Source organism: Corvus cornix, chromosome 1 (assembly GCF_000738735.6).
Source record: "Corvus cornix cornix isolate S_Up_H32 chromosome 1, ASM73873v5, whole genome shotgun sequence".
Taxonomy (NCBI): Eukaryota; Metazoa; Chordata; class Aves; order Passeriformes; family Corvidae; genus Corvus; species Corvus cornix.
Window position 1 is genome coordinate 107,330,232 of NC_046332.1, and position 144,179 is coordinate 107,474,410.

General features: G+C 39.7%; 3 protein-coding genes across 6 annotated transcripts; 1 reads left to right on the forward strand and 2 right to left on the reverse strand.

Moving 5' to 3' along the window:
• Positions 1-16,394: 16,394 nt before the first annotated feature.
• On the forward strand, positions 16,395-51,421 carry GK (glycerol kinase). 3 transcript variants are annotated; one of them, XM_039551870.1, is made up of 22 exons: positions 16,395-16,546; positions 22,456-22,500; positions 24,116-24,189; positions 24,843-24,949; positions 25,504-25,581; positions 26,551-26,630; positions 27,624-27,761; positions 28,176-28,285; positions 28,995-29,061; positions 29,675-29,692; positions 31,561-31,596; positions 32,196-32,263; positions 33,610-33,652; positions 34,323-34,403; positions 36,300-36,378; positions 38,220-38,316; positions 39,812-39,896; positions 43,200-43,320; positions 43,512-43,655; positions 44,245-44,322; positions 45,808-45,894; positions 48,994-51,421. In XM_039551870.1, exons 4-22 carry the CDS (start codon positions 24,913-24,915, stop codon positions 48,999-49,001), a joined length of 1,455 nt encoding a protein of 484 aa, XP_039407804.1. In that variant the 5' UTR covers positions 16,395-16,546; positions 22,456-22,500; positions 24,116-24,189; positions 24,843-24,912; the 3' UTR covers positions 49,002-51,421. The 3 variants fall into 3 exon arrangements, with proteins under 3 accessions (XP_039407804.1, XP_039407812.1, XP_039407816.1); XM_039551878.1 differs by lacking the exons at positions 22,456-22,500; positions 29,675-29,692 and having other exon boundaries at positions 16,396-16,546; XM_039551882.1 differs by lacking the exons at positions 22,456-22,500; positions 45,808-45,894 and having other exon boundaries at positions 16,397-16,546.
• A 14,097-nt stretch (positions 51,422-65,518) lies between these two features.
• On the reverse strand, positions 65,519-66,403 carry LOC120410656 (pre-mRNA-splicing factor 38A-like). The gene is given in 2 exon segments (XM_039558910.1): positions 65,519-66,340; positions 66,342-66,403. Coding segments are annotated over 2 exon segments (879 nt in total). The 3' UTR covers positions 65,519-65,523.
• Positions 66,404-81,517: 15,114 nt separating this feature from the next.
• TAB3 (TGF-beta activated kinase 1 (MAP3K7) binding protein 3) lies at positions 81,518-126,121 on the reverse strand. Of its 2 annotated transcripts, none has more exons than XM_039551888.1 (7): positions 125,884-126,121; positions 99,999-100,187; positions 95,524-96,976; positions 92,310-92,470; positions 89,919-90,012; positions 88,257-88,340; positions 81,518-86,087 (listed from the first exon to the last, which is right to left on the reverse strand). In XM_039551888.1, exons 2-7 carry the CDS (start codon positions 100,098-100,100, stop codon positions 85,939-85,941), a joined length of 2,043 nt encoding a protein of 680 aa, XP_039407822.1. In that variant the 5' UTR covers positions 100,101-100,187; positions 125,884-126,121; the 3' UTR covers positions 81,518-85,938. The 2 variants fall into 2 exon arrangements, 1 of the variants encoding a protein (XP_039407822.1); XR_005601906.1 differs by having other exon boundaries at positions 85,814-86,087; positions 92,299-92,470.
• Positions 126,122-144,179: the final 18,058 nt, after the last annotated feature.

Genomic DNA, 144,179 nt, shown 5'->3' on the forward strand with positions numbered 1-144,179 from the left:
AATCATGAATGATTTATATTCCTTACAGCTGCAAAATCAGATCTATTTCAAGCTTCCTGGTATATGTGGAAGTTTAACTTCATTTGACCTGAAAGCCCAGTTTTCAATGCATTAATTGCACCAGCATAATCAATTATTTGAGTAAACCAGCAGTCTTTAAACAGGGAAGAACCTCCATCACACAGAGTTTTCTTTCCTCCTCCTTCATTGTTGGTAGTAGAAAATAGATCAGTAGAATTTTCTAGGTAAAATGTGAGGATTCCCATCTTCCAAATGAGTGCCAGGAAAGTCTAGTTTTGAGATATCTCAGGCCAAAGGGAGTCTCCTGGATTAATTACTCCAGCCCTTTACCTGTTGTGTGGAAAAAAGGTGGTTGTGAAATCATTCTCTTGGCCATGCACTTCCAAGGAGGAAAAAAAGACCATGGATGCACAGAGAGCCCTGACATTCTAGAAGAGATGAAGGAGTTTTGTTGCCCAAACATATTTGCTGTTTCCAGCTGCCCATGGCCAGTGATTGCCCACACAGTAGTGAGAAGTCTGGCTGTCCTTGGGGCCCAGAGCCTTAACTCCAGGAAATCAGGGAGCACAGCACCTTCCATGTAGTTATGTCCATCAAGTTCTGCACCCAGAGTATGATACTTCAAAATGAAGCAATCATTTCATCACACAAAATCTTTTCGTTAACTAGAGAGGCATTTGTACTTCAAGTACAAATAGGGTAATAATAGGGAACATTTGCTGCTTTTCATGCTCCTTCTAGTCCATTAAATATACAATTTATTCCTATGTTAAATTTCTTTTCTCCTTTGTGGATCACATAAATATTTAGTTATATGCAGACATCTCTACAGGTTCAATCTATGTGCAAATCAAGGAAACAAAAGCAAGGCCTTTGATATGAGAAAATTATAAACAAGACCATTGCACCCTCTGATAAAATCTCCAAGGTCAAGGGGAGTTTTCTTTGGGAAGAGATGACAGTATTGGATATAGCATATTGAAGCTGTTCTACATTACGTTCCCAGCATTAGTCTTTTGTAGTAACAAGTAGCCAATTAATGAAGTCTTTTCAGTTCATGTCTTTTTTCTTCTCTCACTAATTTACATGAAATAGGAGATTGATCTTGTCACAGTTCAAAAATCTTTCCCTTCAGTCTCAACCTCTCTTCATTCATAACCCCTTATCTACCTTTAGTGATCAAACTGTTCTGCCCATATCCTTTTTTTCTAATGGTCATAAATAATGCACTGATGTATCCTGAACAAAGTACCTTATTGTACAAGTGATCCCACTGATGGCAGAGACTATCCTGAGGTTTCCATGCATAACCACACATGGGCATATAAGCCTTTAAGCACTGCAGAGCATGAATCATGAGTGGCCTGTAAAGCATCAGAAGGCAGCAGGCTGGGCGAGCTGCCCTCTTTCCACTGTCAGTGTCTGGCCAGAAGCCAAAAAACTTCTCTTTTTTTTATTCTTTTATCTTTTTTTTTTTTTTTTGTCTTCTAACTAGTACCCTGATAACTTAGAAATGGATGGTTTTAAACTAACATCCAAGAATATCTAAATGCCACCTACTTTCTGGCGCCCTCAAATAACAATGTGCATTAGAGGTGGTCTACAATGTGCAGATACATAGAAATATATTTCCTGAAATCCTGATACATACCACAGATACTGTGCATGGCTTGCTCTGTGCTGCTGACTGAAATACCCCAGGGAATGATGCCTTTCAGTCAGCAGCAGAGAGAAGCCTGACTCTCAGCACACTGGGGAGCATGCAAACCACAACCACTCCTCAAGCAATGAAGCATATTCTTCCCCAGCTCACCACTCAGCTCTGCAAAAGGCTTTATCAGCACCTTTAACTCCCATGTTTGTACCTTCCAGTACTTGTTAGACAGTCTTCTGGGGTCATTTTTTAAGTTTCCTGGGATGCAGACATTGGTTCTGATCCTTTCACAGAATTTGTGTTCTGGTAGGCCCCATCATTCCTTTAAAAGTTGATTTTCAGAGAGGAAGTGTAGCTGTAGCAATTACTTTTTTTTTTTTTTTGAAGGAGGGGTGATTTTTGCTTAAGATGTATCATTCCTCTGTAAGTATTTAAATTTTCAAAATATGTACATATACACTGAAGGTTTGGTGGTTTATCTCAGTTTTAGATTTAATGGTTTTCATACATTGAAAACTTCTTTAAATGCTTGAAATTCACATAAATCATTTCAACAATGTAAAAAATACCAAATTTTTTATAAACCTGAGTGTGCATAGCAAATAGGAGTGATCAAAAATAGTATTTCAGGTAGAAAACAAATAAAACAGATACCCCAGATCCCTGAATCCAAAGCATCTCCTGCAGAATAAAAAGGGCTTGAGTTCCTAACTATGGCAGATCACTTCCTACCATAAAAAACCCCCAGGGATGTTACACTGCACTCCTGGCTTCACAAGTCTGAAATGATAACTCACACATGCTCACTTAATTAAGTAGAAGCTAATTGCATCCTACCTCTTAGATAGAAAGGTGTACCACTGGATTACCGATAAGACTAACTAGTAGGTTGGGAAGGAAATATTTTTGCTGCTTCCACCTTCTATTGAAGGAGTCTTTTTACAGATGCAGTGTCTAAAGCAGAGATTCCAGCAGCCCACACCATCCTAGGCAGCAGAGCTGAAGTGTTTTACCAATTTTGACAGAGCTTGACTTTCTTTTCACAGGAATCTTTTTCTGCTTTTTTGCCTCTGGGTGAGCTCATGATACCCTTCTCAGCAGGTCTCCACATCTAATAAAATCTAAGCCTCAGCAAAACCCAGCTGATAAGAGGAGGAGCTTGTTCTTTCACCTGGCTGCACCTCGAGGACAAGGAAGACTATTCATCTCTGCAGGATGAGTGCAGTACAGTGTTCGCAGTTTTCTTCCTGGCTTTCTGCTAGATTCCCACTGTGGCTACAGACACCCTGTGGGATAAAACAGGATAATCCGAAGGAAGAACTGGTTAATTATATTATAAAAGTTTCAAATGTCATTTCCAAGAACAATAAACATTGTCTGAAAGTCTGCCTACCTGTATAAAATCCTGTAATATGATACATACTCTAATTCCAATGCTTGCAATAGGTCTCTGTTAAAAATAAATCATGCATCTGGCTGCTAATGTACTTCTTGGTTCAGTGACAACTACTCACTGGTGGTGAGGCTTTACGATCAGGCAAAGAGCTTTTATCTGTAAAACAGGACTGAGCAATAGATGAGGGCTTTCTTTTTTATATTTTTACTACATCTCTGTGTAACAGTAAAATTGGAGGCAGTCAGGGACTACTAAGAAGGGACTTTTTTTTTTTTAGTGTATCAAAATACCACAAAAAAATTGAAGAAATCCAAGAGGTATTACAGAGGTCTGGTTACTTTAGGCGTCTTGGCACATGTCAGTAGTTTCTCGGTAGAGCCATCCTGTGATAATTGGGTGAATTTCATGTATTTTTTTTCTCAAGTACTGGCTCTTAATTTGACACTGATTTCTACATCCCTCCCTTTCTTACTCTTTCATCTTTTCAGCAGTCAACTTTTACAGTTATTCCAAATTCTATGTCAGTAACATTCATTTGAAAATTGTGTCTGAAAGCAGCAACAGAAAAAGCAGTTGATCTGCTGAGTACTTTTAACAAACTAATAATAGAAAACCCTCCTCCACTTTGGTCCATGCAAACCAGAAGCCATCACTGTCCAAGGGGGTTTTTTTTGAGTTAGGTAATCCTGGGCAACCATGCCATGAGTAAAGAAAAACAGGAAAAGCAGAAAATGTGAGGGTCTGGAACAAGTGTGGACAAATCACTGGTTCCATCTGCTAAGAAATGATGCTCAGCACAGTTTGCTGCTGCTGAGCATTATCCAGGGGCAAGAGACCTGGCAAATGGAGTGAGAGGGAGGAATGTTATCATGGAAAACTTTCTGAAAAGCAGATTGAAAGCAAAGGGTCACTGAGTTGATTTTTTTTGAAAGAGGTGGTAGCTGGAAAGGGGCAGAAAAACACGAAATTGAGCAATTGCCCAGGCATGGAGAACCAGGGAAGCTTTTTCAGATGGAGGCTGCAACCAGAATTTTGCAAGGAAGACTGGTAGGAAAATGTTATTTAGTTACATAAACAAGAGGAAAACAATTTCAGAAAAATGGATCCCGTGTGGTTTCTGAAGAAAACAAATACATTTACTCTAAGGTGGAACTCAGTGATGAAAGTGTTCATGATGAAAAGTGTATGTTTGATGTGGTACTTAGGGAATTTACTGAAGATGCATAAACATATTCAGGAGGACTGGCACAGAAACAATACAAAGATTTTGAAATAAGATAGAGCATTTTAAATTTAAAAATTTAAATTATGAGCCAGCAATATGTCATTGTAGAAAGAAGGCCAATATTATCTTGTGCTGCATTAGATAGAGCATTGTCTACAGTTTGAGAGAGCTGATCCTTCCACTCTGCTCCAGCCTTGAAGATACTCAAAACCAAATGGACACCGTCCTGAGCAAACTGCACACATATTTGGACCAGAGGATCTTCACAGCTGCCTTCCTGCCTCAGCTGGTCTGTGATCCCAAATAGGAAGGATGTAGAAAATACAGCATTTGATACAACAGTCAACAAATATTTCTCTGCAAAGTTTTGTTGCTACTACAGCATAAAAGAGCATTGATGTGTGAATACAGTACAACGAAATATACAAATACGTGTGACTGTAAGCACAATGACACAATAGACAAAAGCTGGATATAAAACTAGACAAAGTGGTAGCAGAATAACCACAAAGGAGGAAAATGGAAACTAAAGGTGAAGAAATATTTTTATTCTCAAAGCAGCATTTGATATTTGATAACTGGGGCTATATTGGCAACACTGCCAAAATCCTCTGTTTCCAAATGAGATCTGTAAATATCACATGACTAATTTTCTCAACTGATAAAATCACTTAATAGCAAGCATGAGTTTACATAATACTTTCAGAGAAACAAGACTATCTCTTGGGTGTGATTACAAAAAACGGAAACAAATTCAAGTGATTTCAGTAACCACTAAGCAAAACACCAAAGGTGGTGGGCACAGGCCAAATAATTACATTTTCATAGTAAAAGGTATGAATGCTGGCATCAAGAATCCCAAAAGAGTGGAGAAATTTCTGAAAACCAGTAAGAGGCAGGAAACTTAAAGATCAGGACAATGTGGATGACTCCTAAGTCAGTATTAACGAATGTTTGTACCTTTCTGGGCATTAAAGAAATGTTGAAAAAACGTAAGGCTGTGATGTCAAGTAAAATTGGCTATTTCCTTCATTTTTTTTAATTAAATTGTTAATCTTTTATTTCATGTTAGGTAGTTGGCATCTTTAACGACTTGGTAAAGCTATTTATTAGGGAAGAACTAGATAAATCATCAGAAATTAGAGATGTTTAGTATTAGCTTTTTTTTTTTAATCTCCCATAACATCAAGCTGCACAAACATCATTATTTACAACACAGATATTGTAGCCTAAAAATTATAGTGAACTATCAGACATCTGTATCCTCATCAAACTCAAGAGCCATTTGTGTTAAGTCACAGGGTAAAATAAAATAATAGAAGAGGTCTGTAAAATAATTATACATACCAGATACCATGATAAGGAGCACTTAGAGAGCATAATTCACATTCTGCTATGGATTTACTATTACCAGTAACTGGAAAATATTTCACAACATCCCTGACTCACCCATGTGTGATACATGATGCAATCAATTTTCATGGACATTTGTATCTTTTACTAGAACAGTACTTTGAACTCCATATTATTATGCCTCAGCAAAATTCAGGATTAAGGCTGCTTGCTGTCAAAGCAGGTTGTTTAGCACCCAGAGACTGCAGAGAAAAGTGGGCATATTATTGATAATGCTCTCTGGTAGCCCTAAGGAGCTCTAAAGTAAGACTGCTGAGGTCAACAGTCCTGATCTCTGATGACTGCCCTGAAGGGTTGGACATTTTTTTTTTACTGAAGTGTTTGAATCACCTAAGTCACTCTAAAGAGAAGACTGGGAAGGGACCATATCTCCATATCTCCCCAGTTACATGCCACAGTTTCTCTGCAGACCCAGCTGTATCTTCAGTGTGAAGCACGAGCTATCCTTAAGAGCAGAGGCTGCTTGGTCACTGCCATGCTGCCTTCCAGTTGTGGTTAAGGAGAGGACAGAAAGGAGACAACTTTAGCCATTATGTTTCTGGCTTTGCTGCCAAGCAATTGGGACCTCTGGGATGAACTGAGCAGGTCTGACCAGCTCTGCACAGCAATGGATGGGCACTTCCCATTAACTCTGTGGGTTCTTAGAGCAGCCCAGGAAAAAGGACAACCTACCAGAACTACCAGGCACTCACAACCCTGGCAGCTCTGGAGGGCAGGGAAGGGGAGGAGAAGCCAAGTTACCACTTTTGCTGTTTTAAGTGTTAAATTGAATTATTTATGATTCAGACATACCTCTTACAGGGTGGAATGTTTCTTCATGCAATAAACATCAACCTGACATGAGGAACAGTGGGTATCTTTGTAGAGCAGGAGGGAAGGAGCTTTGTCCTGTCCTCTAAAAAATGTATTCTTATGAAACCACTTGAGAATTGAGAACTTGTTTTACCTGAAGACTGGAAAGAATCAACATTTGACTTTTTATTTTTCCTTAATTCTCCAGCCCTCAGGCCCACAGCCACAGAATATTATTGGACTGACCTGCTCCATGGTGCATGTCTAAAGGCTCAAAGATGAGAAGGAACATTTGGGCCTCTTAAGATTTGAATTAATGAGATAAGATAGAATTTATAGGATTTTTTAATAAATGGACACTCCACCTTTGAACTGCTTCTGTTGCAGAACACAGACCTGTTCCTCATTCTTTGCCTTCTGAGGTAAATGAACTGAGCATTGCTTGTGAAAGTGCAGAATGAACTTTTCACAACTGGTGAAATTGCCTATAATCAAGACAGCCCGTGAATTTGAACCAACAAATGAGAGGCAGAGCAACTGTGGAATAAGTTCAGTATCTACACACCAGCTGCTCTACCACGTCAAACCACGACAGTGCAGAAGGCCATACCACATTCAAGGAAAGTATCTTCTCACCTTTGTTCCACAACAACGTCTTCCTCAGTGAGTGATTACGTATCAGATTACTTTGGGAGGCTGGTTTTTTAAAGTCCACCTGATGAGGACTTTTTGCATAGCCAAAAGATAGTGTGCCATTCTTAAATCCTTCCTCTCCTGCCCACAAAGCTCTCAGGAGAAATATGTTTTGTTAGCTGGGACCACCTGTTTTACATACACTGTCTCAGTTGTCAAAATTATAAAAAAGTGAAACCTTCTGCTCATGTTCAGCCACAGAAGAGCTCTGTGTTTTGTATCAGGCTTCTAATTATTACAAAATTTTAAAGAGGAAGAGGCATAAAGAAAATAGGAATCAGTCTTTTTGGAGAAGATACGTAAGAAATTCTTTCATTTGGATTTTGTGTCCTTTGATAACTGAAGGCATAGCATAACTGAATCTCTAGGCAAAAAACAGATGGTGCTTTCAACCTTAGAAGAGGGTGATGGGGTGACTTTCTAAGTTCCCTCCCAACCTAAATTATTTTATTAAAATAATGGTATTTACTATTAGAAATCCACTTACTATTTATGCTGTGATGTTATTTTAATATAATACCTGGAAATATTATACAAAATTTTTTCCCTGTTTTTACTACATATATATAGAAGACATTTACTCAATTATGTGTTATGTATATGTGTATTAATTATAAATATTTAGTGTACATACCATTTATTTTCAAAGTTCATGCCTTTATTGTGAAGTAATAGAACTGTATTTCTCTACATTTCATATGCCTCCAAGATTTCTAATACCCTCAGTCCTCTTTTGTTTTAGCAGACTCACACACTCCACCACCGGAGAAGTCTGTACAAAATACACCATGTGCATAGGTCTTTTCTGTTCGCTCACTGTTTTCATGTTGTTTACAAAAGTACAGCAAACAAAACAGTAAGCAAAGACAACAGAAAGAAACTCATTTTTATGTTAACATTTTCATCTCGTTTCTCTCTTAAGTAAGCAGTGACGAAGCAAAGCAAACACACACATAGAGCCCATTTTCGGCCATCCACAGAAGAAAGGCTCATCTCCATGCCTTCTTAAATTCACTGCAAAAGCTTCCTTTGACTGCAGGGGGAGCAAGAATTTTCCTAAAGTATTTTTGAAGCTTTTAGCTGTAGTGCACTCACTGTGCAGTGTCTCACTCGTTAGCTACGTAATTATTTCTCCATAGAACAGAAAGAATAAACTACATACATAGCATATGAAACACTGAGCAGTGTGTTGCCTCAGGCTGACTCCCTGTAGAAACAAATGTATAAAAGAGGCTAAAGTTAGTAATTTAATTTCTTTGTATTATTATACCAAAATTAATTTCATACAGAATGAACAGCCAGATATAAATTTATCTTGGAATAACAGGAAACTTATGTCGTTAGAAAGATAATTTTTCTACTTCTGTAATAAATAGATGAATTTTACCATTGCTACACGGATGTTCATCACGTGAATTTATAGCCTTATGATTTTATCTATGCCCTTATTATCTTCTGTCCTAATATCCTCAATAAGGAGTATATATGGACAAATCATTCTTTCGTAACCATTAGAATCTTATTAAACTGCATAGAAGAATCAATGCAGTTAAAAAGAAGTTAATGTACTCACAGGCATGACTCAGAAATAAGGCAGCTGGGACAGTTTCCACCCCAGCTCTAACTCTGCCCCCAAGGAGCTTCTGCTCCTGCAGAAGAGCGCTGTAGTCTGGAAAGAACCAAATGCTATGAATAAGCTCTTCTGATAATGGACCAAGAGCATTACTGCAATTAGAGGTTGAAAACAAGGAGCTGCAATATGGATATAGACGTACATTCTGTTAACAAACCACTGATAGGTAGATTGAAATGTCAAAGGCCCTGGAATACGAGGGGATAACATGAATGCAGTGTGCCACAGTTATCAAGAACTCACCTCAGGAAACCTGAGCAGGAAACTGTGTTTTGGGGTATATTGAAGAAAAGCAGGAACCTGCTGGTGGGAAACCATTCAGCCAGTGTATAAACTTCACATAATTTGACCATGTATAAAACTCCACAACAACCTGTTGAAATAGCCATAAGTGATAGCAGAGGTGGAGCCATCTTCAAGTTGCATGTATAAGCCTGTAACAAATATCTCCTGCTGCACAAGTGTCTGTGCTTTAGAGTCCAGAATGCAAACCTGACCACTCTCCTTGCCTGCAATGCTCCCGCCTAAGTGTTACCTTACGGTCATCCCAGGGAGAGACACCCCTTATCTTTGCCTCTGCTCCAGCATCCTGCCCAGCAGGTTTGGCTGTAAACCAGCTGGCTCTGACAGAGCAAGTGGTAACCCCAGCATTGCCCTGGGTTTCCAGGACTGACACAGGCCTGGTGTCTGTGCTGGATCGGGACAGTATGGTTAGCAGTTCATCCTCACCTTCCAGAATTGTAGCAGCAAGAGCTGAACTGGTCACTGTTTCAGACAAGCAGTTTTCTTCTTTTTGTGTGTCATGCTCCTCCACCAGTGCACCGGGAAAGTGCATCCTTTAGATCAGCGTTCCTAAGTATTGCTTAAAATATGTGGTCTCAGCAGATGCTCAGAAAGCATACAATAAATCATCAAAAAGTCAAATTCAGTCTTTAAAGATCAGTCCGCACATCCATTTTCTCTTTGGGTAAGTGGGCATTTTGTCTTAATGGTATCTACTAGATATGTCATGGCTTTCTCATGCTTTCTTCAGGATATTTTAGAGTTTATCTCACAAACTCAGTTATCCTCCACTACAGAAAAGCCTCTATCTCTTGGGCAGTTTCATTGACAGCTTAGTTATCGTCCTCTGTGTTTTTCTTGGAGTTTACTTTAGTGGATTACATCTGAGTTTCTTCTCTTTCTAGAGCAGAGTTGTTACTTTCTTTCTCCGTGAGCACAGCTTTGAGGTTCGGTTTTGGCAACCACAGAAAGAAATACATGCTATGCAATATCTTCCATATTCATTTCAAATCCAATTCAATTCTCAATACAAACACAGCAAGGCATCTTTTATGAAGCTCAGCAAGACTGGTGTTCATTTCAGTGTCCCCAGTGAGGTATATTTTCCAGCTGTCATGGGTTAGGAATACTATTGCTCAATTTAGTATTCCCACTAAAAAGAAAACCACAAGACACCCCACTCCATCGAGAGAGACAAAGGCAGAGATTACAGGCTGAGATAAGAATGATTTACTGGAAACAGCAATGAGATAAGAAAATGAACAGTGACAACAACAGCATTAATAACAAAAGCATAGAAAAAGTGGGTGATTTACACGCAGAGAGGCTCACTGACATTCCAAGAGACAAGAGATGGGATCCATCTCCTCTATATTCTCCCAATAGGTAAAATTATAGGCAGCAGTGAGATGTCCCCTAGGCTGTCTCTTCCTAGGGCCACGTAAACACGTTTCTCTTAGCAGCTGTCTCTACGTTATCTACGAGTCCCCCAGAACTCCACCTGCAGGTAACTAACACCATTTTGCCTTATGGTATAAGCAGAGCATAAAGAATCTCCAAAAGACCTCAGTGTAGCTGAGCTCTTCCATCAGTTTTATGACAGATACACCTGTTTTGTGATGTAAAATTGGAAACATCAATGTATTAAAGTTGTTTTCAAAAGCAGACAGTAAAGTCTAGTCTTCATAATAAAGCAGCCATTAACATCTCCAGAGTTTCCTAATAGACAGCTAACATTTGATTTGATGATATGGAGGCTGAAGGTCTGTCAGCAGCTGAGGCAATCTGAGAGGTTGCAGCTGCTGAATATTTCATACTGTCTCCAGTCTCCTCCACATCATCTCCTACTTATTCTTAACCTTTCCCATGCTCCTTGCTGTGGTAAGCTCTGCTTTTCCACCAGCTCTGGCACTCATTACAGCAAGTGAGTCAATTCAGCTTCTTGGCAGAGAACAATCTGCTTTTATTTTGTCTGGGTATGTTTTCTGCCATATTAATGAGCTCAGAGGACTCAAGAAAGGATCCAGTAAAAACCAGTCCCCTTTCACAACAAGCGGAAACTGCATGGGCAGGATCAGGATGGCAGTGGTAAAAACATCATCCTTTAGTGAGGATGAGTCTATGTGAGTCTAGATCCACTTTGTGGAATCCTGCCTCTGCCACTTATTACAAGTTTATTCAGTCCTGTCCTCTCTAAGGGCAACAGGAATGCAGTTACTGATTCCTGAGAAAGGCAGTGGCCAAGGAAAGCAATGCCTTTGGACCTCAGAGAAAGCTGTGCTTTACCTCTGCTCTGCTAAGCACTTGCTATGTGACCATTGGCCTGTAATTTAGCTGCTCTGGGCCCATCTCCATATCTGTGAAAAAAATGCCAGAGGCATTATATTTTCACTAGAGGCTTCATAGAGATAGTACATAAAAACCCTTTGATGTTCATAGACAAATGTGCAGTTCCTGAGGGCATCTAATTACCTAGAGTAAATGACTGGATCACTGTATAATAATCAGTACTGAATTCTCAATGCCTATCTGAGGGTGTTGCACAGTTATTCAGCATACCATCTCCAAACTGAAATAGAGAACCAAAAACATGGGATATATTTTCTTTATTAAGTATGTATTTTCCTTAGTAGAATATATATTTGACAGTACGCTTTAATAAAAACTACCCTTCTGTACTCCCTATAGACATACAGCACCTCCCACTTGAAACTTTATATTCTCTTCCTTTGTTTTAGTTCTTCTACATGACATAAGAGCTCAGACTTGTGCAGGATTAACAAAATTTAAACCTGTTTTAGCAACAGTCTCAGGGTCTTCATGTAGTTCCACTGCTGCTTCGTGGTTTTAATATCTTCACCACCTATGAAAACCAGAGCCTGGAGTGTACATCACTAAATTTTCAACCTGCAACACGGATTTAGAAGCAAAACTGTCAAATATCAGTATTTAGAGCAATTCACCTGTTTTCTAATCCTATTATTGTACATAGCAATTTCACATAAGCTTATTTTTGGAGATATCCACTATTCGGTGCAAAATAATCTAAAAAGTGAAAAGATGCCCTTTATATCCAGCACTTGCCTTGCCTCTGCTAACTTAAGGCTAAAGTAAAGTACAGAATGAGCGTATGAAAATTGGCCCTATCGTCATCTTATGGAGCACTAATTAGATTAACTCATTTGATAAAAATAATAAAAAAAAAAAGCTAGCAAAATACAGTTGTTATGAAAACAGTAGAAAGCTAACACATTTTTAATATGTCCCTTCAGTGCAGTGTATAATTTCAGAAGTAAATTTTGCAGTAAGTTGCCATAATTTTTTATGGAAGCTAGAAGACCAAGTACATCAGTCAAGGATTTTGAGGCAATGAGTAACTACTATACCACAAATGAATATTTATATTTCTCTGAATTACTCATTTTAATTCCCAAGAACATTTACCTATACAAAATTATTGTGGGGTTTTTTTTCTGATTTCCCCATTTTGATTTGAATAATAGTGCTTTGAGCAACCTGGTCTAGGGAAAGGTGTCCCTGTTCACTGACAGGGAAATTATCAGTAGATGATCTTTGACATCCCTTCCAACCTAAGCCATTGTGTGATTCTATGACTCTTGTAAAGACTTATTGGCTTAATAATGGCTTTGCAAAGGACTTAGCATTAGCTGTCTTCAAAATGTGAATTTACTTTTATTATTTATTTATTTTATTATCCATGAGAAAGACAGAAGTTGCAACAATGATTACTCAGGGTTTGAACACTGTGAGAGTGATTCTAAATATAAAATGTCATTCAGGGAAAACTATTGTCTAATACCAGGTCAGAAGTAAAACATATCCTGCTATTCATTGCATCGCTACAGTCATGGCTTCATAATAAAACAGTTCTTGCCAAATGGTGACAGAGTACTGCATGTGGACACCTTCCAAAACAAACGTAGCAGACGGAACACAGAGTGGTTCGTTGCAATCGCCCTGCCCTCCTGGGGATCTACGGAAAGGTTCCCTGCACATGGGTGCTGCAGATGATCTACAGAAATGTGAAGGCACTGGCAGCCAAGGTCACGACCTGTTTGTGCTGGCTCCCTGCGCCAGAGAGACGGGTTTATCCACTTGTGCAGGCACAGGCACCCCCACACATACCACTCATCTTCCCAGCAGGCAAAAGGGTGCATGTGACAGCGTGACTCGTTGCCCTGGTGCACTGGACACTTTACAACTACACCTGTTCCAGCCTAGCTCCAAATATGTGCCTTCTGTCCCTCCTGAGGGAACCCAGGGATCCGATATCTGTAAGGAAGTGCAGGATTTGATGGCCAAGCCTTCTCTGTCACTAAGAGGCAGAAGGGAAAGACATGGACCTCTGGCATCCTCTCTTTAATTCACACTGTATCACATGCTTGGAGTAGCCTGACAGAGTCACATTTTGTCCTTAACTTGAGGTCAGTAAAGAAGAATCGGCCAGAAAGAGCAGAATGTAATTGACAACTTCCCTTCACTCTTCTGAGATAAAAGACAAAAATCAAACTGAAACTAAAAAACCCAAACCGAAGCAAACGACTGGGTTTATATGCTACTGAAACTAGTTCTTTAGGAACTAAATTGTTGGCTCTGAAAAATGCACTGCAAATATTTATGTGCTTAATGAATGTCTTCCAATGTGGCCACTACCTTAAAAAATACACATAAAAAAAAAAGCAGTGGGGCTCTACTCAGAGATGGAAAAACCTTCCACTTTAGTTCAGTATACAGAACAAGAGGTCAAAAAGCTGCATGTGGAAAAAGAGCATCATTTACAGGCATCTGCATTGTGTGGGCAGTTGAAAATAATCAGCAACTTTATAAATGTTACATTTTTAGGAACTGAATTCAACTTTCTTATAATTAAGTCCCCCAAAATCAATGGGAGCCTCCATTATTTTCTACCAGGCTGGAAATTCTTACAGCAAGTATATCTAAATTCCAAAATCTCTCCTTCTGTCATGAAAAAAATATATACAAGGCTCTCAACTAGCACTTGAGCCTTATTTTCTTTTTTTTTTTTTCAATTTTGCAAGTTCTTCATCAGGAAGACAGAACAGCTAACAACTTCAGCTGCATTGTGTGAACTTGCCTCAGTGAGATCTGAGCCAGAAGCAGAAGTCAGTCCACGTGGGTACCCACGTTCCTTCCTTTAAAGGAAGCTAATTCCTTTAAAAGTGTCTCACCCGAGCATGGCCTCACCCCATCTTACTGTAAAGGTACGGCCAGAGCTCCGTCCTTCCTTCCCCTGCAGGCTTCCCTGGGACAGTACCCTCTATCCCCACTCTGCAAAGAGTGTTGCACAATAAATACCACAGGAGAAAAATCTTCTGTTCAAACACTGAATAGGAACGTGAAGGAAGAGAGAACACACCGTTGAATGAGCTAGGAAGAATAAACTATTCTCCCTGACTCAGTATTTTCTAGTTTTGAACTAAAATATTTCCCCCTTCTGCCTGTCTTGCATGCCTGTTGAGGGTTAAGGAAATATCATAGGTTATTTACTGTCACCCCTCCTGTTCCTGGTCTATCAACATTCATAGGCGTTGCTAAACACATAAGGAAATGGCAGATCTGCACCTCCTAGAGAATTTCTGTAACTCAGTAATCCTTACCAATGCAGTAGTATTTCATGTCTTACATAAATGTGTGTCATGATATTGCTTTCTCCTTTCTTGGATCTAGAGAGATCTCAACCTTTGTTGAAAACAGCCACATCTTAGAATACACTCAGAACACAATACTGCAGCTTTTAAAAGAGACAAATGAAATAACACAAACCCCACACTTTTTCTAGGAATTATACTAATTAATTCAGATTTAACTAAAATCCCATGGGATTAATTCCTTGAATTACTAATCTACATGGAGATGCTGTAGCCTTGCATAAATTTTCCTAACAAACTGCAGTTGTTGTCCATGGCTTTAGAGTAGAAGCTCCCTGTGACAAGTGAGGGAAGTAGAGGGTGGATCTCTGGCAAAGCCAGAAAGGATATTATGACCTTCTAGTACAAACTCTGTGGAACCTTCTCTAAGGGTTGCAGCATGTTCCTGAGCAAGATAATCTCTTAGCTATAGTTAAGTTCCAAGCAAAAAAATACCAGTCTTGCTATAAAATTTGAGAAAAATAGAAAATCTTTGATAGTATTTGGCAAGTGGCCCAATTGTTTCCTTACTGTCAGTCTTGACAATGTGGATGTGGATCTTACCACAAGACTGTATTTGCCTCATTTCAGATGTTGCAGTTACAGGCTGCAATGAAATTCCTGCTATTACACATGAGCAGCAAGTGCTGTTCCCGCCCCATCCAAGGCTCCTCGATGCCAGCTGAAGCACTAACAAAGAAGGGAAACGTCGGGAGAGCTGGGTAAGGTATCTTGCAAAGCGTTCCCAAGTGGCAGCAATCAGACTTTGCTTATCACGGGGCAATTGCGGCAAAACACCCCGAGTTTGGGCAAGCACCAGTAATGTGGAGTAATGGCGAAGGCATATCTATTTTAATGTTGTCTGTGGGGTCTGATTTACTGGCACCGCGTGTCACTGGTAACTTTTCAGGCCGTTCAGTCAGCGTTGTCGGCTTTTGCAATTCCATCCCGGCTCTTACAACACCAGCGGTTTTTCTTGAACCACGAGTTACCAACACGCAGTAAGGAAGGAAGACCGAGATTCCATTTTTTTAAAGCCAATGAATATCTGCATGACGCAGGATAAAGCTTTAAAATATAGAAGAAGCCGCTTTGGGGCTGTATCATAAATATGTATATCTCGGTCATCCATGGTCGCTCAGCCTTGCACGGCTCCTCGGCAGTATTCGCTCTAGTAAGATTTCCAGCGGATACGCCGGCTTGGCACCTCCCCAGCGGGGTACCGCCTCCGTGGGGTTTCTTTCCACTCTCCCCGATAACGAGCGAGACACGTTTCGCTCCGTAGAACACCTCCTCAAGGCAGCACAAGCTACCCGAAAAGCATTCCCGGGACCTGGTCCCGCTGCTCTCCCGGGAGCGGCCGGAGCTGTCCTCAGGAGCCCCCTCAGTTTTCCCGCCTCCCCCTCCCTCCGCCGGGCCGCTGGGGCGGGGCGGGGCAGGGGGCCGTGCCGCGCGCCGCGCGTCACGTGACACACCCCCTGCGTCCCCTCCCGCGAGCCCGGCCCCGCCCCCGCTCCGCCCCCGCCGCGCCCCGGGCGCCGATTGGCCGCGGGCTGACAATGCGCGAGCCAGCGCCCCCGCCCCGCCCCCGCCGGCTTCACCCCGGCCGCCACGCGCCGCCGGCCGCGAGCTGCCCGCGCGGTGCCGGCGCGGCCGTTACGGGGAGCGGAGCGGGCGCTGAGGGGTCCCATGGCCCGCGTCCGAGCGCACGGCGCTGGGGCCGCTGGTGGGAGCCATCGATCAGGGCACCAGCTCCACCCGCTTCCTGGTGAGCACAGCGCGGCGATCGGGGCGGCACCGGGGGCAGGCGGCGCCCCCGCGGCCTGAGTGGAGCCGCGGCTTCCGCGCCTTTATTCCCCTACATCCCGGCGGGGGCCTCTGCCGTGCCCTTGGGGAAGGGCAGGGGAACGGGCCCGCAGGGCCGGGCCTGCGCGGTCCCGGCTGCTGCCTCCTGTCTCCCGGAGAAGCGGCGCTGCTCGGGCCGGGGGTGCCGGATCCGCCGCTGTCCCTCCGCCGCGTTCCCGCCGCGGCGCGGGGAGCAGCGCCCGTCCCGCAGGGAGCGGTCTGGGGCACCGGCGGCTCTTGCTGCTGCTCCAGGGGACTGCGAGGTCCCGCTGTTTCGAGCAGGCTGCGTTTGCCATCTGCCGGGTTTTCAATCTGTCGGGTGTCTCGCCCCGAGTGGAATCAAGTGGACAAGGTCCTCGGGCACTGGGGAAATAGATCCGTGCGAGTTCGGTGACTGCGATTAGCTGGTGTTCAAACAATGCGATGACTCCGCTGTGTTCCCCGCTAAAACCTACCCGGGGCCTGCTGGAGTGACTGCTGCGGTTCCAGCCCTAATGCCAGTGCATCCTGTGCACTGTCGGTGTTCAGGTGGCTGAACCTGCACACCTTGTGAAACACTGATTTGTTTAAACACTAGAGGAAGATATAAGGATGGGAGGATTAATATATTAATCATCTATATATGACCCTTTAGTTGAAGGATCTAGTTATTTCTATATTATGCAATAGACTGTAACTAATGTTGTTATGTATGAAAATTACTATAGATACTTTTGCTTGCAAATGTCTACAAATATACTGTCCCCTAGTCAGTTAGGTCATGGTAGATTGACTTAATTAAATCTCAGTGACAATTTCCTCCATGGAAGGAGAGATCTAGATAAAAATGTTGTCAAATGAGCAAAGTGTTAATTGGGAAGGTGAATGTTTTGGTTTGTCCTTGCTTTTTTTTTTAATGCTTCCCTCACATGGAACATTCCTTCATGAAGCAGGAGACTAGAATATCTTCTTGACCTATGTTACCATTATTACTCAATATCATGACCTTCATGCGATTGTCAAATGACAAAACACAGATCTGGGGGTGGAGAGAAACTCCAAACTGACAAATGACACCAGTGGGCTGTCTTGGATGCCAGTCAGGAGTCCTTTTTGGGAACAAACTTGAAGAAGATCCCTGTAACACCTGAAGATAAATTCTATCTGCTTTCACATATAAGCCAAGTTAACTTTTTTCTTATCCCAAAAGGATAACAGTAGTAGAAGTAAAACTTAAGCTCTTTATACAAATATTTTTACAAGTTCCTCTTAGAAGGAATTTCTTACACTAGACACATCCATCAATGGCATTTATGCAGTCAGGGAGATTTTGCCTGTCTACATGAGGATTCAGATGATTCCTAATTTTTCCAAGAAGTGTATTGGGTCTGTCACTCTTCAAGTCTCTTCTTGTATTCATCTCAGTTTCTCTCAATTCATGTCAAAATATGGCATTGTATTAAACTTGGCAGTGTGATCATGTCATTATGATAATACAGTTACACGGGTTTGAGGAAATAAGATACATGATCACTGAATTAAATCAGAACATGGGGGAGAGGGGAAGAAGAGGGTAAAATGTGCAGAGATCTGCTACAGCTCACATCAGTCATTCAGATAACAACACATGTATCTGGAGAATTCTGTGCTGGAAGGGGATCGCTGCAGTTAGAAGAGATTTTGCCTTGAAATATTTTAAGCCAGAATGTAATGTATTGTTGTTTGTGCCCAAATTGTTTCCTTGGCTTTCTTATTACCTCTTGGTCTTTTGCTTTTAGTTGTTTTGGTTACACTTCTCACTGATCTACTTTTTGTTAATTTAAATGTAATGTTTCCAAAAGTTTTTGTCTTCACCAAGTCACAAGTCAAAATCAACTTGCTGCTTACTTTGCACTTGTGTATTCAGTAGTTCAGTGCAACTGTTACCTAATTTTTTAAGCGGAAGACATATGATTTTTGACTGGGTTAAAGAGTTCTGGGTGAAAAACTGTCTGGTCCAATGGAGCCAAAGAGTAGTGTCAGCAGTTCAGAGTGTAAATTTACTATTACAGGTGGCAGATTTACCAATGGTGTTCCTTAGCAGTCAGTAGCAAGGGCTGATACCCCATAGTACTTTCATCTACAGCCATGGGGATGGGTTGGAATGTTCTCTCAGATGGGAGTGACCAGTTGACTGAAATTCCAGTTGGAGAAGGGGGCTTCCAGAATATTAATAAAGTTAAACAAAGTTTAGCACTTGGGACAGAATGCTGAGAAGATGCTTAGTGAAAAAAGACACGCTCCTGCTGGACAGCAAGTCAGATATATGTGAGCAAGACATCCTTGTGGTGGTGCACATAAGAAAAGTTCAAAAAGTAATTCTTACCATCTGTGTAGCACTTAGGAGGTGGCATCTGGAACACTGTGTCTGCTTTTGGACCCCGCAGAAGATGAGAGAGTTTGAAGAACTGGATTTCACCCAGGCAAGGGGTGCCTGAAAGATCCCTGCACTGCAGCACAAAGCTGTGGAAGGAGGGTTTAGGAGATCGGGGGTTCTTGCTTCCCAAGAAAGGCTAAGGGGTGTCCTCAGCTATCTAACCACAGTTTGTGGAGAACACAGAGCCTTTTCTCAGATGGGCACAGAAAAAGACAGTGGGCAGTGAACACAAGTTGCAGCAAGTGAAATTTCAAATAGATGTAACAAAACAATGTTTCACTATGAGGACATTGGATCAGGGGCCGAGAAAATGTGTGGAACTTCCGAACTTCCATCCTTGCAGATGCTTAGTTCCTGACTAGAAAAGACCCTGAACAGCTTGGTCTTAAATTTAGGCTTACCTGAGCAGCGATTTAGGCTAGGCGAACTCCTGAGATTCAGAGAAATTATCCTGTGCGCAGACACAAGTTTTGAGTCTCCTGCTTCCTCTCTATGAACACAGAGGCTAAAGAAGCACCAGAACTCAGGTGCATTTCTGTTACTGTCACTCCTTATTTAGCCTTGCCTCTCACACAGCACACATCCAGTGGTAGTTTATGCTGTAGCTTTACCCTCCACAAACCCTATTTTGGATCTTTACTTTTATTAGCTACTTTTGTAAAATAAGCTGTAATTATTTTTGAGATTGCAACTTTTCTGTTAAGTTGGGTTGAACCGGGAACCAGATTCAGAGTTACCAGGGAGAGCACAGTGCTTCGAGTACCAGTGCAATTGTTTAAGGCTCATTTTCTTATAGCAGGAAAATAAATTGGGTAGGCTAAACAAGTGTACCCAGATGACTGAATTCTGGCCAAGATGTTTCATTGAATATTTTCACCTAATACTTTCATCTCTCATGTTCCATTTCATATTATTCAAGAATCATAAAAAAATACCCTATAGCTTCTTTTGTGAAAAGTCTTAGGATCAGAAGCTAATGGCCAGCTGAACCATTGTTTGATTTCTTGAAAGATATTTTCTGGATAGTCTTTCTGTCATTTTATCCAGGAATAGCAAGAATTGAAATACACAGTGAAGTACCTATACAGTACTTCACGTTCTAGTTTTGTCAGTCAGCCACAGAACATTTTTTTCCACCTCTGTGAAATATTTCTTTCTTCGTTTACTTTTCTCTAGAAGAAACATTCAAATAAAGCTATATCACACTGCAAGCATTCTTTTCAATAAACAAAAACTGATTTTTAGGTAAGGAAGACATTCATACCCACTGAGCTTTCTCTTCAGAGGGGAAACCATTTTACCCCTCTACTGAAGTAACATGACCTTTTGGGAAAGAAAAAAACTTGATTGTATAACTAGCAAGAAGGGTTAAAAATATTGTAAATACAGTTTTTCCCCTCACTCTTATCACTTAAAATACAGTGTAGTTTTACTGTAAAGCCCATAATTGTAAGCACCTTCTAGATGATGGAGGGAGATCTGTTCATCATGAGCCTTCCAAGAAAGATAATTTCTAGGAGACTTGTTAAACTGTACTTATTCATAAATTCTGACTGCCTGCTACTCGTAGTTAAGTACTAAAGAGGGAATTATTGTTTTTCTTTTTTTTTGTTATCCTTTTTCCAGCTGGGTTGATTTCAATGAAATTTCAGAACTCCAGCTCTGAGCTTGTTTGGCTGCAGAGCCGTGGCTGTTCCAGCTTGACAGAAACTCATGAAGATACACCATAGAATAACAGAAATAGCTTTTCTGCAGAGTTACATGACAAACCTTGAGACATATGAAGAGTTACTTCTAAAATCTGTTTTCATTATTGTCTTTTCAGCTGTGCAGCTTCTTGCATCGCTTCCATGAACCTCATATTAATGGCCATTCCTTGAAAATTGCTACAACTGATTGATACGAATTCTTTTCCATTAAAATAACAAAACATGAATGTAATACACAATAATATGTAACAATATGTAACTACACCCCTTCATGTGGTGTGATGTATTCTATTAAAGACCCTATAAAAAGCTTGAATTAAGTGATCAGCCCTTGTGCCTCTCTGCTTGTTCACATGTAGCACACCTATGTAGGTCTTCCTTCTCTACAGTCCTGAGACTCAAGGCTCAAGCTCTAATTCTTTGTTGGGAGTAGAGGAAGGGTGTTATTTATTCCTTTTCTTTAATCTCTCACTAGAGAATTCAGTACGTATCTGGTGGCTTTCACTTTCATCTCTGTTCAAGACAACTGTACATGTCCAAATAGCCTAGACAATTCTTCATGACTACTGCTGATAAAATTAGGGCAAAACTGACTTTGGCTTTCCCCCTGCCACACACAACAACTGAGAGATCAGTAGCATAAACTGGAATCAGTTCTTAATGGAGGATTGAAAGCCTCTAATCGCAACAAATTACAAAAAATACACTTCAAACCTGTTTCAACAGGCATGTATTGACCTTATCTGAATTATTCAGACTTTCTCTCACTTATTTTTCTATCTCTCCACTGTCAAACAGGGACTGTATAGGGAATTTTTTTTTACAACAGTAGTGGTTTTTTGGAAGGAGTGGGAAAGGAAGGCTTTGAGGTCCCATTTGTTCTATTTATTCCCTACATTATTTATCATTTTGTAGGTTTAAATTTAGTGACTCTTTCATATTTGGCATCTTTTCACATATCAGAATTCTCTTTATGAGTGAGTGTAGAATCACAGTCATAGAATAATTTGGGTCAGAAGGGACCTTAAAGATTCCCTAGTTTCACCCCCCACCATGGGCAGGGACAGCTTCTACTAGACCAGGGTGCACAGGGCCCCATCCAACCTGGCCTCAAACAGGGATTGCTTCCAGTGATAGTTTTTAATCCCTTGCCCTGAATAACAGGGACTGTCTACTGCTTTTGTTGAGAATGTCAGAAGCTTGCAGGTTTGTTTGTGATGCATTAGCAAAGTGTGTTTGCCTAGTTCTACTCCATGGACATGAAAATATCTGTGCATTTATTGTGTTATTGCTTCTGTTTAAAATGTATTGCTGTCACAGTTTATTGCTGTGTCTGCAAGTCACACAATCCACCTTCACTTGATGACTTTGTCTAATTGAATCTGACTTCCTGCTTCCAGTAGGAATCCTTTGCATTGTCTTCTGTTTCAAGAAATACTGAATGATTAATGATGAATGATTACCACATGATAATTAACATTGTTAGTATGTCAGAAATATACATACATGTTAAATAAAAAATCTTCTGTCTTTCTGTCTTTATTCTAAAAACCTAGTAAATGTGAATATGCTTTTGGCAGAAAGGCAATTTCAGGTAAAAAAATCTTGCTGCATACATGCAAAACAGCCTCTCCTATTAACTGTGTTGTGTAGCATTTTAAGACCTATATCCCATTATGCAAGTTCCTTCCAAATGTGTAGTACTGACAGAGCTTTCTCTTTTATTAGGATAGATTCATGTCAAGCCTGAGCTGGTGGATGAAACACAGATAAGTAAATATAGTAAAAAGAATTCAGTGGTGCTCTTTCTATGCAACTTTTCCAACTGATAGCAGAAAAGAATGATCATGTACCTTTTTAAGGCTTCTTTTCTGGGCAGTGGAGCTTTCAGTGTTTTCCAGCGTTTGTGCTGTTTTCATCCTTGGAGGTTTTCAAGACCTGCCTAGAAAAGTTCTTGAGCAACATGATCTAATGTCATTGCTGGTCCTGCTTTGAGCAGGAGGTTGTACTAGAGATGTCTCAAGGTCCCTCTCAGCCTGAATTATTCTGCAATTCTAATATATAAGTAGAATGTTTCTAAACTTCAAAGTTTCACTCTAAAGATACACTTTAAGGTTCCAAAGAAACTGGAGAATCAGAACTTCATCTCCTTTTTGTCAGAATTGTTCTAATAGTTTCAGAGTAAAGTGTACTGTCTAAACGATACCAAGAGTTTGTGGATTAAAAGCTTTAAGAGAAATTCCTAAGAAGAGAGCATTAACAAGGAAGTATAGAAAACATTCAGTTGTATCCTGTAGGGTGGATGGCTATAACTGAATTTTGTTTCTTTAGCATGAGAGTGGTTTCTAAATCTGGCTTACCTCTGCTTGCCATAAAAAGGTAGGATGGTGTGCCACTGACATGTTCTGCAGTTCACCTGAACCTGCTGTTAGATTTTACTTTCTAGGTCCCAGAATGTTCTTCCCACAAAAGATTCTGCGTGGTCCTGGGGAGAAAGCCGTTCCCACAGGAATGCCACCACCCCAGCCAGGCACTCTGGCTTACTCAGTGTGCACTTCAGTTGAATGTTTCACTGGGTGTCCCTGAGCTTGGCCTCAGCAGAGCTTCCTTTTGGGAACAGGCTGCTGGTGCTTAATGAGGGTTGTTGTGCATTCTCGATGAGCTTCTACTGCAAGGCAGAACCTCTTAACTTGTGATTCCTTAAGAATACCCATTGATAGAGTCCTCGTGATTCTCTACTCTGCTAGGTTTTTATTGGAGTATATCCAAATTTAAGTTACTTTTCTACATGTTCTTCTCTTTTTAATGTGTTGTGTTGCTGCAGTGGCATTCTTTTCTTGTCAGATTGTTCATGAGCTCTGTACTTGTAGGTTTTTTTTAAACAAAATGGGTTTTGCCTAGGTACTTTCTTGTTCTTCAGTTTAGTCCCTTCTATAATTTGTCACAGATTTTCACTCTTCCTAAAAGTGAGCTAACCCAAGAAAACACACAGATAGCTCCAGCAAGAGAGTGGCACAACAGGAGCTAAAGAGGTGTTATTTTCAACAACAGTGGGTATTTTACTGAGAGCTATTCTAAAATGAATCAGGAATTTAACTTCTATAACCACCACAAGAAAAAAATTGGTTCTTTTCCAACCCACCAAGGAAAAAAAAAAAAAAGCAGTTTAAATTGACAGATTGACAGCAAAGTTTACCAAAATAATCTTTGCCTACCTTAGTTTTAAAAATGCATATATCTGAATCCTGGTTATATAGATATTGGTGTTGATGATAGAAAATTACTGTCCATTGTCACAGCACTGCATTTGTTCAAAAGAATAAATGTTAATTATTGTTGTTTAAACTTCTGTGTTCATACAAAATTCCATTATGTAATTTATTTGCAGGTTTTTAATGCAAAAACAGCAGAGCTCTTGAGTCACCATCAAGTTGAAATAAAGCAAGAATTCCCTAGAGAAGGGTATGATTTTTTTTTTTTCATTTGTGTACATTTTGGTCGAGCTTATATATTTTTATCTGAGTCATCAAAACTGAAGCTGCTTAATAATTTTTAGTAGCACAGTATCTGCTATAAAAGACTGGGCAGAAAAAATGTCATAAAATAGCTCCCACTTGGTGTCCAGAATGTGCCCTGAGTTACAGAAGCTAAAAGTACTTAGTGTTTTGCTCTGATCACTCATTTACATACATAACATCTAAACTTTGAAGTTTAAAACTAAAGTTTAAATAAGACTTAACGTCTCATTTGAGGTGATAAAGCTGGTAATTTCTACAGTTGAACCACAGTTTTCAGCTTGGTCCATAGAAATATCTTAGTTTGTTCTCTGAGGTTTTGTTTGTTTGTTCCTAACTGACCTACCATTTGCTGCCAATGCCCTCTGTATAGAATAAAACAAAACAAAATTCATTGTTTTCTGCAGATGGTTTTGGGGGTTTTTTTTGTGAAAATACAGCTTACAGTTTAAAAAGGGTTTGAAATTCTTTTTACTTTTTGTAGGTATGTAAAACATGTTTTGTAGCTATAATTGTGTTAAAATGCTCAGCTTGTTTTTCAGACTAGTATTCTTTTTTTAATGTTATTTTTTATTAACTGGTGTTTACTGTTTGTTAAAGATGGGTGGAACAAGATCCAAAGGAAATATTAAACTCTGTCTATGAATGTGTGGAAAAGACCTGTGAGAAAATGAAGCAACTGAACATAAACATCGGTAACATAAGAGGTACTTATGGGTAGAGGGCTTTAACATGCTCATGGTTGAGCAATTCAGATACCATAGTTTTTAAGTTAATAAATAGAAAGGTGGCAGCATGTGCCAGCCTCAAACAAAACGTTAAATTGTATTTGAAAGCATTTTTTGGGGGAGGAATAATAAGAAAATAAGTTCCTTGTGTATATTAGCAATGCAGAATCGACAAAGTAGACTTTGCCTAAGCTTGTAAAATCGCAGAGACAGGTGATGAAGAAATTCTGAAATTTAATTTAGGATTTTAATTCAGGAAAGCTGTTTTCCCTGTCAGTGTTGTTGTTGTCTCAGTTTGTGGCCGAAAAAGAGAGAGGTTTATAGCATATAGGTTAATCAGCAAAGATGAGTTCTTAGAAGTAATATTTCTAGATTATACCTTGAAAAAGTTGGAAGCTTTTTATTTCCCATTTACTTTCCTCTTCTCCTTACCTGTTCCTCCCTCCTCTCCACCTCTCCATTCCCTCCCTCACCCCCCCCCAAAAGGGGAAAACAAACCTTCTGAAAAGGATACTTTCTATTTTGTCCTGAAGCCATTGGAGTCACCAATCAGAGAGAAACAACAGTGGTTTGGGACAAGACAACTGGAGAACCTCTTTATAATGCTATTGGTAACTATGCTACTTTCTAAATATGTAATATCATAATATGAACATGTTGTGGAAAAAATGCTTTTGTATTTTCCTGTGCAGATCTGGTTGTGGCCTAGCCTAGTAATTTCTTGGATTTTTTGGTATCTGTAAGATGTGTGTTGGTATACACAGCAGTGCAGTTTAAAAATGCATATTCCATAAAAATTACTACTTAATGAATCACTTTATTGGTTTTCAAAAAAAAAAACCCCAATGTTCCTGAGGGGGTCCTGGCACAAAATGCTCTGACTTGCACCCAAAGACTTCCTTGGAAATTTTCAGTATGCTGTTGATTTAACTTTAAAGGAAAATCATGTGAAGTAGGCTTAATGAATACTTATTGATGACTTAATGAATACTTATTAATACTCAGTTTTATTTTTGACTTACCTTAGCTTTTCAGATCTTGTCAGCTGAAAAATGCTAATTGTCTAGAATTGGTTTTTTAGGTCATGTCAAGTGCCAGGTGTAGTTTGGCATAGTATGACTGTAAAACCAGGACTCTTCTGTAGTCAAATATATGTAGTTAACAGCTTTGTCTTAAAACCAGCTATGCCTTGATAACTCCAATGTAGTCTTTTAGCTGAGATTTTACATAGAAATAGTAAATAATCAACCTGCTATGTGCTTTAGTCACACTCATCTGCTGCAAAGTAGCATTAGTCACTTGCTTATATTCTGATAAAGTATATGTCCTGTTTGTGGTAAATCCTGTTTGTTTCTCAAATTGTTTGTTCTTCTAAATCAAATGAATTTATCTAACCATTTTTAATTTTTACAACAGTAACTTTAAAATACAATGGCAATACAATATTCTTTCAACTACGTGAAAAGATAAAAAGAGACAGGAATTTACTGGCAAGAGCTGTGGTTTCATAGAAGCAAGCTGAACATGTCATTTTTTTGTGTATTAAATCACTTGATCAGTTAATTTTATTCATGTTTTAGTGTGGCTTGACCTGAGAACCCAGTCAACAGTTGAACGTCTTCTTAAAAGAATTCCAGGAAAAAACAAAACTTTTTCTAAGGTAAGAGATATTCCAGAACATTTAAATGCTAGCTGCTGCAATTTGTATTTTTTTGGTTTTATGTGTTAAAAAACCCCCAAAACAAAGTCATCTGTAGTTTCTAGTCTCTTCTTAGCTTGTCAAATAATAAAAAATGGGCCTAAGACACCAATCTGAGACTAGAAAATTTTTTATTTCCTTAAAATAAATGGTTAACAGTCCTTTAATTTCTCACTAGAGAAGTTAAATCAGTAATAGTGAGACCTAATCCTGTGGTATCTAGCCAATATTAAGGAAACATTACACATAAAAATTGAGATCAAGTAGAAAAAAACTGGGAAATAACTTACTGGTATGAAATGTATTATGCATTCTCATGCCTTAATATTGAAATTATTGCATCCAATCTGAGAACTAGGAAGATCATTCATAAAGAGCAAATTCATTCTTTTTTTGTGAGCAAATATATAACAATTTGGAAACTAATTGCTTGCAAAAAGGTGTTGCAATTGTTTGATTAGTATTGTTCTTACTGATTGTGTAAGTATTATGTATTTTTTATACGTTTTCCTATAGGCAGGAAACAGATGTCAAAAAGTATATAAACTTACTTATATAAACTAGTATATAAACTAGATTTTCAGGTTCTAGTAGAATACAAATTTCATCTTTCCTGTGTTGTCCTGCTTATTTTTGTTGTTGTTACTTATTGTTTAATGATACAGAGATATCCTAGATAAGACAGGCCTTCTGCAAACAACTTTTTCCACATAAATGATCTTTGAACTGCATTTAGATCAGCTTTGATCTTTGTCCATTATTCCACTGGTCATTTGATTTTTTCAGACTTGTGTGTTGTGTGCTTAGTACTTATTTAAATAACAAGTTTGTGTAATTTCTCTGAGTTTTGTGTCTTTTTTTTTCCCCTTACTATCACCATTTTTATATATAACTACAGTATTTAGGGGAAAGATACTTGCATGGTGTTTAAATGATTTTTTTTTAATTTTACAGTTTAAGACTGGTCTTCCACTTAGCACTTATTTTAGTGCAGTGAAACTTCGGTGGCTTTTGGATAATGTGGAAGAGATTAGGAAAGCTGTTGAGGATCGAAGAGCTATGTTTGGGACTATTGATTCATGGCTTATATGGGTGTGTATTTTTGAGTTTATTATCACTCTTTTTACAATCAATTTCCATATCATGCAAGTCTCCGTGCATGTTGTACACGATGCCCACTGATGACACAATGATGCCAATACAAGCCACTAAAGAAATTCCATTAAAGTTCCTTGAAAGATGAACTTTTACTGTCTCTGTACCAGTATATTTTTGTCTAGATGCTTATGTGTAGTTTACCATTAAAGGTTGCTGTAAAATTTTGCTCACACTTTCAGAAAAACCTTGGACTTTAGAAAGGTGTATTCGGCCTGCCTCTTGGTTGTTGCAGAAATACCAGAGTTCCCAGTCCCAAGCTGAAAACTTTGTGATTTTGAAATTTTTTTTGTAGTTTGTTGAAGTAAACCTATATCTCTCCTTGACAAATGCCGTTATTTTTTTGTTCAGAGTTTGACAGGTGGAAAGAATGGAGGCATTCACTGTACAGATGTCACCAATGCCAGTAGAACGATGTTGTTCAACATTCATTCCTTGGAATGGGATCCTGAGCTCTGCAAGTAAGCTCAGTTTTTCAGTAATACTGTTATTTAAATAGTTTCTAACTCATTTAAAAGTAAGAATCGCTTATCTGAACTCGGATCAGCAGGTACTGTTCTATTTACTGTTGAAATTAATGACTAAGATTCATTGTTCTCCAGATGTCCAATTTACAAGGGTCTGGATTAACTAAAAGTAGCAGAATCTTTCTGTAGGTGGAGGCCTGGTTTATGGAAACAATTTAGCTCAGTTGGTTAGGGCATGATACTGATAATGCCCAGGTTGTGGGTTCAATCCATGTACAGGCCATTCACTTGAGAGTTTGACTCAGCGATCCTTGTGGGTCCCTTCCAACTCAGAATATTGTGATTTAATAGTTTCTTTATTACTTAATCAAATTTGTAAGGCAGCTAGAATGATAGTGTCTGTATTTTAAATTTGAATTTATTAACAAGTGTATTATTAAGATATTGTTCGAAGAAGAATGAAATTTCTGTGTAAAAGAGTTGGATATTCCTCAAAAATTGAAATATATGCTGTTTTACTCCAAAATTCAGTGTCCACTGTAACAAGTGGAAAAACACATAGCTATAGATTAAAACCTAGAAAAAAGTTCCTTTTATAGTTTTTTTTTTCTTTATAGCTTAAACTTATTTAAGGAAATAAATGCAAAATGCTTTCTGGTTTAGCACTGAACATATAATATGCATAATTTTTTGTTGTGCTCAGGTTCTTTGATATTCCTATGGAAATACTTCCAAACGTACGAAGCTCCTCTGAGGTTTATGGCCTGATGGTATGTTTTCCGGTATTTGTGTGAAATTAGTCTTGTAAAAATATAACTGTATCCATTTGGATTTGACAGATTCTATAGATTAGGACTAATGGCTTTTTCTAGACCAGTATTGTTTGATTTATGATTGATATGCTGTTACCTACTGTTATATAATATTATAGGAAGTTGAGTATTTGATTACTTTAATGCAGCACCAACTCTTCTGACACAGTTGCATCTAATTAATGATCTTCAAGATTGGATAAACTGGATGTTGTGATTTTTGCCTTCTTTTTCCTGGTAATTTGAGCTATTGTTAGATAAAAATACACACATTTTGTAATGAAGAAAAGTTACAAGACTTTTTTTTTTTTAAATAGAACTCTAAATTCCCTGAAATGTAAATATTTTTGCTAGTGTGTTAATGGAAATGCCACTAGAAGTCATCGCTGATGTTAATTTATGTGAAGGTCAGATAAGAGTGAATTGTATTAAGCTGAATGAGCAAGGTAAATGGAAAAAGATACTGCCTGACCACCAGAACAGAATTGCTCATCACTTTAAATGTGAACTTCTGTTTCTCTTCCCCTTTCTTTCCATTTTTTTTTCTTTTTCTTCCTTTTGCTGGCTGTAGAAAATCTGTCCTAGCCGGGTGAGTAGAGGCTTCCATTAGGCTGACCACGTATATCTTGCCCATTCTGCTCAGATGCTGTGCATTTTCATTGGTTTAAGGATTAGTAAAAGTGCACTTCCTAGACCAATAAATTTGCTGTGTGTTTCCAAATCTGAGATAATACAATTAGAGTTCATGCCAAATTATTTCTAAAATGTTATCTCAATGTATGTGTCTTAATTTCCACACTTGAATATTTCTTTTTATAGTGAGCTAAAAATACAGTTACTGGCTAATAAATGTTAGCTGTAACATCTTATAAATGAGAAAACCTGTCCATTCTGTTTAAAAATACTAATTCTGTGGTACCGAAACATGAAATTCATGTAGATTTTTTTAGTGCATTTATAAACACAGTTATCTTAAATCCAGTTAATTGAAATGAGCATTAAAGAAAAAGAAATTCAGATTGGAAATACACTTGCATGGCTTTACTGAAAATGCATTTTCACAATTGCACAAAGAAACAATTTAAAGAAACAAGTAGAAATTGTCAGGAAATAGTTAAATAATTAAATAAAATTTTCAGGATACCCTCACTAAGTTTGCACATGACACTGAGTTGGGCAGAAATGTTGATCTGCTGGAGGGCAGGAAGGCTCTGCAGACGGACAGGCTGGAGCAATGGGCTGAGACCAATTGTATGAGGTTCAACAAGGCCAAGTGCTGGGTTCTGCTGTTGGGTCACAACAACCCCAGGCAGAGCTGCAGGCTGGGGAAGAGTGGCTGGAAAGGTGCCTGGAGGAAAAGGGCCTGTGGGTGCTGGTCAACAGCAGCTGAACATGAGCCAGCTGTGCCCAGAGGGCCAGGAAGGCCAATGGCACCTGGCCTGGATCAGCAGTAGTGTGGCAGCAGGACCAGGGCAGTGATTGCCACCCTGTGCTCGGCACTGGTGAGGCCACACCTCAAATCCTGTGCTCAGGATTTGAACCTGAGTGTTGGGCCCCTCACTACAAAAAAAGCATTGAGAAGCTGGAGCAAGTCCAGAGAAGGGCAGCAGAGCTGGGGAAGGGTCTGGAACACAAGTTTGATGAGGAGCAGCTGAGGGAGATGGGGGTGTTCATCCTGGAGAAAAAGAGGCTCAGAGGGGACCTTACCACTCTCTACAACTCCCTGAAAGAAGGTTGTGGCCAGGTGGGGGTTGGTCTCTTCTCCCAGGTAACAAGTGATAAAAAAAGAGCCTTCACAGCTGGTCAAGAATTGAAACAGGCTGCCCAGAGAAGTGGTGGAGTCACCATCCCTGGAGGTGCTTAAAAGATGTATAGATGTGGCGCTTAGGGACATGGGTTAGCGGTGGACTTGGCAGTGCTGACTTAACAGTTGGACTTGATGATCTTAGAGGTCTTATCCAATTTAAATGATTTTATGATTCTGTAACAGTAATGTAACTGAGTAACTCTGGTAGTGTTTGGAAGAAACTATATGAGATTTAAAACACTGTATCTCAAAATCAGGCGTCTGTCTTTGCTTAGGATGTCACCACAGTCATGGTTTTTTTCTTAGTCACTTTGCCATTTTGCACTTCTGCATTTTACACTTGGCACTTAACTGCTCAGATTACACTGAACTGGATTTGCTGTATAGTAATATTTTAAGAAAATTTATGCTATGAACTTTTGAGGTCACATAAAGTATATTTGTTAAATTGCCTGCTCTCCATTCCTTAGTGGTTGAGACATGAGCTGCGTTAAGCTGAAACAAAGTGTACACCTGAATTGAACCATGTTGCTTACATGACCCTTCTTTGTTTTCCTTTGAGCATTAGAAGTTTAGCTTATTTTTCATTGCCTTCAATTCTAGTCATGGAAAGCTAACTCAGAGTTTTGCCTTCTGTTTTTGCAAAACAGAAATCTGGAGCTTTGACAGGTGTACCAATTTCTGGGGTAAGTCCTACTTCAACTTAGATTCTGGCATGACAACCTGGGACTGCATGAACATAGCTTCACAGGAAAAAGCTTTAAAAATGAGTGAATCCTCCTATGATTTAAGATTTTGGTTTTTTACTTCAGGTTAAACAGGAAGTAGACTCTTGAATTACTAATTGGCTTGATCCATTATTATTAAGGTCTGGCTCTGGAAATACAAATGAGAGCTTTAATGCATATGTGTAATGCTGCTGGAAACTTATATTACATCTCTAAGTAAATGAGTAACATTACAAAATGGAAGCAAGCTCTACTTCATATATATAAAAGAAGTATATACATAATCCAGAAATGGAGGGCAAATTCTCAGCTTTTTCCAATAACATGTATAAAGGTAGTAAATTTTAGTTTTTATTTCTTTAAATTGTTCACCGTAAGTATCAAAACACATTTCATTTGCAGTTGTTACAGAGGGAAGAGTAATAAAAAGCATAGCTTTTCTCTGTAGGTTTTTCCTCACTTTCAATTACCTGTGTGCTACTCATAGATTAGAGTTATAGTCAAATATGTAATTCATGTGAGGACATTTGCTAAATGAAAAAATCTTTCACTTTCAGTGCTTGGGTGACCAGTCTGCTGCTCTTGTTGGGCAAATGTGTTTTCGAGATGGACAAGCAAAAAACACGTAAGTTAGTAGGAAAGTTGTATGATAAACATACTGCTCTGTTTTGAATAAGTATTATGTTCTCTTTCAAGCAACTGCCAAATGCTTTCTTAGTTAACGTGTAATTGCAGATCTACCTTTTGACTGTGTTGACCCGCAAAGTAAACCATGTCTTGACTCTTATATAAAGTAATGAAGATATTAAGGTTACATGGCTTTTGAGGTATATTTAGTTACAGTCACTGTGAAGAAAATCTCTATGTGACAGGGGGCGTTTCATTTTAACATTCTTCAAAACACAGATTAAAACAGCTGCAGTGTCATTTAAATTGCGACCTAAGGTTAAACAAATACAGGCCTGTGAGTTAGATTGCATAGACTTGAATGACACAGATTTGCTAGATGGGAAAGGTCCATTTCAGTTGCAGTGCTTAGTTTTGCTTCTATGTCTAGCTCAGAGTGGAGAATTTTAAATTTGCTTTTTCCTGTTTCTCAGCCTCCTAGTGTCCCTTGTTTAAAATAGCTGATCAGTTAAATCAGGCAACTGGTATAATCAAACAATCATTGGAGGAAAAGCTCTCTGCTGAAATGACTTACTGCTCCATTTACAACCAGGTGCTTAACTAAGCATGTAGGGACATATACAGTATGGGAGTTTCACAGGTATGATTACATATTAGTCTATCTTTTTTTAATTTGTTTCTGTTATTTCTTTACTATTTCTTTTTCCAAATATAACTGAAGGCTATCTCAGTACTGGTTTAAGATACTAATTTTGAGGGTTTTAAAAAGGTAAGGAACATTTTTCTCTACAATAATTTCTTAGAGTAAGTTGGAGCGGTTTTGTACTCCTTATATTAAACTGTGTTCTTGTATGAGTGTCTATGCACACACATTTATGATTTGGTCTTCAAATGGGAAACATGGCATTTTTAGAAGTTTTTTAATGGAATATGTTTAAAGAAAACCCTCTTCTTTGTGACAGGAACAAAGTTTCTTAAAATTTCCCCTTTAATATTGTGAAATATTTATTTTATAAAGTCGCTCGCATAATCAGCTTAAATTGAAGTAGGTAAACACTGCCACCAAAGAGGCATTTACACTTAGTTTTCAGCCATATCTGCTCCTTGATCAAATGTTAGACAAAAAATAGCCAGAGAGAAAGAGAGAGACATGTGACTAGATTTTTCAGCTTCAGGCTGCATTAAAATCAACTTTTTGAGGATAGTTTTATCATTAGTTAATGGTAGCAAAACCTTCAAGGGTCAGGAAGTGGTGTGTTGATTCCTCACAGGGGACTCATGGATTGCAGTAACAGGTTATTCTTTAAACATCGTGGTTTTAACTTTGCTTTGCTTTCATGCTAGGTACGGAACAGGTTGTTTCTTGCTGTGCAATACAGGTCAGAAGGTCAGTTGCATTTTTGTTTGCTTTTTTGTTTTTCACAATCTCTATTTAAGTTCTGAAATACAACTGTATGTTAGCCATTCTTGGACTTATTAACAACAATTATATTGCCAGACATAGGGAAAAGCACATACTGAAAACTGAAAGAATAAAAGTAGTAATTTTTTCAAGGTATTTCTGTAAGACTCCATTTCCTACCTCCTTAAGGTTCCAAACAGAACTTTTCTTAACAAGTTTCTTGCTCTTCCCTTTTATATGTTTCTCGTCACCCAGACGGGATTAAGTGTTATGTTATTTAACCATGTGCTTTTTTCCTTGTCTTTGCTCTTTTATTTCTTCCCTTCATTTTCTCTCATTATTTCTTTGTAGTTGGAGTTGAATAAATAGCGCAAAACTGTGACTTCCTTTTCCTTTACATCTTCCCTTAAGGACCCTCAACTCTTTTCTATAAGGAGGATGGAAAGATCTGCATGCAGCAGCTTGTGGAAACAAGAATTAGCACCAGCAATCTGAGTGTTCTATCTTAGGTGTTTATTTAGAGTGACTGAAAATTACTTTGTTTAAATTTTGCTTGAAGGTTTGGTCCATTGTTTATTATAATTTGAGTGGTTTTATTTCAATATTTTCAGCCTCTGTTCATGCTTTACCTTTTCTTTCCCCTTTCCCCATTTAGTCTGTGTTTTCTGAGCATGGTCTTATAACCACAATAGCTTACAAAATGGGCAGAGACAAACCTGCTTTTTATGCACTAGAGGTAAGTTCAGTAGTTTCTTCCTTTTTGTAATGATACATCTAGTTTACTTCTGTTATCTGGTATTTTTATGGTATCTTCAGCTGTGTGGAAATGAAAATAGCTCTGTATTATGCTTGTGTACCTGAAGGCTTCTGTGTGGTTTTGGTTATCCCTGTCTCCAATCTATATCATGTAATCTAATAAAAACTATTTCTTCATTGCATCATTTATACTTTCAGAGCTAGATGGCTAAAACATTTTTTCTGCTACTCAGTCTCTCAAATCTTTAATAAATAATATTAATTAAAATACATGATTTTTTAAATACTAAATTGGGTTTAAAAAAGGGGGAGAAGTACTAGTGTTTCAGTTATTACCTCATTAAAAAAGTCATAGCTAAATGTTTTTTATTTTGTTCTAATGGATTTTACTTCTAACTTTCAAAAATCTTAATCAAATTTCTGGGAAAAAATCCTCTAACAGTTTGGCTTTTTTACCTCTCTGATTCAGGTGCCTACTTACAGAATTCAGTTTCTCAGTTCTCCAAACTGAGAAAGTCTGAGGGCATCCAAATTCTATAGAAAATTGTATTTATCTTTAAACTTCAGGGCTCATTGTTCTATAGCTCTGCTTCTGAAGCACAGATCAGCTGAGCACCTATTTGGCACCAAAGCTTTGATGGGAACAGCAAAATGATTATTCTTCCATCTGTGCTGCTTACTGTGCTAAGTATTGTAATATAATAATTATTCTCAAAACACATACGCTGAATGCTGATATTGAGCTTTTGTAGACAGACTGTGTTTTCCACGTGAAACAAAGACAACACAGGATTTTTTTCATTGTGAGAACAGTTTGTGGTTTATGGTACTTTATTAGGATGTGGGAGGCTGCATTCAGTTCCTTTTCCTTCCCTGAGGAAAGTGAATCCTGTATTTGACATGACCTAGCAAACTCTGGGATTTTTGTTGTGTGTGGGTGTGTGGGAGGTTTGTTTTATTTTTAACCCGTGTTCTTAAAACGAGAACTGAAACTGTCTTGAGAGTGATTTGTATTCCTGCATGCTGAAACACCTGCACTTTGCTGCTTCTTCACCTCCAAGTCTTTAATGATATTGTCTGAAAACATGGCTTCAACAGAAGCTGTTAAGTGTGCTTTGTTCTGTATCCATGCTAGAATCATGTACAATCTGCTGGTTGAGACACTTTGCAGAGAGGCAAAAAATGTGGATTCAGCCTTTTCCTTTAATCAAACTGGTATCTTGTAACTGTAATAGCCAGCTGCATAGAAAACACCCCTGCCCCTTCTAGCAGTGGCTTTGAATGAAAATATAATGCTGCTCCTGATTTACTTGAAGCTTAGTCTGCTGGACTTGGCTTTGGGGTTAGATGCCATTCATCTGTGATGTGATGAAGCCTTTCAGGGCCATTTGCTGAGGCAATAGAGAAATTTGCTGGCAAATGCATGAGCACCTAAATTTTCTGTCTTTCTGGATGTTTGTATTTAGATTAGACATAATTAGTCTTGTTTTTTAAATCAAAGCATAAAAATATTAATGTGTCAGGAAAGGAAGTCTGAGGCTACTGAACCTCATAACTGTATATTCAAAAGCCATAAATTAGAAAGACAAGAAGACTGCTTAGGAAATGTCATTGTAACTTTCCCCCATACAAAAAAAAGCATACAATATACACCTTCTCTACATGGAGTCTGTGTAACAGGCTGCCCTTTTTACATGGCAGTCTCCAGATGCCAAGAAACTTTGTGGTTTGGTTGTGAGCATTCCTGGGAGTGCTTCAAGTTGTGACTGTAAGCCTGCAGCTGGAGGCCACAGCGACCCCTCCTCCCCAGTCTTTTAAAAAGCAGCGCAAAGCTACCAGTTGTTGTCTCCTAATGGAGTGACTTTGTTTCTTTCAGGGATCTGTTGCAATAGCTGGTGCTGTTGTTCGTTGGCTGAGGGACAATCTGGGTATTGCTAAGACTTCACAGGAAGTTGGTGAGTATGGAGTTGTTCAGTTTTTTAAATTTTCCAGTGTTACAATGTCTCTATTGGTGAATGAAAACTCAAAATATTTAAGTAAAGAAAAGCTGGAAGGTGCATATATTTTGCTGTGTTTAAACACAACAAAAATTTACTTTGCATCCATGAGCTCACTGATTGATACATGTATTTCATAGAGCCTATCAACTCAGTCTTGGAAATGCTTTGTCAGCTTTGCTCTGTTGCAATCTGTACTTTTTAGTAGTTTCCTTGGTAAGCACATATTCAGGAGGATACTATACTTACTGAGTATCTCCTGGTTTTATACAGTGTTGAAGTTTACAGAGCCAAGAGTATTTAAGTCTGTATTACAGAAACCAGCCTATATTTGTTCCTAAACCTACATATTCTTGCCATAAACGTGAGAACCTGAGGCCCTGCATGTGCAAATATTTATGTAGAAGGCTTCATACCCATTGAAGTAGGGATCTCAGTTTGCAAAGTTGTCTCTTTAAGAAGATGTGGAGGAGGGTAATCTGTTTTGGCTAATAATGCAGTAATCCTTTAGCATATGTGTAGCTGATGTTTCCTGATTCAGATTAACTGAAACAAGCTGGTTTGTAACATAAAAACTAGGAACATACCAAAATTTGGAAAACAAAAAATGTCAGAAGCATGCAAGGGCAAAAGTTTGAAAGTGACTGATTTAATGAGATTTAGGATTAAAAAGACATTCATTACATATTTTTAATAAATTGATATCATATTCAAAGGTGGGAAAATTTAGAATTAAAATTTTATGTAAAACTTCAAAGATTTAGCAAAAACTTAGAGCATCAGGCTGTTTTTTTGAAAGAAAGCTTTGAAGATCATACAGAAGAATATAAACTGCTGTCACATAAATTAGCCAGTTGTTGAGACACTATAGTACCTCTTCACAAGTTTGACAAGACCTTTGAAAGGTCTAAGTTTCAAGACCTTTAACCTTGCCAGTGTTGTTAAAGTCATGTAGGGATTCATCATCTCTTTCTGTTTCACTGAACTTGTCCATCCTTCTGCCTCCACTCTTTTTTGAAGTGGAGTCTGTATGAAAGTATCCTTTTAGAAAGACTTTTTAAAGATGATCGATGATCAATTATCAATGCAAACAGAAGAAATCTGCAGAAGCAGAAAGAAAATGCTCTTCTTTCTTGCTTTAGGAAAGAGCTGTTCATTAGCATTATCTCTTCTGTAATTCTAAATGTCTTAATATAATTTTTAAAATTACAAATATTTCAGTATTGAGGAGTTCATACATCCAGTTACCATTCTCATATCAGGAAACTTCAGATTTCCTTGTAGCTGGCCTTGTGATTATATACTTAAGCTGACAATTTGGAGCTCTAAATCCATTTGAAATTGATGGGAATTTAGGTCCTAACTCCCTTTGGTCTTGATCCAGTTTCACTTGCTTGCCTTGACTTAAATGTAAGTAAAGTGTGACCTTTTGGACTGCTTTGAAGGTAGCATTCTTTACCCACAGGATAGATAACCTTTGAAAACCTCATAAAATCTAGGACAGAATATTGAGTACACAGTATTGGGTTTCAGTTTTCATTTTTCATTTTGCATTTTACATTTCCCACAACTCCCTATGCTCCATCTCTTCCTTTCATATTGTTGAAAAAGGAAAACTGGTTAACAAGGAACAGAGTGCCAGCATTGGTTGTATTTTCTAGTTGTATACATGTCTGGATTATATTTGTAGCTACCTAAGATATCCTGAATATTTTTCTTATTTAAATAATAATTAAGTGTTGTAATTAAGTGTTGGTACAGTTGTGAAAAGCTAAGTAAGTGCTTTGTGTGTGCATTAGAAAAACTGGCTGCAGATGTGGGAACTTCTTACGGCTGCTACTTTGTACCAGCGTTTTCAGGACTGTATGCACCATACTGGGAACCCAGTGCAAGGGGGTAAGGATCTGACTGAACGCTGCTTTTGCAGGGGCATTTAATCATTTTACAAATACCATTCCTTCCAGGTATGTGAAATGGTCCTTTGTAGTATCTTCATGGGCTACTGTTTCTGTTTTGAATTTAAACTGTTCAAAACGGCAACTGCTACTGGGAGGAAAGCTACCCCAGCTACTCATCCTCATCTCCCCTCCTTGTCCCACTCCTCAAAAAAAACCCCCAAAAAACAGTGTGGGGGATTAGGGCAGGGAAAACAATTTTTGGTTTTGAAAGGATTTTCATCTCACTCAAGTAAAAGAAGAGGTTTGTAGTCCTGTGAACTGTGTCAGGCAACAAAAGTACTAAAGGAAGAATTTAGTGCTGATTAGTGGTTTTGAGTTCGGTTTCAGTACTTAACTCCTTCCCACTTTGCCTCCTTCCCCTTATATACAGTTTTCTTTCCAGTCTATTGAAAATTCTTTTCTACTCCTTTTTTCCAGTCCCTTTTCTGGTAGTTCAGACTCAGCCACCTGGTAATACTTCAAACTATGTTTTCATTTGTCTTTTCTGCTCTTGTGAGCTTGCTACTGTTGTTGGAATCACAACATGCCAGTCATGGAAGCATAACAAATATAAACATAGAATAACTTTCCTAGAGTGGAAAAAGAAGTCTTAAAGGATATCTTGTTCCCAAAGTTTCAAGTAGTTGCATCTTTAGAATTCAGATGCTTCTTGTATGTAAGGAAAAAGAAAAATCTCAGAGTTTGATGCTTTTACAGCTTTTCGTATCACAGTGGTTAACTTTTTAATGGTTAAAAACTGATCTTTGGAGTGGTAACAATGAAAAATATCCTTTAATATCTTTGAACTTGCATGTATGCAGCAGTATTTCTGTGTAGTACCATGCTGCTCCTCAGATGTTGAAATAGAATAAAGGATGGTTATTTGCTCTGCACTTCAGAGTACATTGGCAGAATTCAGCTTACTCATGGTTAGATGTAGCATACTTCTCATATCCAAAAATCTCTTTGAAGGTTCAGAAGCAACTAATCATCAGACTAGATCTGAAAACAATTTCAAACATTTAGAGCACAGCACCAATGTATATGGGCTTTTCCTTAAGAACTGAAAGCATTAGAGAATTTATTAAGATTTTAGTGATAATGTATATTATTTTTTTAAAGATAAATCAACCTCAATCATATCTTTTTTTTCTTGAAGACAGACTAGAATTTATGGGGGTGTTTGTATGTGTGTATGGATGAATCTACATCCATCTGCACGCAGATTGGGAAAAAACATAATTTATGGTAACTGTATTGATTGGACCCTGAAAGCACCTTGTCAGGAAAATGAGACTGTTTAGATTAAAGAAAAACAAGCTTTTTAACATTAAAAAGTAATCTTCATACAATGGAATTGAATGAGATTTGAATTATAAGACCTAGGTGTGAAGTATAGGTTCATGTCTGATAAAGAAGAGTGTCCTAATTGGGTTTTTTTCTCTCTTCAACAGTATCATCTGTGGCCTTACTCAGTTTACAAATAAAAGCCATATCGCGTTCGCTGCACTAGAAGCAGTCTGCTTTCAAACACGAGAGGTAAAGGCAAATTGGGTCCTAAATTCATTGTAAATTAGTGTGATAACGGGAACTGCAGCTCTCCAGGAAAAGAGGAGATCTAAAAGATTTAATGAAGATTAATCATATGCTTTATATTGTACTTGGATGCTGTTCTTGTCTTTACTTGTTGCTAATGTTGAAAAATTGCTCCTGTGGACTTAGCTAAAATTGAGTGGTACATTTTTTTGGAGTGGTAATGCTGCTTTTTATCAGCACGTAAAATAAGGTGAACATATTTTGTGAATGTTTTGAGGGGCAGAACATAGAATCATTTAAATGACAGGGCAGTGACATAACTACAGAGTATCATTAGTGTAGGAGACTACACTTTATACTCTCTGCTGTGACAGAGATGACTTATGTTGCTTTTGGTACACAAGAACAAAAACTAGTTAAAGTAAGACAGCAGCAAACATACCAAGGGAAATCTGGATTCACTTCCTGCCTGTTCCATCCTTCACTGCCTCAGCTGGCATTCTGCAACAGCCAACTGAAATTCTCACAGAGGAAATGAATCCCCCAACCAAATCAAAGGGATTGATATCAGTATGAGCATTGAATCTTTATATCACCATCTACTCCTCCCTGTGTTTGCAGTCCATGGGTTCTGTGCAAATACAGGAGGAAATTAAATCCTTAGACCCTGCAGGATAACCATCAAACCTTAATTTGATTGCATGAATTAAACTGCTGTTATTTAAACATACTGATTTTTAAAATAACACCCAGCTCAAACCATGTAAGATGAGGAGACCAGTGTGCTGTTTCTTTAGTGACAGAGAATAAAGTACTCATGGAAAAAGACTGACAGAAATTTCACCCAGGCTTTTGCTTTTGAAGCTGTGCTGACAGCCTCTGAGTCCTCAGAAGGTTGTGAAGGAAATTGGAAGTAGCATTCTAATTCTCTAATTCTTGTACTAGAAGTAAGGGTAAAGTTACAGGCAAGTGAACTGATTTGTTGTCTACTCCTCTTTCCTTGTCCATCCTCCCATCCATTCCCTCTCATGTGACAGCTCAGTGAACTTTTCAGCAGAAAATTATCCCTTTTTTCTGGGCTATTTTTCTGCTGGATTAATGACCTCAGCTGCCTCACAGAGGCATGCAGCAAATGTCAGAATGCAAGGCTGGGCATGTGGCTGGGAGTAGGAGAGAGGGGAATAAAGCTGTCAGAGTGAGTGAGGGTGAAGTTCACTGTTTGAACACATCTAACACTTCCCCATACCTTACTCAGTGTGCTTTTACCACAATGACAGGAGTGCCTGATCAGGCACTGGACACTCTTAAATGAACAGATTAAGTCATAGCAACACAGGTAAAATATATGTATGCTTTCTAAAGATACGTCATTAGTTCTGCCTTGTCAAAAATAAAGTTCTTTTAATTCCAGTGAAAATGGAATTCTTCAGGAAAACCTGTCCATGTCACATTCATTGGAATTCTTGCCTGTTTTATCATGACATTCAGTGCTCCTGAGTACATTGTTATCCAAAAGCTTCTTCCTTATGCAGATGACACTTGTTACATTTTTTCTTCCAGAAGGCATTTTGGAAAAATAAGCAATTTTTCAGTTCTAAGAGCTGTACAATGCTGTCATTAGGCAAAATTTGCATACTTGGATCCTTGCTCTTCATCCAACCTCCGTACAATAGATAGCAGCAGCATGATCATGATTTGTTTTGTTCCTTCATCCCTTCCTGGCTTCTAGCATTCTTTTCATTTTTTTAATCTCTGCTGAGTGCGTGCTCTTACACAGTGCGTGCTCTTACACATGCCCTTACACAGTGTTAAACAAACCCAGAGCCTCCAATGGTGCTGAAGTTCTGAACGGTAAAAAAAGGCAGATAATATTGCCTTAGACAAATGGAAAATGGTATGTGTGAAGGAAATAAGTACTAGTATAGTATTGCCAGCAAACTTTGCTGCTGTGCTGTGAATCCTGTTTTCTAATTTATTTCTTGTGCATTGAACAGTGCAGGGCCATGGGCAGAAGCTGCCACCATGAAAACTGGCCTTACTCTCCTTACCTTGTGATTTTTAACCTTTATTTATCCTGGGCAGTTCCTTTCACCCCTTTAAAGATTTTTCTGGTTACGGACCTTGCTGGCTTAATTTGTGGAAATGGGGAGAAAATTTACTGGACAGTTCATCTCCATGTAGTTTTCACTGTCTTGCAAGCCTACAATTTTTTGTTCATTTTTAAATAGCATGTTGACTTTTCCTGGTAAGGATTGTATTACTGGGTACTTTGTAGCTACGGAACAGGGCAGAATGTGTTGTAGTTTTGGTCTTTTTTTGTGGTCTGTGTTGTTTTGTCATTTAAAGCTGAGAAAAGCACACCTCTTTTTTTATTTAAATACACTGAAAAATTACAGAGAGAAAATCATTCTGCACTTGTTAATGCCTAACTTGTCAACAAAAATTATGCACTAACCTTACAAAATGTAAATGAGATATTTAACTGATTGCTTTTACAAAACCCTACAAAAAACACTATTCTGTATTTAGTGGTGCTTGTAGGGTAATGCCATGGTGTTACCAGTAACTAAGGTTTGCGGCAGGTCTGATGTTTTTAGGAAATCCTCTAAAAAGCATATTGAGAGGTATCAGTGAATTAAATACTCCGTCTTAGTTAATTATCCCTTGCAAACACTTCAACACTTTTCAGCTACAGACTGTGCCCAAAAGGAAACGTAATTTTACAAAAAATTATACTAACAGCTTATTTTTGCTGTCTATATTGTTTGATATAAAATTCTCAGTTTTCAACAACTAACTGAAAATATTTGAAGAGGTCGCTCTTTCAAAACGTTTGAATATTCCTCAGTTCTTACTGAAGTGTCTTCCAGATTGCCAGTTCAAATGTTTTAATTCTTCAATTCTTTAATCCATCAAATTAGAGAAAGTATATAGACAAAGGGTGATCAGCTGAAGGACTCCATTTATTACTGCTGTTTCCCTTGTTAGCTCTGATAAATTTTCACATCAGCTTTTCTTAAAATTCTTCTTAGGCCACAAAAGCAGCACATAGGCTACATCTAGAGCACCTGAGGAGAAAGATCTCTACACTAGGATTTCTGTAATGAACAGAATGCATGTGCTGTATATTAAACAAAACTGTGTTGTCATTATTTCTGTTTTGCTTTTTATAGGGGAGAGGAATGATCTACTTAACCCTCTTCAGCAAATGGTGAACTGTCAGTGTTTTACACTCAGAGGGTATCATGGAGGGTATCAGAGCACTTCTGTGCAATTAAATTGTAACATCTGTTACTCATATTTTAGATTCTAGATGCCATGAACAAGGACTGTGGGATTCCACTAAGTCAGTTACAAGTAGATGGAGGAATGACCAATAACAAAATCCTCATGCAACTCCAATCAGACATCCTCTGTATTCCAGTAGGTAAGATGAATTTACAGCTCCTGTTTTCTTTTTAATGCTGAAAACAACATTGGTTTGTAATGGCTGTTGAGAGCAAATTGGATGGCTTGCTTTGTTGTTGTATCTTGATAGATACGTAAATCTTTAGTTCTGACGTCATCAAGGTGACTTCCATTAAAAATCATTATGGTCTTCTCTGTGGTTTGCTTCAGTAAAACCATCAATGCCTGAAACAACAGCTTTAGGAGCTGCTATGGCAGCAGGAGCTGCAGAAGGAGTTGGAGTTTGGAGTCTGAATCCTGGAGATTTGACAGCAGTGACATGTGAACGATTTGAACCACAGATCAACCCAGAGGGTAAAACCTTTTCATGTTTTCTGACTTGCAAACTTATTTTTTTCACAGATATTGAAAGGACTGGTTTTGGATACTCTTCTTTTGGCTTTAAAAAGCCTACATTAATTATTGCTTTTTAGCTAGCTATCTTTCTCATCAATTTTTAAGTGCTTGTAGAGATAGAAAGTATGTACTTGACATAATTAATCTCTGTGCAAGATAAATGCTTTTTTGTCTTTTCAGTTGTTTCTTAATTTTTGGTGCATAATTTTGTCTTACCATTTTGATTATAATTACGTCTAAAATCCCTACTTCAAGACAGAATTTGAAGGGTTTCTACATAAATATCAATTGCTTCATTTTGTTCTGCTTGTAAATCTTCTTATTGGTGAACATGAAGAAAATGTCTTTTATTTCTTGTTACTATGAATAACTGCCGGGTTTGGGGTGGAGTTTTTTTGTATTCAAGAAAGGATTTTATATTAATTTCTCTGTGCAAACAAATGATACTGTGCAAAAGAGTAAAAAACTCATATTGCCATGTCTGGTTCTTAAATACTTGTAGTTGTATTCCTATGCATTGAGATGTTTGCTGATTTCTTAATTTCAGAAAGTGAATATCGCTATGCCAGATGGAAGAAAGCTGTGATGAAATCTATGGGATGGGAGACATCTGACAGTCCAAATGGTAAACCAAAAATTAATGCAGGTCAAGTATTATTAATTAGCCAGTTAGCCTAGGTGGCTCATCTTGCTTTTGTTGACCTTTTCTGTTCATACCATCCCTGGACTATTATAGTGATTTAAAGATCATTACTTAAATCCACTGTGGAAACAGAGCAGGAAAATAGAAAGCTGGGTCTTCCTCCTGAAAGGAGGGCACAAGCAATATCTTACAGAACAGCTGCAGGTTTTGCAGAATGGTACTGGTTTACAAAAGAAAAATAATCTCACCTACAAGACTAGATACAGCACAATTCAAAGAGCACAGGGATTTTGTAAAATTTCTTATACCATAACCTCACACTACAAAGGGGAAAAGTTTCATCCTGTGATTTTTCTTGCTGTATCTTGCCTTCGTTATTTGCTATGTAGGAAGGAGGGATTGATATCCACATCAAAATCTATTTGACCCGTAGGGGGTAAGAGCAGGAAGTTATCAATGAAGTCAAGAGTTACACAGACCTATTGTTCACATAGAGAAAATATGAAAACACTTTTGAGGGACTGAACAAGATCTTTCCTCTGAAGTAGAGGGCTTTCTCATTTGCCATGTTTTAATTAAATTAAACCTGCAGTCTTCTGTGATCTATAATTTGAATTTTTATTTTAGTACTATTTTGGGATAAGTTTTCAGTCCTGAGCAATCCTGTAACACATCATTTATAGGCTTTATCTTCATTTAATTTCCCTTTTACTGGAAAAGCTATTAGAATGAAAAGTATTAAGTAAAGAATCCTCAAAATGTAAACTCCCCCCACAATCCAAAATCCACAGTTGGAGCCCTCAAGCTGCATGTGGTCACTTTGTTCTTGAAAGCTAAAATTTTCCTTTTGCCATCCTATATGTTGGTTTAAGTATTTTATTTAACACTGTGGTTTACAAACAATTCTGCCAAGGCTATTGGGAAGGGGAAGAGGTGACTTAACATGAGCAATATGATTCACTTCAGTATTGACCTTTATGATTTAGTACCCTTATATCTAACCTGATGCTTATCTTACTTAGATATCTTTATTTCCTTTTGAAGGAAAATCTGCCTTGCAGAAAATAAAACTAGGGGTTTTTTCTTCAATTAATGTGAAGACATATGTTTATCAAAACTTACTTCAGTGATTATCTGGACTAACACCTGGGGGGAAACCAGAAAACCTGGTTCAGAATAAAGAACACCTGTTCTTTTCCTTAGTTCTTTGATACTTTAGGGGTAGGATTGGAGAATACTAGAAATGGGCTTAACCTAGATAGTGCTGACAGGGGAATTTGGATTTGAACTCTTACAGGGAGAACCTGTTTTGAATTATTATGGGGTTCATGCATAATATTTTTTTAGTTCTTCTGCAAATGTCACTACATTTGTTACTTTTTGTGTATTTAACACCTATATTGCAATTTATATATATTTCTCTTTTGATTTGCTTGACTGGAAACACCGTCCCCTGGATGCCATCAGGTGACACTAGTATCTTCTCTAGTCTGCCTTTGGGTATTTTTATTATGAGTAGCATGGTAATGTTAATTGGAGCAAAGTACATCTCAGGTTAGTTATTATTTGAACTAGATCACTTTAAAAACTATCTGCACTATTTTAAGTTTTGGGGGGTTTTGTATTCTATCTGTTTGGAGCAAAAATGACTGATGCTTTTTGTTGTTCATGCACACAAACATTCAGGCATAATCTACCTAAGAGAACCAAGGGAATGTTGTCTCCATTCTCACGTGCCATTTAATTTGCAGTTGTTGGATGTACATGAAACCTTGGACTCTCCCCTCCCTTTGTCTCTCTGTGCAGACTGTACACAGTTTATAAAAGGGGTTTGGGTTGGAGCAGCCTAGCAGAGTTATGTGTTGCCTGCTTCACAGTGTGCATTGCAGTTAGAGTAAGGTTCCATTCTTTATCCTGTGTTTCTTCCTACACAGTTTTTAATTATTTTGAGGATCTCATTTAAATTAAGTGAAAACTTTTTCTTCTGTCCCTGAAAGGCTTCATGCACCTGTTTGATTTTTCTAGACCCCTTGAAACTATTGTATTGTTAGAAATCTTCATCTACTAAATCTATAAAACATTCTTCTTGTATTTTTCTCTTGATGGAGAAGTGAATTAAATTAGTCTAAAAAGAAGAGACCCTAAAAGGCTTAGCTGCAAAACTGGGAAGGGATTGTGTGCATATGCAATGAAGATGCATCTTCCACCTGTTAATATACAATTTATTTTAAAAGAAAATTCTTAATATAGAAGACAGTGTTAGTTACTTATGCCAGAAGTAAGACATTTCATTAAGATATTCTTACAGTAAGAAAAGGATGTTTATTTGATGGTGTCATTTATTCCTTTTTGTTGCAGAATTTCATTCCAAATGAAGTATTTTACAGTATAGGCATTGTTGCTGCTTAGTAAGCTGTTTGGGGGTTGTTTAGTTTTCTTTTTTTGTTTTGGTTTTGGAGGGATAGGCAGAGGGTGTTAATTAGACAGTTGAGGACTCTAGCATGCTCCTGTGATGATGTGTTTGTATTTTATTTCTACTCATTCAGCCTGAATTAACTATTCAATTGTAATTTTCCTTGCATGGAAGAGACGGTTACAGCTTGTAGGAGAACTAAAATCAAACTAAACAAGTGCTAGCCAAAATCAAACTGAACAAATGGATTGACAGTCATTTACTAACTCTGGAATGTATCTGTGAGTGAGAAAGATCTATGTTATGAAGAATAAAATAAAACCAGCTGTGAATAAGTGGGTAAATTTTTAACATGCTGAACAAAGTAACATGAATATAAATTCCAGGTCAGGTTCTTCACCACATAGAGGGTACCTAAAATAATATGGAAAATCAATGATAAATTAGCAGATAAGCAACTTTAATTCTGGGAATTCCTTTTTAAAAACAACTAATCAGTAACTTGCATATTAAACTTGCACTGCTGGAACTCATAAGAAAAGATTTCTTTTTCTCCCTACCTTAAGCTTGTCAGTGCCTTGCTGACTCACAAGTGGGAAACATATTCATCTCAACTCACTGTGGCCTTTAGACCCCATTTTTGACCTTGTTTTCAGATAACACTAGCTATCGATATACTATGTGTATATAGTTATACATACCAATATAATTACTTTATATGTGAATATATTGCATTATTATTTACATGGTAAGCTTGGGGACAGGAGAAGTTGTAAGAAATTTCCTGTTCTTTGTTTTAAAAATGATGAAGTCTCAAAAGGAACAGCAACAGTGATGGTACATACAGGCTGCAGTTTTGCCCAGCTGTGCATTAGTGTAGAACATGAAATACAGAATTTGCATTGTCAAGTGGAGCAGGGCTGCTTCCCCTGAAACACTTGCTCTGGGAAATATCCTTTTGCATTTAAAAGCCAGAACTTGCTGACCAGACTTTCCTTTTAATTCAGTACAGAAACTCCATTTAATTACTTTGTTACATTTTATCTTTTAGTGAAACACTGTAACTCCAATGCAGTCATCAGAGTAGTAGGTTGGAGGATTGAATTTAGGGAGGATTGAATTCATCCTTCACATGCTGAAACAGCAGTAAGTCTCGCATAGCAACAGTGCTGATGTTGAACACGTCTCTAGGGCAGGACCATGATTTTACAGCTACTGAAATGTGAAGGAAAAATCTGCTGTGCCCGAATAGAGAACACTAACGTAGCAAAACCCCATTTACAGAACTGCTAAGCTGCCTTTTCATGTGGCACCTGATGACTGAACAATACTCTATTTAATTATAGCATTTCATAATTTCATCAAAATCAGGTCAATTACTTGTACCTTATTTTATGGTCTTCATTCTTCTTTCCTGGAGAGAAATGAATGGTATTATTTCACTAATGAAGCAAGCTGTGTATAATAACTGCAGTCCTCATGCTGAGATTTTTTATGTTTTCCACACTCATTTTAGAAGTGGATATCTGAAAGATTTCAATATATTCCATAGCTGTACCTTTTTTTTTTTTTTCAGGGGGTGGTTAGGAGTTAACTGAAAATGATCATATATTTTATTAGACTCAAATTTAAATAAATTACTTTGTGGGCATAAATTGGCATCTTTCAAGGGAGGTATAGTGGGGATTGGCTATATATGGGGTCTGATGTGACATCTGGGATATAAAGTTCTTTGACTTGATTCCCACAGAAGGAGACATCAGTGCTGATAGCAAAACTATATTCTGTCTGCTTAAATACCCTGTGGGGGCTTTTTTAAGATTCTGTTTTTCCTTTTTAGTTTCTTGTGTTGTGATAGTTACTGCCAAATTGCATCCTAATTTATATATAGGGATCACTGTGCAGTTCTGCAAGATACTTGCAATAATATTTTCCAAAGTTCTGAAAGCTGAGCTCATATTTAGAAGAAAATAAGCTTAGATTATCTTCTTTCAATTCTTCTACTTGTTAAAAATTTACCCATCTTAATAGTGTCATCTCTGCTCTCCTACTGTGTGCACATCCCACGCACTTAAGAGCTGGCTTATCTGGTGTCATGACATACCAAATTTATAACTGCAGTAGTTAAAAACAAAAGTTGGTTTTACTGAATTCCTCTTATATCTCAGCTGTGTTATAGAGTGTTACTAATGTTTTAGAATAAGCTTTGTGTTCCTAATGCACACATTTTCTTCTTTAAGGTAAATGAGGCTACTTAGTGGACTCACTGGATGCAGCTGATTTTTTTGTTTCAGTTTGTTTTGTTGTCTGAAGAGATTCCACCACCAACGTGATTATGCTACTTTTGTGGTTCAATCTATTCATGAATCCATCTGTCACTACTCCCTGAGTAATTTCCGGGTGGTGCACTGAAAATTCAGTCTTCAGCCCTTCATTATGCTGTTCCCTTGCCCAAATCAACTCCAAATGCACTGGAAGCCTTTGTGTGAACTATCTCACATCATCCTCTAAAATTTCACAAGGCCCAGCTTTGTCTGAGAAAGTGGTATTAAAAAACCTGCAATCTCTGAGGTAATGATGGCAGATGTTTAGCTGTCCTTTTCAGGAGTTTGGTACTTCATGCAACACACTTCAGAAAGTTCATGATGCACTATGGAACTTTATAAACATCTTACGATTCTTCCAGCTGCTGTGAATTACTTTTCATATGTCAATGGTTGCCAAAGATGTTTTATTGTAGTTGCCACTGGTCTGTAACACCTTCCATGGTACAAACCTTTTAAACACTAGCCCAAGAGGGATTACCAGTCGCACACATTGCCACTGGTTTGGCAATGAGGAGTTTGCTGCTATTGTCCACAGAGTATTGCTGAAATGTTCAGTTGCAAGGTTAAAAAGTTGGGTTTGGCTCTGGCACATGTAGTCACTTGGCCCATCATAAGTATTTATGACACCAAGTCCTGTAGTTGTACCTTTAAAGAGATGAGAGAAGATAGAGTTTTGGTTAAGGCCATGTTTCATCTTGTGGTTTTGTGCTAGCTTGGAAAGACAAGTTTGACACAGCATGCTATTGACAGGACAGCTGCTTGGTCCTCAGTAACTGGTAACTCTTCAAACTACTCTGTACAGTGCACTTTTCTTGACCAATACTGCATATATTCTGTCATCTTGCTTAAGTGACTATTTGTTAAACTTTAGAAAGTTGAAGATAACTTAGTTTTCATTAAAAAGGGTCCACTCCATACTAAATATCAGTACTTTAGTCTTGGTTTCATTTAGTATATCTCAGGGACCAAAATCTCCCTTTCAGTTTCCATGTCCGTAGGTTTAACTGCAAGTTGTTGCAAAATATGCTGGGACAATCCAAAACCCTGGCTCAGTAGAGTAAGTACTTGGCACCTGAAATGGACCGCTGGAATTTACAGACAGTGGTGACAACTGAGTTACATCCACCTTGATTGAAACCTTTCGTTTTCTACGTGAAAGGAGTGAGATAATAATCTTAACTTCAGCTTTCCTGTTTGTACCAACAGCATCCGAAATGCCAGCCTTATTGGTTAGGTCAAGGAAAAGGTGTTCTTGTATAATGTCATTAGATCATTATGGAATGGCAGTGAGGTTAAATGTGGGAACAACATAGAGAATTTCAAAGATTTATTTAAATGCACTAGGAGTTAAAGGGAGCGGTTTTTTGTGTGTTTGTTCTTAAAGATTTTTGTCTTTAACAAAGATTTTCTTTGTTAAGCTATGATTAGAGGCTTAGTTTTTAAAAGGATGTTATATATGTCCAAAGCAATGAGTTGCACAGAAGTTCAGGTCTGTACAATATATTTAATATCAAATGCATATTAATTGCCTTTTTATTGTCAAGTGCAATGACTTTTGAAAATGTGACTTAGAGAAGGAACATTTTTTGTTCTGTGGTTGCATGTATAACCTCAGCAGAGAGAAGGGATTTTGTACACAGGTGAAAATATAACAGCATCATCCAAATCCTGTCTCTCCTGTAAATACTCACATGTGAAGTGTGACAGCCAAAATTTCTGGTGTTTCCAGTTTGTATTGGAGAGGTGAAGAGTGAAGAAAGAATATGATCCAATAGAAAAATTTTCATACTCCTTACCTTTACTCTGAGCTGTTTCTGATCCCACTGTACCCTGAGGAAGAGGAGTAGACCAGCCTGTGGAGCACAGGGAGCAGGGGCAGCACACACCTCAAACTCTGGACCTCTGAGTATGACTTTTGAGTCTTGCCAAAACCACTGAAGTGCTGAACCTGGGAACGAATAATGCTGAAGTGCTGCCTTTGCCTATGATAAATGTGGCGGGGTAAAGCTCGTACCTAACAAGTAAGAGAGGGATTTTTTGCTGCTTTTCTGACTTATCTTTTAGTGGGAAACACAATTCCTATTAATTTTTCACTGAGTAAAAATCATTATTTTATTTTCAATTGCTGTTGCAAATGTTTTTTAAGAGTTTCACATCACTGTTAACTTTCTACCAACATAGTTGAAATATATTGTAAACTGCTTGTTGGCGGGGAGGGGACAAACTGTTCAAGTTAGCTTTTTGTGAAGCTGTGATTTATTTTTTTTCTATGAATTACCAGTTTATAAATTCTAATTGAGAAATGCATTAACTTGGTATTAAAGTACCATAAATGAATTGATGTAAGTTGTCGGTTTATTCTTGCACATCATCTTTCAGACACATTGTCATTAATGTTTTTACCTGAGGCATGAGTATACACTGATGCAAATAAAGCATTAGAGCAGCCTCTCTGAGACATGTGCTTTAAGTTGCTCAGATGTACAGGTGAAATACATGCAGTACTGCATTCTGCTTCAGTGATACAAGGACTCAAGGACTGGATTAAAAATCACATTTCCTCAAGTCCCTCCATGTTCAGGAAAAAGCAGGAAAATACAAGTAAAATGACAGGAAGGAACACGGTCATAGTACAGGTTTGATGCAGAAGTGGGGTGGGGCCAATACACTGAACAGGTTTTGGTTTTATACCATAGTCTGGTGATTGCTACAGGTTCAAAAACCTTTGTGAGCTGGGGGGAGAAGTTCATGAAATAGCAAACATTGCTGGGGGTGGTAGCTGGGAGCAGAAGGTGTTTGTGTTACTTTAAGAAAGGAGCATGGGGTGTATCTGATGGGAACATTTAAGGAGTGTGCTTGCTGGATTCTGATTGTGTCTCCTTGTGGCTTCCAGCTGCCTTCTACACATCCAGTGCTCCATGATTATCGAAGGATATGGCCTTCATCCATAGTCTTTACAAATTGTTAGTCTCCTATATGGAAATCAGTTGTGAGAGTCAGAAACAAAACACACACAGACATGCACCCTGGAAACAAAAATACGTTTAAATTTCACATCAGCACACAAGCCTGAGGCAGCACTTTATAACTCAATATCAGGCTTCTCTCTCTGCTCATGAGACTCCAGTGTCTTCACACAGCAAAATTGCAACCTTGCCCTGAGCTGCCCTGCACAAGAGTGTACTCAAATTTCATGACTCATCAAGCTGGAATATTATTATTAGAATTTTATTAATTTAATTAGTTTCTAAAGTTTATAATTTTTTTCAGTGAAAGCTAATACAATGTTTGTTACTGGAACTCTATGCAGTATAAGCAAGCTTCTTAATATCTGTGTCAGCATCCAAGCTCTAATCTTTCCATCTAAAGAGCCCAAGATCTATATCAGCTATTGGAATGCTGTCCCATTATGAGCTGGAGCCTGGGCCCAGTATGATTGCTATATGTACATATATGTTTTTCTAATTACTATATATATTAAAAATTACTGGAATTTATGGAAGTAGTACTCATCAATTGTGGAGATAAGGATGGGCAAATGAGTTGCAGCCCTTTAAAGCTGGGAAGTGGCACAGGAGCATTGCTGGAATGGTCTGTCCAGAGGTCCCAGTGCTGTCCTGAGGGATCTCAACAGGCTGGAGAAATGGGCTGACAGGGACCTGACGGAGCTCTGCAAGGGGAAGTGCCAAGTCCCACCCCTGGGAGGGGCAAACCCCTGCACTGGGACAGGCCAGGGACCAACCTGCTGGGAAGCAGCTCTGCAGGACAGGTCCAGGGGGGTTCTGGTGGGCACCAAGTTGAACCCTTGTTTGCAGCAATTGCAACAAAGAAGGCAAACAGCATCTTGGGCTGGGTCATGCCGAGTGTCCACAGCAGGACAGGAGAGGTGATCCTTCACTCAGCCCTCCTCAGACACACCTGTTGCCCACAGAATCCGTGGATGCCCCACCCCTGCAAATGTTCAGTGTCAGGTTGGATGGGGCTTTGAGCAACCTGGTCTAGTGGAAGGTGTCCCCGCCCATGGCAGAGCGGTTAGAACTACATCATCATAAGGTCCCTTCCAGCCCAAAGCATTCCATGATTCTGTGATTCCTGGAGTGCTACATCCTGCTCTGGGATTGCCAGGATGAGAGAGACACAGACACACCAGACAGGCCACAAAGGTGGATGAAGTGTTGGAGCATTTGTCATGTGTCAGAAGTTGAGATACCTGGGCATATTCAACTTGGAGATAGCTCAGATATAAATTCCTTACACAGGGACTAAAGGCCAGACCCTTCTCAGTGGTGTCCAGTGACAGAACAAGAGACAAAGGGCACAAATGAGCACAAAAAATCTCAATTCAAACAAAAGAAAACAATCTTTTACTCTGAGGGTGGTCACACAAGGGAGCAGGTTGCTCAGAAAGATGGGATCTCCATCCTCCAAGATACTCAAAACCTGATGGGACACAGCCCTGATCTCACTGACCATGCTCTGAGCAGAGGGCTGGCCCAGACAGAGGTGCCCTTCTGCCTTGGTCCATCTGTGGGGCTGGTTAGATCAGTCACCGCTCATCCCCAGCTCAGGCTGAAGGCTTGAGCAAGCTCAGAACAAAGGCTGAGGGAAAGTCCATGCTGGTTTATTTGGACAAAACCAGTTCAGTTTTTATGAACCAGCTGTCACTCACTGTTGTATTTCAACATTCTTCAGCTGGCAGTATTACTGTGCTACCCTGTGTACGTATTTGCTTTGGAAGAGTCAGCCCAACTGTGTGGGCTGCTTATCTTGCTTGGTTTAATCCTGAGAGACATTCTCTTAAGCAGTTGCACTGGGAGTTTAAGTAAAATGACTCTTTTTCAGATTCATGATTACTTTAATCTAACACCCTATTTTTCATAGGGAATCACAGAACCAGGTGGTTCAAAGGAGCCTAAAAGGCAAGCATGGGATAACACATTTCCAAAGGCGTAACAGTTAAATTGCAGTTAGAAAAACCTGAAAGTATGGGTTCCTTAAAATTTTGAGGACATCAGTTTGGGAGTAATTAATTTTGTTTTTCTGTAGTGTTTTTTTCCTTCAGATCTATGGGCTGCTGGTCTGGGGGTTCCTTCTCTGACTTCAAAGTACATCCACTTGAGCTGGAAGGATCTCCTGGACTGTTCCTTTTCAGTTCTGCAGGGATGGGGCACTCGGATAGCCGAGGATACAGCAGCTCTGGCTTCCTGATCACCTGACACACGTCCTAGGTCTTGTGCAACTAGAAAACAGACAGGATGGCACTGGCCCTCAGCTGTCACTGTCTAGAACAAGCATATTCCCTCCCACCACTAAAGCCAGTTGCAGTTGTATTCTGTTTGTTTTGGCAACAGGATGAGTTAGTCAGCATGCTCAACAGCACCCACATTTCCTTTGCTACTTCATAAACAGCTTCAGGAATTTGGGATATATCACTTCAGCCACTTATTTTTTCTAAGCTTTCAGTCCTATCCCTCCTTCTTGCATAAGTTGTCTTGCAGGTGGACCCATTGCTAAAAAATTGCCACAGAGCTTATCGTTAGATACAGATTCATGAACTCTTTGCCTTTAGCTTTTATGAGCACAGAAATCCCTTCATTATTACTACTCCAACACCAGGAGTCAGTTGAGAGGATACATAACACAAATATTAATGCCCTTTCCTGCATGATGTTTCAGTATTAACATCACTTTCTTCCACAAATGCTGAAGCTGAGTGCTGCCCCAATAAGAAGGAAGGTTACTTGAAAAACTATGTAAACTGCTTCAATCTCTATCAGCTTATAACTAGAACCTAACTCCAAGTCATCTGTGGACAGCATTTTCAGGAAATGAATGTACCAGTGCAACTTGTCAACCTTGTTGCCCTCAAGGGCAATTGATTCTTCAGTTGTACAATTCTGAAGAACTGACTCTTCAGCAGAAGAAACTGCTTCAACAAAATAAAATGCTTTTAGAGATCTCACAGTACAAATACTAGAGGCATCAGATATTCTCCAAGTTTATGGGGTATTTTTTAAGGAAAAAGAGGAAAAGGGGGGAATCTGGAATGTGCAAGAATCATGTCACTGTGAAGCAAAATACAAGATGATAACTATAATATTGTTCTCAGCTAAAGTTCAAGACACATATTTTTAAGTCCCTCCACCCGGAAATAAGTTTGTATCCCCAACACAAGCTATTCTTATGTGGACTCTAGTCTTCTAAGAGGTGCAGACCACTTCAAGTGGAATCTGATGCCTCTACCCTGTGACTCTAACACATAAACCTTAAAGAAAACAAACAGCACCTTGTCTTGCTTTGGATTTCAGCTCACTGTTGAACTTCCAGCTCAAGTCAGGGGCTGCAACACCCAGCGACACATTTTGGACCATGCCATCATTACTTTGACTCTTACCAGGCTTTTCGTTTGACTGCAGATATCACACCAACAAACAAGTGCACACAAGGCAGGGTTTCTCAAACTTCAAAATGTTAAGTAATGTTAAGCAATGCTAAGCACAGTTCATATTAATATAATTAATGATTAAATTAAATGAAATGTAATTGTGCTGAAAGATTTTATTTGCTAATCTTGAAATAGGTTATTTGCTTATTCATGAGGATGTGAAATACTGAGTCACAATTGATGTGCAAATGAGCTACGCTGTATATTGGAATATGCAGACAGGGTTTTGTGCCAGTTTGGGCAAATTTGGAAATACATCCTCTGAGAGAAGGCAGGTTACAACCACCCCTCCCCCAACAGGTTCAGGAAAAAATTAATTTTCCTCGAAGGAAAGGGAAAGAGATAAAACTATTTATTTAACAAATACACAGGAAAAGGATACTAATGCTAAATAATGAAACCTCTCACTGTAGAGGGAAAACCTGGGAAAATTTCAGAGTCCTTCCGTAGATCTCTCTCTCCCCTCCTTGGACCTGGGATGGGGTGGTGAGCCCACCTCCAGGGCCAAGGCCTCGGTGGAAATTCCTCCCGATGTATTCTGATGTTGAAACCGTCCAGCAGAGGAAAAGAGAAAAAAACGAAGTCCCAGGAAAACAAAAGTTCAACTCTCCGTGTCTCTCCGGAGAAAAAAGGAGCTGAAAAACTGGCTGAAAGCAAGCAAGGTGCCTTCCCCACTCTCGCTCTGCTGCCGCAGCTGAACACAGAGAGCTGTCTCTATCTCTGTGTCCTTGAAAACATGAAAACAAACTGCAAACTGCTTAGAAAGTTCCCTCGGTTTTGTCTCTCTCTCCCCTCTCAGGCTCAGTTTAAAGGCATAGAAAGGCACAAGAATTAATTTCTGGGCATGGGGCAGCGATATGGGATACACATCATAAAGTCACCCCAAGACAGGTTTTATTATTTTGTGTGTGTGGTAAGCACTTAGAAAAGGTATAAAAACCATACCTGAACTGTAGCAGTTCAGAACACAGTGTAACGCAATAGTAGATCCATATAACAGGCAACAGGATCATTAAAGGGCATAACTGTAGGATGACACTGCTTTACAGAATATCCTTGATATATCCGAAATTGTTGGAAGAGTTCATTACAGCTTCATTAAAGAAAGCCAATCAGTTATTCCCACTTGCTTTTCAAAATCTGTTGAAACCGTCACAGCAGCATTTGGCACGGTATTGTCAAAATGAAAATGTTGAAATCATAATTTAAATATTTATGCAGAAACATGAGTCACAGCTGTACTACCTTACAATAGAAACAAAGATAACATCAGCATGCAGGCAGCTCACTTACACACTGTAGATCAGCACTGCCAAACTAGTTTGCACTAAATGTGTGGTACTAAACACTTATGAGGAAAGATGGTGAGGTCTTTCATAATAAAATTTTAAAAACTAAGTGGTGTGGTAATTCCTATTTACAGATATTCCCTTAAGATTGTTAATATTATGAATTTTCACCTAAAAGTCAGGAAGCACCAGTGCTAAGGTTACACACACACTTAATAGTCCATACCCATTAAAGTATAATTAATAATTTCTTTCTCTCAGTGGGTATTTCATTTTGGACACTGCCTAGACTTTGAAATGACTGATGTTCCATAGTGAAGAAAATGGGCGTATATAAGATCCGTGGATCTCTTGTTTCTCTTTTATTTTGAAGATAGAGGTTTTGTAGAGCATAAGACATGGGACTGAAATTACACTGAGCTACAACCTTTGCATACACACCTCCAAGGTACCTCTCTCTCGCTCTCTTCTGGCACTGTAAACAACACAGACATGTTCAGAAGGCTGCTAACAGTTGCTGGATTATTATTTTGGGTCTGCTTATCTACTCCATCACTCTGTCTGGACTTGGTGTCAGTAAAAGCATTCCTGTTTCAGAACAGGAACAAGGAGCTGGGGTTTCTCCATCTGTCCTCTCACCCTGTTACTGTAGCGAGATGATGTGTGGCAGTCTTAGGGCATATGGAATCACACACAGATGCCAGGCAACATCCTACTTTCAAAGCACGGTTTCAGACCATGTACTCCTTTATTCACCTATAAAGTGTGTCCCTTCTCTTGATGGTCAGATATGTAACTCCAGCCCAAAAGAAACACTATATGGAGGGATGAGCTAAACAAGAGTTCTGCCAAAGTCCACACATTGAGTGGTTGTTGGGTTTCAGGGTAGCATCTTGTAGGGGTTTTGACAGGTCTGGTTTACATCATGTCAAGAACAGAGTACTGCTTCTGGAAAACAGTATTTGGGAGAGAAAATATAAGTGTTTGATGCACTGCATTTATATGAATTCAAACACTTCTGCTCACTCCCAGGCTCAGTGCTGAAGCCAGGCCCACACTGCAGCCCCTGGCCAGCAGAGAGCTGTGCTGCCCATGGCCAGAAGGATGCTCTGGGCATGGTTGATGATGTGGTGCCTGCACACACTACACATAATGGCACCGCTCTGCTCTCACTGGCTTCATGGGCACTGGGGTGGGGACTGGTCTAAAACCTCTGTACTAGCACCACAAAACTGCTCTACTGTTACCTGTTTCTCTGCATTTAGAAAGGCTTTTGCAGAGCTCACCTTGGCATCTTGGGCCTGAACTAGACCAGGCTGTTATCAGAGCAATTTCAACAGCTCATTTTTCAGGGCAAGTCACATAATGCTTCTAATTTAAACAAATTAGAACAAATACAGTCTATTAAAACTAATCTTTCTTCTGTGAAGACAAACTTCCAAATAATGCAGGAAAAGAATTAATGGTGATAGTTTACAAAAGCCCCCAGTGGCAGAATCCCTTCATTTTGGGTCTATGCACAGGTAAGATTGATTGACTCCTCAGTCCCCCTTGTCCTTACACTGAGCTTGAGTAGCGTCCCACATCTTTGGAAATTTTCCAAAGAACAAAAAATAGATTTGTCACCACTGCCATTTTCTTACCAGAGCAGATGTTAAGGAAATGTGGTCCTGGTAAATATGAAAATACTGTTTGATCAGTCAAGTAACTACATCCCTGGCCCCATGTGTGGGGCTTGTCATTTAGCAATGCATATTTCATACACAGAAGTCATTAGCATAGATAGTTACTATGTTACTATGTTCATTTTCAACAAGCCTATATTTGTTTGGCTCCTTTGACATTTTCATCCTTTGCTAGTGCCACCTGGGTTAACATTAAGTTAATGCCACAAGTGACTTGAAATAGTAAATTATTGTGCAATTTATAAACAACCATAATATAAACAAAACAGAACAAAAAATATCCACATGGTAATGGTAAGTTCTGCTTTGAATCTGGAGCTTTTGACTGATTGAAAGTTTAAAGCACAAATTGCATTTTCTGAACAGAGGAGCTTTCTTAATCACATTTTGCCTTTGCTGAAAAGTACCATCTGTTTATAATTTAAGAAAATACACTTGTTGACTGTGTTAATTTATCAAGAAAGCTCAATTCATTTATAATTAAAGGCACTCTCTTGGCAGTTTGACAAACAGAAGCCCTTTGTTTATTCACAAAAGAAGCCATGTGCAGGCAGCACACTCAGTCTTGCTCTCTTACCCTCGTGCATCACATACCCAAGCAGATTCTTGCTGCCAATTAAATCTGGGCCATCTTTTTGGGCATGAGGATGTGGAGTGAGATTACACTTTGTCCCTGCGTACGTCCTTGTTGGATGGATACGGAGGAGTGTTTAACACCATCATCAGCAGGTGGGCAAACACCACTGGCTTTCTGTCAGCACCCTGTGGCTGGATCAGTCAGGCAACAACCTGGCATCATTCTGGATCCCATTCAGTCACCTTCCTCCATTCACTTCTCTTCATTCACTGACTGTTTTGATATGGGCACACCCTGTTTAAGTGACTCAAAATAAGACTAACAGCAGGGCAGCTGGCCCTAAACTTGTGCCCAGTGGGCAGCACAAGCTGGTACTTTGGGGGGCATTTCAGGGACTTTGAGGAATTATTTTGGACCTTCAAAGGCAGCAAAGCTCTGTGTTTGCAGTAGGACTGAATAATCCACCTGGGGTCACACTAGGATTCTTTTGTTCAGGGCTGTGACTCTCAAACAGCAGGACCTAAACAGATACGTATAGTCTGATCAAAGACCAAGTCCTTAACAAGGATGGCAGCCACAGGCAGCTCCCACTCAGCCACTCACACCATGTCAGCTTTGCCCAGGTGACATTTAGAGACCTGCCAGGATCTTCAACAAAAATAAAACTAATTTAAAAATCCAGAGTACTGCAATTTCTCAGGTTTATCAAATTTATCAAATAAATTGTGTAAAGGAAGTGGACTTAAAGCACTACAAAAGTTTTAATTAAAGTTTATTTCAGTATGTAAAAGGAAACCATGAACTTTTATAATTAAATCTTGGAAAAAGGAATTTAATGAAAATGCCAGTGCGTAAATTGCATTAATTGTGTAAAGCTACTCAACGTGGCTTTCTCTGCTGCTTTGCTGATAGAGTAGGAAGGAGAAGGATGAAAACACCATGCCAAAACCTCTCTGCACAAGAGTGGATATTAGTCAATTCAAATTCTTTCCTGTTTAATAGAATGCATTAGCTTAACTTTCAGAGGGAGGAAAGTAATATTCTCAGCGGTGAAAAACAGCTGGGTATCATTAATGGCTTCAAAGTGGAGGTGGTGCTTTCATCACTTCCATTTCACTTCCTCCTCCCTTCTGCCTCCCTTTTCAGAGCCATAGCTTTATTTTCCCTGTTCTCACTTAACTGACTCCCAATTACAGCTTTCTGGCAAAATGAAGCTGAATTTTTGGAGGTTTCCTTCTATATCTTGTCAAGCAATGCACTGATGCTTAATGTTCAACAGATTTTCTTTTCCTCTGGGTTACGTTTCTTTCTGTTGTCTGAACCACCTCACAAAAAATGTGAGAGGAGCTCTCCTACATCACGTGTGCTCAAATCCCCTCACGCCTAACTCCTCCACAAGTGGAGCTGTAACTTTGATATCAAAAGGACAGACAACATTTATTATGTTCCCTCTTTTTCCAAACACCACTCTTGTCTCCACAATGGTGGCTGCAGCATCCTGCTCTGGAGAGCCCTTGTTCTCCCCTTGCCCTGCCCCAAAGTCACAGCTGGAGCAGAAGGCAGGCTGTGTGCTGGCCTGGCTCTGACACATCCAAGCTGTCAAAGCTGCACAACTTGCAAAATAACTTGATTTTTGAGGTACCTACAAGAAGGTGGTGGCCACACACATTACAATTTCACTAAATACTTGTTTTTCTGCAGGTGCACTCTGGCCTTGACCTGGACTAAATACCAGTGGTCACTGTGCAGGTGTCACCCCTTGGCCTAAGGTGGCAGAAGTGGTCTGGCACTGCCCCAGGAAGCACAAAGGCTGCCACCTGAGCAAGGGTCTGACATACATATTTATTAGGCTTAAACACTCCTGGTGTGTGGTATGTCCCTGATGAGGCAGGCAGGAGCTGGGGATGGGGGGATAGTGGTGCCCTGGCTGTTTCCCTCTGATGCTCAGGGGGATAGCAGCTGGAGTGTTGCACTGGATTTATTTACAGACACTGCAGGGAAAGGGAAGAAGCAGCTCCACATTTAACACACTGAGTTTAACAATCCATCTTTAATACTTCCTATTTACTGCATACTTCCTACAAGACCTGCATCATTTATTTCTAGGCAAAGAGCCTGACTTAATGCAAGTAGCTCTGCGTTGAGGTAACCTCCCATCCGTCTCTCCCCTGGAGCTGTGGGAGGAGAGGGCAGCTGTGACAGGGTGGGTGGTCACCATATGCAGCTTCTGCAGGGACCAGGGCACTCTGAGAGCTGCCCTCCAGCCCAGAGCCCTTCTTCCTTGCAGGCAATCATGCAAACTAAAGAATCATCAGAAAAAAACCCCAGCAAATCCAAGGAGAAATTTTCCTCCTCTTACCCCAATTTCTTTTTCTTCCTTTCTGTGATCCACTGGCAGGAGGAAGGACAAATAGAAATGGTTTTTATGTGGCCTAGTCTTTCTCTCTACTGCTTTTTTGTGCTTGTCTTTGCAGATAGAGAAATTTTTATGGTTTCTGAGAAATAAGAAAGGGAAAGGCTCAGCCTTTTGCAGCAGCTGCTGCTTGTTGCTCTCCCCAGGAAGGAGCTGTTGCCAAGCAAAGAGGAATTTCTTTGAGGCGGTAGCTGAAGACCAGATTTTGCAGGATTAGCTCCAGTCAGACACAAAGTGCCATCATTGAGCATACATCTGGAAAAGGTCACAAAGCAGAGGAATTGCCAGCCTGTCTCTATTTGTTCCCTCTGATGGTCAGGATCCAGTGTTATCTGGGTATTACTGTACCCCACGTTATATTAAAGATGAACTTCCCTGTTCTTCCATATTCCTTCACCTGATACATGCTTTTCTCCTGATTACTGCTCATTCCTCTGGCAACAGGAGACCCTGCTGCTCTTTGTTTTATGCATTAGGAAAAGCCCTGGTGGCACTCCTGGATGATCAATAAATGAGTCACAGCCTGTGGCATTTAATTATTTACAGCTGTGCCCCAAACAGGTTTCAGTGATACAGTTGTAGTTCTGTGGTGGAAGGTAAAGCTCTTAATTAATATATTGATCATCCCAGAGGGATAGGGGTGGGTGTTTTTCACTGCCAACCTTTTAATTGGTGAGGAAAGTCATGAAATCTCAGCACTGCCCCAGGGATGGTGCATTTAGCAAATGAGATAGGTGCATATCCTAAGGAGCACAGGCAGGATAAAGGGTTTATTCCCTTCCTCCAGGGGACTGCAGCTGGTTTCTCAGCCATTGATTTTTTGCTTTTCCACTTTCTCCCTCCTTAGGGATCGCTCTTCCACCTAATGGGATTGCCACTGTTAACTTTAATTATTTTAATACAGGTTTCTCAGTGGAAATCTCTTGTGGATTAAAAATATCAATTGCATGTATGCTTATGTATATATGTATATATTTAAGGCTTCTAGTTTTCACCTCTTCTCAAGCTTCAAGAAGAAGATAAAAATAATTCTATTTTTCAAATCATGTAGTGTTTGAGTTGTTGGACTTGGCAGCATGTTTATGTCCTCTAACTGGACTTTGGAAGACAGGTCTCAGATAGAAGGTCTGTTGGGTTTCAAGGGATTATCTTCTCGTTATGTATCTTTTCTTTTTCTCTGTGATGTAGAGTAGCGTGAGTAGGTCAGGATTATTCTACTTGAAGTTAATTATTTTTCCATTGCCTCCCTTTGTGAAGTGTTGAAAGAGAATCTTACAGTGTTTCATACACTTGTAATATGTCAAATAGCTGATTTTTTTTATTCCCTTTTAAAATTAAATGGTATTTTCTGCTTTTTAGGATTTGATCTGTAACAAAATGAATCATTGAAAAGTTGTAGTTCGATTTTTTTTTTTCTATTGGGGGCACAGAAAATTGAAAACAGCAGTTCATTATTAGAATGCGAGAAGTCAAAAAATTATTCTAAAATCAAAATGTGAGTAGGTGGATGAATATGTAAAATACTTGCAATTATTGTGCTTTCCAGACTGCATGGTGGGACTTGTATTATTTATATTCTGTCACAAATCTATTACCTATTAACTGTGATGAGCGATCAGCTCCAGATTAAATTCTGAGCCAGTGTACTTTTCTTTGAGTGCTCATTTTAGTTTCAAAATAACCTTCATTCTCTTCCTGCTTTTCCTGATAGGGCTAATGAGCGGCACTTGTACAAAATACCCCAAAGGCAGTTAAAACCCCCGAATTTAATTGCTGGTTAGAAAAAACTTTTTCTGAGAACATTTCTATTCCAAGCCCTGAACAGTCATTTGAAATCACCCAAATGATGTTTATGTAGCTGGAGGGGTTTTCAGCCACTGAGAGCTGGCAGAAGGGGGTTTTACCCCTCACATGCTGACACAACAAAGCCCGGAGGTCAATGCTGAAACCCCTCTGGAAGGTGGCACTCAGTGCCCATCACACAATGAAAATGGGGTAGAGCTCCTCACCCAAAAGGGGCTGTATCCTTCTGTTGCTGTTAAGCAGGCACACAGGCAAAGAAGAAAGAGAGGGGACTCTCTGTATGTGTTCCACACAGATCTATTCTGGTGAAAAGACAGGGACAAAGAAGCCAATTCGTAGGAGGGTCCAGGGATCTTATACTGGGTACAGAATAGGTGGGGAGAGGGATCTCAGCCAATGGATAGAGACAAGCAGGTGGGATTGACAGGAGGGGAACCAATGGGAACAACACATAGGAGGGACTTAGGGAAGGATCCAATGGGGTGTCAAGGAACAAGGAACTTTCTAGAACTAATACATATTAAAGAAGGGAAATGAATATACATAACTTCATACATAAAACAGGGAGGGGAAAACATTAACTAATCATGAGAAAACATGCAAAAGACAGAACAAGGGACTCATGGGTTCTCACCATGACTGCAAAGTTACATGCTAAACTTGGGTTGCTGACCACCACAGTTGGTTGTCTTGAGTTCTCCTCAGGAAAAAGAGTGGCTGGAGTCAGCTGCACTGCCACACATAGCTGCTTCAGGATAAATATTTTGTACTGAGCAGTTCATTGGGTCTATACATGTCTTTGGGGTTTGCTCAGATCTTCTTTGCTTATGAATAACTAAATTTACTTCTAAACAACTTCTTTGCTTATTTTCAAACACTGAAACTTCATTGGAGAAAGTGAGAATAAGTGAGGAAGTTTTGGGGATGTGGGCACATGCCTAGGTGTTGACTGGGCCATGGTTAAACCTGATGAAATGTTTACCCCAGTAGTTACCAAGACTATGAACTGGGATCAGGAGAAGGCAGGATGTTCTCTCCTTATTTTCCTCACTTGTTGGAGCAGTATGGCAGTGCCCAAGTGTGACTGATAGGTAAAGCTTTGTAAAGGGAAGGCCTGGTAAAATCATGGCTCCAGCCTGTTAGTTAGCCTAAGTAGAAATGGACTGTGGGAGAATGACTCAGCTAGGATAGAGGAAGTGAGGCATGCTGCGTGAATGCCTCATGCCCGCACTGTGGTGTATGGTGGTTGGTTAAATTGGGTTTGTTGTGCCTTAAAACTATGTGAACTAACAACTGACGAATGGCATAAAAAGGCCAGGTTTTTGTAAATAAGGTTCCTCCTTTGCTCTTGCCTGGGGACTCCTTGCTGCTCCATATCCTTACACCCAAGGACATCTTTTTTCTCCTTCCCATGACTAAACGTGCTGGTTTGAAAGTAAACCAGTGGATGTGAGAGATTTCAGGTCAGTGTTACAATATAATAGAATTACTGTTGCAGTGCTTGGTTTGGTTTAGCAAGCCGCAGCCTTCTCAGGAAGTGCTGTGAGGCTGGTTAGGACAGAGCGGCAGTTCCGCTCTTCCGTAGTCCTTCCGGATGGCCCCGCATACCTGCTCCCTCTAGCTGTTGGCCCCACAACACAGTAACAGGAAAGGAGGTGAGAAGGGTCCTTCCATGTAGGCCTCAGAGGAACCTTTATTGCACGATGACAAGCTGATTCCCAGAGGCAGAGAGACCTGGTGGTCAGGGAGCAGGGGGGTTTTCTCAGGGCCCAGGGGCAGTACGTGGGCGGAGTTGGGGTACAGGAACCAACAGGGAGAGCCCGAGGGAGTGGCCAGGGCTAGAGGCAGGGGAAAGGGTGGGGAACAATGTGAAAGGCATAGATTTAAAATGTGAATCAGTGGGAAATACAACACCACAAATTACAATAAATGCAATGATACAGAAAAACTGGTTTAAACCCACAGAGTCAGAGTACAGCCTGGCACCCTGCTGGTCAGGGTGAGGGTGGTGGTGGCAGTCCAGTTAAACAGTGGTTGCAGTCCTGGTGAAGTGATGGTTGCAGTCTTGTTGAAAGCAGTGGTCCTGTGGAAGGTGTGATCCTCCTGTGGAAGTTCAGGTCCTCCTTTGGGTCTGTCCAGTGGTGGTGGTGTCCCAAGTCTCCAAAGCACCCAGATGATATATGGTCAGATTCAGGTAGGAAGGTCCAGTACCTTCCCCAGGGTAGGGAATGTCACAATGGAATGTGTCTGTGACTACGGTGATGCGCTGGAGATTTAGATCTTGATCTCTGGCACCTGTCCCGGGATCTGCTCTGGTGCCATCTTGGGCTTTTGCTATGATGCCTCTCCTGGCACAGTGAGGGCCTTCTTCTCTTTCGAGAGCAGCTGTGCCTTCTTGGAGACCTGCTCCGGCTCTGCCTGTACTGCACTACTGGAGATCTGCAGAGTTTTTCCAGGTCTCTGTACCCTCTTCTGTGGTGGTCAGGAGACGGGATTCGTTTCAGCTTTTTATCTTCCTCTTCCTCCTCCTCCTCACTAGATTCTACATCATCCATGTCTTCTTCCAGAGCACTAACACGAGGCTCGAGTTGCTCAGCTCCTTCCAGAACGTACCATTTCTGCAGTCGAGGCAGGATGATATGACATACACGTTCCTCATGGAGCAGCTCGTCAATAAATTCGTCCACATGCATCAGCTCAAATTCCCCATTTCTGTTCGGACATTTTATTTTCCGATAGTCATCGTACAGTGGTTCCAGGTACTTGTAGCAGTCGATGGCAGTGCCTGTCAATCTCATGTACAGCCCTCCAAGCATTCGAATGTACTTGAAGTCCTCATTCTTTATGAATTGCATGATGATGTCCTTCTCAGGCTGGATCTGCAGCAGCTTCAGTGTCAGGCACAAGAAGGGCGTGGGTTTAATGTTCCCTCCATAGACGGCCCCCACGTATTTCAGCTCCATGGCCGTGTCCACCACCAGCTCAGCTGTGAGGCCAAAACACTCCTCCTTCCAGTACTCGGACTCGTAGATGCGGGTGCGGATGATCCACCAGGTACTGCGGGTTGGTGCCGTGGATGCTGTGCGCGTCCTTCACCGTGTGGTTGGCCATGACAGGTGCTGGACAGCCCCGCTCGCAGCTCCAAACTCAGCTCTCCTCAGTTCCCCTTCCGTGAAGAGCTGTGCCACCTTCTGCCTCCTCCTTGTCAGTTGCTGTGCAGGCCAGTTTGGTCTTGGGTTTCCTTTTCTGAACAGGGGTGACTGCTACCCGCTTAGGCTGTCCTGGCTCAGTGATGGTTTGCGTGGACACAGTGCCTGTTTCGTTTTCTTTTCCCTATATCTCAGCTGGTTTGAAGGTAAACCAGCGGGAGAAATGGTGGTCAGGGCGGTGGTTGCAGTCCTAGTGAAGCGATGATTGCAGTCCTGTCAAAAGCAGTGGTCCTCTTGTGGAAGGTCTGGCCCTCCTCTGGATCTGTTCAGTGGTGGTTGCTCCAAGTCCCCAAAGTGCCCAGATTATATATGGTCAGATTCAGGCAGGAAGGTTCAGTATCTCCCCCCGGGCAAGGAACTTCACAATGTAATGATGTAATCCTATGAGTCATAGGATATTTTAGGTACTCCTTGATGGCCTAGGTCGCTACAGCTGCCCATTGGGGCCTTTGAGCCATTATGGGCCATTGGCAGAGATAAGCCCCTTAGGCCGGGTGTAGCTGTCACAGTTGAATACATTTGTGAAGACAAAGAAACACTGCCCTGCCGCAGGGTTTGATCTTTCCCTTATCTGACACCCGGCTTGCAGCCTGGGGGGTCGGGTGTGCCCCGGGCAGCTGTTGCAAGCCACCCACCATTAAGTGTTCATCAGGAATAATGCAGTGGGGCTAGAATTCAGAGTTTAGTTACATCCCACCCTTGTAACCCAGCACACTAAACAATAGATTAAGTGCAAAGAGTGGAAACAGAAGCGACAAGACTGCCCACCAGAGGTTTTAGTAGCTCTGTTGCCAGAAAATCCTGTGCAGTGGCCACGGGCACAAGACTTGCTGTGTGGCTTTTGCACAGCACAGGGGTCACTCCTGGCTGCTGAGACCTAGGGAGCTGCTGAGCAGGGCTGACCCTGGTGGCACTTCCCCCTGCCTGGCACCAGTGTCCAGTCATCCTACAGGCTTCAGCAGGCTGAGGAGAGCAGGTTGTGGGGGTATGTGTATATCCCATTTCACCATTTGCTTCAGGTGTGTTGGCAAAGCAGAGTTGAGGGCTGCTGGTGGGAGGATGATGATGGTCTGGTTACTGAAATGAAGAAGCTGTCAATCCCTCGCTCCAGTCACCCTTTCTGCCTGACATGGACCTCCCACAACAGTAGTGCACACAGGATTTACCCTCCTCCTGCCCAGGCACGAGCCTCAAACAATGCTACAAATTCTGCATTTATTGGACAATAGTTCTATTCTTATATTAACTTGCACAGGGAAAATTTTTGCTTCTTGTGTTCCTAGTAAATGCAACTCAGAAGGAGTTTTATTTTGATTTTAAGAGGAGGAAAGTTATTGGCTTTTCAGCCTGGAGAAGAGAAGGAGCCGGGACACGTTAGTGTGGCATTCCAGTAACTTTAGGTGGTTTATGAAAAGGAGGGGGAGTGTCAGAGACTGAAATATTTTATTTTATGACTTAAACATTTTCTTAAAGGACTTTTAAAACTGTATTACAAAAGCTGCAGAGAAGACTACCACACCCTGAATGGGGCCCTGAGGCCTGACACTGCTCGATGATGAAGATAAGATAAAGTAACAAATTCAGGGCTGGGGACATTCACAAAGCACAAGCTTAACACCTCCAAGGTGGGGAGACCACAGCCCCAGGGCTATCAGCTGCCAGGCTTGCACAGACCCTTGAACCAAAGGGTGGAGGGAGGAGAGGCTCTGGCTATCTTGGAAAAGCCTGTGGTGAGAGGTGCAGTGACTGCCCGTCCTCCCCTGTGCAGAGGAGCCCAGCTGAGGGGTCCTCACCGGGGAGGGGAAGCTTATCCACAGCAGAAGGGGGTGACATGGCCCATCACAGGGGCCCCCCTCAAAGGGGTCCCCAGACCCTGCACCAGAGCACCAGAGATGGTGCAACAGACCCTCAGTGTTGCAAGGGACAGTGTCAAGCCGGCCCCTGCAAGGGAGACACGTGGGCGTTCCCACCTGGCCCGCAGCGTGTATTAATCCACGGGATTCTGCTCTCTTTGGCGTGTGGCAGCGTGGCCACGGCAGCGATGGGGGACCCTCACCACCAGCAGACCAGATGGAGGGGAGCAACGAGATGTCATTGGGACCCTTGGATGGGTGCTATGCTTCCACCTAACCCCTGTCACCTCTCCCTGGCCCCCAACCCCCCCCACACACTTCTTTTTCCTATTTCTTTCTCTCTTTCTTTTCTCTTCCCTTCTCTTTGCCTCTCTACTATTAAATAAAATACATCCATGTTTTGGCAACAACATCTAAGGTTGTTTGGTTTTAATCTCATTTCTGGGAATATTTTGAACCTTCTAAGTTCTTTCCGGTTTATGCTCAGAGACTTAGCTTGCTTTGCTTTCCTGGGTCTAAACCAGATTGCAACAGGGAAGAACTTCTTATATGGGGACAGAGTGACAGGACAAGGGGCAATGGTTTTAAAGTGAAAAAAGGCAGGTTTAGATCAGATCTTAGCAAGAAATTCTTTACTGTGAGGGTGGTGAGGCCCTGGCACAGGTTGCCCAGGGAAGCTGTGGGTACACCATCCCTGGAATGTGTTCAAGGCCAGGTTAGATGGGGCCCTGAGCAACCTACTCCTAGTGAGTAACCTCCCTGCCCAGGGCAGGGACATTAGGAGAAGATGACCTTTAAGGTCCCTTCCAACCTAATTCATTCTATGATTCCATTACTTTAGATTCTACAAGACACATCAACACTTTCCTGACAATTTATAAGCTCTGAAAGGAATGAGGGACTTGTCTTTACAAACAAGCTGTGGGACTGCTGGAAGGTAAAACTAGTACTGGGAGATAAAAGAAACGATGGGAAGGATTCCACTGATTGATGAATGGAAAGAAAGAGATTTGTCTTTACAAATAAACTATAGGTCTGCTGATAAATGAAATTGGATATTGAGAGATGAAAGAAACAATGGGAAGAACCATAAATTCCATAAGAATTAAAATAAAGGTGGAGTTATACATTAGAAGGGAGTCTTAGGTATGAGGCATTTCAGGAAGCCTGTACCTCTCAAGTACCTCAGCCAATGCGGAAAGAGAGAGGGGAAATGCGGTCGGAAATTAGGATAAATAGGAGGCTGTGCCCTTCAAAAATTTGAGAGACCCCAGGGGAAATGCCCCATGGCCTCTCCCTTTATGCGAATAAAGTAACAAGATTCCTCTGTCTCCTTCTTGAACATAAACCTCTGGTGTTTGTGGATTAATTTTCCTGACAGCTCCTTTCACCCAGCACTGAAACATGGCTGCATCTTTTCTATGGAATGAAGCTGGAGTTTAAATCAAGGGCATCTATTTGTTGGTATCTGCGACTGCATCTCTATTTTTGCAGCTAAACAAAACTATTGATGCCATTTGATAGCTTAAGAACCTCATTAAAAAACTATAAAGGAATAGATTATTGTTATTTATAATTTAATCATGATTTAAGATAAATAAATATCTGTAAATCAAAAGATGTCTAGTCATTACTTTTGTCGTATTTCTTCTTGTGCTTTTCCCATCTTTTAGGTGAAGGACAGCAAAGGATTTTAGTTTCCCCTGACAGTGCATTTTTTCTTTAAGGACAGTCAAATGAAAAAAAAAATAATACCCAGGATGAAGAGCTGGATGTAATACTCTGATCCAGGGAAATATATTCATTCAGAAAAGGATTTTAACTGTATTTTAACATTATCATCAGCTTCAGTGAGAAAGACGTAGGTGTGTGTTTCCAGAATAAAAAATCAGCTTTGAACAATTTGCATGCTTAGTCCTTCTCCCTAGGAGGGACAGGAGCTCTGAATTCCTTGCTGAATGAGAACAATGAATATGCAGATCCAGCACAGCAGCCTCTTAAGTCCTTTCAGGAGACCTGGTAGAAACAGACAGATCAAATAGAAGTAGAGGAAATCTCAGTGTGTATCTCACATCACTGGCTCTTTGAAATACAGAGTGCCTGAAGCAAAGTGAGAACAGTAAATGTAAGGACAGGATGGCAAAACTGGAGTAAGAATTTTTCAGGAAAAAAGGAGTTTGAAAGAGTAATAAATGTTTCATTGCCTTAAATTCTAAAAGGACTTTAATCAATAATGGGAAAGGTACCAAAAATTTCTGTACCTCAGTATTGATTCTTATGTTATATTTATCCTTTGAAAGGCACTGGCAGGTCATTACTGAATTAGATAGAAGAGCCCTGAAAAGCTAAGGACTTTTATCACCCTCAAAATTTGTCACTCAAGATCACAGGGAATGTTTATTTTTGGAAAACCACTAGTTCCACCTAGTATGTAAGGGAGAACAGTCCCAGCTGTCAGACAACAAGCCTGATGTTTCTGTTGCTGTCTGGAAGGGTTCATACATCATCCTTTATGTTTGAAAAGAAGATTATTATTCTAGCCTAACAAATAGTTTATTAATTTACTTTGGCTTTTCAGTTAATCATTACCCAGCATTGCACCATTAGCAGATTTGTGACCCTCTTTATTACAATTTTATGTAAAACCCCTGGCATTTACATGTTGGACTTTTTATAAATAAACTCTGGACTAACCAGAGACTCTGTAAAAGAAAACAAATACCGTCTGAATGGCTAAAAATTTCCCCCTCCCCTGAGGAAACGTGACAAACTCTGCATTTGTGTGAGTGTTTCCAGGGCTTGGACTGTTCATTCCTGGGTTTCCCACACGGACCCTCAAGCCAAAGGACAATGTGCAGCCCTGTTGTAGCAGCAGTAGCCAAAATTCCCATTGTGCAATGTTTATTTTACAACTTCTCTATATTAGCTTGCCAGCCAGCCTTCTGTTTAATTACAGTTTAAACTTAAATGCTTTAAAAAAAGAAAAAATCTCTATCCCTTTTTCAGTATCTCATTTCAGTGCCCTCTCTGCTTTATGAGTACATTTTCTTAGCCCTTCTTTTTTTCTTCTATTGCTTTATGAGGAAAACAATATTATCTTTGAATATTAAACATACAGTAGGACATAAAGAACAATGAAATCCCCAAATTAAGCTTTCTATCTTGTTATGATTTACAACTCCATTTCAGTTTTTCCCCTAATAGCCTACCAAGATCATGATAAACTGCTCCATATAACCCCTTTCCGTCAACAGAGATTAAATTACTGTGTTGGGGTTAAAACCAGGAATTGTTTAGGGAATGATAAATTAAAACCTTGATAGTTCATAAGGAATTTCCTAGAAAAGATGACTCTGTGAATGAGATTAAGGGGAATGTGCTATGAAGGGCTAGGCAGCACCGCAGTGGGCCAGACCCCTAACTGTGTTTAGCTGTACCTGGTGAGGCACCAGCAAATAGCTCCACCTGGATCCTGTGAATAAAGCAAGACTAAACTGGCTAAATTAACTCTGTATTATACTGGGGAGTTGTGAAGATCAGAAAAAAAAAAAAGAAAAAAAAACCCCAATGCCCCTGTAGTGGATCTGTTCAAATTATCACTTACTTATTTACTTTCTGTGAGATAAGAATTAGGAAAAAGCAAAGCAGGCACAAAACTTAAAAGAATACAAAGAAGTTTATTAACAGACCTAAAAGGAAGGGGAAAAAAAAAAAATCATACCACACCTTCAGAACACCTCTCCTCCCTTTCCCCCTTTTCCCACTGCAAAAAAACAACCCTTGAGACGTTCAGTCAGTTTACCACTTCCACAATAACCTGTTCAGTTCATTTAGGGAGAGAAGTCTCTCTTGCTCATGCTATGGAGACATCTCCACAAGAAGTTCACTCATGGCTTCAGTATCACGAGACAGCTGCCCGGGTTGGTTCTCTGCTCACATGTGAGAGTCCCTTCCCCCAACTTACAGCTTTCTCCACAGCTGCTTTCAAGGGTCCAATCTTGAGCTACTGGGGTACCATTTTAAGGTTGAGCTGTTCAAAACAAAGGTTCTCCTCACCCGTCTCTGGGAGTGTCTTTATCTCTAAGAGTAGAGGCCCTCCCCCTTCCCTGGGAGCAAAAAGGGTCTTCATCATCTTCATCTCTAGGACTATCTCTGGGAGCATCTCTAGGAACAGAGGTCTTCTCCTCCCAGTTGGTGCAAGAGTCCTCATCGCTTCCATCTCTCCCTGTTCAAACTTCTTATCAAATTACAGCTGTGTCAGCATCTGCTTATCTCAGAGCAGGTGCTTTTGCTCACTACTGCAGTCTGAACGCTCCACCCCCCATGCTTTCATGAAATTACAACGGGTACTCTGATATATCATAGTCTATCACCACCATAGCTTTACAACAGAATTCCAGCTTTCAAGCATCTCCTCTTTCTCCTCCCCCAGGACCCCAGCTCTTCTTTCTTTACTTAATGTCTGCAGGCTTCATTTGTTCTGGAGGAAACCTACAGCACTAAAAGGGTTAATCTCACCCAGGCCCCGCAGCTGGAGTTCGCTTATCGCTGTTGGTCACATGAGCTTTGCCGGGCAGCGGGGCAGCTTCGGCTGAATCTTCAGCCACACTGGAGGGATGGGGGGGTGTGGAGCTGGGCTGCGCCGCCTGCACGTAACGGGGCTGTGGGGGGCCGCGGATGGAACAGGGCTGCACGGCTCCAGGACGGCTGGGGCCCGGCCCTGTACGGGCCCAGCCCAGTTACCTGTCCCAAAGCCGGAAGCAAAGGAGAGCTTCCCAGGGTTTGTCCATTCTTAAATGTGGACCATATAAGGCGGTCAAAATTCTAAGTGGCTTAAAAAATTGTCAATATTCAAACTGGCCAGCTGATAGGTTCTGTCAGGTCACAGAGGAAGCTGTAAGCACCTCTTTGCAAGAAAATCACTTCTGGGACTATGCTTGCTAACCCATGACTGTCCCAAAACCCCTGCCCCCATTGGTTCTTCTTTTTTGCAGGTAAAAGATGATCAGGATGGTAAAAATAGCAAGGTGTCTATAATTTATTCAGTTGTTTTTATTTTAGGTTTTGGTGCCCCAGTTAATAGACATGGTGTTCAGGGTTTCTTTGAAAAAAATAATTTCAAACTTTCCCTGCAGATAGGGATTTTTTGACAAGGGCTTTGTGCTGAGTGTCTACTTTAATAATTCTGTGAGCTGTAGTAAAAGAGAGTTACAGTAAACCTGAAGCTCAACCCGAACATCTTTTATTTTCTTCCAGTGCCTAATGTCTGTAATTTACATAGAATCTACTCTCAAGACTTTTTTCTATTTGTGAAAAAAATGCTTCTTTTGCTCTTTTAATGAGACAACTGTTTGCTGCATCTTGTATTATGCACAGGTATTGCTGACAAACTGGGAAAATTTAATTTGTAGTTTTATTTCTTCTTAGTTTTGAAAGATGTGATTATTTCTGTTGATTTTTTTCTGAAGATTATAGGTCTTCAGGTAGAGAGCTTTGAACAGTAATTATTCCTGTCAGGACGAAAGAGAGAATAAATGGACTTGTAGGTATTTGCTGTTTACTTTGATAATATTCAGCCTTGCTCTAAATGTCTTGTCATTATGTTTACAAGATAAAGTAACCTCTGTGTTTTGGCACCAAATTTTGCTGCCTTTCTTAATGTGCACAGTCCAAGCTGTCAAAACAAGTAACAAATAGATTGAAAAGGAAGCACTGAAATCTGTAGAAGACCTGGACAAAAACCTCTTTTTCTTACTGAAAAGAGAACTGAGCACATGAACCAATGAGACTTTTTCCATTAACACTCTTCCCTGAATTTCCATGATTGCAAAGGTGCTTTAGTGCTGAAAATCAGAACTTGCATTAATGTCAGATCTGATTTATTCCATATTTTCCTGTTAGATAAAATTAGCTTCTATAAATAAATAGACCTGCGTGTTCCAGGGTAATATCTCTTTACTGTGTGGTGTAATCTCTGTAAGTGCTACAGCTCAGATATTCCAGGAATGCACATGGAACACTGACTGCTGGACACTGTGCTTACTGCATTCTCATAAATATTGCTGTAAAGCATGTTAAGAGTTGTCACACATCCAAATCAGCGCTAGACAACTCTCAGTAAACGTTTTGCTCGCGTTATGTGGATCTAAGTTGTTTCAGGCAGAATTATATGAATATCCTAAAGTCAGATATCTTCAGATAATATGAAACAAAATACTATTAAAACCTGTGAGATTGTGAGATAGCTGTTTCATTTACCCCGAGGCTCTAATTTGGGGCAGTAACACAGAGGCCATACCTGTGACCAACTGGATTCTTGCTGAAGTTTTGGAGGAAGGCAGATTTTTTATTTCCCTTTGTAGCTTGGTTTTGAAACCTTCTCCTTGTACCTTACACTAAGAACTTTAATGAAATCAATTTTGTGCAGGAGGCTCTCTTTCAGTGTGAAAAATGCCCTTGCAGGCTTGATACTGAAGACATGATTTCTTGTGAGCATAAACTCATGCACTAATAAAGTAATAGTTCAGGTGGGGCTGCTCTACACAGGCTCAGTCCCAGCAGGCCCACAGCTGTTTGTGGCTGAGCTGATGCATTTCCAATGTGGGGATAACTGAATTTGAATGGACTGAAGGCAAACATCTTTTACTTTGCTCTTCTCTATGTATTAAGACTTTCCATTTACCTAGTTTAATTTCATGAAAACTGGTAAGGATCAGCTGGGCATATTTTATCTGTCCACAGAGGGGGTTATGTTTTCTTTTACCTCAGTACATTAATGGCTATTTCTGTTTGTTTCTAATTTTGATGTAGCAAAGAGTCTTTTCCTTAATTTTCAAGGCTTGTATTACCTATTACCTGTATTGAATCTTTTTAAAAATTAGTTAACACATGTAAATCATAAGGAGTTGGACTGTGATGACCCTTGTGGGCCCCTTCCAACTCAGGATATTCTATGATTTTGTAATTCTATAAAGTAGTTGATTCACATTATATTGGCTTTCATGAAAGCAGATTTTTCTAATAGCACCTAGAAGTTGATGCAGGTGTTTTTAACACCATGAACCATGACTTGTTCACAATCATTTCCTTCAGCAGCTGTCCAATAGCTTGTTCTGAGATGAAGATTGTATAGTATTGATTTTGCTGTATGGGACTGATCCGGAAAGCAGTGATGGTGTTTTCTGGCCCGATGGCTGGGGTCACACCGGGGTGTGACAGGTTTGGGTTCAGCCCCTGGTGTGTGACACTGGGCCAGTGCAATGTTTGTTCCTGTGGTTCACCCCTTCCAGTGGGGAAGCAGCAACACTGCTGCTGGCAGAGGATATTGTGGGAATGCGTTGGCGTCAATGCTGTCCGCCTGAAGGTTAGCTGCTTAACTGCTCAAAAATAGCTTCCTTCCCTTGTTTTGTTAGGAAAGCAACTATTTCATTATCCCATCTGGGATTAATGGAACTGTTTGATGAGTCTGGTTGGGAGAGAGAGAAAGAAAAGCCTTCCAGGCATTCCTTTGGCTTATGGCTTATCTCAGCTTTAACAAGTGACACAGCAGCACAGCACTGACCTCCAGAGAAGGATGCTGACCATGTTTTGTACTTGGTAATTCTACTGCATCCAGCAAAGGACTGACGATATCAGCAAGTTTGCTCAGCACAGGGGCTGTGGCATGTGGCTCTTCATGAAGCTCAGTAAAACTGACCACTAAGCCCCTAGAAAGACAAGACATTGCCCTGAGAGCCCCATACCTACAGATCCAATGCCTGTCTCTGATTCTAAATTTTTTTTCCCTGCAATGACATGATCAAGATGCACTATGTCATATTCCAGAAATTTGCCCTTGTAATGTGTGGTCTTGCCAGGATTTGGAATGGAAAGCTTTGGCTGAGTGACAGCCTTGGTGTTACAAGCAACTACTGGTAACAGCCTTAGCATTGGCCGGGCGTGGCTCAGGTTAATGCCCACTGCAGTCTCATTTGCTGAGAACACACACACACTATAGGCACTGTAAACACCAGAAGTCAATTCCCAGAAGGCAAAATGTTGGTTTCTCTGCAGTTAGAACTGCACAAGAAGTTAAGAAGTGCAGTTGCTGTACCCTCTTCTACCTGACTTTTAGGCTGTTACACAGACATCGCAATGATCAATTTCTCATCAGGTTTCTCTTGGCACTCACACCACTCTTTACCAATTTTTCCAGGCCATTCTGGCTTTTTAGGATATAGGATCAAGTGTTTGGGCACAGGTAGAAGTGCTGATTGGTTTTAAAGACCTTCAGAACCTGCTGCACCTGGGCTGGGAAATTCCAGACACCAGCACAGATTGGGAGAAGAGCTCAGGGAGAGTAGCACTGCAGGCAACTTGGGGGTGCTGGTGGATGAGAGGCTGGGCATGAGCTGGCCATGGGCACTTGTACCCCGGAAAACAAATGGTGTCCTGGGCTGTATCAAAGAGGAGTGGCCAGCAGCTCCAGGGAACTGACTGTCTCCCTCTACTCCGCTTTCATGAGACCCACCTGGAAAGATAACCACTACCAGCAAAAGTTAATACCAATGTTTTGAACATAGTATTTAATGTAAGTAACTACACCAAGGTAAAAGCACATCTTTCTCTTGATGTTCCTCACTATCACCTTACTCTTCTCACACCTGAACACTGAATATTGTAAATAAAAATAGCAACTGGCCGTAGTTCTTCACAAATTCTGTCACTAGACGCTTAATCTAGGTCACACACGTGTCTGTCACAGGGTAGTGGCCTGCAGGAGCCTGGAAAGGCCTTTGCCTGCAACTGGGCAAAGGCAGGTGGAAAAATGTGACAGCTGAAAAAGAGCATTATAACAATCTGAACATCTGCAGAAGTTAAAAAAACCCAGACAAGACAAAATTAATATCTGGGAGACAGTAAGTTATTCGTCTGGATATGGAAGAGGTCCCTCATTTGTCAGGGCAGAGAATTTCTTTCAAAACAGTTTTTTTCTAGAGCAAATTTGATGTCAGTAGAATTTGCAAGCTGGAAAAAGAGCAAAGGGGTTATCTTTCACATCCAGTTTTAAAGAACAGCTTTGAAAACTACTGGGAAACATTTACACACTCAGCATTTACTGCTGTAATAAACTCGCTTTCATTTTTAAAGCCAAGCATCACCATGTGGGAATTCCACACACTTGGTGGTTTCTATAGCTCACGAAAACATCTGTATTTCCCTCCTTGGTGCAGAGATGATTCGAGTCTCAACCAGAATACTTAAATAGCGTAGCCATATTTAGCGTAACAGCCTGCCATTACTGTGCTGCCATGGGTATGATCCTCACACCAGATCCTTCTGCACAGGTAGGAGCAGATCACAAAGACAAAAAAGCAGAGTGACCACGGTTTCTCAGCCCCACACATCGAGAATACAGCTGGATTTGAAACAGTCAACCTCTCATGAGAGAGAACTGAATTCCTACTAAGAATTTGTTAAAAAAAAAATAGACATCATAACAAATCAGAAACACTAGGGCTTTGCACCTCAGCCTCACTGAAAGGGAAAAATCCAAAATTAGGCATTAACTAGCAACCTAGGAAAGAGCAAGCAAGAAAGCACATTGATACAGTTAACTCATTTTTCTTCCAGTATTAAATTCAGAGAGAACTTGAAGTTCTACATGAATGAAGGCTCTTGTACTGGGATATAAATTGCATTGGCTGCCATTCCAGATTGAGCAGCATCTCAGAATGTTTCAATAATGGCTGTTTTTCATGACATATCCTGCCTGCACACAGCTGTTCAACACTCCAGGGTTGACTTTAAATGTTCGTAGTTCATCTATTTGGATTTTTGCACTTCTAAGAATGTACTCCATTTACAGAAGTGCTGCTGGAGAGAAGTTGATGCTTACCAGGTGAACATTCACACCAAGAACTGCTGTTAATTCGGAAAAATTTTGCTATCCATCAGTTAAGAAGCCATCAAACACACGGGGAGCCTCATTGGCCAAAGCAGGATATATTTCATCTTACATTAGTAGTGAAAGGCGAGTAACTGGGAAGACATGACAGAACATTTAAAGGACACGTGGTATCTTGTTTGGCAAGTTTAGTAGTGCTGCAGTTGAAAATAAAAAGGATTTTGCTATCACTCTCTTGAATCATGGACCTCAGTTTTAACATTGTGATACACGGACTGCTAGATCAGTGTTGTGCATGCAAATCACTAATCTCATGATAGATTAAATAAAAAGCTAAGTCCAATTTACAGATTTTAAAAACAAAACCTATTTCAAATATCTCACTTCAGTGCACAACACAAGGTATGTAAATTTTGCTGGAAGTCGCTGTTTCACTAGAGGTAACAATTTTTACTACCAGCATTGGCTTGACTTTCTTAAAAGGGCACCAGGATCAAGACAGCCAGTCTGCTTCTAAGTTTCATTGAAAAGAACAGTAAAGCCTGCAGTAAGTTTCAAAATGACATGTATTTTTTTAGATTTTCTTTATTGATTCATGAATATTTATCTAGTTCTTTCTGTGTGATACAACACTGACCTGAGGTACCAGTGTTGTGAGGAGTGTGAACCTACACACAACTTGTTACCTACTCACTGCAGCTTTGAAATTTTCAGAGGTTGAAGGATGATGATCAGGGACAGCTTCATGGTCATACAGCATTATCGGTAAAAAAAAAAAAAAAAGGTAAAAAGATAAAAGGATGTCTGTTTGGCTTATGAACAATCAGTTTTGAGACAAATGGGGGTTGGGGGGGAAATGTAAAATCAGTTACCTGGAACAGTAACCAAGCCATAAGGCTTCAGGATCTGCAGTGATGAAAGTCACCCAAGGCTCTCCACCACCACAGCTCTCACCATGAAGCAAAGCAAGGGATATATGAAAACTTAATTGGAGGGAAGGATTCACAAGCTGTCATAAAGCACAAGTCCTTCTCTGCAAAGTTTTCTCAGACCCTGCTTACTCCCATCATCCACCTGGAAAATGTATTTGACTGTCACTCTCCCCGTCCTTGGGGGCTGGGGAGCTCCTCCATATGGATCAGACTGTGGGCAGTCACACCAGGCACTCTCCAGCACACAGGGTATTGCCAAAAGCAACTTCTGCTTTGCAAAGTCATTAGATTTAACCGAATAGGTCAAAAGCAGATAGTAGTAATTTCAGGTGAAATGAAATATAATCCCCCAAGCCTGGAATGTGCAAGACTGGTTCAGGATACTTTAGAACAATCCAGCAGAGAGCCACTGAGAGTTTGGGATGAATATTTCAGCTGTGACTATTCCATCACTGCAACCAATGCCAGAATTTGGCACCAATTGTACCATACACCGTTGGGCTGTACCAGTCTGGAATCAGAGTATCACATTCAAACCTATGAAAACCTTCCTCACCTAGCAGGTTCTTTCCTGAAGTATTCCATACTTTTCCTAAAAAGAAAACCAACCCCCACATGCCTAAACTTCTTTTCCTAAAACACTTCCAAAAAAATAAGAAGCCTTTAGTCAAAAGCAAAGCAGCACCTGCATTGCAAATCTTTTAATTCCCAGGAATTGTGGTTTCATTTCCGAAGCAGTAACAGAACTGTACTGACTTAATTTTTAAGCAAACCTGGCAAGAGAGCTTTTGTTAACTTCAAGAGAAAAGGACAATTAATTTTATCTTCAAAATGGAACTTGCAAAAGCAGCAAATACGTGTCCGGTTGTAAGTCTTGCCTATCTGGAAAATTACCTGCACAGTTTCTTGCGGTTTTTTTTTTACTCAATACATTAATGTTTTGTAGAGAGACAAAATATTTTCTGAAGCAGAGTTGCACTCCTGAAAGAGGCTTTTACAGGTCTGGCCTGGCTTTACTATCAAACTAGAACACGTCACAGTCACAGACCCTCCAGCTAAAAATTAACAAAGCCCCTTCTTTAACAACTTCACAAGGCTTCCACAAAAAGTCAGGTGACCCATTGAGTACACAACACTTTGAGTGCACCTGTTCAGACAAAATCAGATATCAACCACCTCCTTCCAAAAAGTGCATTTACAACCAGAGATGGTGCAGTAAGGAATACACAGCACTTACCTATCACAGCATGGACTAAACTGACTAGAAGCAGCAGCACTAAATTCCAGGAATACTTACCAGACCACAGGACAAACCATCTCTCCAAGAGCCACAGGTTTAAGACATAGTTCACTGCTGCCAAAACCAAGTAATTCTGAGGAATAAATCAACCAGTTTTATGCAATTCAGGCAGATCCACCTCCTCATGACTTCAAGGAAACAACAAAAAATGGTGACCACCCGTTGTTAGACTGGTGTCTTTTGGCTCTGTATGGTTTCCATTAGCACAGTATACTTTACAGGTACCTTAACTTTTGTATGTTTGTTTTTTTTTTTTTTTAATCAGTTTCAACTGCAATGATTTCTAAAGTGAAAAAAAAAAAATTAAAATACAAACCTCTCCTGAAATTGTGATAAACTCAACTTAGCAAAAGGAATGCAAAATGAAATTCTTACCTATGTGTATTGACTGAAGTGCAGCAGGTTTGTCAGCAGGAAGGCACTGAAGAACCTCCAGTGTGTGTGAACACAGCCCAGCAGGGGAACAGCTCTGGAGATCCTGAGGTTCGAGTTGTGGGGAGCTGATGCCATCGAGGCAATGGAGAACACAGCTCTAGAAAATGCCTGCACTCGGATTTGTGCTCTTCCAACTCTCCACCCTCTCCCAGAGCAGTGCCTTTCCAAGAGGCTAAAGCAGGAGAGGGACTTCTGTGATGCAGACACTCAGCACTGCTGATGAGCAGGAATCCAGCTCATCATCCAGGCTACAGCCCAGAGGTGCTACAGAAGATAGAGCAACTCCTTCAGTACCAACCTTCCACTCCAAAGTAAGGGAGAAGTGCTAAGGTCAGCCTCACACTCTGAACATGCTATGTCCTGTTTCCACACCAGAAGCTGCACTGAATATCCATCGTCTAAATGGCTTTCCTGCTCATTCACATCCATGGGAACAGGATTTGGACCCCAGTTCAATATTCAGCAAAAACAAAAACTCCAAAAGCCCTGAAACAAACTTGCTATAGCTACAGGTTCAAGTGGGAGACCAGAAACAATCAGGCTATGAAGGCCAAAAAAGTCTGTACTTTTAAAAATGTTTCCTACTACATACAAAAACAAATGCAGGATGTGATGTTTGCTTAGTTTTATTAATTTATTTCTGCAGGAATCTGCAACTTGGAGTATGCACTTTCTGGAGGTACCATGCATGCATAGCCTCTGAATGCTTTTATACAATTTCATCTCTTAGTAATAAGTTCATTCACAGCATACACAAATCTAGAATGTAGACACCATATATACAGGATTAAACAAGATCGTGTCTTCTTTTTTTAATGAAAAAATTTAACAGGGTTTCACACAGCAGGAAGTATGGATTAGATACACTGGTGCCACCATAAATAAATAAGTTTCAAGAACACAGTTTTTTAAAATTGGTTTCAAAGGTACTGGAAATCCAGGATTATAATATTGCATTAACTCCATTGATTTCTGATTATTCCAAGAAAAATATTTGCATTTATGGACATAAACAGCAATGAAAGCCCCAACTGAAGAAATTGTGGCAAAACTCAGCCATGTCTGGGTTCATGTAAGATTGACAATTTGAAACGAAAACAAATGCAGCTGCACATAGAGACAGTACTGACTGTGAGATGTGATATCTGTGCATGTCTTCCTTCCTTGTGGGATTTGGAGTCACTGAAGTACAGAGCACATCAATTCTGTGGTACCAAATTGGCTGTTAAATTATGTCCAACCATCCACTTCTCATCAGGATAGTCATGTTCACATTCTAGGGTACACCACTGGATTTTAAAAAAAGAACTATCATCCTGATGACAAGCTTGTTTTTAACATATTTAATATTCTCACATTCTTTTTTAAAACATTCTTTATTGGTTTTATTTTGTCCCCATTTCAACTCAAGTATTTCTGTTTCCGTTTCAAGGGATTTTACAATCAATATTAAATGTAGAAGTATTCAGAAATTGAAAAAGTATTTAGAAATTGAAGGGAGAGATGTATAGCTGGGAGAGATAAAGTAACTGAGAGAAAAGTTGGGTTTTTTTTAAAAAAAAAACGTGATTCAGTAGCATATCATAATCAGAAAGTACTGAGACCAGCTCTTTTAAGAATTATTACACCTTTTCACCACACCTCCCATTTTTCAAGGGAAACACACACATACCACAGACACACAGATACACAATTCAATCTGATCTAAGACTACATTTTACAAAGTACTTCCTTTTGCTTGACTTCCCACCCCTTTCCTCTTCACCCAAACAAGACTAATAATTACATCAAATTAAAAGTAGATCCAAAGTTCAGGATTTCTTTTGGTTGCCTATGTTCTGAATAATTTTCCACAAGCTCCACTCTAAATAAACTTTTAAAGAACTACAGTAGTATCCTATAATTAAAGGGAATTCATCTTAAGAGCACAGTAAATATAAAATAAGCTTTATAAAATTTCAATGAACAGTGAGATCATTTTGAATAACTGAATGTCCAAGTCAGTTACAAACTACCAATCTAGTAGCATGGTTGAGGAAAAGCTCAGTCATTAAGGAAAAAAGAAAACACAAGTAGTGCATTAACACAACAGCATCAGCATCCCACCATTCTCACACACACACACACACACACACGTTTTATACAATACAGTGCATTTTGTATGCCAGCTGACATTAGGGTTTTATGTGCATTCAATAAATATTCCATAAACCAATCTTTTTGGTATAATCTACAATTCAGTTGGGGTTTGAATGGCATCACCTGCTTTCAGAAGGAAAATGGATCTTCCAATATTCAAAATACAATTACATTCTAACAAACTAGAAATATTCAAGCACCATGTCAAGTCTTTACTGTTAACGTTTGCGTACGGGCATTTACATGTAAAAGAATACAACAGAAGGGTGTGGTGGTTTTCTCTGTTTGTTTGTACAAGCAACAAATGAGAGTAATTGAAAAAAACGAGGAAAATCATTGGTACAAAGGACTTATTTTTCAATTTAATGGCGCTCACTCATTCTTTCAAAAAGTATCTTGCTGTGGTGGCAGCCTTCCTTCTCTTCCTCTGGTGAAGCTGGGACTAAGATTTGCAAGTCTCCATGTATAGTTATTGCAGTTCAGGGCATTTTTGGACTGAATGCATATTTGCACCTCCTCCTTCAAAAGTAGCATCTATTCTATCTGAAAATGGCACAACTGTATTTTTGCATGACACCCCTACTCTCATTTGCTGACTGTCACTTCAGTTGCTATCTTTTTGTAATTCCAGCAAAAACAAATGCTTCTAGAACTTCACCAGAAGTACACATGAACAGAAAATTGAAATAATACAATGGCAAAGGCATTAGGATAGAAAAGCCATGAAGTTACTGGTATTGTTTGGAGCCATTCATGATACAGCTGATAACAGCAATGCTTCTGCTCATCTGTTTTCTAGTTCTCAGTTCTGTCAAACTGTCCACTGACATGCACAAAATTAATATCTTTTCATTTCAGCTGACAGTAATTGACAGTAACATTTTTACCCCTTTCCACATGTGATGAGCTCCCCCCACAGCAGTGTAAATCATTAGGAAGGAAGGAAAACTATCTCTGATGCCTTTGACTTTGTTTTGCTCATCAGTGGTGCACAGTGATTGCTGGAGATCTCTTAGCTTATTTAAAATGATCCTGAAGATTTAGTTAGTGCAAGAACATATTGAAAAATGCCAGATAAAATATTGGTTCCTCATCTAAGATCAACAGTTCAGTTCTTACTGTTGTCTTTATAAACTGTGGGGAGAGAAACACCACACTGAGCGATACAGTCAAGATGAGCTTTTCTCCACCCACCCCTTGCAAATGCTGCTTCATTTTAAATAAGGATTCAGACGTATGATTGTTCTACCACAGCTTAGCATGTTGTCACACATCAAGTGAACTGTGGTAATTGACAATATGGATGTGGCTGCTATGAGCTAAGAACAGCTTAAAATGAAGTAGTTTAAAACTCTCATGGTAAAGTTAACAGCAAATTTTGCTTTACAAAGTCAATTACCATAACTCAGCTGAAGTGCTTGGTTGCATCTCTGAATTGTGATGAAGTTATACCATAAAAACTCAAATGCACTGTACCAGCCTCTGACCAGCACACAGAACACCCTACTCAATCACACGGTTGTGTCACAGAATCATTCAGCTGCCCAAACCCATGTTTGATCTCGTAAGTATCGAGTGCTTTATTCCAGCAGCCTGAAGCATTCAGACAGATTGAACATCACCTTCAGAATACAGTGTATCATAGGCAGAAAAGTACCAATAGGATTTTTCAACTCATCTCGTGTTCTTTAACCTATGACAAATATTTCCTGACCAAAATAGAAAGAATGCAGTGTGTAATTTTTCAGGATCTGGCATCTGCTATTTTGTACAGGCTGGTTTATTAATAATGTGCAAATAAACCTTTACTGAAGAGCTGAGTAATTATTTTTCAGCTAACTTTGATCTGGGGCACAAAGTACCTTCTGTGCTGTAAACATCATGAATTCTTCACAAATTGGAAGCTGAAAAGGCCTAAGGAACTGGGAACAAACTCTTCTCAAACACAACCATGGCCGAGCCCAAGTCTTCCAAGCAGAATTGGAGTAGCCTGTGTTTGGCATATGTCACTATGCTGCTGCACAGCACAGGCTCAGAAGGTTGTGTAGAAAAGCATCCTTTGAGCTTGGAAACACGACGGCCCAATGAAAGCATGCAGCAGGATTTTCATCTGCAACGTGGTAGAATTCATTCTTGGTTTATTACCAGTGTTGACACAGCCAGGTGAGCACTGTACAGGCAAACGGGATTGTAAAAAATTACCTCTGATTACACACTCTGTAACACTCATACAGTTCCTCATTTAGTCACCTCAGGTCACTATTTCAATCAGCAATTTTTTGTAGACATAAATTACCCTGAAAAAAAGCAGCAATTACAAATACCCTTCTCCTTGTTTTTTTATACATTGCAAAATTTACCATTGCATTTACCTGTCTTCTTTTTCAGTAGCTTACAATCTAGAAGCACAGGGAGCCTTTGTTTTCCAGCTAGCTGTGGCCAGGTTAAGTCAGCTCTGGCTCTTCAGTTTTTCTGGTTAAGTGTAACACTTCACACCATTACTAAGAGTCCTATAATTTTCTTTTAAAAAACAGTAGTTGTGGGTTGGTTTTTTTTTAGAGCCACTAAGCAGTAACTATAACCACAGGAATAAACACCAGTAGTTATTTGCTTTCCTGCATACATTCTTCTCAAAATTAATCCTTTCCCATTTTCAGGTTTTGTTTTCTGCTTTGCTCACTGCAATGGGAAGGAATTTAACCCTTAATTTATTTATTTTCTAGTGCAGCAGAAGCAGAAACATCCTAACACATTACTCCCACCCCTTGCAATATGAAGATTGTTGACTGGCAAAGGCCGGGCAGATGGACTGAAAGGTTCCCCATGTTTCCTTCTCTTACAGCTGTTGGCTTGAGAGCCTGTGTTCAACCCAATGCAGCCCCTTCCTGAATTTCAGGTGTATCGTGGCATTTCACACTGTTCACAGCGATTTAGTGCTGGGTGATTTAGGAAGGTGCAGCTACCACAATTCCATGGGGCCCCTTCAAAGTCTTCATCTCTTGGCTGAGTCCGTGGAGTCTGTTTGGAGCTGTTCTGATGCTCTAAAGAAAAGCCAAAAGAAAACATTTTATTTCAGAAGAGAAGGGTTAATAGTCAAGACCACACTACTGGAAGGTCATCTAATTAAACAGTCTGTCTTAAAATTAACATGGAAATCTTTTACTAAGGCACTTCTAATTCAGTTTGTGAAATCTGAATATTTAAAGTGTTTCATTTCTGTGAAGAGTCACTTAACCATAACACCTTAAAACCAAGAAGAGCACTCACCACTGTTAGGTCACTGATCCTGCTAAAGGTTTAACAGCTTAAAACATACAAGTTTGTTACTGGCATTGCAGCACCATCCTGTTAAGGAAAGACTTCACTAGTTTACACACAGTAGTCTATTTCCAAATTTTAAACTACAATAACCTTGCTTTACCTGAAGGGGAAAACTACTTCTAACTTAGTTCCTTCAAACAGTCTGACAAAAGACATTTTTCTAGCATTTATTCAGGCTGAAAAAGAATACAATCTGAAAATAAAATGACAGGCCTATTTCAAAACAAGACAATTCTTCCTCATGCCTTTGAAGCAGGGATGTATGTATACAAAGCAGCATTTAAGTCTGTTTTCATTCATAAAACCAGTATGTATGCAAATCACATATTAGGTCTTAACCCACAGAAACACTTAGTTTTCCATGTCTCCTGACACCACCTCAAGATCTCAGGTTATCTACTATAAGTAAGGAATACTCCCAGGATGTGGGAACACAGCATGTTACAAAATGTTAATATTTATTAACATTAACGCATACCTAGAAGGCATGGCTAAGATACCCAGCTGCTAAACATCTGTGAACTTATGTCTAACAAAGGCCTGCAATTTCTAACTGCACACAAAGTAATTTGCAGTTGCTGCCCCACCTGCTAAGAAATGCAGCAGACTGCTGATGACAACCTTAGTGCAAACAGTACTTAAATCTTCAGAGACAAACAAAGGAAATAAAAGTAACCTCTTTGCTTAGATGCAAACACAAAACAGCCCAGAAGCTGCACAGTCACATTAGCAGTGCTTGACCTCAACAAATTCCTCGTAAGCCGGGCAGTGTGGGCACTTGACTGCGTTCCATTGACTGGCCAGATGGCAGCATAGAGCACACCCTTGTCTGCCCACCCCGTCTGTCTGCCCACACTTTCAACAGCTGAATATTAAACAGTATTTATTATTTAAGAAAAAAACAAAACCTGATGTCTCCATGTAAAAATCCAAGCTCTGAATACAGTACAGCGGCCCTAGAACCGATCTCTAATAAGCTGGCAGACAAAACCTGGAAGCTGGTTGTACAAGGCACTATCTTCCTAACCACTAAATAAAATAACTTATTTCATGCCAGTTTTGCACATTATTTTGCTTTGAAATAATAAATCAAATATGATAGTGTAATTAAGAGAATGTCTTCAAGCATCACAAAGCAACAGTTCCTTAAATCAACCAGATGATCACTGCAATTTAATGTGACCCCAGGCAGCTGCCTTCACACCACGGCTCACTTGATGCTCCCTGCTACCTAATGCAGGGAACTCCTCCCGGTACTACCTTTTCTTTGAGCCACAAGCAGCAGGGCTTTCCCTTTCTTTTAAACTTCCACACAGTAATACTTTTATTACATTGAGGAGTAAGATACTTGCTTCAAAAGAGGGGAAAAATTTCCTGATAAGAATTCAAAATTCACCTACAGAAACCTTTGTGGAGTGCTTATCAGCAACCAGAATTTATTTACAAATGGAGTGTCAGGGAGACTGTATGATTACTGATTCAGAAGAGCTACTTCTTTTTTACTAACAAGTGCAGTACATGCTAGTTACAGCAAGAGGAGACACAATATTATAAATCTTATCACACATACCATTTTCAGGAAAAGACAGCTGGTTTTTCTGTATCAGAGCATAGCATTCCACATTGGCTATTTCAGCTCTTTTTCTAATAGGGAATAACTACTTATAATCAAGGTGGTATTAACAGAACATTCATCTGCAACAATCTGCCTGAGGAAAACAAGCTGTAGCTAGGATTACTGCACTTAGATAAAAGTGTTCTGGTTTGAATTATATGGAGAGAAAAGTTAAATAAGTAGAGTTGCTTCCTGTCACCACAGGGACTTTTTAAAAAAGAAAAAAAACCTCACTCAATGGAGATTAGGTGATGATACCTGTTTGTTGACCTACCTTTTTTATATGGCTTTGGTGGCACAACAGGACCAGGCTCTATGTTATCATAGAAGTTACATGCGGCTTTCGGATCAAAGTTTCCTGTCCGAAAAGAAAGGAAAGAAAGTGTAACTTGAAGGTTATTTAAATGCCTATGCCAGTGATACGAACATCAAGAAGCTTCTTATTTTATACATCTTTTTATTATGACACTGTATCTTAGCTTTTTCACAAGTTTTGTCACATATTTTTAGTTTTCTGTCAATCACAGTAATTTTCAGCCAGACAACCCCATATTGAAAAATCAACTCCAGTGAACATTTTGTATTGCTTTGAAAACATGTGAAACATATGTCTTCCGACAGGATACTTCATTGATAAAAAAGGACTGTGGATATCCTAATCTGTTTGTTTCCATTTAAGACAAGTTTCTGTTGCAAAAAAGATTTTTAAAGACCCTAGTAGATTTTTTGTTTGCCAGCCTCCTGGTTGCAACTCATACTTCAGTTCTGTATTACTTGGCCACAGCCTTTGCCAGCAAAAAATTAAAATTTTAAGTGAAGGATCTTTACAAAGGCATAGGTTTTTTTTAATATGCTCTTGATAAAGTCATTTTATGTCACCACTTTCTTGCTACTGGAATTTAACTTGGCCAACAAAAGTATTAGCAAGTCAAGCTTATTAGGTTACAGCTGAAAAAACCTCGCCTTTTAAAGGTAAGTTGTCATTGCTAATATAAACCGAACTCTAAAAACTCCAAATATTCACATTTAAGCACATGCCATATTAGAATCATAGGATCATTTAGGTTAGAAAAGACTTCCAAAATCATTGAGTCCAACCACTATCCCAGCACTGCCAAGTCAATCACTAACCCATGTTCCCAGCTGCCACATCTGCAGGTTTTTTAAATACCTCCAGGGATGGCAACTCCACCACTTCCCTAGGTAGCCTGTTCGAATGCTTGACAACTCTTGCCCTGAAGACATTTTCCCTAATATCCAATCTAAACCTGCCCTGGTGCAACTTGAGGCTGTTTTCTCTCATCTGTCACTTGTTACCTGGGAAAGAGACTCCACCTTGCCACAGCCTCCTTTCATATCATTGTAAAGAGCAATAAGGTCCCCCTGAGCCTCCTTTTCTTCAGGCTGAACACCCCCAGCTCCCTCAGCTGGTCCTCATCACACTTGTACTCCAGACCCTTCCCCAGCTCCATTGCCCTTCTCTGGACTCACTCCTGCCCCTCAATGCCTTTCTTGTAGTGAGAGGCCCAAAACTGGACACAGGATTTGAGGTGTGGCCTCACCAGTGCCGAGCACAGGGTGGCAATCACTGCCCTGGTCCTGCTGCCACACTACTGCTGATCCAGGCCAGGTGCCATTGGCCTTCCTGGCCCTCTGGGCACAGCTGGCTCATGTTCAGCTGCTGTTGACCAGCACCCACAGGCCCTTTTCCTCCAGGCACCTTTCCAGCCACTCTTCCCCAGCCTGCAGCTCTGCCTGGGGTTGTTGTGACCCAAGTGCAGGACCCAGCACTTTGTCTTGTTGAACCTCATACAGTTGACCTCATCCCATTGATCCAATCTGTCCAGACACCTCTGCAGAGCTCTCCTACCCTCCAGCAGATTAACATTTGTGTCCATATTCAAATGATGTTTTTTAAAAAGTATCAGTTCAATACCTCTAGATTGAAGGAGATCAACTTCTTTCAGTGTACAGTCAACATTTATCTGGAGTTGTCTGTTGAGGCTTCTCAATCTGGTCATTTCCTCAGGCTAGAAAGAAACATCCCAAAATAGTAATTGTGGGAAAGTCAGCATCTTATTTCAAAGAGAAATAACATTGCTATATCTTTGTTAACAGCTTTATTAAAAACTGAATATAGACAGGGCACTGAAAGAAGCCAAACTGGCCCATTACCCCTAACTCATTTGCCCTCAAAAAAACATTCTTCTATTAGCATGTAATGAGTAAAACAAACAGACAAATTACTTAATACTAGAATTCATTAGTATGACGTTGCTGAACTCAAGTTTATAAAACCACACACATCACTAAATTCTGTATAAATGGATGACTTGCTGATGCTACCTTGCATCAAGATGATCAGAAAATAGAATACAAGCTGTAGCCCACATTAACTATTACTCAATTATAACTGAATGAGGTCAAAAGCTTTATTCATTTGCATCAACCCAAGAAGCTCCAAGAAGCCAAACCTTCTAGCCCAGTATATTTAAATCATTCAATGATGAAAGATTGTAATTATTAACAGACTAATCAGTTATTTAAGTGCATATATTTGCATATCATTAAGAAACCCTAAGTTACTGGAATGCAAAGCTTTCTTAATGCTAGCAGCATCAATCACTAACGTTTTATTCCAGGATACATTGCAGCATCACAGTCACAAAATTACAGAACATTTGAGGTCGCAAGAGACCTCTGGAGGTCATCTGGTCCAACTGCTCTGCCAAGCCTCCAACCAGACTTTGTGCCACTGATTGCCACACTTTTGACCTGGCTGTTCATCCAGTTTCCAATGAACTTAAGTGCTAATCCAGCCCATACTTCATCAGCTTCTCTATAAAGATCTTACAGGAGACAATGTTGAAAGCCTTGCCAAAGTCTAGACAGACAATAACCACTGTCTATCTAGGTTACCAGGACAGACTTTGCATCCTAGAAGTTTACCAAATCAGTCAAGCTTGGCTTCCCCTTGGTGATTCTATGTGACTACTACGGATCACTTTCTTGTCCTTCATGTGCCTGGAAATAGGCACCAGCATTAGTTGCTCAAATCACTTTCCCAAGGACCAAGGTGAGGCTGACCAGCCTGTAGCTCCCCGGGTCCTCCCCTTCTTGAAGACAGCAGTTACATTTGCTCTCCTCTAGTCTTTGGGCACTTTCCCAAACACCATTAATCAACTCAAGATTATCTGGAGTGGCCTTGCAATGACACCCGCCAGCTCCCTTAGCAGTCATAGGTGCATCTCATCCAGGATTATGACCTCGTGTATGACTGCTTTGCTTAAGCATTCCTTGACCTGATTCTCTTCCACTAAGGGAAGAGAATACCTTCCTTGCTTCACACTTTTCCCAGGGTCTCTGAGACCTGGGATTCCTTAAAGACTGTGCCAAGTTTATTCAGTATCTGAAGCCTTTTCCATGTCCTACATAACCAGTTCTCCCATCTTGCTCATCCGTGAGCCCACATTTTCACTGGTCTTCCTGCTGTCACCTAGGTAGCTACAGAAGCCTTTCTTTTGGTCTTTGAAATCCTGTGCCAGATTCAACTCCAGTTGGTCTCTGGCTTTCCTAACCTCATCCTGGCACACTCAGTGCCTCTGCACTTCTCCTAGGTACATCCTTGCCAAATGCTGCCCTGTAGTTAAGCAGCCAACAGCCCTTCTGTGCCTTCCAGCCTACACCTGTGTGCACTGTTTGTGTCAACACAGCCAGTAAGTCTGAGCTGATTTGCTTAACAACTGCACACAGTGGAAGCTGTTTCTCAGCCAGATGCATTCCCTTATCAGAGCCACACACATTTGAGCTAGAGTCACTTGCAGGTGGAAGTCACAGAGATAAGAAGAATCAACAAGGAAAATAGGAGAGTTCCAACTTTTTCAGGCAACACTGCCAGTGAAAAGTTATTTGGCACATCCTGCACATACCAAACAAGAAAATACTGTCTATGAGAAGCAACTACTCAAACAACAAAATACTGTTTTAAAAAGAAAAGTTAAACCTTCCTGCATGACCACCAAGCTCTATATGGCTTAGGCTTATTGAATAGACTTGGGCATACTTTTATTGGTTGTTATGAAAGCAACTATATTCAGTTCTGTGGTCCACAAGAGCACATGCATACAACTTTCTGAAGTTTTGTTGGGAACACTTAAGAAAACTGGACACATCTGGTTCAACTACCTTATGACAAATCAAGTACTTAAATCATCTCCAAAGACTGAAGATTTTATACTCAAAAGTATTTTTTGAATAGTACTTTAGTTTCATTAAAACACAAAAAATAAATGTGTATGTTGAATTAAAATACTAACAAATTGCTTACTGTTGGAATTGCAGTTGTACAGCTGACTCTTCGAAGCCGCCTCTGCATCAGATCATGCTCCATACCATTGACTTCAGTTTTCAGGCGTTCGAGCTCTTCTTTCTCAAGCTTCAGTTCCTTTGCTAATCTCTCCATCCTTGCTCGCTGATGTAACAGCAAGGCTAATGTTTTACACAGAAGAAATAGTTACTAGCACATAAAAACCTGGAACACTGAATTCTTAAGTTACGCTTAAGATTCACGAGTGACCTTTCTGGGAAAAAAAAAAGTGATTGTAGACATGCAGCCAAGTATCAGTGGGAAGATGCTTTCATGCCAAATGAACTACAATTTAGAAAAAAGTTCTTCCAGAATAAAAACACATTTTAGACAGTAACTTGAAGTTGTTATTACCATTTTGGTCAAAGCTTCTTTTTTTGCATTTGGTCTTTCTCGTCTCAAAAATACAAAGGCACCTGTACGAGGAGACAACTTCTCAGGATGAAACAGCAACCTAGTTATACTAATACTCTACTGACAAAAAAAAAAACCAACACAAAAACCAGAGGTAAGATCAGATGGTAACACACACTTCATACCTGCTGCTCAACAGCAGCTGACACACCAGCCTTGAGACATTAGCCAAATGTCAGTCCTGAATTGGTTTTTTTTCACTGCTATTACAAACTGTGGTATAACTCTTAAGTAGTCTTGGCTTTTTAGGGAATACTGTAATCCTCAATACTGTAAGTTCCCCAGGGTTCAAAGGAAAAACTATAGAGCTTTAACAAAATTACTACAGAACCCAGAAAATAAGAAGTTGAGCCAGCTCAGGTGCTTCAGACTCTTAATTCTACGACAGATTGATTTCTCCAACCTCTCTCTGCTGCTTGCCATTCCCTCATTTTCATCATGGTACTGAAATTTATGACTCTCAGTCACAAGCTGATGTTGGGCTCCCAGAGAACCAAAGAAAAGAATTTTGACTAGCTAGAAGATAATATTCAGTTTCCTAAAGAAGAGCATTTCTCAGTATTTCATCATGATGCAAAGCTGGCCAAGTTAATGCGATGCTTAATCCTTTCTGATGAGGCTGGTTTTACGTGATTGAAGTCTGCTAGGACAGAGAAAAATAAGACATTTGATGTGGGTATTCAGACAAACAGGCTGCTCATATAACAATGTTCCAGCAAACTGTTTAAAATAAGGACGCTGCAGAACCTGCCAAAAGCTACTTCATGAAAAGCCCCAGCCAGCACTTGCCCTTTTCTTCAGCCCATCCAACAAAGGCAAAGGAAAAGCACGTAATACACAAGAATATTCACATATGAGCTAAAAGGAGTTATAAAAATAAGCAGCAACATGACAACTTACTGCAAAAGCCTAAGAACAACCCAACCTGTTAGAAGCAGATATCAGCATTCCACACAAAAATGTAGCACTGTAATTTGGATTTTGTATGGATTCACCAACTCACAACCAAAGAACAAACACCCAAAAACCTAGCAAAGAGTAACACCAAGTGTTTTTATACTTCTGGCACCAGAATTATTGAACAGAACTGTTCTCTACTTTTTCAAGTAGCATAAGTCATGCAAGCAGAATTAAGAAAAAATGTACAATACCAGACTGAATGATTTTCCACTACTGTTACCAAACCTTGTCTTTGTGTGATTCCTCCAACTTAACACGGTATGACTACATTTCATAGCTTCACATTATACTCTAGTACAACTCATCAAACATGACTCATATTACAAAGAAGCAGTCAAAGAACAGACACCAGGATGAATTTCTGGTAACACTTTTTACAATGGTTCACATTCAAGAGAAAATGAAATAAACTTGTTCCCTGTTAAGCTGTTAAATATACTCTTTTCTAGGACTCCTTTGCGGTAGTAAAGTGTTTCTTCTTCTATAATTTATTTCTATCAAGAGTTCAGAGTGCAGCAATAAAAAAAAGCTCTGGTAGGTAGGTATTGCCACCAATGCAAACACCCCAAAAAGCATATACTCATTATTTTACTTGGTTTGCTTTTCAGATACACAAATCTGGTGGAAGACACAAAGGCAAAACCAGGTTTTACGTTTCAGAATATGTTTTTCACAGCTATGCGAAGCTACTTGTATTTTTCTGACATAAATGACAACCTTCACTGAAGCTGTAATAGTAACACTACCAAATAAAGCACAAGGCCTCAGAGTCACAGACCTACTGGCACTAATTCTTACTAAAGAACTGGGTCTAGAGACTTTCTAATTGGGTCTACCATGTACAAAACAGCTTTGTTGATGAGTTAGAAAAGCTCAAAAGGCATAACTACAGGGCAGCACTATAAGGTCTCACTTCAGCTCTCTGAAGTAAAAAAAAGGCTAGAAGGAACAACAGAGGGATAGACTCTTTTTTCCAAGCACAAATCCAGAAAATACCTGATGCAGGTTATTAGTCTGTCATTACCCAAATGACTGGTTTGAATGCTTGCAGATTGATTCACTTGCTCAATTTTAAATATTACAAATCTATACAGCAGATGACTCCAAGAAAAGTAGTTTTCAGCTTAAGGTTTAATTCCCCTTTTTTTCTTTACTGAATTACTGAATTCTTCATTTATATATGGCATTAAAACTATGTTTTATCCCTGTGCAGCAGAACACATATCCTAAAATTTGTCTGCCAATCTCTTCTTCCTCTTTGAAAATTTCAAGTAGAAGAAGTGAACTTTTAAGTTCTTCAAAGTATTATTTTATTACCTTTCAAAAAAATATTTGTATTGACAAAGTTTTTTTAGCTGCATTCTTATCTCTCTCTCCTATTTCATTTAATATTCTTCAATCTAAACCAAATACAGAAGCCAGTACTTCAGGTGTTCTAGAACACTTGAATATGGAACAAATACAAAAAATTATAAAAATCCACATGTAAATTTATGACTCGGTTCTTCAATGCAGAATTCACAAAATTGACACACAGCGTATGAATAAACTACTTATCATTGTTAACTGCAGTGTTTTAAGAAAGTCCCCTAACATCAAAACCACAGCAACGTTAAGACCCTTAGAAATTCTTTATGTGTTAGACTGAAATTTGGCAGTATTTAAAAAAATCAGAAAAAAACTCTGATTTTTGACACAGTGTCTATTTTTCTCTGTACAGGTTCAAAAATTCTCACTAAGTAGCAAAATCAAGCTGAAAATGCATTTTACAATGCCACAATTTGCAGGGTGAAACATTTACCTTGAGTGTAAGCATAGTCGTCTGATCCAGAACTAGAACTTCTCTGATACTTATGGCTTCCTTTTTCTCCTCCAGATCCTGGGATTACAGAAATAGGCTGAATAGGTTCTGGTGCTGCAGAACGCTCTTCTTGGTCCACTAAATTTAAAAGATTCTCAGTCGGTGCTCGACCTACTGTGATTTTAAAAATGGTTGGGTTTGGCTGAGATACCATTACCCGAGGAGACTGTGTTGGTGCACCTGCAGGTCCAGTTGGTTGAGTGTAGGTAATATATACTGGATTAACACTAAATGGAGGTTTGGGTTGTCCTGACATACCTCTGGATGGAGAGCTTGAAGGAGGAGTAGTGGGCGCATACAGCGGGTGCTGGTTTCGTTGAGATGGTTGATTACTTATTGGTGAAGGGCTTCTGTTCATTGCAGTCCCAGGTCTTTGCGGTGGCTCAACTGTAATTTCTATTTTATTCATGGAACCTTTGGATAAACTAGGTCCAGCAAAAGGAGGAAGGTATGATACAGAGTGACCACCTTGCTTTTGAAAAGTCTGGGATGCTTGCTGATATGGATGGGGTGGGACAGTGGAAGGGCTAGGAGGCATGAAAACATGTGAACTCTGATGACTCAGCTGAGGAGGTTGAACTTGGTGTTGAGGAGAGCCAAAGGGAGAGGGACACTGGGATGCCGGTGGTGATCGAAAAGCCGACTGAGGGATCTGGGGTTGTTTTGGAGAATACTGAGAAGGTTGGTAGTTCTGTTGATGTGGATATACAGGTAGAGGACGAGGAGTATAATGTGGAACTGGGCCCTGTGGCGATGAATGCCACTGCGTATTCTGAGGAGTCTGTCGTCCTGAAGAACTTTGAGATGTTTGTCTAATATAAATAGAGCCAGGAGTCCCATAAAGATTGCTTGGAATCTGTGGAAGAATTTGTAGAGCTCTGGGTACACTCTGTCCAGAGGGGAGGTTTTGTGATACTGTAACAGTAATGGGATTTGTACTGTACCGAGGTATGTGCATATACGTGGGAGGAGGGCCTTGCATAGCAGACGTGTTCATTCCTGGTTGTATGGAAGATGGCTGTGGAGGTGGCTGTGGAGGAGGAGTAGCTGCATTTCTATTCTGGTCATTCATGAAAAATGGATTGTAACTAGGAGAAGCTGCCACAACGGCGGGAGCAGAATGTGGTTCTTGAACTAAGCAAATCAGCTGTTTACCTGCCGTGCGCTGCGGGTCAATGTGTCCATCGCTTGAGCTGTGTACCAGTGTACGACCACCATTAAGTTGAGCTCCATCCCCCGCTTGATAGCTGGTATGAGGATGAATACCCAGATTAATGTGCAAAAGGCTATTTCTATTCATTCTGGTGTCATCAGGGCTGTGGTACTCCATATACAAATACTTGTTGCTCTCCTGCGCAAGGGCTCGACAACAGGCATCAAGGTTGTTGTTGTTCTAGGAGCAAGAACAGGCACCTATTACTGTCACAGAGCACAGGAAAGAGTCACCACTCCATGTTCAGCATTCAGCTGAGGCCACAACCAGGTCCAGCCTGGACACAACTACGGGTAACGTTTCACACACAGGTATTGTGAAATGAAGATATTTGCTACATGGTATGCAAGTAAAACATAGCTCACATGGCATCTGGAAAAATGCTCTGGTAACACTAGTTACACTATGACATATTAAAAAAAAACGAGTCCAGTTTTAGGAAAGCAACAGTTACAACTCTTTGCGGGTTCTTCAAGGAACAGGTCTGTAAAATTAACTACTTCTAGTAACAATACAAATCAAATTAAACTAGATCAAAAATGCAAACTCTGGAAAAGCAAAATAAAAATGCAGATATTATTTTAATGTTTATCTGAGTGTCTACTGTTTTCACTTTCAGTTTACTGTTTATCTGAGTATTTCTTTCACCTGGAAGTTTAAAAACTCAACATTTTAAACCAGCTTTTATTGGTATAGTATTTAATAGTATTAATAGTATTTAATAGTATTAATAATAAATAATAGTATTTAATAGTATTTAATACCTCAACAATGAAGTCAAAGTACTGCTTGAAGAAGTACTGGTGATTCTGCAAAGAACATTACAATTCCAACAAAATTTAAACTGCCTTTAAGAATTTCAAGCTTAAGGCTAAAAAAGGTTTATTCAATACATCAGTGAGAAACCAAATAACCCTTTTAAATGTTTGATTTGTTCTGTGGTGCTAGCAGCTGAAACGATACAGACTTGTTCTGTGGTGCTAGCAGCTGAAACTATACAGACAATAAATTATTAACCAAATGAGAAATATAACAGAGAATTCCTTTTCCCTTCTTGCCCTCTCCACTCATTTTAGCTTAATGTAATCTGTTAAAAGAACAACACAAATGATAGCTTTTCCAAACAAGTAAAATCACTAGAAAGCGTTCCAGATGGTGGACTTCTTTTCTCCCCACTTTATCATGTAACAGCCTGCCTCAGCTGTGGTTCAGATTTTAATTGTAATAGTAGCTAAAGAAAACAAATTTCACTTTAAGTTCAACTAAATCTGGCTCTTAGCACCCTAACTTTGTTACACATGACCCAAGGTACCTTCTGTGACAGAGAGCACCTCCCTCCACAGCAAGTGTGTACGTATTTATATATAAACATACACCCCTGCTTTCCTCAGTGTGCTAAAATTACCATTCTAAGGAATATACATTAATAATGGCTGCACTTCTATTTTAAACACTATCAATATATAAACTTGTATGCATATTAATACACATATTGCCTTGCAATACAATTTTCAACAGCTTATCCACTGGCTGAACAGTCATGTTACGTTTCTTTTCTCATGGACCTAGTCAGTCTTAATACCAGAGTGAAGATGACTTTCCCAGAATTTCATATGATTTCACTATCAGATGAACACACATATTCAGCATCTTATTTGAAGACTTACTACTGAACATGACAGAAGAGTCCAGCACTTAAATAGGAACAGCTCTCACTCTACAGATAACTTCTCCCTGACAACCTCCCTTCATGCTGAGCTCTCCTTCTAGACCTCAATTGTCAGTGGGAATATCCAGACATATCACTAAAAAATTAAGACTAGAATATGTGGAAACCAGACCTTGTAATAACAACCAGCACCACAATGCCGAAACAACAGTCTCAAAAATGTGAACCACTACCATCAGCCACTGGCCATCTAAACAGAATTTCATGAACAGAGCCTTCAGCTTCCTTAGGTCACTTGGTCAGGGTGAAGGTAAAGAGAATGTAGATAGGACAGGCTCCGAGTTGATTTTATCAGGGTATGGAATATATTTGTCATTTCAAAGGACCCGCAATTTTTGACAGGCCTAAAACTCAAAACTAATTTAAATCTAGAGCATTTATTGCAAATGGTTATTGGAAACCAGCTCACACATCTTTAAATATAAAGTGGGTTTGGAAACAAAATCTATACTTAAAAACATAACAAGTATTTGCTGTGCAAAGTTAACTAGCTACCCAGAATGCCATATTATAGACACAGAACACCATATGCTTCTGCAGCATTTGGGGTTCTTTAATTTTATTGGTTTAAAAATGTCTATGACAAACACAGTTCATCAAAAGGATCATGTACTTAACAGTACAGAAGAGAGACTGCCAGGACAAATAAAGCTTTAAACTGAAGGGCTTCCCCTGCTTTACATTTTGTGGAAGCAATTAATTTTTATTTGTATGGTTTAGAAGACAAAATGCAAAAATTACAACCCCTGTTCTAAGTAAACCTACTCATCTACCAGGGACAGGCAGGATGCAAATACAGCTTTCCAACTTCAGCCATGGCCACCAAAGCCAAACCAGATCTTGCATGTTTCTATTCCATTCCTGAATCTTCCCATTACACTGAAGATATTCCCAGATGACCACTACTTATTACATGCGGTAATTTATTATCACTTCCAATTTCTGATTTTAGATGAAGGTGGAAGGATGAAATGGAAAGGAAAAGGAGTGCAGGGAGAAGAACCACCACTTGACCTAAAAAGAGAGAAGTGAAACTAAACCTCTGGAGAGCCATGGGAAAAAGACACCATGAAGAGGGAAAACTATCAGATTCCTAGCTAAGTCCAGCTCCTTATCTTGGAAGGATGAGTGACTGTTTATTAAAACCTCCTCCAGTATATGTATGTTATTTATGTGGCCATCACCAATTAACATCCCATTAGCCACTTTCTTTATTCCCCAAATGCATACAGTCACAGGTCACACAGACAACGAAAAAACATCAATGCAAAAAAACCCCACAAACCTAAGTGAAGAATGACAAAATTTTTACACCTAAAAGACAAGACAGAAATGCAAGTAGTGGAGTCCTCCAACCTTTTAAAATATAACCAGGAGAAAGAAAATAAATGCTCCAAGCATACTACTAAAAAGGATACTCATAGTAAACACACATTTCATACCAAAATAAAATTCACAGACTCTTTACCATACCTGAAGCATGCACTGAGATACCACCCCTTCAGGTATCTCAGGGAAACGCTGCCGGAGATCATGGAGTACCTGCACATCAAGCTGTTGGCTGCCCTGCGCCATGCCAGATGGATGATGTTCCAGATTACCAGAAAACGGAAGTCAACAGACCTTCCAATGATTGTGGTCTTCTGAGGCTTCTGGCATTTTCTGTAAGAAAGAAAACACAATCTTTTAAGCCATCACACCTTTTCATCCTTCCTAAACTGCTTGTGTAGAAAAACTACCATAATGCATTTTAGCATTCAAGATCTAATGCATTTTAGCTATCAAGAGAGACAATAGCTTAAACACAAGGGTGAGAATAATGTCTCAAATAGTGACATTGAAACACTTAACATATCACAGGTATGTCTATATAGCACTAGAATGTGCTAGTTCAGGTCTTTACTCAGTCCCACTGTGCCACCATGTAGGCATAACTTTAATTAGTCTGACCTGAGTAAAATGGAACTGTTATATATTTACTCCCAGTGAAATTCTGAACAGTTTGCAGAAAAGGTTGAAGCTATCACAAAATATAGATGTCTAATTTACAACACACTAGAAATAACAGTCTGGAAAACTAAGTAGCATAATTATCCAAAAATACTCATCTATTAATAGAGCTCAAACTCTTTTGTCTTTACATCACTACAAATCCAAGCAGCCTGAAGCATTTTTTGTGAAACTGAACAAGAATTAAACAGAATTTAAAGAGTCCTTTTCAGGATTAGATAATCACCTACGTAAAATTTTTGTAAAGTAACTATTACATTCATACTAACATGATGAGTGACAAAAACCAAACAAAACCCCCTACACTTTCCATTTCAAAATTCTTGTATCCAACAACAAAAAGATTCTATCTGAACTTCAGTATCCAAGGGCTACTGGAAGGTAAATATAGTCTCAGTCAACAAATGCTTTTTTCGCTTGTGGCTCAAGATCACAGCAGTAACCAAAAGGCAGCTGATGTCTAGGCAAAGATTCACAAAAACTTTGCATGAGGTGGTGCATGACACAGCTCTCCTGTTACACATCTATCACTGCTAAACTTCAAAAGCCTTTCCAACAATACTGCTCAGTGGAATTCTTAACTGCAGAGAATGCACTGCTTTGTTCAAAAAGGAAACGAAAATCAGATACCAGCAGAGCTGGTGTTTAATAATGTATTAGCTACCCAAAGACCCAAGTTTAAATCGTGCTTATCTCAACCTCAGTGCATCTGCAGGTGGCACGTGGCACAGGTGTTCCAGTCAGCCTTTCATTTATTAGCTCAACCTCCAGCGGCAGTCTCCAGCAGCACAACAGACCAGCAAACGCACACATACCTCTAGGCAGTATTCCAACAGTTTCCTACATCTTTCCTCTGAAAGTCTCCTTGTTTTCATAAGCAAGAAAACAGAATATATATCTTCAAAGAAAGGAAAGTGTCAGGTTTAGGGTAAAAAAAAAAAAAAAAAAACTTGGTAAAAGTTTTAGGAGTAAAAAAGCAGGAGACAAGCAAGTCCAGTCCACGATCTGCTGGCTGTGTATGTGGACAGCTCTCAGCTGCCATCAGCATTCACTGAACACCACGTGTCCTCACAGAAAGGGTCCCTCTCTGTCCCATCTCCAGTATCCACTATGACACCTGCCACATCACACAGTTTTTCAAGATAAATGAGACAAGTTTAAAGAACAGTGAAATATGTGAATTATCTCGCTGTGACTTAAGAAGTACCGCAATAAACTTACACTGTATATCACAATTCATTTCTGTCCACTGCAGTAATGCTTTATTCTAAAAGGAAATGGAGCTTCCACCAGCTTCTACCAGAAAATTCCTATCTACACTAACAGTAGGGGATCTTTCATGAAACTTACTTTTTTGTAAATGACAAACAAACATCATACTCTGAAAGGCAGAGCATCACAAGAATACTCAAAGAAAACCTGACAGCAATCAAGCTCTATGTGTTTCTAGACAACTCTCCTTATCCCCAGATGCAAAGGCTGAAATGCAGTAATGAAAGAGTACCCTACCAGAATAAATTGTAGTTAAAACCTCTGTTGAATAACAAATTACAGCATCTGAAACAGAAGTTAATAATGATAAGAATTTCATTTACACGGACAAGAGCCTTTGCATCACTTCTCTCTTCAAATAAAAATTTAAATGTAACACGGGTGACTGTGTAAACGTAACATGTGGACTGAAGATCCATCATCAGTACATTCAGTGTTTTTCTACTACAGTTTTAAAACAACAGAAGTTAATTTTTTTGTTTGTTTTCTAACATTTCCCAAGTATGTGTGGTGAGTAGAGGTATAACACAAAGTAACTGGCAGTTACTGGCCAACTATGAATTTTATCAGACTTCTAAACACAATGGGTAACAAATTTCAGTTTTCGTTTTGAGGAGTTGAAGCTTTCAGCCTTAACAGTTACACAGATAGCCTTAAAAAGTCTATGAGAAACACAAAATAACTGTTGAGAAGCATGAACTAACACACAATCATTCTGAAATCCTTGGATTACATGGCTAAGCTACTGTGGAAATTTGTTGGGTTTTTTCCCCCCCCCAGCCAATACCACAGAATTCACTATTGTCATTATGTACAAGCCCAGCCTTTTGTCCTACCTATTGTCCAGCATTTTGTTCAGCTTATTCTGCTTGACCTGTCTACAACTGCACATTTTCCACTCTAAGCAGGCATGAACTGGCTGGAATACAATACCCACTTCCCATGTTGCTCCCACAGCACACGGCAGGCAGAGAAGCAAGTTATTCAGAGAGCCAAGGGCTTACAGCAAAGGCTACACAGCTAAGATGCTTAGACAAGAACTCCTGCTGAGCCACAACAGGCTAGGAAAGCAATCCTTCAAAGACTTTCTTCCACAGCATTCACAGGCTAAGGGACATACTGAGGTGCATTACATGACTAGCCTTGTAATTTCTGAAAGTTCAGTGCATCAAACACCAACCCAAAGTCAAAATGAAAACAAGAGGCTTCATCTGTAGCTTTCAGAAATGATTTGAGGGTACCCAAACTCTAGATGAAAAGTATCTCATGAAGATGGAATAAATTAACAGTGCTACATACACAGCAGTTCTAATGGCAAAACCACAGCATATTGTCACAGAATTGGTCCCACTGTGTTAACACACAGAGCCAACCTCAGGAGACACTCAGAGAATCTCATGGATTATGCAAACCATGACTCAAGTCCTAAACAAATACAATAATCTGTTTTTTCACACCTTTTACATGCCCAAATGATATGTACGTGAAAACAGTATATTTACATTTAATCTTTTCCTTAAGCCATTTGTGTATATTACAAGTTAAGAAAACAACCAACAGTTCTATCAACCAACGGATGCCTCTTTTCTGAAATAAATAAAAAAGCAGAACTACTATAGTCTTGATCCTCCGCACAGATCTGTTCAAATATGTAGAGAACAAAATCTATTCTACTACTGTCATTTTTGAAGCACTAAATCAATTAAAATGAAGACACCTAAATCATCAGGAATAAGATCCAACTGAAAACTAAATTATGTCAATAAATACTATTGGAAAATGTAAAAATTATGTACTGATGTGCACTTATACAATTACAATGTATGGAACAATTAAGTGATTCCTGAGTGAATTTCCAGAAAACAGGCTACCTGGAAGTCAGTTTCTTAGGCCTTAACAATTTAAAGTTTATTGTTTTTAAAGTTAATTGTTAAGAGTTTATAACAATAATTGGGCATTGAAGGGTAAGAGGAAAAAATCAAGAGGCAGAACACAATAATAAAAAATCAGCTTACATAATCATAAATATACTGGAGTCCACAAGGAATATCAAAGTCCAGCTCCTTGCCCTGCATAGGACAGCCCCAAAAATCACATCATGTGCCTGAGAGCATTGTCCAAACTCTTCTTGAACTCTGTCAGGCTTGGTGCTATGACCACTGTCTTGGGGAGCCTGTTCCAGTGCCCAGCTGTTCTCAGGGTGAAGAACCTTTTTCTAATACCCAACCTAAACCTCCCCTGACACAGCTTCAGGCCATTCCCTTGGGTTCTGTCACTGTCACCACAGAGCAGAGATCAGTGCCTGCCCCTCCTTTTCCCTTCATGAGGAAGTTGTAACTGCAGTGTGGTCTTCCCTCAGTCTCCTCCAGGCTAAGCAAGCCAAGTGCCCTCAGCTGCTCCTCCTCACCCTTCACCACTCTCATGGCCTCCTTGGTAGTTACAACACACATACAACTGAACAACTTTCTCCACCTTTCTTCTCACCTCCAGTCAACTCAACCGTACTAGCTCAACCTGTTAAAACAATTTAAAAACCAAATCAAACACTTCTTACTAGTTTAACAAGCTTTTCCTGCACAATGCATACCCCCTGAACATCACACCGCTGTGTACAGGAAGATGGGAAGATAAAAAGAGGAAAGGGATATAGAACTAAGAACACCACCCCCCTCTTTTCTGCAAACGTCAGTCATCTGATTTATTAAAGCCGTAACAAAAAGACACCTTCACCTGAAGCAGACTTGGAACAAAAGCCAAAGCTGTTCTTGTACAAACAGCACTAAACCAGGATGGGATTTAACCAAGTCCTGTCAATATTGGAGTTAGACAGAGACCATGCTGTAGCACTGCAAGAAAGCTGCCTGTCAGCTGAGCTCCAAAGGTACCACCAGATACCAGGTCAGAACTGAAATTGCACTTCAAACTCCACGTCACTTGCTTACTGTCCATGCAACACTAACACTATCCTCTACCAAAACTCTTCCTGAAAACTATGACAGACCAACTGATTACAGGCAGCAGCTCTTTATCACCGGAATGATTACCCCCCCCTACATCTCTGCTGACGCATTGGTTAAATGTTTCCAAAGGCCAGGATACTGTCCATATACTGCTTGCCAACAGCAACACACGAGAAGACAAGAGACTAATTAGCTCAGCCAACACATTTAGAAAGCACTTTATTAGACTGAGTAGTAGTATCTTTGGGGTTTTAGCTAATACTGTGGTTTTAACAAATAAATATGATTTCAGCCATTACTGCATCATCAATCCCAATTCCACTTCTATATTTCAACACTCAAGTAGATGTTAAGGTGTGTAATTATTGTGGTACTTCCTACAATGACTGCAAACACACAGAAGAAAAGCTGTTGAAGAGCAACACTTTTGTAAATAAGCTTGTATAGAACCATGTCATTTGAAGATAAAAATTCAAACCAAGTTGCTTCACACAAAGGATTAGCTATGAAAAAACATGGTTTTTAACATCCCATCCCACACATACCTATTATTTAATAGGCATCAATTATAGCCTTGTAAACGTGCCCAGCATATGACCTGGCTGCAGATGCAATCATGTAATCCCACCTCTAATCCTTAAGCAGCCTCTAGAACCACTGTTACCTTAAATTCAAAGGTGCCTGCCTGCAGTAGAAAATTACACTGGCTGTAATTGCTTAAAATCATCACAATCTACTAATTCCAATACTAAAAAGAAAGAGAACAGATTTGTACACTAAGTTTACATTTATTTAACCATTCAAACAAAATTAACTCATCCTGCAAAATGCCAGAACACTCATATCCATCCAGCTAAAATCTTGGATTGCTCTTGCAGCAAAGGCAGGCAAATGATTTTATGGTAATGTGACACCTTCATAAAGACTTGCTAGCTGGAAGATCTCAAAATCTCAGAAATATGAGAAACTAAAGTGTTGTCACAGTGCCAAGAGCAATTTTTCTTCACAACCATCTTCAGTCACACACTCACTGTATAAACATGATCTATGACAAAAACCAAGAGTTATTTTTCCCTGCAACAGTCCAGCTAAAATAATTTTTAGGATTCTATATAGCTAAGCACAACTTTCCCACCTCAGAAATCAGAATGCCCATTTGTTAGAGAAGTTTTCTTTATTTACAGGGTGATACATCCCAAAGCTTTGGGACGGTATTGCTTCACATAGTAGGAAAGACACACCAAAACTTAAAGACATTTTGTCAGTTCATACTGAGTTACAAAATTCAACAAAGTAAAATAAAAGCAGTCAACGTTTAAAGCTGAGCTCAGCATTCTGCTGCCACTGCTCTGAACGACTGGCTATGTCAGTAAAACCACAGCTTCATGGTTTGGCAAGCTGTCTTCTGATGAAGAGTCATTCACTTGTGTAAAAGACCAACAGATTCACAATCCCCTAGATGGTAGGAAGGTGATGTGAAGCACAATGAAGAGGTATACAGCAGAATGAAACTAAAAATAAAGCTGACAAGCTATCACTGTTGACCAACCGATCTCTTACGGTAAAGTTATACAAGCTCTCCTGACAATTCCATATCCCTGTCCATTTATCCACACAACAGTTACCCAAGATGTGTCATGTGATGGCCTAGAACAGCTCAGAGTACTGAAATGGAAAGTAAATCATTAAAGTCAGCATGATTAGAATATTATTGTCTCGGATGAAAAAGGAGTGTAGAGCAACAAAAATCATTCCTTCACTTGTTTGGTTTTTTTTCCCAGTAGCTTAAACTTAAGCAGTGATCACTTTTATCCATGTTTGAAACTCTTTCCACAGATTCTATAAATGAGGACTATTGTGATACAGTGTGGTGTGTCTTTACCACAAAAAACCAATATATAACTCCAAGGTAATGGAAACCTGGACAGGGGAAACCCATTTTCAGCAGAACAGTGACACTGCCTAGAAACATGACTCAAGCATAACAAGGTTTCACCTGTAACCTGTGCGCATGTTAATTACACAGGTTGTTACAAAAATTTAGAAATAACCACTATTCCCTCTTAGGCACGTATTTTGTGTGCTTTAGTATTTGCTTTGCTTTCCTCCCTTTAATTACACTGCCATCCTTATGGGCCATCAACATCTAAATGAACTAGTGTTTGGTGTTACTCCTTTACTGTTTTCTCTCTTCCATCTACATCACAAAATCATTAAGGTTGGAAAAGACCTCCAGGATCAAGTCTAACCTCTGACTGAATACCACCCTGCCCACTAAACCATATCACGGAGTGCCATGTCTACTCCTTTTCTGAACACTTCCAGGGATGGTGACTCCACCCTTCCCTGGGCAGCCTGTTCCAATGTTTAACCACTCTTTCAGTGAAGACATTTTTCCTAACATCCAACCTGAACCTCCCCTGAGGTTCATTTCCCTTAGTTCTACCTCTAGTTATCGGGAAGAAGGGACAGATCCCCACATGGCTAGAACCTCCTCTGAGGCAGGTGAAGTGAGCGATAAGGTCACCCCTGAGGCCTCCTTTTTTCCAGGCTAAACCTGGCTCCCACAGCTGCTCCTCAGGAGACTTGTGTTCCCTTCATCACCTCCACTGCCCTTCTCTGGACATGCTCCAGCACCTCAATGTCCTTGGAATGAGGGACCCAAAACTTGTCTTTTCAAATGAAACATTTATATAGAGACATTATTTATTCCATTGCTTTGGAAGCAAAAGGGGTGGAACTCATCTCTACCCCATATACAAGTCAAATCTCCACAAAGAAGAATTTACTCTTATTACCTACATGACACCAGGAAATAGTAAAAACTGAATGATAATGAGAAAACCACTTAACTGGAACAATGATACCCATTTTAGCAAGTAGCTAAGAGGTTCTTGGCCAGTAATTCTTCTACCAAGTAAGTCACAGCATGGTCTGGGTCGGACAGGACCTTCAAAGATCACTCCATTTCCAAAGCCCTGCTGAGGAGGTGCTAGACCAGGTTGCTCAAAGCCCCGTCCAGCCTGACACTGCTAACGATGGGGCATCACTTGTCTGAGCAGACTGTTCCAGTGCCTCCCCACCCACATCATCAGAAATTTCTTCCTTATGTCCAATCTAAAACTACTGTCTTTCAGTTTAAAACCATTGCCCCTCATCCTGTCATGACAGACCCTGGTAAGTCTCCCTTAATCTTTCCTCTAAGTCTCTCATACACTGAGAGGGTAGCAGTAAATACTTCAAAGGAATTGATGGTTCTCTCACTCCAATGAGCACATAGAAGCAGCTCTCACTACAGAGAGAAGTTACAAAAGAGAAAGCTTCCAAGGCAAGGGGATAGTTCAGGAATGATGCTACTATGCCACGAGTACCAGCTTCCAGAAGGGCTCTGCAGAACACCAGGCACAACCAGAAGTTGCAAACGCCAAGTGAGTTTGCACAGCTCACAGATAATCTTGAGGTTACCACAAGTATCACAGTTGTATCCAAAGCTATGAGAACAATGAACTTTCTTAGGACATATGATCTATGATTTCTGACTGAACATTCGTGAAATAAGCCTGTGGCTGGGAAAATTCCTGCAGGGAACAGTATACTGTCAGATTTCCTAATTCATCAACTTCTGTGTTGGCTCTGCTAAGAGCAGTTTTATGATGCAAAAAGATTTTGGTAGTGATATCCTATTTTTGAAATCAAAATGAGCCAGAAAGGGTACCAGAAAATGTGACACTGAGTATATAGTATAAAGCACTGGAGGTCTACTGCAAATTCATGGATCATAAACTTCAGCTTTTTCTTCACCTTTACATACAGTCTGCTATTCATATTTCCAAGTTTAGCAATTACTGAAGCTGAGGTTTATACAAGAGAGAAACTGAGCTAACAAAGTGCAAAAATACTGGACTCTTGTTTCATACACAATCTGTTTGAGAAAGTGAGCTTCCTTGTGAGATTAACACTTCTCAAAGAAGCGGTATCTCCAAACATCACTATGGACAGTGAGTTATCTGCAGGGCACCAGTCTGAATCTTCACCAGCTCAACAGGAATTTAATGCTGTTCCAGCTTGAGATGTTTAATAGCTCCTACAAAAGGTGACTCTCAGCATTCACTCCTACTCCTACATGACAAACTCATTGCTAGGCACTGAATTCACCTGTAAAACATTCGGAACAGGCTTTGTTCCTAAGATATATTTACAACAGGAAAAACACGAGTCTCTCCACAAGACTCTTCTACAAAATGGAACACTGCACATACTTTTGCAGGAGTTCAGATCAGTAAGAATTCACTAAAGCCAGAAGTTTGCAAAAAGACTCAAGACAAAAGTCATAATTTAAAAAAAACCAAACAACCAACCCACCAAATTTGGATTACTCACACTGAACTTGTAAAGTTTCGGCGTTACTTATGCTCATACATCAGCTGTTACACATTCCAATGGCTAATCACAAAATTAGCCTACATGTGTCCCTCACTTTTCTTTACCTTTTCATTTTGGCTTGGGCTTCTTCCTGTTAAAAATGTCTGCTCTAAACAAACTAATTGCTATCAATAAATCTGAAAGAGGCTCCATTTGCAGAGTAAAAGCAACACAATCACGTTAGTTGTCTGAGCCTGCAGATACTTCTATAAAAGGCACACTACTGCACTTCACACATTCAGGGCTACACTATTTGAATTTTTCACCAGTTTTTTACTTGGGTGGCTCAGCAAACAATTTTACAAAAAAAAGCTTGGCCATCCTCTCAGAGTGAGCTGAAGCTGTGCAGTAACTACAAAATTGAAATTCACTTATTTTAGTCAATCATGCAGTAAATCAGCAATAGGATGAGTTATAGTAACATAAAATTTAAAAAATAAAACCCAATTGTTTATGCTACCAAAGAAAATTTCATCTATTTGAATTAAAACTTGACATATTAGAATTAAGCAATTATCAGGGCAGAGAGAAGAGGAAAAAAGTTCTACATCAACTGCTTAAATACCAGGTTTCCTGCTTCTGAAATAGCCGTAAGACTTTTGTGATGGCTTGCCATAGTAGTGTTGCAAACAACAGTTTAAAATAAACAGACTAGTACAGTTTCTCTGATGAGTTTTTCTATGACAAACCTTGAAAATACTCTATATTCAATACACTGAATCAAAGCTTTCTATTTTGTTGGTAACTGCATATATGGAAAAGCTTTACAGGATGCAGACAATTTCTGTAACACACCTTGTCTTAAACATTCACATTTTTCTGCATTATTGAGAAAATGATCACAAAGTGTATTTACACCCATAAAGCAGAAGTATTCCTTTTCCTGCAGAGACAGAAGAGACTGTAATTAGCACTAGTTTCAAGTTAAGTGACCTGTGTAAGTTTATTAGCAGCCCATATAAGTGACAACTCTGCAAAAAGCAACATCAATTGCAGACTGCCCGCACACTTTATTCCCTACATTTCTACACCCAATATGACCAGTTGAGAAAGGAGAAAATTATACTGGGAAGCACAACATTCAACACTCTGGCCTGATGACACCAGCCGCTCCTCACCTTAGGCATCTGAAACTAAAAAGAAAAACCCTAGATTAGAAAGAAGAGGAGTGAGGGGACGACAGAACCATCTTTCAGGATCCCCAGCAAACAAAAATTGATGGAGGATGTGACTCTCCGCACCTGAAACTGAGGAGGGAAGCAGACAAGAACATATAAACAGGAACAAAAAGTAAGACAGAAAAAGGGAGAAAGCTGATAGAGAAAAAAAACAAGGAACAGACAGGAGTCAATACAGAACAACAGTACAGAAAAATACGAACCATACTACAGCAGAAAACATCAACTTCCATTTTCAAAGTTTTGAATTAAGCTTTGGTGGCCTGACTGTAAATTTCTTTGACGTGAACAATTGCTATAATATACAATGAACAAGTTAAGCAGCATGCCTGTCTTTTCTATCATTCCAGAAGAATTTGTTAACATAAGGAAATGTAACACAGACCTTGCTGATTCTGTGGTATCTTCTGACAAGCCTTTGCATGAATACCTGCCTACGGGAGTGTTGCAAGACAGTCACATCAAGAGGTTACATACCACATTATATTAATGTTATTTATTTATGTTTATTCCAATACAACATTGACACATTGAGTTTATCCATGATCACACCTGTACATGTATAGATGCTTGACCATGTCCTACAGTCAAGGAACTGCTGTGCCCAATATCCTTGGACAAAGCAGGAGACACCTTAAAATAAAAAATTATCTGCCAACAACATAAATACATACAGACATGTATGTGTATGTAGCTATATCTATCTATATATATACAGATGTCATATAAGCCCTACATTATTATTTTTACTTTTTTTCTTTGCTTTTGCTTTTGGGGGCAGAGAGGGAAGAAAGCCTTAGAATTAGGTTTTTGTTTCAGCAACACGATTTGTTTTCTTTTAAGACTACAATCATCCTCTATTAATATTATTTTATTACAGCTTAGCCCCAGACTGACTTTCTGGGGAGATGCACCTTAGATACTACACAATGCAGTCATTTTTAAACGTTTTCATTCTACAGTGACTTCAGCATTCTCTATTAAAAAATACTAACAGGATACAAAAAAAAAGGTCTGGTGAAAGGAAAGCTGTGAGTTTCCCTTCTTTCCGTAAGTTACAACTGTTGCAGCAAGAAACACTGGTATGTAAGGTAACATTTAAGGAATCAACATTCAGATAAAGCTGTAGCTGTCCTGTCTATGGAATTGCTTGAACAGCAAATCTCTATAACGAAGTCTTGATATTTCAGCTTCACTTGTTCCATAATCTTGGGACAGAAACAGGATAAGCCAAAAGAGATAATGGAAAAACTAGAATATGAATACAGTTGTTCATCCTAAAATGCACTGATGCATTCCTGCCAAAATTCTTGTACAGCTTCAAAGGCCTTGAGGAATATCCAAAATCTTTACCTGATGAAAGCTTTAGAGTATCCTCTTTAGAGGATAGAGTATCCTACAGAGAGCTCTGGGTTTAACACCTGAGAAACTACAGATAATAGCAGGAAAATTTCAGCCACCTACACAAAACCTTTTCATGAACAGAATTAATTTCTGCTTAGAGTCACAGAATGGGTTGGGTTGGAAGGGATTTTAAAGATTACCTAAATCCAAACCCAATGCCATGGGCAGAGACACCTTTCACTAGATTTATATTTAGTGTGTGTTTGTGTATATGTATATATGTTTGTCAATACATTTTTATTAATTATTTATATTTCTTGTATTTATTGCTTTTCCCAAATTAAAAATCTAACAGCTACTTGGTAAATTCTTCTGTTGCCAACTCAATGTAGTATTCAAAGTTTGTACATTTGAAAAAACAATACTTACAGCTAATGAATATTCTATTCTAATAATGCAGCAGTCTTCATATTGTCAACTTTCATGCTCTTCAGTGCACTCTGGGCTGAGGACACAATTTTAAACTGACTTTTTCTAACATATTTCTAATTTTCTTCTTCTTCTAGGATTAAATTGGAAGGTTAATGAATTATAATCACTCATAGGTCAGCTATAGCTACGTAACAGCACAAACTCCTCGTAAAAACCACACTTTAGCTCTCTCTCCAAGGCTGTAAGTCACGGCTCTGGTAGGTTAATCAAAGCTGTGTTTGCAGTCTGGACACCTGAGTTACTCAACTCAATGACACTGCCTGCAAAGGCAGGTTGGCAGTATTCAGGTCATCAATCACAACATTTGTTTATTTTTGTTGGTCTGATACCAGGCCAGAAAATTTCAAATCCAAGTGATGAGATTAACGCAATTCCTGGCTGGAACACGTGTAACTTTTTACATACAGATAAGCATAAAAAGACCAATTTTGTGAGGACGGAGCTGGATGCCTCTTCCACAGAGGCTGTGACTGCAAGCTATAACAAGAACATGTTAAACAACCCTGTGGCTTTATAGAATCAGCCTTGTAGTATACAAAGTAGAGGGAAAGAGGTCCTTGACTACTAGGCAGTCTTTCCAAAGCTGACACTGCATGGCTGGCTGATGGTGAAGTTACAAGTAAATGTCACTTTTATCAGGTACAGATACCGAAAAAAAAGGTATAAATCTGCATATGAGACAAAATGAATGAGGCACACTTTCTGAAACTTTCAGGAATAAGCAATACTTGACTTCTCAAAGCATTTCAGCCAGAAGTCCCTATTCACAATTTCAGCTTTTTACAATAACTTACTTTTATTCTACATGACAAATATCCTTCCAAATGTAAGTTACACATGCACGTTAAACACTTTAAGCAACCAGCATCTCTCTAAAGCCAAATAATTTCCACACTGATCTGCCTTACTGTACTCCATTGAAGTTGGTAGGATAAACTGCACTGATTTCATTTCCCTTTTAGGAAGCTATCCTCATAATCCTGCTTTAGAAGAAGAAGAAAAAAACACTAGAGCTCAAAGGCAGCTTCAACCTAAAATAGTTACTAACTCATTCTATTCTTAAAGAGGTTTGGACTATTTCTCTTCTCAAAACCAAAAGGATGCTGTCCAGCAGCTCAAGGTAGGTGCAGCCTCCAAAATCCATGTCCTTTACTTTAATAGACCTCTCTCTTCTTTTAGGATCTATGGAGTTTTGTGGATAACTCAGTAAAGCAGTAGCAAAAGAACTGTTGAAACATTCTCTACACTACACTGAGCTTGCTCTGGTACTTGTGCTGTGCTCAGGGCTCTTCACCTCCACCAGAACAGAAGATTGGAACTGACACCCACCCAACAATATGAGTGTCTCAGATGCACTACAAGAACGGAAAAACCTTTCTTTCACCTGATCTGTCACAGTGGTTTCCTTTGCTTAGATACCACAGCAAAGGAAGAGATTTGGTGTTTAGTTCTTTAACCAATCTCCCAATTTCTTTACTGTTGAGAAGTGGCAGTGTCCATATGTTTTGTAGAATGCAACAATGTGGAGCATGCCCAGCTCTTCCTCTAGTAACTAAGAATTTCAACCTTTTCAAACCAGTCTTTTCATATAACTCCCTTGAGTCTTAGAAGGGCATTGTTTGCTAAAAACGCAGAGGGGAAAAAACAAGAAGAAAAATCACGGTCATATCTTTCCACAAAGCCAATGCATTCTTATATACAGCAGGAGGTTAGACAGTAGTAAAATCTAAAGTTTAAAATAACTTGCTGTCTCCCCCTGGCCAGCCAAGCACAATTGTCACCAGAGTATTCCCCTGAGGCCAGTAAGTGACACACAGTGCCTGCCCTGGACAAAAGAGCAGAAAGTGAGAGATTTGTACATTTCTGAATGAAAAAACCAAACAAACAAGTTGAAAGCAAAAATGTATTAAAATAACATTGCAATCTGATGCCTTGATTCCAAAATCATAGCACAAGTAGTCACACCCTCTGCTTCACCAAACAGCCCAATGACTCCTTCAGAATTCTCACAACTAACAGCAAGCAAACTCAGCTCTAAGCATTTTCACAACCCAAACTCAAGTGTAAGCTTTGGGTTCTCGCCGCTTTTAAAGAAGAGGGAGGAGAAGGAAGGAGATGAAAACCTTTGACATTTTTAGTGCTGTTTAAGCACAAGCCTGATTCTATTTTGTTCTGTGTCATTCCTCCCCCACAGGATGGAAAGCGATGCTACACATTCAGTACGTGGATAGCCAGATAAGCTGAGCAATACCATAACAGACCTGTTAAGTCTGACTATAAATCATATGCAGATTCTGTGTTCCTTCCAACTTCTGGAGAAATATGCAAATTAAGTAATTAGATACCTCTGAGAAGCCTGTTTTTTGATTCAGCATCAGCTTTAAAAAAACAAAGGTAATTCATGTTTTAAAAAACCCCAGACAACACAAAAATAATTGATGCTTATTTTCACAACTATTTCACACCACCAGTTTTCCATTATAGTGAACCAAACTCAGTACTGTTTAAAGTTTGGTGTTTTTCTTGGCTGAAAAACAATGGAATCTTTTTTTAAAAACAATATTTAGCTGAGAACCACAATGAAAAGAACCCCCAGTTACCAGATTTACATTGTAGCACCATCTCCTCCAACCTTACAGATTCTCTGTTTCAGCCAACTTCTGCCAAGAAGGGTTACTGGGCTCCAGTCAGGGAATACACAAGACTTTGGATACTCAACGCCCACTAAATCTCCATCACTGTCTACACAGTTTAACCTATGGAGTTACTCTTAATTCAAATATCTTATTATATATTTTGTCTAATTTTCAAATGGATTAAAAGTAAATTTCACACAAATTTAAACATTTGCAGAAGAAAATTCACATTCAACTCTGTACATACTTCCTCAAATACATATTCTCTATTACTTTACTTGTCAGATTTCCACACTCAACCATGTACTCTGATGAGAAGAGCAACTTTCTACATACTTGAGAAGTTTATGAACTGCACACAGTCCATAGACCAAACAGCCTAATGAGAAACTGCCTTTATAATAACACATTTCCAAGGATGTGTGAGAATAAAGACATTCTTTCTGTAGTAATACACGCTCAATTCAACTGAATCAAGTCCAGAATAAATAGAAACTACACACAAAAAAACCCCCCCAAACAGGCACACAATTAAGCCACAGGTTCAAACACTGTAATATTGACTCTACTTATTATTCACTATGTAAACTTTCAATAACATCATGAAAGAATCGTAATAAGCATGCTTAAATTTTATTAAAAATTCCCAACTTGCATTATTTATCACAAAAAGTGACTTCTAAAATTCAAATTATTCTTTTCAAATAAGGACCAAATATTTAAAGGAAATCTCATTACTAGAAATCAAAAGTACATTTTCCTAATTTAGCAAATTTTTCATAAAACTGGCTTTTACCTAAATAAAACTGAATACATTTTTAAATGTATTTTACATTTTAAAATCAGTTTTTAAATTAATAGCATAAAAAAGACCATATCTCTCTAATGAAGACTATATAATAAACATATCCTAGACTGGTCTGGGAGTCAGTAGAAAGACAACTTAGTGAATTCTGGACTACGAGAACTGCTGAGTAAGATACTATCGAATGTTACTTCCAGGAAAAAAAAAAAAAGAAAATAAATTCTTAAACATAAAGTACAAAATAATTAACAGAAGGAAAAAAAAAAAAACCACACCAAAATTTACAAACATATTACACTCAAATACCAAGGTTCTTACAAACTTTAAAACTGGGAACATAGGGCTGCAATCCAATTCCCTTCTATGCAGAGACACAGAAATACACAGTTACAAGGGAAAAGTAACACTGAGCATCCAAATCCACCCATTTTTTTGCCCAGCATACAGTGTCATGACTGAATACACCAAGGAAACAACAATCCCAGCAAAAGACAGGTGGTTTTGAAATTGCTGTTGAACTCTGAAAAAACATTAAAAAATTGAAACAAGTGAATATTAGGCACAAAACCCTTTAACTCCAGGAAATAAGTTGGGGGAGCGGGGCGTGAAATCTTTGTCTAGATTTATCATCATAAAATGCTCCGCGATAGCACACACTCTGGGCGCTTCCACAAGAGAAATTGTCACAAAGGAAGTTTCATCTGTTTCATAATCACTTTAAACCAGTAAGAACACAGTAATTCTAAAGAAAGAATTTGCTTCTCCTTTCCTTTGAATGCTTGCTCCTCCCAACACACCACCACAAATCTAGAGACCAAATGGTGACGTGGACATTACTAAAGCTATACTTTGATTTACAAACACTAAATACTCCCCCAAACTGGATCAGCTACCTGACTTGCCTCAAAACCCTGCAATACCCTGCATTATAGACAGACACAAAACTTTGAGACAGAAGTAGGCAGCCAGGGAGGGAGAGAGAGAGAGAAACGTGAGACCAAAGTGTCAGGATGGGATCTGACCACAAAGATCTCAGAACAGACTCTCCCTTCAGGTAGGGCAGAAAAACTTACTAGAAATTAGACTTTCCCATTAAGAAAGCAGTCAAAGTCACAGTCCAAGTCTTAACTCTTCGATTCCATTTAGCAGATTTCCTGTTACTCACAGGAACCTCATAGTAGCAAGGAACAATGCAATCAACAGTTCTGGTTGCAACCAACGTATTTGGTTGGTCACACTTTACCCAGTGATTTAGACACTGAAGTAAAACGCGTAACATTTCTAGAAGGCTTATTTTCCATGTTAAACGATAGAACAATCAGCATCTCTGTGAAATCCCGATATCTATATTCAAGCAAGCCAGAAATCTAAACCTTGGAGAAGCATTGATGGTTCTCAACTTCCTGAAAACCTTCCTTCCTGAATCTTCATTTCCTTTTTATTTGTAAGAATTGGCAAAAGTTCTTAGCCTTGACCACAGGAAAAACAAAGCCATCAAACCAGATTAGTTATGAATTTCAGGGATTAGCAAATACGAATCACAGAACACAGAAAATAATCTAAAAAGCAGGGCAAACAATACAAAATACTAATACTGTGATTGAAAAACGTTAGTATTTTGAGATATATTGAACTGATATCAGTTTAATCCAGTGTCATGTAAGAATTAAAACACACATCTAAAGACAAGTTTGCAGTCCTCCCAGATCCCTCCTGAAAAGTTATTCTGCAGATTTACAATCCCAGTAATATACTCAAAAGTTACTCATCTTTGAGCATTTCATGAAACTAATACAAATTTGATGTACTTGAATATATGTATAATAAAAACCTATTATAATTCAACCTTGAGGTTTACACCTTAGTAAACTCATTTAATGTTTAAGCAGTCTTTTTTCACAGCTAACAAAATCATTAACCATTAAAGGAACTTAAATTAAATACTGCTTACTACAAATGCAATACAGCTGTTTAACTGCTTTTTAAGACTGTTTTATTCAAATCATCACAGTACTTTCTGAATATCTAAAAAAGAAATCCAATTTTTTGGCAGAGTATTTGTCTACTGGATAGTCTTCTAGTAGCATTCTGTCACTCTGCACATACTATCAGCTATCCAAACAACTAAGATGATCGTAGCACAGAATATGGGATCATCACTAGTCCTGAACAAATAATCCCAAACATCAAGTTTTTCTCCTTGCTTGACATTTACTATAGTTTAATAAAAATTAAGATTATTTATGATCATGTAACATGCTTACGTAATTCACTCATTCTACTATACACAGAAATAACTTGCCCTGCAAGTCTAAGTATACCATACACTTGCTGGGAAAACAAAAGAAACACCACCCTCATCCACCACAAAACCAGCTATGGTGAAAAAAACAAAACAAAACCAAACTCAGAAAAGCAGACAAAAGAAAGCCCTAAGCAAGTCTAAATGCATTCCCCTTAAGTATGTAGAGTTTTCATTTTCTGAACAGACTAAACAGCCTGTGCCATAAATAGTTTCACTTAAAAAAATGAGTGCAGCTTACATAAGCATGTGGCAGTCAACCCTTTTTACTGATGGCACTTACAACCAACAGCAGCAAAAAAGTTCAGAAAGCAGCACTTAGGAACTAATTCAAAATATCTGTAATCCTTACTCCCAGGCTGACTAACTAAAGATACTAGCAAAGCTTAAACTCAAATATTCTATTCGTGGACAAGTGGATACAGTAATCCAATGATTATGCTCAAGACAAGTTATTCAGAGTAGCCCCAAAGCAGAAATTTGCTACTGCCACGAGGACACAACTTCTCCCATGAGACATCTGTTCTTTCTGGAATCTGTGTTCTAGCACATAATCAAAACATAAGAACAAAACATAGCAAAATGTCAATGTAATAACTACTTTCTTCTCACCTGAATCACAGAAGAACACTTAACCCTTTTCTTTCCTCTTTTTCTAGAGCTCACAAAAACCTTACCTTTCAAAACTTCAAAAACCAAGAGACATTTAGAGACTAGAATCTCATTCTTTAGATTTCTTTACAGGAAGCTGGACCAAACAATGATCTACGGTATAGATTTTAACAGGATTCAGTGGTGGGGAAAGCACATAAGGACTGCTTGGTTTTGCGGGGTCTTTCTAAAACGCAGCTCACAGAACAGAGTCAAACTTCTTTTGATCCTTTCCTGTCAGCTACCCAACACTAATCTCCCTTCAGCTAGTTCTCCGAGCCATCAAGTCTGTGAACTGCAACCCCACAGAGACCACGGCTTCAGTGAGCCCAGAAGTGGCAATGAAAAGTTTTCTCCACCTTGTCCAACCACCAGGAGAGTGAGCAGACTCTCTCTTTCAGAAGATACGGATTTCTTAAAGGGTAAGAGAAGTAGGAGCTGTTCCTCCATCTTCTCTGCGTTTCCTGGATGGGAATCCTCCATCAGACTGGAGACGCCAGTCCAGTAACGCTGTGTTTCAACCTCTCAGTAACAGATGGACATGAGAACAAACTGCACTGGGACTTCTGAAGACAAAACCCAAGAACTGAATGGTACAGATAAGAACCAAACAGCACAAGCCTCCATGTCCTGATCACATCTTGGGTAACATATGCTCTTAGGAGAAGCGTCATAAATTTTTGCTACAACTTTTACAGAAAAATGTCTCAGTTAAGGAAAAGCAGCTTTCAAGTGACTGGGTGTTCCTCCAGAAATAGAAGCACTGTTTACCACAGTACCAGAAACGTCTGTGTTGTGGGTACTAGTGCCTCTATGAGTAACAACAACAGAGATCACTGAAGATGCCTCAGTGTCCACATTACTATAGAAAGATGTCACCCAGCTGATGGAACTAAGAACATCAAGACCTGCTGTACAGAGCTGCTGAGATGATTCTTCTCTTCGGAAAACTTCAAGTTGTCCTCTACAGAAGCCATCCACTTCTCACAGACCCCTTACTCCTAGATGAAGGAACTTTATTTCAACATTTGGGTGATTTTTTGACTCTTTTTCTCTCTCTTTTTTTTTAATATAGTAGATCATAACTTCTAAAGACAGACCAAAATAGCTGATCTTACTTAGGTCTCCCTCAGGCCTAAGGCTACCTTCAGCCTCCTTTACCTCAACTGTCAAATTTTGAAAAGGATTGGCAGGTAGAACATTTACTTGACTTGCAACTTTCTTTAAAGCCAAAGAAGCATCTACTGCATCTAGAGGATGGGCTTCAAAAGCAAAGAGACATTTCATTTAAGAGAATCTACATTCTGCCATTTATAAACAATTCAACTGCAACAGATGTGGTACAAAGTCTCTTCCCTGTCTGATCTCTCTTCCTTTAAACTGGATATTCCAAGAAAACAATAATTAAAAAATGTTTGTTGCAGAAAGTGTCAATGAACTCACACCAACACAGAAGGAAACTAGATGTGAACTGGGGTAATTATCTCACTGTCACTGCCTGCTACTGAAACCAGCACACAGTGACAACTAACCGCTTCAGTGTAAGCGCAGGAGAAAGTGCAAAACTACAAACATATTCCTGAAAAATTATTCAAAAAGCTCTTAAACACACAGTGCGTGAAGCATTTTCAGTCCAACAATGAGACTTCTTGTGAAACACCTGTATAAAACACTGATGTTCATGAAGTTGTAACAGCATGCAAACTTTTACATTTTCATGATGCTACCCAAGCAGCAGGAAACAAAGCATAGATAAAAGACTACAATAGCTGTTCCCATCCTGTCCATTTGAAACTTACTAATGAGTTGAAAAACCCCTGCTAATGTACAAAAGCACTGACAAAAATTTAAGTTTTAAAATATAATTTCATGTAAGTGTTCCGAATTCAGCTGTAATACTTACTCAGCAATTACTGAAGTTACATTTGCATAGTTCCAGATCATCCATCAGCTAAAACTTGATTTTTAACAGGAAAGAACATAAAGTAACTTTTCAGCAGAATGTCCAGAAAATAACTTAAAGTTTTTAACACATTCAAATCCTCAGTGAGAAGAAAGATGGTATTTGATGTAATGCTTCCTAGTAGAAATTTAACCTGTCCATATTTTTTTGAGCAAATATGAAGTAACAGAGTGAAACTGTACCAAATTAACACTTTGCCTTATCTAGACACATCATTTCTGGTCCAACATTAGCAGGATTACAGTGAGAATTACTATTCCTTCAAGATAAACATAAGAAGTTCAAGAAGAAAAGGCAGATACACTTTAATGCAATGCTCTGCAAAAGCCTAGTGCCTGGCTTACTATTTCTGCAAGTTGATCTTCAAGAATATCCACATGAAAGCCAAGTTCTATATTTCTTTCATAACTTGCACAACATCTAGGTAAAAAAAAAAAAAGCCAACAAAAACCAACCACCTCCTATTTATCAACTATTATTGATCCTATGCCCAATGCGAAAGAACAAAACAAATCTGTAACTCTTTCAAGTGCTAGGAAAAAGTGTCCACATCTTGAGGCAAGCCAAAGTATACAAATTCCCCATTGAACACAAAGAATTACACTTGAAGATTTATACCAATGTGACAAATAACATACATAGAGCAAACCAAGCCTTGTGCCAGCCATTGTCTAATGCAGCTGTGACACTGTAAACCAGGAAGAATTGTTCAAACAGATGAGACTTGGGGGCAAATCACCTCAGAATATAACCAAGGAATGGAAAAATGCTTAAGCTTAAAGTTGCAACAAGATTAAAATACCAGCACTGCTGCGGATCTTTTTACCAAATCTGGTAAGAAATAGTCGACTAATACTGAGTGCAGTTTATTAAACCATTCAAGTTTTTTCCTGCTACAACATCCAAGACAAATACTGATACTAACAGGGTTTTTTTTTCTAAAAATTCTCAATTTGTCCCTAGATCAACCATGATTTCACAGAAATTGACCCACTTTTCAAGTTAATATACACTTTAGTGGATATGCAATATCATTTGAAAGAAGGTATTTCATTATGAGCGTGGAACAAGACAGACTGAACAGAATCTGCAGAAAGGTGTTTTAAAGAAAACACTCTTAATGATCCACCAGCAAGCCCACACACAGATAGGAAAACATCTGCACTTCAGCTGTGGCAGCCAGGCTGCTCAATACCACTGTAGCAGAATGACCTCTCCCTCTCTCTCTCTCTCTCTCTGTGACTTTGCTATTTGCTTACAAAGCTCCCTGCTTTAAACAACTCTCTGAAAAAGAGCAGTAATTTTCCTTACAAAAGAGCTAGATTAGGACAAAACCTGGTAATTCAATGCTTTTAAAATCCCACTACTTTGAATTCAGGGCCTTAATAAAATAAAGCCCACCAGGAACTGAAGAACACTAATGCCTCTTAAAAACACAAAGCAGTACATAACCTGAACAGAAATGGCATTTTTCGCTTGTATAGTCCAGTGCTATGCTGGCTATTGTAAAACAATACTTGAAAAGGGAGAAGCATTCAATGTAGTAATCGATGAGGTGTAAGAGTACTGAAATGTTACTTCCACTGACATTAAGCTGAGACAGACAGTGTGATGAATCCAGTATAATTCATCTTCAAAAAGAAAAAAAAAAAAAACAAGCAAAACACCAAACAATGAGAACCCACTGCACAACTTGAACTGTATCAGCAATAATGTGGCATTGTCCCCTTATTACATACTGAATTTTGTGACATGTATTTCAGCTTCTCAAGTCAATAAAAATGCCTCAGTGATGTTTTTTCTGGAAGTTGTGCACATGAGTCTCCTGGATACCAATACCACAGTGCCACCTCTTAAACACTGACTGACACAGCACAGAAGTTACTGACCAACAACCCTCCCCTCACACAGGAGATACCCAGGACGGATATTCAGTACCACAGAACCACCTACGCTATTACCGTTTGTCTGCAGCTGGAGAGAGCAATTTGCTAAGTATTACAAGCACATTCCCAATTAGAAAGCCTTTCAAAGGACAACTTTGACTGATGCTTCAAGGTTTGGCAGACTACAAGAATCTATTCTAGCAGTGTTTTCAACCAACATCTTCAACAATTGCACACGCAAGTCTAAACAAGTATTTCAAAACTCATCTTTCCATTTATGGTGAGAGCTTCTCACGTTATGACATCACCACACATTCAACCTCTGCAGAACTATTCTCAGTCTCTCACAAGAACAAGACAGTCAGTATTACCCTTCGGACAGTATTTTAGTCTGCTATGCCCATACAGAAATAAGTCTACAGAAAATTTGTATTATATAGAAAATCAAGAGTTCCAACTCAGAAAAAAGAAAGACAATAATAGAAAACTTTGGCAGGGATTTGAAAGTCAATCCCTAGTATCAGTTTACCACACCAGGTAGCACCAAAAATTTTCAGTTCAGCTTTATTCTTCTGTTTGAGTAAAGACAGTAAAGGGACAGGAAAAGATATTGCAAAACCACAAGTCAGAGATATTTCTACCATGTACCTTAAAACACTTGCAGTCAAAAGTAGTCCAAAAGGTGCTTGTGATAATTTTTCAGGCTTTGCATGAACCAACCTTCTCAGTTTCACTCCACTTGTCACCTGCCCTTTAACCGTACCATGTAACAAAAATAACTTCCACTGCAGACACCTTTAGCTACACTTCACCTGCACTTATGTGTGCACACACAGGCACTGCACCTACTTCAGCTCACAGCAGTGGGAACAGCAGCACCATAGATGCTCCCAGAGCAGAATGTGTCATAGCATAGTTGAGTTGGATGACTAAGCACACGATAGACTTGACGTTACCCAAAACTTACTAGATTTGATCATTTACTCAATGACTCGATCATCACTAAACCTTTGGTGTCAAAAAAGTAAATCAAAGGCTTTTTCTTGTGTTAGTGATTCTGTTGAAACACTGCAGCTGTGAAAGTAGGGATTTGAAAATCATCCCAGTTGAATACACAGCTCTTTGAAAAATAATTCAATAAAACATCTTAGGTTTCGTATTTATTATGTACTGCAGTACATACCCACTAACTCTTGCCCTAACAAAGAACACTTTTGCAGGTCATACTTTGAGGCTACTTATGCTGTTTACAAATACATACAAAATGAATCATTGCAGGTTTGAAGTCAGGACAATGTCTACAGACCAGCGCAACCAAAAACTTCATTTAAACTACATAATTCTTGAGAGGGGACAGAGGCAAGTTATTACTGGATAACCCAAAGAACCACATTAATGTATTCTCTTGGCTTACTTCAAAGGAGTCTTTTTCCATTAGGATTATCTTCTACTTTGCAACTCAACAGAGAGACACCAGCACAGACATCAACAAAGCTGGCTGAAAGTCAGATATGTTTTCACAATACCTATTCAACTGATCTAGTCTTCCCCAAGGTGAAAACTCATGGAAAGAAAAAGGAGCCTCAGTGAGATCCAGGAAACAACAATGGACACAGATCTCACAATACCCTATTTACATTTACCCGCAATCATTAACTGTAAAGGTTATGACCCAAGCTGAAAAAAATACATCATAAAAGTATAATTTCATAATGAGAACACATCACACTTATCCAGCTACCTGTGTTTAAACCAAAAGATTCAAGATTAAAGGCAGGCTTAAATGCTGATTATTCCTCAATAATGTATGCAAAATTTGGTATATTGTTAATTTTATGGATGAACTGAGACAGTCTATATATACATTAATACAGGCTGTTATGACACTCTTCAGACTGCTGCTATCAACAGACACCATTCACAAGGCAGGACAAAGAGCAAGCTTTAACAAATGTTGTGAAATATTTTATTTTTAAGAATCCTGTTCCTCTCCCTCTACAAAGAGGAAATGAATTTAACATTTCTTCTTTTTACATGAAATATGTTAACTGCAAATATACTTAAGGAGGGGCAGAAAAAAACCATTGCTTTTCTCACAGATCTAGAAAACAAAATTAAAGTCACCAGAACAGTGACTGGCCTTTGATCACACAAGCTTTACCTGTAAGTTTTAAGTGTGCTGTTATACTAAGTCCTCTGGAAACATTAGTGATCAGGTGGACCTGCTACAGAACACAAGCCCATAAAGAAATACTACTCAATTTTGTCACAGTAAACACCAGCACTAAAAATAACAAACACATATTGACACATTAGCTGGACAGGTTGACCTGACCACTCTCAATAGTCATTTAGAAGGGAAGAAGACTAGCATCTTCAAACTGGTTAGCACTCACTCACCTGTGAGACCTTCCATGACAGTTTTATGCATGTTTACCTGAACACAGTGTCTCACTTTAAGTTTTTCCATTACTTTCCAAGTGTGGCCTATCTCTGCCATTCAGTTTTTTTTTTTGACACAGGGAATCTCTACCAAACCATGAAATACAGATACTTCCAAGCCATCTAAGCAATTGCCTTTCGTCTCCTTGTTTTCTCCTTGCCAAAGCCAAGGAAACAACGGCCAATATCATGTTACAAGTTATGTTTGAACCAGGGGAAAAAGCACAGCGACTGCACAGTCCTACACTAACAGTGAACAGTATCAAGGCATAAATAAGAGCTGCATCCATCCACCATATATATTAAAAAAAACAAACAAAATGAAACTCGAGTTAATCTTCCTCAGAGCAAATACAAACAGTCGATAAGATCTCAAACCCGACCTGAAGCCAAGATTCTGGACAAAGCATAGCCAAGGCCTTGCTACCTTTGGGGCCCTTCTATTTCTAGAGCCAAGGCACAGCAGCAGCAGCAGCATCGCGCTGCAGTCACGTCCAAGGGGCAGTGGCAGCGTTTACCTGTGAATCCATTTGCTTTTTGATTATTTATTTATTTTTACGCAGCAAGAACAGCATCAGTGGCCCAGCAGACACCACAGCCCCTGCTGAGGGGACACCCGCACGGGATCCCCGGGCAGCCCGCCCGCCTTGCTCCGCAAAGGGCTCCAAAAACAAAGACCAAAGTTTTCCCTGCTCGGTGCGTGGGAGTGCGGCAGCAAAACAGGAGCCAGGATCAACACGAGCCGCCTCCCGTCACCGCACCCGGGCCCACGCAGGGCAGGACACCCCCTGCTCCCCGGGGCAGCCCGTCCGTGTCCCCCGGGACGGCTGCAGCCCGCTCCCACCCGGGGAGGGGGGGGCACCCACAGCCCGGCGGGATGGGGGCAGCGGGGGGGTGTCACCCGAGCCCCCTTCACTGACCCCCGGCACCGGGGCGGCCCTGCCCGCTCCCAAATTCGCCCCGCACACCTCTCCCTCACCACCGCCCCCTCTCACCGTGCTGCGCTGGGGGCTCGGCTGCGGCTGCGGCTCCGGCGGCTGCATTCCCGCCCCTGGCTCTGGCCCGGGCCCCGCTGCGGGGGCCCCCCCGCTCCTCCTGAGGAAAGGGGAAGGGAGAGGCGCGTGCCCCCGCCGGGCGCGGGGAGCGGAGGCTGGAGCGGGGACGGGAGTCCCGGGGCGCGCGGCCGGGAAGCGCTTCCGGGCTCAGTGCGGGGCGCTGGGGCCGCCGGGCGGGGCGGGGCCCCGGCTGCGCCCAACGGCATCCGACATGGCGCGGCCCGCGCGCGCCGGACCGCGCGGCTTCTCGCGAGACTTGGGGAGGCAGCGGCGGGGGGAGGAGAGGGGGCGCGAAGGCGCGCGGCAACGAGCGGGGGAGGGCGTGACTGGGGCGGGGCGGCCCCGGGGGCGGGGCCAGGCCCGTGTGGGGCGGCCGCTCTGGGGCGGCGTGAAGGGGCTCCCGCCTGACGTGAAGGGGCTCCCGCCTGACCGTGAAGGGGCTCCGGCCTCGGGGTTCACTCCTGTCCCTCCTCCGTGCCGTCACCGCACTCAGCGCCTTTAAACGAAGCTTCCCCGAAGCCGGGGCGGGGCACAGCGTTGGGTGCTGGAGGTGCTTGGGGACTGACCTTCCGCCAGGGCTTTCGTCTCTAGAGAAGCCTGAGCGTGCTTGGGCGGTGACTGGAACTAAGGTGTTATTTTCTGAATATTGACAGCAGCGATAAGGCGCGTGGACACAGTGGTTACGGCACAATTCACAGAATCACAGAATGTGTCAGGTTGGAAGAGACCACAGTGGGTCATCTGGCCCAGCCTCTGCTGATGCAGGGCCATCCCAGAGCACACGGGACAGGGCTGTGTCCGGACGGTTCTGGAATGTCTCCACTGAGGGGGACTCCATGCTCTCTCTGGACAATCTGTTCCAGTACGTGTTCTTACATAGGATGGATTAGCTATGAGCAGAAAAACGCGGGTGTGCTGTGCTCCTACCCAAGTGTCTCGTGATCCTGTGCCAGTTGAAGTAATACTTTTGTGTCCCTCTGCTTGCAGGACAGACTTGGGGCGGTTATGATTAATATGGATTGATCCAACGTGAACTTGTAATTGGCATCTATGGGGGCTGAAATCTTCCTGTTGAGGCAGAGCCTTGCAGATGGTTTAGTGGGTGTACACTGATTTTTCATCCACAGACTGGGCCTTGAGATTACATTTGTTTTGTGTGCCAGTGTAAACTGGTGTAAAGGATCTTTTACTAAATGATAAAGACCATGATTTGTGTTTTTCAGGATTTGTGTGTGTGTGTATAGATATTTTTCTTTGTTTAGACAGTATCTGTCTTGTGTAGTTTTTTTTTCTTATCGCGGTTTCAGAGCCACAGAAACACCATTGCACTGATACCGATGAGAGCAGATGCAGAGCTCTGTAACCACCTTCTGTCTCTCTCTGATAGAGAACTGGAAGTGTGGGGGGGATGTGTGTCTTGTATTGCGGTTACTGACTCTCCACGTCATCTTCCGTGTACAGAGGCCTCGGCTCCTGTGTCAGAGGTTGTGTGAAGTTAATTAAGGAATTCCTGTACTCTAATCCCTACATCGGAAACACGCCAAGCCTAACTAACATTTCTGGAGAGGCAAGATGTAAAACTGGAAGTAAACAGGATCTCGGTGCAACAATACTTTTTATCTAAAAGAGATTGATTCTTATCCTGTGATTGGAACTATTAACAAGATGCTGAAGTGCATATTCCTCAGCAAAAATCCATAATTTCCAAATATAAGCATGCACTGTTGATGCCAATGAATAGTTCCCGCAGCTATATCTAGTCTCATTTAAAATGTAAGAAACAGCCCCTGGTACAGCTGTTGATGTTGTGTGCATGAGAGCCTCTGTGCCGTGACTTACATGTGCTGGCCCTGGCTTCTTCAGCATTTTTTGTGTTGTCCAGCTACTGTCTTAATTCATCCTGTCATTGTTGCTTCCAGATTTTTCAAATCAGCGTCTGAGTCACTTTGTCACTGCCTCTCTGTAAACTCCTTGTACTAACAGCTCCAGTGTGTCCTGGCAAACCACTGTAGGTTCATAAAAATGGGTTCCATTTCACTTTAGAAACAACCAGTGCTTCTTTGGAAATGATGCTTTTCCTCTGCAATCCTATGGAATGGACTGTAATGGTGGACTATAATCCAGCAATTGCCTGACTTTTATCCCACTTTCAAAGCAGGAGTGTTCCAACAGAAATTGCAGATACTCAGAATTTTTCATCTACCCTTAGCTAGTTGTAGGCTTGAGAGCAGGATTGTGAGACTGGGAAATTAATCGGTCTTGAAACTTCACAATTAATCATAGCACAGGCAGGGCTGTGCTCAAGAATTTAAGAAAAAAATCCTTATGGGTATTAGGTGCCTGATTACCCCAGAAATCAAAGATTGTGTATGTTCTAACTTTGCTGAACACATCTCTGAGAGCAGTTAATTTTATTGCTGATCCAGCCTTTCCGTCTCTTATCCATATGACAACTACAAAAATTGATTATAAGGAAAAGTAATGTTAGGAAAGCGCTTAACTCATTTTTAGCTACTTCTAATGGGATTTAGCAGCTGGAAACAAGGAGCGCTGGCACAGAGTAATCAGGGCTGTTCTTAGACAGCTGTGTGGGAAGCAGAGTATCAGGACTCTGAAATAAATCCCCATTTTTTTCTGTATTTTAAAAAAATGCAATATATGCAATGAAGAATTTGAAAGCTAGACCTCAATACTTGCAGCTCAGACAGTTAACTCAAAGTCAAATGGAATTCCTTGTTAAACCCAGTCCTGTAATAACTTCTAGATGAAAATGCCTCTGGGTTCTGTGTGATTTTTTTTTTTTTTTAAATTTAATGCTTATGGCAGTCACTACTACCCATCTTTGAAAGGCCTCAGGTTTGGATTTAAATTCCATGCTACATTAATTTTAAGCAGAACAAAAATGGAGTTATTTCTGCTCCCCTTTTCTCTTTATGAGCAACAATCCAAGAGACCCACTTTCCTATTTTGGAAGAAAGCAATTTTATGCATGTTTGTGCCTAGGAATTGCGGTCAGAAAAGCATCTTGATAAAATGGCCGTTCCATACGTTTTCTGTCTGAATAGTTCCTGTACTCAGTTCCATTTACAAATCAAAAGCATAACTTTCCAATGTAAGCACCATAAACTGAGTCTTGAATCTAAAAAGTCAGACTGAGTTCTTTCCCCCTGTTACACCGTGGCCGATGTTTTGTCACTGAAATACACCAAACAAGTTTATTTCATGATGCCTGAAGGGGAATACAGTCCCACTGTGTGGGAATGGAATGCATCCATTTGTCAGAGTTTTAGTCAAAAAAAGAAGTTATATATTTTGGTCCTAAAGCACTTCAAGTATTTAACACAATTATGAAAAAAAACCCGGAGTGTGTGCCTAGAGTAAGAAGGTACATTTTTTTCATATTATTTTCCTTATGGAAGGAAATTACATTGGGATGAATTCTAAGCAGTCATGTCTAGGTCTGTGGTAGTGCTTTGTGTTAGTGTCAGATCCTGCTGACCCCTGTAGTAGTTTGTGTTCAAGAAATTGCAGAATTCAGGGTCTAACCAGGATTATTTAGGTGGAAGCCTATGGAGCTCAAGAGTCAAGAATATCCTCTCTATGATAATTCTAATTCTGCCTGCATATTCTTTAATAAGTTCTATGCCATTGGTTTGTAAGTCCTCCTCACTTCTCTGTGTTTCATTACATTGAAGGAATGTATCCTTGGCCTTTCCTCACCTTAAGGTGAATTCTATACCCGAAGAACAATTTCTAGAGCACAATTCATCTACTGGATTCCAAATTTAATCAAAACTTCTTGGAATTATGCATCACCCTTTGTACTTTTCATTCTGCTAAAGCTGTTTGCAAAGCTGTTGTAAAGCTGTTTTGACTCTGCTAGATACCCTGGTTATTTGTTCATTTCGATTTGCTGTCAGCCATGTCACTGAGGTAGCAGAAGAAAATGTTTGTTTTAACAGGGATCATGGATCAAGAAGTTGAGTTCAAAATGAAGATATCTTGGAACTTACTAGTAAACACAGCAATAGTGAAGCTGAGAAGTCAAAATAAACCTCTGAGAAAATGGAAAATATTCCCAAGAGCAGTCAAAAATGTTATTGCTTTATCTTAGGGTGGAATTTTTGCTGCCTTATGAAGTGCAGATCTAAATAACTGTGAATTGTTAGACCCTCAGAAGGGCCACCTGACACAGTTTGGGGAACCTGTTGGTGTATGTTTCAGTGCGCATGTGTGTCCAGGAAAGGATAAGGCATTATCCCTCGCTATTCGCTTTTCCCTTTTTTCCCTTATTCTCCACTTCACACATACAACACTGTGATCACATCTGTCTCTGTACCAGAATATTTTCAAGGTCTGCCTTTGTACTCCAAACTTCTGTGCATGACTCCAGCAGGCAGGGACAGAGCTCTGCTGCTCTTCAGGAATGGTCTTCTGAACCTAGAGAACAAGGCAGACACTGGGAAGAGCCGTAGAGCTGCTCCCCCAGGGGGCCAGCCCCCATCTCTTTGTTGGCTTGCAGTCCTCACTTTTTATTTTGAAATTTCTGTAATTAAGTTTGCTGCTTTTCAGATTAGTCTGTGACTTGGAAGAACAGGTTCTTCAAAAGCATGCTTCAAAACTTACGAAAATTTCAGGTGTTCCTTTGCACAAACTTCCTAAAAGCCACAGTCCTGGCATAGTTGTCACTAGAGCTGTTAAGTTGGTGCTGAAAGACTGATGAATTAAATCAGTAGTAACATATTGTGGTTGTGGCATAAGTGTTTTCTCAGTGTTTGAATGGGATATGTAGTGTGAGGACAGTGCAAAGACATCCTTGTGTGTATGCTTTTTATGAGCATGCATTTTTGTTGTTAGGGTTCAAGGGCTTTAGTAATAATTCAAATAGATTCTGTGATTTCTTTTCCTGAAGTGACATGAAGATGTGTTTTTCTTTTGGATGATATATAAAAATATAATTGATTCCCTTGGGGGTGTTTTCCATTGCTGTTAGTTTTGGTGCTCTGTTTGGATGTAGTTTCTGAATACCTAGAGTACCCCTGTGGTAGCAGAAATTGAAATGAATGACGTCATTTACTCCTTCTGTGCCAGTGCTATTGTGTGGGACTACTGTATCCTATAACATGAGCTTCTGTTTTTATCTTAGGTGTGGCTGTCCTTCCGCAGTGCACACAATGCCACTAGTTGGAGTCCACTGTGCCATTTAGGTGTACATAGATGCACCTACATTGGGGAGTCTGATTTGTAAAATTGCTTTTAAGGATTTTTAAATTCTTGAGAATAAAAGAAACGCATTTGTAAATTATCCTAATAGAAGACCACATGTGCATTTTTAAACTTAGTATGATTTAGTGGTTTGCAGTTCCCTCAGGAGGAAGTAACATTTTTGCCTCAATTCCTGTAATCAGATCTAACAGCATCAGGGTGTTTTTTCCAGTTCCCAGATTTTTCACTGAAGTGTGACATTTGAAAAGAAGATAGTCCTTTTGAGTTGTACTGACTGCTTGTCCAAACTCATCATCACACACTGTCAGTGGCCCAGCCATTACTCAGTGCAAGCTGATCCTGTGAACAGGAATAGGGGCAGATAGCAGATCACCACATCACATCAGATATGGTTGCTAGTAAAAGCAGTCCGAGTGATTGGGGCACAGAAACCCAGTCTGTAGAAACGAAATACTCATCCTTATGGGAGTGCAAGAGAGTGCTGTGCAACATATAGAAAGCATTACTGCCGAAGAATCAAATGTTCTTTACACTCTTTCTTGCTTTCCTACTCATCTGTTGGGCAAGAGAGATACAGGGGGTGTACAGCCCTGTGAGTTGTTCCAGAGGGAAGGAACAGTGTGTTTTGACTGTGAAGCAAATACTTCCTTTTGTTCTTTGTTGTTATATTCCTAGAAAGATGCACAAGTGTAATAGAAAATTATTTTCAAACCATGCTCTGTAATACCACACAAAAGTACAACCATGCTGCGGGATACGAATGAAAACCAATTACTTACATGAGGTTTGGGCAAAGTTCCTATTTATTATATAAAATACAACAGATTTCATTATGTGATTGTTTTGATTGTATTTTATAGCCTGCTATGGAAAGTTTAGTTTCAGCCATGCTAAAATATTTTGGGGCAGCAGTAAGAGCATAAGTTGTGTGGAAAACACTTTCAGCATCAGTCTATTGAGCCAGCACTTGCAGTAACTTTACTCAGTAAATGATGGGACATAACCACACCAAGTTAAATCCAGCTAGCATGCAATTTGACAATCATATAAATATAGCACTGTAGGTTATAGTGAGGGCTCACAGACTTCATATATATATATATATATATACGTGTATATATAGGTAGGGTTTTCTGCAGGTTGGTGCAGTCAATGATGAAGTGTGTGCTACTGAGTCTATATTACTGCTGTTTCTAGCTAGATAAAAGTTAATGTGAGTGTGCCCACTACACCAGAACCAGCTCTTGTGGCAGAGGCATCTGCAGAGAGGCTGCAGTGGTGTCATAGTACAGACTGCATTAGTAGCCGGAGGTTAATGTAATTTATGACCTACATGTGTTCCTAAGTAGTAATGGAGAATTTTGTCTCAAGTCACTGGGCAAAGCATGTAACTTCTTGGACCTTGAAAAGGAAGCTTTAAGGTAGAGCCCTATATATAATTAAATATTTAAATGTGTTTTGACTGTTGATTTGCACTTTATGGCATCTTGCAGTAGTGCAGAACAGCTTACAGCCAGAGCAGTTCTCAGCAGCACCACTTTAGGAGGAAGACTGAGGTGGTTGAAGAACACTGGTACTTCAGGGAGAGTTGAGGCTGAGGCATTTTTTAAAACACAGCTTGTGCTGCAACACTTCATTAAAACAGTTCCCCTCAATTCTTGAGAAACTAACACTTAACTCTGAAGGCATCTGTGACTCCCTGTTCCAAACTCTCACCCCAGGACAACAATCAGTAAAGTATTGAACTCCCAGCAGCCTGGGCCATATGTGAGTATTTTACAGGTGTAATGATAATGTAAGGCCAGAGCAGAGCACAAGACAGTGTTGGTGGTGCACGAGGACTGTGCATAACATGACCTCTGTGATTTTGCAGCCAAGACACCATGGACTGGTGTGTGCAGCAAGGAGATTTTGCAGAGTCACTCACAGACATTTCTCATGGGAGAGGTGGGGAAAACCAGCTTTTATTTCCAGAGTGACACCAGGTCATATGTAGGGTTTGAACTGTTAGTTAACTTGCTTGCTGAGGGCACTAGTTCCCAAGCAAGGGACTTCTCTTGTCTCCAGCCAGCTGAAAAGCACTGGCCCTTCCTTCTGTGTGATGCTGGTATCAATAGTAGCAGGTGCTTCCAACACTTCTGGTGTGGTTTACCCTAATTGAAGTGGAATGGAAAGACAACTGATGAAAAAAAATCTTCTTACATCTGTCTTTTTGCTGAGGTCCTTTTGCTAGCTGCTATGGATTCCTTGGTAATAACTTCAAATCTGTTAAAGTATTAAGCCACACAGTATCAAATACCTATGATTCTCTTTTGATCCACAGACCATCGGCTTTTCCAGTTACAGGACCTAATATAAAGCATATGAAAATAGAAAACAAATCCTGATGTCATCAGGTGGAATTAGATTAATGTTCCCTTTTGAGGAAATTCCAGATGGTCTATGGAAAGGTTTTCCCTGAGACACTAATAATAAAGATTCAGCACCTTCTGCTCTCTTTGAAAATATACACTCCTAAAATTCATTCCACTCTTTTTCTCCTTAATGAATAGAAGTAAATTTTCTGAAGACAAGGAAGAACTTCCTGCTGCTGGTTTTGTATGGAAGACTTAAATTTTATAGAATTGGGCAACTATTCTAACATGCATAGCTTAAGATACATTGTACTATTGATTAGTACTACATGTGCTAATCAAGGCTTTCATAGTCCAGCCTTCTGTATTTTTTTCTGCACAGGTTATCAGAGCATGAAAAAGAGTTCTGATTAACCTTCTGTCAGGTACTGCAGAAATAAGAGCAAGCAAAAGAAAGGACAGAAAATTCCAGAAATTCTCCCGAGTTATATGACCAGACAAAATCTGGGTGGGTGGTTTTCTTCAAGCCAGTAGTTTGAAAAGATAGGCAAAGTTCACAGGGGACAGGGGAAAAAAATCAAACCAGAAAAAAAAGGAAGAAGACAATATGAATGCTGACTTTCAGACAGACATGCAGCAGGGAACTAACACCTTTTAAATAAACCTTTAATCTGACATGCAGCTTTCCACCACAGAAACAGAACATCTTTTCCAAGCAATGTATTTTCCTTTGTGTCAAATCTATGCCAACACAATAGTAAACACAGTAAACAAAAGTTAAAAAGAATTAAAATCTTCATTATTACAATGAAATGAATGGAGAAGAGAAAGTAAATACTCCATATTTCAGTCAAATAATATCAGGAGACTAAGTGAAGCTGTGAACAAATTAGGGTAAGTATTTCACTTTTCACTAATGATAATGTGACTATAAAAATTTGTATCTTTCAACCTCTGTGAGAATTGTTTTCTTAACAAACACTTCCAATTATATGTGAAACAAGGTAGCTTCTCATTTCCAGACAGATAACGAGGTATTTTTAATTTCTTTTGCCACACAATCCTTTATTGCAGTAAAACACAAAGCATGTTCTTAACATTTTTCACATCAGACAGCAGCTGACAGCCACTACTATTGCAGACTGTGCTTTAAATGGTCTGCAGGTTTGAAAAGTTACTTTTTTATCTGTCTTGTCCCCAAGGAAATGTTTTGTTTCAGAGTCTGTGTATGCCTTTGAAAATGTACCTTCAGCAATATAATAGCTGGAATGGTGTTATTCATCCTTGGATTCAAGGATTCCACTCCAACTGTTACCCAGAGTTACCAGGCTATATTGCATGTGGTTTCAAGTGAAAGCCATTCAGCTTTACTGTAATTAGAAAGTACAGTGAAGTTTAAAGAAACAGCTGCTTTTTAAAATTACCTTTCAAACCTCACTCACACGGGGTCTGCTACTTGTTAACATTCAAGTCAAGGCAAAGTTATCTGTGCTTCCTTTGGCACAGAAGCTAATCCTCATGCATCATTTGCATGGGAAGGCAGCCAGGCCTGAAAGCATAGACAAAACTCCACGAGTATCCCCGGAGCAAGGGTTTGCAGGACTTCTGGCCCTGCGCCTTTCTTAGAAACACCATAAATCTTCTGGAACCCACCAGCATAGGGAAGGCTGAGGCTGAATTTCACCACTTCTATTTCCTATCTCACTGCAGTCTTTCAGCCAGAAGATGTGTCTGCCAAGGTGTACATAGAGGGAGCTGGTGTAGTTCCAGGAGTGAGTTTGTGCTATTGAATTCTGTCAGCACTGCAGCTTCACTAAGATAAAAATGTTACCCAAGTCAATATGCTTGCAAGGACTTGAAAAAGCTGTGTGATTTGTTATTTGGTTTCGTTTTGTGTAAGGACGAGGCAGGTTTTAGGACAATATTCAAACAGGACCAGCATTGATTATTTTTCAAGTAACTGTAGAAAAATTACATTGTGTACAGAAATGAACTCTTAAACCCATCACGGCTGGTTTATTTTTTAGATTTTTAAGGAGCACATTTAAACCTAACACAGCTGGAAGATTTTCCACTGATTTGGTGTGTATAGACTCAGACCCTTAATATCTGAGAAGAAAATCAAGAGAAAGACATACTCAGTTGAAAGAGATTTAAACATGTAATGTCCTTCTCCCTAAAGGTAATTTTTTTCTGGGCTTTCTTCTCTGTGATTTGTGACCATGTGCAGATTTTCCTTGCTGTGTGAGTTTCGGTTGGTAATGACAGGATCTGCAAACCAGAGAAACTTGTACTGTCAATTCGTATTTCCATTTCAGCCCTCTCAGTTGTCATTGTAAGCTGAGAGTCTTACCTAGATTTTACTATGGCAGGCTAATACACCGGAAACTGAGTGACCACCCAGAACCTGGGCAATACACTCATTAAAGATTGTTAATAGACCAAAACAGCAGTTGCTTTCCAGGTCAAGGTTACCAGAGGCTAAATTGTTTGAAGTTTGGTTCCATGTAGCTTGAGAACAGGAAAAGTCTATAATTAGGTCTGTTTAGATCCCTGTTCTTTTGCCATTGTGTGTGCAGTGTGGAAACCTGGAATCCTAACTGAAATGAAGGTTTTCTCAGCTCAGTTTTGGTCAGTGTTTACAGGGTGAGCTTTGTAATTAAAACTGAAATGTTAGTTCTAGTCTAATATCTTCTTTTATATATATAATTTAAATTTCACCAAACTGTTGGTTTTGCCTGAGCTATGTCTTCATCTCTTATCTTGGACCACTTGCTATGTTACAGCTATGGTGTAGAAGTCCTCTCTCCTGTACAAACTGTTGTTCCTGCTGGTTTCTGTGAGGCCTTAGCACCTCGCTGAGTTGTTAGATCCCAGTTCTGTTCTGCAATTATTTCTAAGATAATGTAATGCTCTGTTAACGCTGTTGTCTACCAGCTGTGGAAGTGTGCTTGCACTGACGTGGGATTGCATGTAAGCACTTATTACCGTGTACCACCTCTCATTTGGAATGGGGAAGAGCAGGGTCAAAGTGTGTATGGGGCTGGAATAGAAAAATTTCATAGCCATTTAATGCTGGCAAGAAAGAATATACAGGATGTTTTTTCCTTAAATAGGGTGAAAAGTACCTGCGTCAGTTACACCAGAGCATTTGAAACACATGTCACCAGATCACGAAATTGGCTTACAAATTGTGAGGAAGTTTAATTTTTTTCTTTCTTGTGATTTTGACATACGGTTAAATAGTTTTATTGAGACATTTGCTTTCCAAAGTACAAAACACCTTTTTTTGTTCACCAAGCAGACAGTTTAGCTCATATACAGTGATTGCTTCCTAAACGATAAACAGAAGTGTACTTCCTAACAGATCTCCTATTCATCCTTCCCAAAGCATTTTAAGTAGATAATTAACACTGGGTAATTAGAAGTATCTTCAGTCTCTGTAATTGTACAGCCTATAATTTTTCATAGTAACGTGATTCATTTTATCTGAAGTTGTTCAACACATATCTTTGTAACAATTTAATTTGCATGCCTGGTTAGTACTGCCTTCCCTCGGTTTCCTTCTTTTTGTGAGATGCTCAATTAGTCACAAGTCTGAACAGACAGATTCAGGCAGACTCACAGCTTGGAGTACCCCTTGCTTACTGAAATCCTTTATAGGTCTTAGAAAGCACACTATCCTTATGGCTAAACCTCCAGTGCAGCAACACAGCCCTCAATTTATAGATAGCACTCCAAAAGGGAGCAATTCCATGGTCATTACTTACTAGCAAAAGGAGGCAAGCATCTATGAAGATGGAGGGATCTGTTAGCCGTGTGTATCTTTTTCCACAGCTTTACAGAAAGCTCAGGATATTGACATCCCTGTTTCCCCATCCTGGATTTCTGTGTGTTCTCTGAAGAAGCCCAGCCTCTCACTATGCCTGGTAAGCCATGATAATTTTATGGCTGGGGTGCTGCATGAATCTGAAACTGTGCAGGTTTGGCTCAGCAGAATTGACTTCTAGGTACAAGCACCTCTGTATTCTAATGTGTTACATGAAAAGTTGCAGTTTGATAATTGTCATTTAATAAAATGTTTTATGAGTAAGCTGTTTAGAGAGTAGCACCCTTTTCCTGATAAAATTGCTAGGTGAATGCAGATGAGAAGTATTTCATATGCTAACGTATCTGTGTTGTTGCTGTCTAAATGTTTTAACAGAAATACTCTTAGTAAGAACATATTTCCTAAGCGAGTGTCAGTTTGGTTAACAATTCTAATTCAAGTCATACAGAACAATGGACCATATTCTCTATTTAGCCTGGCACGAAGCTCCAGCAAAGAATAAGGCGGACAGAAATATTTTCATGTTGTTGCTGTGCTGTCTAAATTCTGGGATAGATTGCGTCTGCTTGCTCTAGGCCACAAAGCTCAAGGGTCTAAAGTCATAACTGTATCAAATTCAGAATCCATGTAAGAAAAATAAAACTTAGCAGAGCTTGGCACTAATGTACAATGCTTTTGTCATGGGGTCAAAAGTCACTTTTGATTATATTTTTGGTAACTCTTTGTGATGAACTGTGTTGCCCAAAGAGAAGAAAAGCCTATTCATGCATGGGAAAACAAATTGTTTCAGCCATGACTCTCCAGAAATGTCTTATATTATGTGCCAGCTCCTGCATTCCCCAGGCCTTTGATACTCATTAATCATTTCAATAAACCTTATTCCTTATGGCTTTATTTGATTTTTCTGTATTGGGATGTATCATAGTGGATAAATATTGTGCCATTTCTTTGTGCAGTGGTCATTTTCTCTCTGCTTTAGAAAATATGTGAATCTGGTTTTCTCTTCCATTAAATCATGTAGTGAAGCATTTGGATTCTTCTTAAGCATCATAATTACATCTGTTCAAAGTTCCTTTGTCACATCAGTTCCTACACGTTTCTTTACATGTTATTTCTAATCTACCCTATCAGAATGACCAAAGCTCGAAGTATCAATGAAGGAGATGTTGAGGAGGATTGAGAGAACAGTAGCCAAGAAATTGCCCAGGCTTCCAGTGAAAAGAAAGAGACTGAAATATCAGCCTCCAGTATAGATAGACACTTCTCTTGAACATTTTTAGTGTTTGCAGGGAGCAAAGATTGGGGTTTTTTATTTGTCATCTCCAAAAGTCTCTTGGCAGCTAAGATTCCCTTCTTTTAATTTGTAACAGCTCATGACTATTCTGACGAAGACTGGAGATATAATAAAGAAAAAAATATAAAGTTCTTTTTTACAGTGCATTTTGTTCACAAGAGAGGGTGCCATGGATTGTACACCCTAGGGCTCCTTATAATGAGTTGTATAAGAAATCTGTGGCATGGGCGAGAAGCAGATTGAGTACATTGTTTCTGTGGCTTTCTCTTCCTTTTGGCAAGGGATGTGTGAAATTCTTACCTGGCAGAGATCCAAAAGGTAAGCATCATTAGCAAAAAGGTAAATGTAAATAGCTGAAGCCTTCATTTCCCAACCCAGGTTGTGCAACTTTGCTAAGTCAGAGGACTGGGTTTGTGTGAGGTCCCTGATGTAGAGAGAGTTATTGGAACTTTTTTACTTTCAAGTGCTGATAATACTTCCGATAGAGTCCAAAACCAATTCCAGAACATGTTCTATGCAACATCATCACCACCAAAATAACCCAAACTTCCAAGAGAATGCATATGAGTGGCACTGTGACTTGCACACAAATGGCTGTCAGCAGATTTGAGTCAAATTTCATTCTCAGTTACCCAGCTGAACTTAGAGATCCATCGCCACTTTGGCACACACCCTTCTGGGCCTGTTCCTGCTGGCAGTCCCTCCTAGTTCCAGAAGTACACAGTAGTATTGCCTCTTCCCCCAGAGAGCAATTCAGGTTGTGGATGTGGGGTGGTTTTTAGGGACTGAATCTGTAGTGATCAGCTGACTCCTTTCTGATCCTTTCATTGATACTGCAGTCCACTGCACATGGCATCACATCCACATGACAAATCTGGAACAGGGCTGGCTTCCCTGCTATCATTAACTTTGGTTCATCACGATGCTTCAGCGACCTGCCAAGCTCTCCAGTAGTAATGGGTTAAATATAACCGGCTGAAGCAGCAACATGAGTGTAAGCAGCAACTTTATCTTGCCATTTCAACTTTACACTTTGGAAAAGGCATGACTGTTCTGAGCAACTATCCCAGCAGTTGCTGATATTAGCCTGAGCTGTTGATGGTGACAGGGTTTCCAAAGGAGACTTAGAGTGTCCCAGTGGATTCACATTTTATATATGTCAGCTTGTCAGTGTTGGAACTTCCTTTTGGCATTACAAGGGATCAGCAGTAAAGAAGCTACATAAGCCAATTTCTCTCTTGTAATTGATGCAATTGACTTTTCAGACAACCTGACCCAAAGTACACATTTAATGCTCTCAGTGCTAGGGTTTTTTATTCATTTTAGTGCAACAGCTTTCTTGGGTTTGCCCAGGATTTATATTGATATAAGTGAAGGATACCAGATCAGGTCCCTAAAAGTGACTCTCAAAAAACACAATGCTGCGGAAGAAGGACTAAATATTTATCTCATCTCCACTGCTGTAACCCAAACTAATACCAAAAAACCAAAATAATTTAGTTTGACAGGAAACTATGATGCCTAACACAGAATATATATAGCCTTCAGCACTCACTGTGGTAAATCTGTGCTAGCACACAGTCCACTGGTATTGATGAGACACTAAAATAGTTGGTTCAGTATACTGAGAGCAGGGGGGAACAACCAAGACACCTGGTTCTGGCAAAATAATACAGGAAACACACTTTTGAAGCAAAGGGAAGTGACCGAGGGTAGATTCCAGACTTTGCGCAGCTTGAGTAATTCTACTGACTCCACTTGTGGGACTGAGAGCAAAATGTGTCCCCTGTATCTTTAAGAGACCAGGAGCCTTAGGACAATAAATTAGCCACAGTCTGCAGTCTGTATGTCAAATGAATGACATTTTATCGTACTTCCTCCAAGAGTGCAGATAGTAGATGTAGGGTAGATGTAGGGAGTACTTGTGCTTCTTGTTAGTCGCTCGAGGATGACACCTTCTGTGTTATGCTTGCTACCACTGTACATTAATCTACTTTACAGTTTTATGTCAAATACTTTTTTGAAATCTAAGTAGATTATGTCCATTAATCACTTTTCCCAGTCTGTGTTCCTTGTGATCTCATCTCTTATTAATATCTTTAGGATCTTGCCTACCACCAAGGTCAAACTGGTCTATAATTTCCTAGCTCCACCCCAGGCCTTTTTAAACAGGGTTATGTTTGTGTAACGGTGTCCTTCCGTAGCTGCTTCATTTTCAGAAGGCTATTAAGAATCTTTCACCTTGTTTGTATGGCTTTGATTTCTAAAGTTTTCTAAAAGTACTGAACGTGTTGCTTTTAGTTGCTTTAGTTGGCCCTGTTGGTGTTAAACTTGGACTCTTTGCTGCTAGAATCTTTCCACATCTGGCACCATCTCATCTTCTTCCTACATAGAAAGCAGCTTACTTCATTTTTCTTTTACCTCTTTATAGTGTAAAGTTTCTAACTGCAAATCAAAAAGCCTTCATCTTTTTTTTTTTTTTTTTCCCCTGCTTCTGTGAACATAGTGATTCTTTTTGTGGTCAAAGTGTGGGCAACATATAGGATTGCTGGGGCTATACAAATATTCTTGATTAGATTCTGTTTTTCAGGGGTGAAAATAAAAAAAACCCTCAACTTTTATTAGTAACTGTCTGGCTCTCATTGTATCCTGTCTTCTCTTTATATATCCATCAAGTTTGAAAGAAGATCATTAGAGGCAAGACCATTTTACTTTGAAGCCTTCAACACATCCCAAGCATAGCAATGGAACTTAAAAAGCAAAAAGAAAGCATAATTGCAACACAGTAAAGAACTACATACAGATTACAGGCTAAAGTTGATTGGGATGAGGAAAAGTTATCAGACAGAAATAATATTTTGGTTCTTTCTGTAGGTAAAGTCTTTGTCCAGATTGGACAAAGTTACAGTTGTGTCAGAGAAAATGGTCTCTAGAAAGTTAACTAAATAAATAGCATCCTTGCCAATGGCTTTAACAGCAATCCAGATAGGCTAAAAGAGCTATCAGCAGCAAGTACTGTACCTGTCATAATTAGAACCAAGGCTTGGCTACCATAATCAGTCATAGAGAGAAGTTTTGACTTAATTTTGTCAAGTGTATGTGTGACATGAGAGTAAACAGGAGATTTCACTGGAAATTCTTATTAGAAGTCCTTCAAGAGAATGAAAATATGTTAAAAATAAACCATGGAAATTTGCTTTATTTATTTCAAAGGAAAACATCTTGCTATTCTAAACTTTCTTACCCTGATAACTTCCATCCATGATATGAATAAATACGTATATTTGACTTGGCTTTGATTTGGATTCTCTCAGTTCTGAGTGCGATTGCCCGTTCCTGTTGAATGCAGAGCAGTGCAGATGGGGGCATAGAACATGCCACGTATATGGTGTCAGCATTCTCAGCATGTAGCATAGCTTCAAAGGCATGTCACAAATTAAGCTCATGTTTAGCGTACTGTTGTCTTTGCTGATGCTTATGAAATTTGCCACTAGTGTTACAGGTTTTTTTTTTTAGTTTTGCCACCCATTCTCTTCATGAAGGAGTTTTCATACACAGCTTGGTCAAGGATGCAGCATAATAGCTGTACCTTTTGAAAAAAATATGGGTTTTTACCAGCAGTAACTACTGGTATGCTGTGGGAGGAGGCATGAGTGGAGTTCTCAGCCTTTTCAGGGAGAGGGAAAGGTTTGGGCTGGAGTGGGTACCTTCAGTGGATCAACACTTGGTACAAGGCTCGAGTTGCAGACAGGAGTTTGGCTCCTACCACACACGCAATTAGGAGGAGCAAGGACTTTAAAGCAGGAGCAAGATCCACCTGACAAGGTGTGGCAAAACAAGTGTCTTTGGGAGGCTTCAAACCTAAAAAGGACAGCTTGAAACTGGTAAGTTACTCTATGATGGAGAGCAAGCATACAGTGTTTAATCTCATGGTGCACCAGGTTTAGACTGATTTCAGAGAGGCCACACACTTAAGCTGAAGTGTAAGAACCATGCCAAAGCTGAAACCTAAAATCCCTTATTTTTTCTTTTCTTTCTCTAAAGAAACAAGTAACTATATTTTTTTTCCTTTCCTTTACATAAATACAAATGACCACCTGAGAAAGAGAGGGCATAAACAACAACTCATGTATTCGCTTGTATTTGCTTAGTATTCGCTTGAGGAGCAGAAAGAGGAGCTTAAATCCCTCACATTGAACAAGCACAACACAGTAAAATTAGTGAGTTCCCAAAGCTGCTCTAGCATTGTGCCCATCGGAGGGCAGCAGAAACTGCAGAACAGCCCACAGATGCTTCTTCGTTGCTTTTAATATCACACTCAGGAGGAACCAGAGGAAAAAAGAAACAATTTAGAAAAAGAAACACTTCAGAAGCACTTCTGGTGAAAGCTAGATTGATGACTAAGTTTAATAGCTTTGAAGTGGTCTAGTGCAATTCCGAGCGCAACAATTTCCAGCAAAGCAGTGTAACTACCTGTTGGTGAGAGCAGCTATTCTGCATGTGGTAGTTGGAGCATTAGCAGTGAGGATATGAGGCCATGATAATATAATGCTAATTAGGGTAAGGATATGAATAGTAATTACAATGACTGAACAAAACATTGTGGTAGAAGAAAACCAGACTGTTTTTTTAACAAATTAATGTTTGGTAGCATGGAATTTTGGATGAATGCCTTCAAATAACAAGGAGAAAAATAGGTTGCAGTTTGCAACAGGGGTATAGAGGTTTGTAGTGACATTTGAATAACACCTGTTGGAAAATAAAAGGGTTATTCCCTAATTTACAGCAATCTAAGGATTCCCAACACTAATGCATTTTCAGAAATTGTATCCACAGTAATAAATGAATGGTATTCAGAAACAGTAAAAAGCTAGAATTAACATGGGATACAGAGACCTTCAGCCTAATGATCTCTCCAAATGTCTACTGTGTCATACAGAGGCATGAAACTAGTGGCAATAGTTCTTATCTGTAGATGACACCTTGAATTAGGTTGGGAGTGGCAAGTGAATATAAATAAATTATGCATTCTTCTTGCTAGTTATCTGAGTTATTTACAGTATTTTGAAGTGCCTGAAGTAATTGTTAGAAAGTAAATAAATCCAGTAAGGTTGCTCTGAAATAAACATTGATAGTATTTCTGTAAGTAAAATTTTATTACTCTGCCAAAGAAGGACCCAGCAGAGAGGGGTTTTAAAGGGATGGAAACAGGAGCAGGGCCCACCTTCTGTAATAATCTGTGGATTGCACACTAAGCTGGACAGCTAGTTTATCTGCTTTCGGAACTTCATGCAAATTTTCACCCAAATCTGATCTGTTTTCCCATCTGAAGATTTTTTGGTGTATAGTGTGTACAGTCAGAGTCCTGGTAATGACACAGAAGCCTGTTCAGGCAGCTCTAAAGATATGGAAACCACTTAATTGAAATGATTCAAGCAGCCTGCTCTTCACTTCCCTCGAGCAAAACCACAAATCAGAGCTCAAGGACAAAAAAGCAAGAGATCCTTCCTCTGAGACAAGAAAGGTCTGTTTG

Bases quoted from the DNA above. Each gene is read 5' to 3' on its own strand.
- GK (XM_039551870.1), top strand. From the start codon at position 24,913: ATGAAGCAACTGAACATAAACATCGGTAACATAAGAG. The intron at 39,897-43,199 runs GTAAAGGCAAAT...CTCATATTTTAG, and splicing joins TCTGCTTTCAAACACGAGAG to ATTCTAGATGCCATGAACAA. The intron at 43,321-43,511 runs GTAAGATGAATT...GGTTTGCTTCAG, and splicing joins CATCCTCTGTATTCCAGTAG to TAAAACCATCAATGCCTGAA.
- TAB3 (XM_039551888.1), bottom strand. From the start codon at position 100,100: ATGGCGCAGGGCAGCCAACAGCTTGATGTGCAGGTACTCCATGATCTC. The intron at 90,013-92,309 runs GTAAGCAATTTG...GTTTCTTTCTAG, and splicing joins GTACAACTGCAATTCCAACA to CCTGAGGAAATGACCAGATT. The intron at 88,341-89,918 runs GTATTGAACTGA...CTTTTCGGACAG, and splicing joins TGATCTCCTTCAATCTAGAG to GAAACTTTGATCCGAAAGCC.